General features: G+C 37.2%; 2 protein-coding genes across 2 annotated transcripts; both read right to left on the reverse strand.

The window, feature by feature from the left end:
• Positions 1-20,836: 20,836 nt before the first annotated feature.
• On the reverse strand, positions 20,837-105,643 carry LOC105187298 (Kv channel-interacting protein 1). Its single transcript, XM_025298227.1, has 5 exons — positions 105,540-105,643; positions 105,397-105,467; positions 64,867-65,139; positions 42,162-42,451; positions 20,837-21,392 (listed from the first exon to the last, which is right to left on the reverse strand). Exons 1-4 carry the CDS (start codon positions 105,625-105,627, stop codon positions 42,404-42,406), a joined length of 480 nt encoding a protein of 159 aa, XP_025154012.1. The 5' UTR covers positions 105,628-105,643; the 3' UTR covers positions 20,837-21,392; positions 42,162-42,403.
• On the reverse strand, positions 27,500-28,319 carry LOC112588409 (uncharacterized). The gene is made up of 2 exons (XM_025298228.1): positions 28,042-28,319; positions 27,500-27,967 (listed from the first exon to the last, which is right to left on the reverse strand). Exons 1-2 carry the CDS (start codon positions 28,106-28,108, stop codon positions 27,627-27,629), a joined length of 408 nt encoding a protein of 135 aa, XP_025154013.1. The 5' UTR covers positions 28,109-28,319; the 3' UTR covers positions 27,500-27,626.
• Positions 105,644-144,179: the final 38,536 nt, after the last annotated feature.

Below are 144,179 nucleotides of genomic sequence, written 5' to 3' on the forward strand. Positions count from 1 at the left end.
TTTGATTTTCTATCTTTAACTCAATGCCAAACAAATAATTATTTACCAACTGACGCATTTTTTTTTTAAAGGGAGCTTGAAATATCAGCTGTCAAATGATATAAAGGTTATAGGATTTGGAGTGAAGTTAGTTGCGTTTGACAAGTAAATGACAATGACAAGTAAAGCCATCTATCCGTGAAAAATAACATGACTTTGTTGCCAACCTGATGTATATGAAAATTTGTTTTCTATAATCTATGAAATTTTGTCTTTGATGATAGAGTCTTTGTTACATCGATGAATGTTTGATAGACACATCTTAAAAAAGTAGAATCTTTAATTTGATATATTTGATATATTTAACATTTATTGATATTACCACTCCAATATGGAAAATCGCTAACAATACAATGATATTTCGCTTATTGCAATCTTTTTTTTGTCTTAGTAATTCTAAAATTACTTTAAGATATAATTAGAATGATAACACAGGAACGCTGATCTATACTCGTTCGATTCCAAATGAATCGATTTTGCGCAATGGAACAATCGTAAAGACCATCGTGTCGATAAAATAATTAAGCTGCAATTATCATTCGCATGTTACATTTTATGTCGTATCTAGAGATGTGCGAACTATTCGAATTCGAATCGAATCGAATCTAATGTAATTCGATTCGATTCGAATCTGAATCCCTATGATTCGAATCCGAATAATTCGAAAATTTCGAATCGAAGATTCAATTACGAATCAAATATATTAGCGTGCATTATATTTGCATGCATCAAGTACAAAACGAGACATCTGGGCTTGTATGTTTGAACCTTTAACTTGTAATTAACTTAACTTATAATTAATAACTTAATTATAAATTACTTTAAATATTTAAATATATATTTTACTTTAAAATGATATTACAATATCAATATCCCCTTTCATATTAAAACCTTCCATCATTATGTGCATGTTTAATAATTATGTTAAATTTTTTAATGATTCGATTCGATTCGAATTCGAATGAAATTTCATAGATTCGATTCGATTCGAATTCGAATTAAAAAAATGAGATTCGATTCGATTCGATTCGACATAAAAATTCTTGATTCGCACATCTCTAGTCGTATCGTGTTATACGACTAGTCTATTTGTACAATAAATTCCATATTTTTTAAGAATAACGATATTTCAAATTAAACAATAGGATAATAAATTTGATGATGATTTGTACTATCCACTGTTGAAATATTTTAATAATGGCAAGTACATTCCTTTCATTAGTACAAGTCAATTCGTCATTTAAACAATGGATAGTTTCAAATTAGTCGATGTTCAACAAATCTTACGTGACGCAATTTGATGTTTGTTCTTCATTTCTAAAACTAAAATATCTAAAACATAGTAATCTTCGAATTACTTTTTCACATTTTCTTTATATTACAAAATCTATTACTATCACAATGGTGGTTACAATAATTTTTAATCGGCCTTTATTTCGCAACTTACTAAAATGTGTGACCGTAATTATAATATTTTACTAAATATTTACAAGGGAAGGGCAAATTTATCGAAACATAGGAGAATATACCTAGTTCGCGCAGAAATATTCAATCAAAATTGAAAAAGAGGAATGTGGAAAAGAAGAGAAGAAATTCAATTTAATTAAATATGCCTGAGGCAGAAATATATCATCGTAGCAGAATTTATGTGGAAAATTAATTCTTATTTCCTGAGTGAATGCATCAGAAAATAAAGTCTCGTGCAAATTAAGATTTGTTGCGTACTATTTGAGAGAGAAGAAATTAGACAGGAAAAATATTAGGTGGTCCGGTTAATTTTGAAAGCTTAATATAAATGGCTATAGCTACAAATCTACTAGAGATATTTTGAAAATTGATATAAAAGTTGGTATTTTAAAGCTTGGGCATTTCTAAAAATAATTTGATACATGGCATGTGCATTCATAAACATAACTACACTTTTTGTGATTAAAAATAGAGCGTGGTAAAAAATCTTTTGCGACATTTATTACTGTATTGTTTCGATTCGCAAAAAACGGCTGCTGAAGCTCACCGATTCATCTCAGAAACTTATTCCGACTTTTCTCTATCGGTTAAAACATGCGAATACTGATATTGACAATTTCGACATAGTGATTTCGATTTGAAAGACAAAAAACGTTCAGGTCGACCAAAAAAGTTTGAAGATGCCGAATTGCAAGCATTATTGGAGAAAATTCAAATGCTTCAAAAACTAGTTGAAGCATTAAATGTTGATAAATCAACCGTTTCAAATCGTTTACATACAATGAGAAAGATTCAAAAAGAAGGCAAATGGGTTCCATATGTATAGCCTGAATTGGCTATTCAAAATTGTTTAACCATTTGTACTTCATTGCTTTCTCGTCACAAAAAGAAGCAGTTCTTGTAACAAATTATAATTGGCGATGAAAAATGGATCTACTATGATAATCCAAAACATAAAAAGTCGTAAATAAATCCAGGCCAACCATCGACATCGATTCCAAAACGCAACATCCACGAAAGTAAAGTTTTATTGTGAATTTGATAGGACATGAAAATCGCGTTTTATAAGTTGCTACAACTGAATCAAACAATCATTGCTGTGCGTTAGCAACAACAATTAATCGATTTGAATCATGCTTTAAGCCAAAGACATCCAGTAATAGCTCAAAGAAAATGCAAAGGGATTTTGTTGCACGACAATGCTTGACGGCACGTTGTCAAAATAGTTAAGGATACATCATCGGCATTTAAATGGAAGGTCCTACCACACGCCGCGTATTCACCAGACTGTGCTTCTTTCAATTACTACTTATTTCAATCTATACAACACAGCCTTGCTGGGCAATACTTCAAATCATATGAGGAAATATAAAAATGGCTCGATGAGTAGATTGCTTCGAAAGACGAATATTTTTTTATTGCGGAATTCATTTGTTGCCCGAGAAGTGGGAAAAAGTTATAGCTAGCGATGGAAAATATTTTGAATAAAATATAATTTAACGTTTCTCAAAAATAAACGTGTTTCTTTTGCAAAAAATCCTTCAAAACTAACCGGAACACCTAATAAAATATTAAAAGCCATTAGCGGGAGTAAAAATTTTGTTAAAATATTTCAAAAGACAAAGAAATTGCATTTCTTTTATATGCTCGATCCCGAACTAGAGATTATCTATCGATATAATTAATTAGAAACTACATATGATGATTTACAATTGGCAGTATGAGACAATATAATTAACATATTTTGCATAATCATTATAGTAAATGTTTTCATTGCATTATCACTATAGTAACAGATCCGAGCTCGAGGAAGGATCTCGCTAATTGATCGTAACTCTAATTGTGATCTCACCATAAAAAAGTGCTTCCAAGCTCAACAATTGTTTGTATCGTTTCTAAATAACTAGTGATATTATATAACGGTTAACTATTGTAATAAATTGCGACATCCTTTTCGCGAGCAATGTTAGTCTATTATTTGGGAACCGTTTGCAGATATTATGAGCTTCCATACATTCCTATGCTTGAATAATTTGCTTTGCAAGCAATTCATTCATTAAATATTCAAATTATTTCATTAGATTGACAAAGAAGACGGCGAATGTGAAGAAACGCAGACGATATAAATGAAATAATTCAAATTTCAATCTATATCCGAATCTTACTTATCCATATACATTGCGTGAGTAATTATAATTAATCACGATCGAGTAATTATAATTACGCGAATGTGATAATTATCGGAACGGTATTTAAACATCGAAATAATTCGCTCAGCTGTCGAAGTTTTTAAATTCTGCCGACTATTTACGCGCATTTATATGACTGTCTCGTATTTACAACGCTATTAAATCGTATATAACGGAATGGAGACTACTGTCGTCATATTCGCTAAAAATATCGAGCTCACTAAAGGTATCCCCTCTTTTACTTAGTGGCTGAAGATATAATGTCTAATTATAATACATAATAATTCGACAATCCTTTAAGTTTAAAGCCACGCGAATTCCATAATTGTAGTATAAATCTAACTTGTCGTCTAAAGGTTAATGAATTGACTAGATTGTTATTTAGCTGGAACTCCTAGCTATAACCTTTTTTCGATTTCTCCGTGCGTCCCATTGGGATTATACATAATTAAGTTTTACACGCGTAGTATCTGTCCATTATTCAATCGCTCGTACTTTTTTCGACAATCACAAATCGACGCAACACCTGTTTATTGGATCGCAGAATTAACTGCATAGCGTATACTTTGATAAAAAAAAGGCGCATAATATGAATCACCGATATGGCTTTGCTTTATCATTGCTCTTTAAATTTCTTGGAGTAAAATTTTACTCGAAAAATAGGATATAACTATTGATTCACTCGAATTCACTTGAGTGATTTTTTATTCATATGCAAGATATTTCTTCAATATCGTCCAATGTTTGGACAATCTGAAGTTGATTTATGTGTGTGAGATCATTTTATAAAGAAAAGTTCATTTGAACACACATATAATACATCAAGTATACATCTCGTTTTAAATATATTAAATTTAAAAATCTATTACAATATATCGTGTTTAATCAAGAGGGAAAAAATCAAGAGGGAAAAAATAAAAAAATATAGAAAGAAACTAACCAAAAAAATTTTTTGGATGATTCTAACTGTGACCTCACTATAAGAAAGTGCTTGCAAGTTCAACAACTGTTTGTATCGTTTTTAAATAACTAGTGATTTTAGATATTATACAACGGTTAACTATTGAACTATTAAACTATTGGTTGTAGATAAAAATGAAATTTAGAATATTTATAAATTATACATGCAGCATTTTAAAAATTGGATGCATAAAATATTGAAACACAAACATCTACTAAATTAGGCTTCATAAAATTTGTTAAAGGAGAATACTTTCGTGTAGGTAAATAATAAAATAATAAAAATCTATAAAAAGATTTCATCTTGAGACATACACACACAAACACATACAACTGTCTGTTCCCGTCTAACTTTAAGTTAGTAATATATTTCCTAAACTTCGTTTATACATTACTGACTTTTTACAAAATGGCGACTGTAAATAAAAAATGAAATCATAATGAATAAAATGAATATCAACCCTATTTATTAGTCCAAATTTGAACAAGGAATTTCTTTTCGCTCAAGTTTTAAGAAAAAAAATAATAATTTTATAGAATTTTTAATATTTTGTATCTGAAAAAGATTTTTGAGACCATATATTAGTAGGAATTTTTCTTTATAAAATTACCTCAAAAATTAACGCCTACAATGTAAGATAGTACGTAAGGAACGCCCTGTAGATTGAATCATCAAATGTCATTCATTATGAATTTGAGTGAATATCACTCGAAATTGAAAAGTCTGTGTCCCACTGTTACAAAACATATTCACTCTAATCGGTTGAAACATTCGTTCATATAGAGTCTTATAAGATTTACTCCAAGCTTGAGTGAAACATTCACTCTTGAGGTTTTGAGTAACAGTATTTTATCGTCTCGAGTGAAAACAGTCACTTGTCACTCGTTTCATGTAAAATTACTTTCCAAGAAATTTAGAAAGTATATTTTATTAATACGCAAACACTTTCAATTTATCCTTCGTTCCTAAAAATGTTTTTTATGGTTCAATGCAAATTCAATTGGGAATTCTCGCGAATCAAACATACTCACTGACCTTCGTTTGTTCTCTAATTATATCGTTAATCCTATCACTCTTCGTGTTCGCCTCGGCAGTAATTAATCCTGTTTCATTTTCTATGGCATCCTATGTATAGAGTTGTATTTTACAAGATATTAGAGTTTTGCAAGTTTGATAACTTCGTTTAGCTCGTGTATAATATTGTCAGTAGAATTCATAATCTGTAAGTAAATATAAGTAAATAAATAATATATCTGTAATTAGATCATTTATGCAAATTCATTTTTACTCTATTATACCAGGTTGTCTAAAAAGTATTGAGCCTTTTGCGCACGAGATAGCGTTAGTGTCCCAAATCTCAGGGTATATCAGTCACAGTAGGTCAGGCCTAACGTCATTTAACAGCTGACAGTTGAAGCTAGTAGACATACAAAAAGTGTTGGAATTCTTATAATCAGACGTAAAGTATTGTGCCGTATTGAAAATGAGTGAACTTTCCGTAAAATTGCGCTACATTTTACAATTTTATTTCGATAAAGGCGCAAATGCTGCGCAGGCCCGTGAAGAAATTTGTGCTGATTATGGGCAAGATACGTTATCAAAAGCAACAGCCAAAAGGTTCAGTCGCTTTCGTTTTGAAAATTTCGATGTCCAAGATGCTCCTCGCAGTGGGCGACCAATCACAGAAAAAGTGGATGATATTTTGGCAAAAGTCGAGCAAGACTAACATGTAAGCAGTCATGACATCGCCAATGACCTAAACATCCATCACCAAACAGTGTTAAACCATTTGGAGAAAGCTGACTACAAAAAGAAGCTCGATGTTAGGGTGCCACATGATCTGATTCAAAAAAATTTACTCGATCGAATTTCTATCTGTAAATCTCTACTGAAACATAACGAAATCGAACCATTTCTGAAGCGGTTGATCACAAGTGATGAAAAGATAACCTACGACAACAATGTGCGAAAATGATCGTGGTTGAAGGGAGGAGAAGCTCCACAGTCTATGGTAAAACCCACACTGACACCCAAGAAGGTTATACTATGTGTTTGGTGGGATTGGAAGGGCATCGTGCATCACGAGCTGCTGCCGCCAGGCAGAACGATAGACTCGGACCTGTACTGTCGACAATTAGCGCGATTGTACCTAGCAATTCAAAAGAAATGGCCGGAACTGGTCAACAGAAAGGGTGTATACCACGTTGACAACGCCAGACCGCATACATCTTTAACGATCCGTCAGAAATTGAGAGAACTTGGCTGGGAGGTTTTAATGCATCCACCGTATAGCCGTATAGACTTGGCACCGTCAGACTATCATTTGTTTCGGTCTCTGCAGAACTGCTTGAATGGTGTTAAGTTAGTTTCAAAAGAGGCCTGTGAAAACCACGTGTCACAATTTTTGACCAGAAACCACAGAAGTTCTATAGCGACGGGATTATGGTGCTGCCGGGAAAATGGCAGAAGGTCATTGTACAAAATGATGCATATGTGGTTGCATAATGTTATTTTCAAATAACAATAAATATATTGTCAATTTTGACCTCCAAAGGCTCAATACTTTTTAGACAACCTAATATATCAAATAATTTCCTAGCAACATATATCCAAGATTTCACGAGACCAAGTTTTATTTGTTTAGGAACATTCTTGAAAAAGCGAATATATCTTAAATAAAATCAACCATGTACAAGTTTCTTCTTAATTCAGAGATGTGTGTTTTAAGTAATGATTGTAAAACATAAAACAAAATTAATTATTTTCAGATTAGTGTCATGATTTTAGGACATTCATAATTATTTTTGAGCTTTACAGATATTTTCTTACGAATTCATATCGTTTTATACTGCGAACCGTGATCGATAAATGAACATTTGTTACAATGAATGAACATTTATCATGCGCGATTTGCGTAGAAATGTTATTAGAAGGTGCTCGAAAATAGTTCACGGCTTGCAAAGGGATAAACAAAACTTTATAAAAAATATATTATTTTGTATTTGTACAAGTTATGCGCGTAGAGGTATTAGATCTTTCATCGCGACACGTACAAAAGCAAAGAGAGGTATCGATGTCAGGTCGTGTTGCTTCGTGCAAATTCAGGCATTTCTGCGAAGTGCAGCGCGAAAATGTAGCAAAAGTCTGCTCAAAAAAGCTCTCGGCCGAGGATTTCATTCCGCATACACGCGAAATTCGCAAATCGCGCGTTAATTTTAATTTTTTGTACGACACGCGTTGAGACGCTAATTAATACGCTGGCAGATTCGACATGTGTAATGTAATATTTCCCAAAGAAAGTTTAATTATAATATACAGTGCCTACCAAAAGTTCGGGGCCACCTAAATAATTTTTGAATGGTTTGAAATATAGGATTGAAATTTATAAGGATTCAATGGGATCACAAAGTCTATTATTATAACCACAAAAACACTCATCTTCGCATCTCCGGGGGCCGGGGGGAGGGGGGAGCCAAAAAATCTCAAACGGCATGTTGGGTTGAGTGAGGGCTCGTTCGAGAGGGCTTTCCGAGACGAAAACAACGCGAGGTCGCCGAGATCTCTACGATTTTTTTTCGCAGAGTTATGATCATTTGAACATTGAGATTTTGCGAAGGCCCACAGCGACAACAGAAGAAAGGTCAGGCTTCACGCGGGCACGCGCGTTCCTATGCGTGCGTGCGTGCGTGCGTGCGTGCGTGCATGCGTGCGTGCATGCGTGCGTGCGTGCGTGTGTGTGTGCGTGCGTGCGTGCGTGTGTGTGTGCGTGCATGCGTGCGTGCGTGTGTGTATGTGTGTGTGTGTGTGCGTGTTCGGCCAACTAAGGCAAGACCGCTAGCGTGTCCGACCAACTAAGGCAAGACCGAGTTAGGAACACTGGCGTATGTGAAGGAATAAAAACACTAATTATTTAATCAAATGTTCAAATTGATGTCCTTCGACAACTTGGCAATGTCTTAAACGAACGTAAAACGTTTCAATTACGTTAGTTAAAAAATCGGGTGTGATTGAATTTGAAACGTTCACTATTTTTTCCCGCAGTTCTTCTAAATTTTCGGACCTAGTCTCATAGACCTTTGTTTTCAAATACCCCCAGTAAAAGAAGTCTAATGGGGTCAGATCTGGTGATCTCGGTGTGCCTCTTCTACCAATCCATCGATCAGTGAAAACATCGTTTAGAATATTTCGAGCTTGCAGAGAAAAATGAGCTGGAGCCCCATCCTGCTGAAACCAAACATTGTGGAAAGCTTCTCCAGCAATATCTTGAATAGCCGGTATCACTTGGTTTCTTAGCAAATTGCAATAATTTTGAAAACAAAGGTCTATGAGACTAGGTCCGAAAATTTAGAAGAACTGCGGGAAAAAATAGTGAACGTTTCAAATTCAATTACACCCGATTTTTTAACTAATGTAATTGAAACGTTTTACGTTCGTTTAAGACATTGCCAAGTTGTCGAAGGACATCAATTTGAACATTTGATTAAATAATTAGTGTTTTTATTCCTTCACATACGCCAGTGTTCCTAACTCGGTCTTGCCTTAGTTGGCCGGACACGCTAGCGGTCTTGCCTTAGTTGGCCGGACACGCACACACACACACACACACACGCACGCACGCACGCATGCACGCACGCACGCACACACACACGCACGCACGCACGCACGCATAGGAACGCGCGTGCCCGCGTGAAGCCTGACCTTTCTTCTGTTGTCGCTGTGGGCCTTCGCAAAATCTCAATGTTCAAATGATCATAACTCTGCGAAAAAAAATCGTAGAGATCTCGGCGACCTCGCGTTGTTTTCGTCTCGGAAAGCCCTCTCGAACGAGCCCTCACTCAACCCAACATGCCGTTTGAGATTTTTTGGCTCCCCCCTCCCCCCAGCCCCAGGGGGTGTGGAGGTGGGTGTTTTTGTGGTTAAATAATAGACTTTGTGATCCCATTAAATCCTTATAAATTTCAATCCTATATTTCAAACCGTTCAAAAATTATTTAGGTGGCCCCGAACTTTTGGTAGGCACTGTATATCTCCGTGGCTAACTTTATATATAAATTTATATTAACAAGAAACCGCAAGAAGACGTACACACACACACGCGCACACCCACGCACATACACACGCATGCACGCGCACATGCAGATATTCACTCATTCACTTACTCACTTAATCATTTACTCACTCCATTCCGCCCACCCACTCACTCACTCACTTACTTACGCACTCACTCATTCATTCACTCACTCACTTATTCACTCACTCATGCATGCACGTACGCACATACGTACGCACACACGTACATAACACGCACACATATATTCATACACATACGCATACAGGATGTCTGACGTAAGACAGTATTAATTCACACGTGAAATTGAGCGCAAGAACCCTTATCATTTTGTAAACAATAACATGAAATTTCGTTAGTTGTTTTTCGATACATTGAATACAACTATTTTCTGTAAGCTGACATCTACAGAGTGCGCTCCTATTGTCGTACGTACTGATTTTTTAATCTTTTTCTATGGATAATTTGAAATTTTACGTAGTTATTTACAAAATGACAACGGTCTTCATATTCAAATTGACGTGCTCTACCTTACTCGCAAGGTGGAACGTCTTACGTCAGACACAATCTGTATATATGTCTGTGTATATATACACACGGGGTGTTTTAAAAAGATGAGAATGATGAAATATTTCGAAAAATATAAATTTCATAAAAAAAATGTTTTAAATAAAAGTTGTAAAGCTTGAAAATATATATTTACTTTACTGATCTTATTATCAGTTTGACTTCAAGACATCGCCAAAATCAGGATATGAATTTTGTAATTAAACTTTCCATTTTTTATTGCATATTTTTATAGCTCTTTTCGAGATTTTTTCAAAATACTATAACTTTATCTACTTTGGGTCAATTGTTTCGAAGTTATCGAACTTTTTATAATAAAATATTGATGAAAATCGAGATTCTGAAATACCTCAAAAAAATTAAGTTTTTAGCTGATAAAGATAAAATCGATTATTGATCCAGCTGATAAAAGCGAGATCGGTAATTAATTCAGCTAGCAAAGGCAAGATCGGTAATTGTTCCAGCATTAAAAAATGGTAGTTCCTATCTAACATAGTGACTGGAGTTTAATTCGATCTAAATTGAGATCTTAGGCTGCGGACTCAAATTTTAATTTATACTACTAAATTATATATTTATTATATAATTAATTTATTAATTATATAATGAATTGTATATTATATAATTAATGTATACTATCAAAAAGTAAATATTGTTCTGAAAACGAATATGTCATGAAAAATGAAGGTTATTACTCTTTGGGAAATTAGACTTAGAAGTTTGATTAAGTCTGAAGTAGATTCAGACTTAAAATCAAACCTATATAGCCGGAAAGAAAAGAGTTATTTTGGACATGACTTGGAAATAAAAAATTAAGACTCTCTTTTGAAAAACTGAATTTAAGCTCGATTATACCTCAAGTAGACCCCAAACTTAATATTTGACTCACCCATCAAATAGCTCTTTTTGAACTCAATAATTTTTGTATTAAACATTTTTTTCGAAAACTTATTTCCTTCGATTATTTATTCCTTCGATTATTATTTTGAACTCCCAATCTTCGCCAATCTTTAATATATTAGCATAAAAAACTTAGCATAAAACGATTTACCCGAGATAAATAAAATTATAATATTTTGAAAAAATTTCGAAAGGAGTTATAAGAATATACAATATAAGAACATGCAATATAAAATAGAAGTATTAATTTATAAAATTTATCTTAACCCTGTCCTGATCTTGATGATGCCACTAAAGAGATCAAACTGATAAAATCATTAAATACATCTTTTTAAACTCTATAAATTTTATTTAAAACATTTTTTTATAAAATTTGTATTTTTCGAGATACTCTGCCGTCCCCATTTTTTTTAGATAGCTTATCTGTACAGGGTGTTTAGGTAACTCATGTAGTTATAGCTAATAGAGATGTAGAACTGATTGAGATAAAAAAAAAAATCAAATACCATTTTGCGATATTTGTAATAATTGTCGAGTTATTAATTAGAAATTTGAATGAGCGCGCACCAAGATAGCATTGGAGGCGCATTACAGCCATTTGGACTATAGCGCGGCCTGGTCGATCTAACAACTATTGCCAGCGCGTAGCAAAGAGATGGACAATGCGTTACTCGTATCTTATCTCGCCGCTTCTTCGCCTCTCCGCGCGCCGGAAGCAGTTGCGTGATCAACTGTACTATAATTCAAGCGGCTGTAATGTTCCTTCAATACCATCTTAATACGCGTTTATTAGTCAGGTTTCTAGAATTAATAACTCGATAATTATTGCGAATATCGCAAAACGTATTTGACTTTCTTCTTTATCTCAATAAGCTCTATTCTTACATTAGCTAGGCCATATGAGTTATCAAACACTCTATATGTATCAATAATAATCTAAGCAAGAGCGATTGATGTAGCTTGGTCGGCCGGTCGAAACTGCGTCGCTTCGCTCATGTTCGCTTCAAAGTGAGACGACATCGATTACTCTAATTTTAAGGTATATACAATCGTATATCCTAAGGAACTAAGATTCTCTGCCAGTATTCGGTAGTCATTTTGCGATGAATCGCAGTGGTTTCGTCGCATCGTCGATTGCGTATGATCTTATTAATAGATCTCTTTGGTTGATTGCATATTCTCCGAATTCGTGTTCCAACCCTTAATGTAACATCACTTACAGAGAATTAATTTCTCAGGGGAAATGTAAAAACCATTTTACCCTAATTTCATGCGTTAGAATAATTTTTCTTTGAATATGAATTTACGTTCATCGCTAATTGAAAATATTGTTTGAGATTTGAGAAAGGAGTTCACGCTCATCATTCGGAACGCTCATCATTCGTTTGAAATTTTGCTATTCACTGTAAGTATTTATCAACTAATGACTCTATGTTCTTACTTTGAATTTGATTCATCATCATATTTTTTTCAGTTTCTTTTATATGTATAATAGAGATACAGAAATATAGCGTCTCCATATAAAACCAATATTCGTGTTTAAATGTATATCGGTACTTGTGGTGCAATAATCACGTCAATCAAGGAGAAAGAGACTCAAAGTAACTATGTTTATCGTATTCATCCATTGGAAAGATTTTAGTATATTCTATATATTTTATCGTCTCCCTACGAATTATATATAGGGTTGGGAAATAATGTATCTCTCATAATAATATTGTTATTATTACAAGATACTCCGTAAAGACTTGGTAATGACATTGTTTTCTCATTAGTAAATATATCAATAATGTATATACTTTGGATATCAATAACGAATGTAATCATTATTTTTATCGTTACGTCGTACACTAAGGCTCAAATATGTTTAGCTATTCTAGGTCGATGGTTATTAAAAATTTTCGATCAAGTGCATCCGTTTCTAGCAATGTGTTGCAGCTATTGATTATCAGACCATTATATGAAACACATATACAGGATGTACGAAAAGTATCGAAACTCCTTAATATCTCGAAAAATACACATTTTTGAAAAAAATGTTTCATATAAAGTTAGTAGGATTTTATAAGGCGCATTACATGGCAATATTATTATGACTTTGAATAGCGTTGTCAAGGTCACGTGAAGGTCATCTTAAATTTCTTAAATAGACCCCCTATTTTTCATTACAAATTCTTGTAGCTTATCTTGAGAGCTTTCCAAACACTATAATTAAATGTTTTCTTGGTAGGTACTTTTCGAGTTATAAGACTTAAAAGTTGCAGTACCGCCGGCATTAGCATTACCCAAAGTGTACCGCAATAGGTAGAGATTGATAGGATTTATATCTCTTTTGTGTGTGCATGTGTGTGTGCGTGTGTGCGCATGGACGCGCGACGTATGTCCTCATATGTACATACATATATACATATTTTTATTTAAGTGTACGTAAATATTGCTACATGTTTCTGAGCGTTTGCATTCATAATAAATGCTCAAATTGCTGGTTATAAGATCTGCGATGATCGTCCCACCTTCGCATCATTAACACGTTGAATGCTACGGGGGTCACCGATGACTGGCGCTCGATTTGCCAATGACGCCATGAGGATCATCGGTGGCCGGCGATTCTGAGCTTAATAAAAACGCATATTTCGAGCAGATGACAATACTTAAAAAATATTCAATATTATCATCGTTATCACAACAACCCCCTATAAGACCCCCAGTAAGATAAATGCATACTGCATGATAATATAGTTCACATTATCTGCCGTAAATAATATTTTGCACTAGTACGTATCGTATAACGAAAATCTCATTCCGGCGTCTTGAGCCGGTCATGTAAAAATCGTCCGGCATTCAACGTGTTAACAGTGCTATGCGTTCGTGCTCTGTAAATTTTGGCATGTTTATTGTTCGGGAGCGCACGGAAATTAAGCGAACACCAAGGAGTTTAGAAGATACAAATAAGAAAAGGTGGGACGATCATCGCAGATCTTATAACCAGCAATTTGAGCATTTATTATGAATGCAAACGCTCAGAAACATGTAGCGATATTTACGTACACTTAAATAAAAATATGTATATATGTATGTACATATGAGGACATACGTCGCGCGTCCATGCGCACACACGCACACACACATGCACACACAAAAGAGATATAAATCCTATCAACCTCTACCTATTGCGGTACACTTTGGGTAATGCTAATGCCGGCGGTACTGCAACTTTTAAGTCTTATAACTCGAAAAGTACCTACCAAGAAAACATTTAATTATAGTGTTTGGAAAGCTCTCAAGATAAGCTACAAGAATTTGTAATGAAAAATAGGGGGTCTATTTAAGAAATTTAAGATGACCTTCACGTGACCTTGACAACGCTATTCAAAGTCATAATAATATTACCATGTAATGTACCTTATAAAACCTTTGTATGAAACACTTTTTCCTAAAATGTATATTTTCCGAGATATTAAGGAGTTTCGATATTTTTCGTACACCTTGTATATAAACAGTGTGTTTGAGAAGTTTTGAATCAACTAATTTGTACAGGTGAAATAGAACAGGTGAAATTGAACAATAAAGTCATGTAAAATTTTCCAAGAATCGCAATGGTTATTAATTAAAACGTCTAAGCCAATGAGTGCACGGAAAACAGTAGACTGGATTCGACAAAAGTATAAAGACAATAGACAAGATAAATTACTTTCTTCTGAATACTCGTAGCAAAGAATTAGCTGATTGCATAAGGCGGGTCAACACATCCTTCCTTCAAAGGATCCAAGATCCTTTCTTCGTCTTCAATAACAAGATGCACTAACGTACCAACTATGCTTTATAGTTATGCACTAAACATCGGATCATTGTTATAGAGGACGATTATAAACAAAAGTTGATCATCATATTTTGCGATTTGCATGTATCCAACGGACACATTTTCAGTCGCGTGAAATTATTTGATACGCGTCGTGCTCCTCCGCGACAAAAAATGAAATTTACTCGAGAGAAGGACACCAATATAATTATTAATTATGATATTATTGATTATAATATATTATCTTACTAAGGAGAGAAAATGCGCGTGCCGCAGCTCGCACCTATACGAAATGATTTCTCGGGCATGTAAGACATCCGTCAAAAAAAGTGATTTTATGTGCAGTGTAAAAGTTATGGGAGACTGGATGTTTAGTGCATAACTATAGAGCAGCTAGTACGTTGTAAGCATAACTATAGAGCAGCTGGTAAATGCATCTTGCTGTTGAAGACGAAGAGAGGATCTTGTGTGTTGATTTGCCTCATGCAATCAGATGATTGTTTTTGCTACGAATATTCAGAAATTATTTTTGTCTATTTGTATACTTCTGTCGAGCCTACTGTCCTGCCTACCGTTTTCCATGCACTCATTGGTCAAGACGTTTTAACTTAATACCTATTGCGATTCTTGGAAAATTTTATACGATTTTACTGTTCAATTTCACTTGTTTTATCTGTACAAATTGGTAAAAAATGTCTCAGGCACCGTGTATATACCTGGCCTGTATAGGATGAGGCATCCAAAACAGGCCATCTGAATAACTTTGAAAATATGCAAATAGAAAAAAAATATTAAATAAAGAAGTTGTAGAATTTTAAGTGATGCATCATATAACCATACTACTATGACTTTGAACAGCATCATCAAAGTTACAGGAAGGTTACCTTGAATTTTTTAAATGAAAACCTTCATTTTTATCATATAAACTTTTCTTACCAATTGATTTAAATAACTTTTGTCTGAAACATTTTTTTATTTGCCTAATATTTTTTGAAATATTGGAAAGAAAATTTTGTAACTTTTTCAAGATTTAGCTTATGATATCTTGGTAACTATTTGTCGGAAGAAAAAATGAGGTACTAGAATCTTTTACTCTATTTGGTTTCAAGAATAATGCTATTACAATAATGCTCCATCTGTTATTAACTTGATAATTTTGAAATTTCCAAGGATCATCAAGTTAACAAAAGGTAAGCCATTATTATAACAACATATTTTTGGGGCCAAATAAAGTAAAAAAATCTAGTATCGCTTTTTCTTGCCACAAATAGTTAATATAAACCATAAGCTAAATCTTGAAAAAGTTACCAAGATTTCCTTAAATATCTAAAATAATATTAGGCAAATAAAAAAATGTTTCAAAAAATGTTTCAAGTAAAAGTTGTTAAAATTGATTGATAGAAAAAGATGATATAATAAAAATGAAAGTTTCTATTTAAAATATTTAAGGTGACTTCCATAATTTTAATGCTGTTCAAAGTCATACTGTTATTACTATGTGATGCATCGCTTAAAATCCTACAACTTCTATATTAATTTTCTTTTATATCTTGCATATTTTCAAAGTTATTTAGGTGATCTATTTTGGTTAGTTAGGTAAGTTATTAAATGCTTCATCCTCTATATACAGGGTATATGAGTTAGTGTAACAACTTTTTATCACATGATTTAATATTATCGATAATATTATAGTTAATCGCGTATAGATATTGCACGCATCGTGTCGTTATAAGCAAGTTCAGATGGTTGACTCCTCGGCTGCTTGAGCTAAAATCCTAGTATGAAAAAGTGTAGATATTTAATGTGGTAATGCATTATCAAAATGTAATAAAAAATAACATTATGTGAGTTTTAAAAGTTGCGTGTATATAGCGTGTATATTGCGTGTATATAGCGTGTATATAGCAGAGTAGATAATCGCAGCAAAATACGACTTTTACGTAATCGTGATATATTTTACATTTTTCTCTACAAGAACATTCTTCCAACGTTTACTCTTTCGCGTTTTAGGCTCGTATAGAAAAGATTGCGGGAATCATTGCAATTACAAGCATTCATACAGAACAAATATATTTGTTATATAAGTATAAATATAACATTTGTTGTATAAATGTAAAAGTGTCCCAGAAGGAAAGTATGCAAAATTGAGTTTTGGGAACTATTATTCAAATGAATAAATCTGACATATTTTTATGTATTTTGAGTTGTAAAATCTGGAAATGATTCTGTGTGATTCAAAGTACACAAGGAAAATAAAAGTAAGAAAATTATATACCCGGGAGTTTTAACGATTTCACGTTTTTCCGCACTTTTCTTCATTTCTCACGCTACAGGCGTAATCTTCACATTTTTATAATGCATTACCATGTTAAGTATCTGTACCTTTTCGTACTAAAATCTTAGCTCTAGCAGCCGAGGAGTGAATCATTTGAACTTGCCCATAACAATACGATGCGTGCAATATCTATATGCGACTCAATTAACTATAATGCTGTCGGTAACGTTAAATCGTGTGAGAAAAAGTTGTAACACGAACTCGTATACACCCTGTGTGTGTGTGTGTGTGTATATATATATATATATATAGATTGTCCCATTTTAAAAAACACACTTCGATAATATTTTAACGAAACATTTTCAGCAAAAATGTTTCGAACAAAAGTTGCATGATTTCATGGGGGATAAAAATAACTATATTATTTTATACAAATGGCACCACTTTCAAGATATTTATTGATTGTTACTTTTCTTAAATAAAAACCCCAATTTTTTATTACATCGTCCTTTTCTACCAATTAATTTAAAAAACTTTTATCTGAAACATTTTTTTATTTGCTTAATATTTTTTGAGATATTTAAGGAAAACTTGATAACTTTTTCAATATTTAACTCACGATATCTCGCTATTTGTCGGAAAAAAGTGGTACTAGACTGCTCTATTTAATTTCAAGAATATATTGTTATAATAGCGCCCTAACTTTTGTTAATTTGATGATTTTGAAATTTCCAAAAGTCAGTAAATTAACAAAAGTCAGGGCACTATTATAACAACATATTTTTGAGATTAAATAGAGCAGAAAAGTCTAATACCACTTTTTTTCCGACAAATAGAGAGATGAGTTAAATATTGAAAAAGTTATCAAGTTTTCCTCAAATATCTAAAAAAATATTAGGTAAATAAAAAAATGTTTCAGATAAAAGCTTTTTAAATTAATTGGTAGAAAAAGATGGTGTAATAAAATATTCGGATTTCCACTTAAGAAAAGTAATGATCAGTGAATATTTCGAAAGTAGTGCCATTTATAAACAAAATAGTATTGTTGTTTTATGTCCCCCTCGAAATCATACCACTTTTGTTCAAAACATTTTTTACTGAAAATGCTTCGTTCAAGAATTATCGAAGTGCGTTGTTAAAAATGAGACACCCTATATATATATATACACAGGAACGAATATTCTAAAACAAAGATTCAAAATTTTGTAAGAAAAGGAGTAAAAGTTGCAACAATTCGTTACTTCTTAAATAACGATAACAATTATGAGTTGCGTTTTTCAATAATTAGTGAATAATAGTAACAGGTTATTTTTCAAAAATGTACTTTCCCAATCCTTCTTTGAACATAAGAGAGATATTCGGATAAGCACTTTATTTTTAGCGACTCATTCTTCGTAATATATATATACCCGTGCATACACATCACGTACATTTATACAACGTGCACGCGCGCGTCTCCGTCGCATAGATTGGCCGTAACTCGACATATACGTTATCCAGGCTCGATCACAATGGATAAAACTGTGATTTCATCATTATTACTCGTTGTTATAGAAACGATCGCGGCCGTAGTCTTAGCAACGCGTGCGTATTCTTAATCCTCATGAAAGCCACGCCATTGCGACCGAGGTCTCCGTCCTTCATTCGGCAATGTTATCTTCTTTTCAATATTTCAACGATAATCCAGGCGACTGATGGGTTTCACGTTCACAAGTACGATGAATTTCATCGCAAGCGATTAGACGTAACGATTAATACGAATCAACGAGGATAAACGATACATTGAATGGAGTGAGTCGTGAAGTCCATGATTGGGGTATGTATGTGTATGTATAGTTAGTATATATAGAGTGCATTGAGACGGTGTTTGCTGGAAATAGTTGAATTTTTCTTTTAAATTTCACTCGTGAACGTTGTGAGTTATCCGACGATCCGCGCGACCATTTTATTGTGTAGTTATATATATATATATATATACACATATATACATACATATATACATACATATCATATATATATAGCTTACACACACACATACATACACATATATTCTGCATAAAACTATAAATTACTATTATTTCCGCTTACTTAAATATCAGTTAACTACGGTAGGTTGGTGTTTCATTGTCATCGATTTTGATAATTAATAATCTTTTTTTCTTTCCCTTTTTCCCTTTTTCATTCATATTCTCACTCTCACTTTCTCCTTTTTTCTCTCTATTCTTAGACTATTTTATTCGCTAGTCTGACATATATTCACACATTTACACACCTACACGACTCTTAAGTAACGGATATTAAAAAATTTATTCTTCGCATACACGCACGTATACCTACAACACTTTACACACTACGAATATTTAAGGAGTAAGCAAGCGATCAATATTCCTCGCCGGTGCTTCGGTATCGGCGATACAATTGAATGTCCAACGATGAAAATATGACGAAATTATCAATAAAAATAATATATGTATACAAAAAGAATATGTATATGTATTGGAAAAACGTAGTTTGATAAAACACAAAATATTTCTTGTATTATTCACCGAAATATTAATCAGTACTGTATTAATAAAATAAACGTCGTATCGAGATGTGCTAGCAACATTTTATTGTAAGTTGTTATAAAAGTTGGATATAATAAAATATTGATATATCATTGATAAAACGAAGCGACATAATCGACGATAAATATCGAGCGTCTGCATGACCCGTTAGAAACAATTGAGTTTTAAAGAGGAAAACGTACAACAAAATATTAACCTACGAATCTACCAACGAAAACACATATGCGTGATATCTATGACCGTCAACGATCATACGACTGATAATTTAGTCAAAGAAATCAACGCGTTAACATGTCATCGCATTGAAATCTGTAATCATCATCGTGCCTCTCGCTGTTACTATTCATGAGATATAGTATGTAGAGTATGTAGTAATCGCCGCAATTATATGATCGTAATATTAATTACTGTTAACCGCGGAAAGTATAATAAGTATAGAAAGGCAAGTGCGATGATCGTACAGGGGCGTTTAAATTAGAGAATAACCACGTCGAGTCCCCTTTCTTTTTTTGAAGACTATTGTAATTATACGCGCAGATAGATAAATATATGATTACACAATAACAAGTGTGTATAACAAGTCGATAAATTTCTCTGGGCAAAAATAGCCTGTATAATTTATTAATCTCGCATTAAAAAAAACACGCGTATATTTCTTTTTTTATATCACGGTCGCGAGGAAAAAAACAGATTTTGACACACAAAAATTATGTATGATTATAAAAAAAAAACGTATCATATATCTCGTGTGAATTTTTATATAGAAATATAATGATTTCAAAAGTTCAGCTACATCTCTGTGATATTGGTTGCGATAGTCCCCGAATATCTCCTATCGATTTTCCAATCTCTCGTGAACAAATTAGGATCGTAGAGATCGAATCCTATTTCACGCATTATATGGAATCCTCGTTCTTGTGCCATGTCTTCTATTCCGCAACTGCATATGCTCTTCTTCTTCAAAAGGCATGCCTTTTCCTTCGCTGTTTTTATTGTTTTTATCGTCGATGTTACCGTGGTTGTCATTTTGGAATTTCCTGACATTACGACTTGATATGAATCAGCTTGACATTTCAGTGTCTCATCTTCAGGATCTTCTCTCTCATGATGCATTGTAGAACTACTTTCGTGCTTATAGAGATCGATACCATTCTGTCGTTTCTTTCCGAACGTGTCTTCTCAGATGCTGCACTGTGGGAAATTGCAATAATAAGCAAGTGTACTTATCTCATTTATTAATAAAGTTGATCTTAAACTGAAATCCGCTCCGTCAATGACGTCAGATTGTGTAAATCCGCTTAATTTCTGCCAGAAATTGATGCCAATTATCGGTTCCACGATTGCCGAAATATATCCGGCTTTGTCGAAATATTGCAAAATCATCGCGTTCCATCGTAAAATCAAAATCCCAATGCTGGCGAAGCAGCGATCTCGTGATATTCCTTGTATTGTTGTTCTTAAAACAGATGAGCCTCCAGTAAGCTCTGTTAGTCTCTTGGCCGGCGAGGATAAAAACGACAACTTGCGCATCGTGCCTCCGTTTGTTGTTATTGCATTGCCCTAAAAGAAGAAAACCAAAATTTTTTGAAATCTAAAAGATTTGAAAGGACATAAAAATTTTGAAACTTTTACATATTAAAGTTCCTGTTTACCTGATTTGTGACGTTAGAAGTGAGAAAATATATACCAAAATTTTTGAAATCATATATTAAAATCATATATCAAACATCATATATCAAAATAAAAAGATATATTAAAAAAATGACAATTGCAATCGATCAAATAAATTTGTAAAATAATTCGTACACTTTCCTTTTCATTTAATAATCAATAAATTATTGTAAAGTTAAAGTTATAGAGTCATAAAGAAAAAGGAATTTTAAAAAGTAGGTTACATGTCATAGGAAATGCAACGCAAAATACATTCTAAAAATATTGATAACGTAGAGATAATCTTCAAAAACATAATGTTAGATAAACACATAATCACATGATCACGCTATTTTTCTTATAATTCTTATATACAGGGTGTCCAAAAAGGACCCAGTGTCTTGGATCGGTAAAATATCTCGAAAACCAAACATTTCAGAAAAAAATGTTTCGAATAAAAGTTGTATAGTTTCTAGGGAGACATAAAACAATTATATAATTTGTTTACAGATGGCGACACTTTCGAGATACTCACTGATCATTACTTTTCTTAAATGGAAACTCCAATTCTTTATTATATCACCTTTTTACCAATTAATTTTAACAACTTTTGTCTAAAATATTTTTTCATTTGCCTAATATTTTTTAAGATATTTAAGGAAAACTTGATAACTTTTTCAATATTTAACTTACGATATCTCGTTAACTATTTATACCGAAAGAAAAAGTGGTATTAGACTTTTTTACTTTATTTGATCTCAAGAATGTATTGTTATAATAGCGCCTTGAATTTTGTTAATTTGATAATTTTGAAATTTCCAAAAGGCAAATAAAAAAATGTTTCAATCAAAAGTTGTTAAAATTAATTGGTCAAAAAGATGATATATTATAATAAAAAATTTAGATTTTCATTTAAGAAAAGTTATGAGCAATGAGTATTTCGAAAGTGCCGCCATCTGTAAATAAATTATATAATTGTTTTATATCTCCGTTGAAACCATACAACTTTTGTTCCAAACATTTTTCTAAAATGCCTGGCTTTCAAGATATTTTACCGACCCGGGACTTTTTAGACGTCCTATATATGAGGGTAGTTTGAAAAGTCCTCGGCCTGACACAGAAATGATGCCAGCATCAAATGGCTATGATTTTTCTCAGATTTGACTCTTCACAAGGCTTATCGTAACGTTTCAAGCAGATACGTCTAGTAGTTCATTTGTTATGATCGAGTAAAGCAAATAAGTTGTGATGTTTGAAAAATGGATAAAGTCAAATGTCGTGCAATAATAAAATACTTCATTTTAAAAAGTTTACACCAACGGAAATAAAAAAACGAGCTAGATTCTATTTTGAGAGACTCTTCACCATCGTTTTTAACAGTGAAGAAACGAACTGCTAAATTCCAACATGGTCGGTCGTCCATTTTTGACGATAAACGTTCAGGTCGCCTGCTACGACTGAGGAAATCATCGAAAATATCCACAACGTCATGTTAAATGATCGACGAGTGAAAGTGTGTGAGCTTGCGAACATCTCAATAAATCGTGTTCACAACATCTTACACAAAATGCATGTGAAAAAGCTATCAGCGCAATGGATGCCGCATTTGCTAACGGTCGATCAAAAACGCATTCGAATGAACGTTTCTTAGGAGTGCTTGGACGTATTCAAACGCATTTAACAGAGTTTCTGCGACGATTCATCACTATTAATGCAAAATAAATTTATCACTACACACCAGAGACGAAACAATAGTCCAAACAATGGATGAAAGCGAGTGAAAATGCTCCAAACAAGACAAAAACAGTTCTATAAGCTGCAAAAGTAATGGCGACTGCTTTTTAGGATTCGCAGGGTGTGATGCTTACAGACTATCTAGAAAAAGGCAAAACTTTCAACAGAGAGTATTATACAGCATAGCTGGAATAACTGATGACGCTATTAAAACCAAACGTCCTTATCTGGTAGAGAAAAATGTACTTTTTCATAACGATAATACACCCGTTCACAATTGTAGTTGTAAAACTCTATGAATCGTGTTTCGGATTGTTGCGACCGTACCAGATTTAGCTCTTAGTGACTTTTATCTGTTCCCATGAAACATGAAGAAATGGCTCGCTGGAAAGAAATTCATTTCAAATATGGAGGTCATCGCTGAGGAGAATGTTTACTTTGAAGGATTAAAGAAATTGTATTGTACGGAAGATATAAGGAAGTTAGGATATCGTTGGTCTAAACGTGTTGGGTTGAAAGAAAACTATGTTGAAAAATAAAAAAGAATCATGTGTTTTCTTTGTCAGATCGAGAACTTTTCAAGCTATCCTTGTATTAGATTAGCTAATAAGTCTTCCCATTTTTCCAATAAATAGTGTTAAAATCACGTTTAATAAAACAGGTGATAACTTCACGTATGCATATACAGGTTGCGTGAAAAGTTCGCGGAGCGAAACTGAAATAGAATACTGAAAGAATACCTAATTCTAAAAATGATTTTATTCTTCAATATAGTCTCCATTAACTTCAATACACTTGGCCCAATGACTCTCCAATAATTTTATTCCATCGCGGAAGTGTGTTTCTGGAAGATCTGCGAAATATGCCTCTACGATTGCTATAGCTTCTTCATTCGACAAAAAATGCTTTCCACGGAGGAATTGTTTCAGGTTTCTGAACAGATAGAAGTCGCTGAGTACCAAATCTGGCGAATATGGTGGATAATCAAGCAATTTGTACTTCAATTCATTGAATTTAGACATTGACAAAACACTTTTGTGAGCAGGTGCGTTGTCTTGGTGAAAAATGATTTGTTTGTGCTGCAAACCAGGTATTTTCTTACGAATTTTTGCGTCCAATTGATCCAAAAGGTTACAATAATATTCAGAGTTAATTGTTTTACCTTTTTCCAGATAGTCAATTAACAAAATCCCTCTAGCATTCCAAAAAATTGATGCCAGAACCTTTTTTGCCAATCTTTCATGCTTTGTTTGTTTTGTAGCTGAACATCCAGCTTCAGTGCACTATAAACGTTCCTGTTTCAATTTAGGACCATGGTGATAGATCCAAGTCTCATCCATAGTTATAAAACGACGCATAAAATCGGTTTTATTCTTCTTAAAACGATCCAAATGACGCTAAGAAATTTGCTTTCGAGCGAGTTTTTGTTGAATTGTTAATGTATGCGGCACCACTTTTCCAAACACCTTTTTCATTTGTAATTCTATATACAAAATATGCCGTACCCGTTCATCTGAAATGCCTATGGTATGAGTAATTTCATGCGTAGTCACACTTGGATCTTCAGAAACAATAACATGTATTTGCTCAATGATTTCTGGTGTTGATGCGCTTTTTGGACGTCCACTGCGTGGATTATCTTCAATGCTTGTACGACCACGTTGAAACTCAAGTGCCCATTTACAAACCATTGTTTTTGAAGGAGCAGATTCCCCTAACACATTTACCATCTAGGAATGAATTTCCATTGCCTTTAAACCTTTTTTAACAAAGAACTCAATCACTGCATGCTGTTTCAAATTTTCCATTGTAAACAAATATACTGACACGTTAACTTCAATTGGCTTGTAAACACAGAAAGAGTTGACAGATGGAAATGAAACCTAACCTAGGTTCATGTGAAAAATGATTCTATATAACCGACTACAATTTATAATTCTATCGTTTACTTATATAGGGTGTCCCATAATTGTAGGACACGAACTCCATAGCGGCATAGAGCTAAGCGGGAGGAACAAAAAAGTTTTCTTTCATTTAGCGATATCTCACATAGTTTTTTAGTAATAACCGTGTAAAGTTTGGCGTTTGTCACGCCCATCGCGACCTATAGACGCTCCGCGGCGAGCTGTGTGCGTCGGAGCTGAGCGGTAAGGCGGCATGTGTTGACCGCCGCGCCGGCGATGGCGATTTGACGCTTTGACGCCGTCGGCGCGCGGCCAGGCGATGATGAACGCGTCGCGTGTACGCTGCAAATCTAAGCAGGGTTGTCAGGTTTTTGATACATCAAGGCGCCAGTTTTGGCAACCAAAAGCGCCACATAGCGCCAAACTTTGAAAACGTTTAAAAACATATTACAGGACATATAAGACAGATTTTATGGATCTATCCGAAAAAGCTCTTAATCGTAAATATTCTATTATTTTGTATTTTTCTAGTATGCTGTATAGAAAAACCGAATAAAGTTTAATTAAGTCCGGTAGTAGTAGTACAGTTAATACGATATTTTTCAGTTGAAAGGATATATGTGGGGAAAGGATAATACGATATTTTATTTTCCTATGAAAACATATATTACTTTTTTTAGTCTTACTTTTTTATATAGTCTTAGAAATAAAAGATTCTATATTCTATATTGCACTGATAATATTATAGAACATATCACATATTAAAAGAAAACTAAAGAACAATATCATTGTTTATTATACAGTGCATTTAAGATGCATCTTATTCTATAATATATTCTATAGTATATTCTTTAATACAAAAGTCAATATCATCAGTCTCATTCACAGCCTCTATAGTATGCAATCTTCCTCGTATTGTTTATCTTCAAGCGCAGTTTCATTTTTACATAAATACATATGTTTATTAAAATTTTCCAACATTTGCTGTGTGCAAATAAAATTTCTACAACAATATTGGTTGACATAACAATGAGACTTAATAGTGAGTAAAGCATTTAACATTTCTGTTGCTATTCTGTTCCTTATTTTGTCTTTCGTTACATTCATAATACTAAACATTCTTTCAACCACTGCATTTGATATCGGCAAACTTAAAATTTTCAAGACATATTATGCTATTGTATTAAAAACTAAAGAATTTCCAGCATTTTTATGTTGTGCTACAATAGGCCAGAAAATAAAACTATTTTCATATATATTATCTCCATATAAAAGATTCCAGTTAACAGAAGTTAATGAATTGTATTCAACTTCAGCTGTACTCAAATCATTTGCATTAATAAATGTATCAATTAGGGACAGATCACAAAATTTTGGTCTGGTAGTAGTAGAAAGACAGACTTTTGGATTTAAAAGTTGCATGCCTGTAAATAAATCAATATTAAGTGACAATCTTTTAATTAATTCTAATAATAATTTTTTAAGATAATTACCAGCTCGATGTTGCACGTTATCAATATCACTCTTTGACAAATTCATTTTTATATTATGATAGTTTTTATAATACTCAATCCCGAAATCAATATCATTTGCTTCTACATATGCAAGTTCATTATTAACATTCTTTACAATGTCGTTAATGTTTTTAGTAAATATCGGTTTTAAAACTTTTTTAGAAATAAAGAAAACAAGTCTTTTTAAGTCTTCAATTGCGTTTCCTATTTCCACATAATTCGACTGAAAAATACAATTTACATTATTTATTTCATGAAGAACGGGCTTAATAATAATAAAATATAAATAATTAGTCTCATCATGCAGCATATCGTTGAGCATTTTTGCTGTATAACATTTTTCTTTATTCACAACAAATCTGAAATGAGTTTTTAGTTCATCATAATGTTCTAGTAATATATTTATTACGTTATATCTGCACAGCCAATGTGTTGAACATAATTGTACAAAATTGTGAAAAGGTTTTTCACCGTTGTTTAATATATCATATAATTTTTTATATTCTATTCTCCTAAGAGAACTATGGCTAAACCATGCATAAACTCATCTGCAAAGGAAATCTAAATTTGACGGTAAAACCTCAGCTGCTTTAGACGATGCGTTATTAAGCGAATGACAAATACATCGAACGAGTTGAAGTTTAGGGTTATCTTCTTTTAATCGTGCGTATAAAGAATTATATTGTCCGCAAAGATTATTTGCATCCATCAGTCCCTAGTCCAATCATATTTATAATTTTTAATCCACAATTTGTTAAGAATTCTTTTAATTTTAAATATAAGTTACTAAGTCGCGGTCACTCGTTCTACTTCAACTAACCCTAGAAAACAGACCAAAATTTTGCTTGTCCTCTTGCTAAAATAACGTACACAGATACATAAATATTTAATTGTTGTTACATCTGTGCTTTCGTCGACTATTAGAGAATAAGAACTATCTCCTATATCATGTAACTGATCTTTAAAAATAGCTGGAGTAATGACTTTTTTAATTAGAAGTGAACACTTAATACGATGAAGCTTATAGACTTATTTTTAGAAATACGATTATATACATCTGTAAGATGATCAATATGTATGGATGAGTGAAGTGCGATGTAAACAGCTAGCAATAATTTAGTCTTCTTGTCGTCGTTTGCGATAATAGTAATATGACTCTTGTCTGTCAGTTTTTGTTGCTTGATATCTGGCACAAGACTCTTCATATTATTTTTATGCGTTGCACGTTCTGTATGCCTGAGAAGGTCACTCTTATGTGCTCTAATATATGACTTGCAAACTTTACAGAAAGCATTGTGCAAGCTATTTTCTTGAGTGGCATCAATTAACCAACCTAAAAGCCAAAAATGTATAAGTTCTTAAAACTTCCAAAATATATTTTCAATATATCAATATTACAAAACATACCTTCAGCCCATGATTCCTTTATCCATTGGAGGTTAAATTGTCGTATCTTTTCAGTTCTTTTAGGCATGTTTTAGGCCCAACGGGAATATTGTTAATGGAAGACGCACAGAAATAAATATGCCTATTTTTTTCTTTTTGTAAACAGTGTCCAATATCACAACGTCACATGATGCTTGTTTTTGTGCTGAATCGTTCGGTTTATTTTATTTTTTCTAAATGTTGGCAGCAAATTAACCGAGAAGTGTTCCGAACTCATAAGGTCTGTTTTTTTTAGCTGCATTGCTGAACTAGTGCAATAGGTTAGAGTGAGAAAAACTATACTTGTCTCATTCTAACCTATTGCACTAGTTCAGCAGTGCAGCTAAAAAGAACAGACTTATAGCCTATGAGGAGTTCGGAACACTTCTCAGTTAATTTGCTGCCAAAATCTAGAAAAAAAAATAAGCCGAGCGGTTACGGTTCGGAATACACCCAGTATTAACTTGTAAAAAATACAACGAGGAGCCATAATTGCGCCAAATATTTTTTTCAAGGAGCCACAAATGCGCCAAGCGCCAAATTCAAAAATTTGTGCGCCATTTCGACTTAACAAGGAGCCACATTGGCGATATGCGCCACACCTGGCAACCCTGAATCTAAGCGTGTTTTCTCTTTGCCAAAAGTGTGTGGAGCACACTTTTGGGTTGCAGGCGTTAATTAAACGTTTATTAAACACGACGACAAATGCGAATTAAACGCAATTATGCGTGTTAAAATTACTTTTTCGCGTAGAAATACTATCATTTCCACACCACCTATGAGGTAGATAGCTTGGTGCGTTTTTTTTTTACGTGGTTTCCCCAGTAAGCCTAATTCACGGTTACTGATTAGTGTAGTAACTGTTCGAAGTGCCTTCCTCCAACTTGTAAGCAGAGTTCAGCTCTTCGTGTTATCTCTTGCATCGCACGGTACGCCATATCCGGTGCGATGGTAGCGAAGGCCGTAATAATTGCTGCACGTACCTCCTCTTCTGTACCATCGCGCCGTTGCTCGACTAAGGATTTGACGTATCCCCATACAAAATAATCGAGAACGTTCAAATCCGGCGACCGTGCCGGCCAAGTGATTGGGCCACCGCGACCCATCTACCTGTCCGGAAAACGCATATTTAATATTTCTCGCACTGCACGCGAAGAGTGCGCGGGAACCCCGTCGTGCTGGAATATCATAGTTTCGCGTGCGCAGAGAGGAACGTCCTCGAGGAGAAGAGGTAGCTCGTTCTCAAAGAATTCCGCGTACCTCTGCCCATTAAGACGTGGCGGTAAAAAAAATGGGCCGATCTAAAAATAATTACCACATTTAAATAATTATACGCTTAATAAAACATGTTCTGCATGTTGCAAATTACAAGAATACATACTACTCTGTCCGCAATTACTCCTGCCCACACGTTCACCGACCACCGGTATTGAAAAGCGCATTGCCGAACGGCGTGAGGATTCTCGGATTGCCACAGCAATGTGTTGCAAGAATTAAACACGCCGTTCGGTGTGAAAGTCGCCTTATCCGTCCACAGAAAACGGTCGGGAAATGATTGATTTTGCCGACACTGTGCGAGGAGACCTGCACGTATTTCACGTAGATATATTAACATTTTTTAATTTAGTCCTTTATAAAAATAATAAACATACCTGCACAAAAGTGCGCTCGCGGTGCTTCATCACGTGGAAGTAATTGTTGCATGCGTCGATAACGGTAGGGCCGCAAATTATTTTGACGCAAGATGCGATGCACCACAGATTTGGATAAATGTAGGCGTCTCGATAATTCGCGCACACTACATCCGGGATCGTTCTCGATCTCGCGCCAATACTCTCTCCTCGTCGCGGATCGAATGCAGGACGGGTGCACCAGCGCGAAGTTTATGGACCGGCAGGAGACTCCCCGTTTCCTTTTGCTCGTCTTACGCAAATTCTAATAGTATTTCGCGAAGGATGCCGCGCGCGATTAGGATATCGCTGTGCGTTGTTGAAGATCGTTTCTCAGATGTTCAACTGTTTTTCTCTATCGCCTACAAAAAACGTTCTTAACGGCAGTAGCTTCTGTGAAGTGTTCCGCGCATCACAGCCTTAAAACAATAGATTTCACAGCGGAAGAATATTTTGATATGTTGATGTGCTACGCGAGGGCGGATTATAGCGATCATGTCGCGGCGCGTCTTTACGCACAGCGATATCCTAATCGCGCGCGGCATCCTTCGCGAAATACTATTAGATTTTGCGTAAGACGAGCAAAGGAAACGGGGAGTCTCCTGCCGGTCCATAAACTTCGCGCTGGTGCACCCATCCTGCATTCGATCCGCGACGAGGAGAGAGTATTGGCGCGAGATCGAGAACGATCCCGGATGTAGTGTGCGCGAATTATCGAGACGCCTACATTTATCCAAATCTGTGGTGCATCGCATCTTGCGTCAAAATAATTTGCGGTCCTACCGTTATCGACGCATGCAACAATTACTTCCACGTGATGAAGCACCGCGAGCGCACTTTTGTGCAGGTATGTTTATTATTTTTATAAAGGACTAAATTAAAAAATGTTAATATATCTACGTGAAACACGTGCAGGTCTCCTCGCACAGTGTCGGCAAAATCAATCATTTCCCGACCGTTTTCTGTGGACGGATAAGGCGACTTTCACACCGAACGGCGTGTTTAATTCTTGCAACACATAGCTGTGGCAATCCGAAAATCCTCACGCCGTTCGGCAATGCGCTTTTCAATACCGGTGGTCGGTGAACGTGTGGGCAGGAGTAATTGCGGACAGAGTAGTACGTATTCTTGTAATTTGCAACATGCAGAACATGTTTTATTACGCGTATAATTATTTAAATGTGGTAATTATTTTTAGATCGGCCCATTTTTTTTACCGCCACGTCTTAATGGGCAGAGGTACGCGGAATTCTTTGAGAACGAGCTACCTCTTCTCTTCGAGGACGTTCCTCTCTGCGTACGCGAAACTATGATATTCCAGCACGACGGGGTTCCCGCGCACTCTTCGCGTGCAGTGCGAGAAATATTAAATATGCGTTTTCCGGACAGGTAGATGGGTCGCGGTGGCCCAATCACTTGGCCGGCACGGTCGCCGGATTTGAACGTTCTCGATTATTTTGTATGGGGATACGTCAAATCCTTAGTCGAGCAACGGCGCGATGGTACAGAAGAGGAGGTACGTGCAGCAATTATTACGGCCTTCGCTACCATCACACCGGATATGGCGTACCGTGCGATGCAAGAGATAACACAAAGAGCTGAACTCTGCTTACAAGTTGGAGGAAGGCACTTCGAACAGTTACTACACTAATCAGTAACCGTGAATTAGGCTTACTGGGGAAACCACGTAAAAAAAAACGCACCAAGCTATCTACCTCATAGGTGGTGTGGAAATGATAGTATTTCTACGCGAAAAAGTAATTTTAACACGCGCAATTGCGTTTAATTCGCATTTGTCGTCGTGTTTAATAAACGTTTAATTAACGCCTGCAACCCAAAAGTGTGCTCCACACACTTTTGGCAAAGAGAAAATACGCTGAGATTTGCAGCGTACACGCGGCGCGTTCATCATCGCCTGGCCGCGCGTCGACGGCGTCAAAGCATCAAAACGCCATCGCCGGCGCGGCAGTCAACGCGCGCCGCCTTATCGCTTAGCCCCGACGCACACAGCTCGCCGCGGAGCGTCTATAGGTCGCGATGGGTGTGACAAACGCCAAACTTTACGCGGTTATTACTAAAAAACTATGTGAGATATCGCTAAATGAAAAAGGACTTTTTTGTTCCTCCCGCTTAGCTCTATGCCGCTATGGAGTTCGTGTCCTACAATTATGGGACACCCTGTAGATGCCGCTCCGCGAACTTTTTACGCAACCTGTATAACTTAAGTTAATATTTCAGTATATTATTAAGAAAAGAAGTATGGAAATTGATTGTGTTGATTATGTTTGGTATAAGTTTAGAGATGTAAGGAAATGAAGTGCATCGTCGACACATTATGCTTTATTATTATTTTCTAAAAATGCGGTGCAAACCGGAAAGAAAATATATATGACATACAGAGAAGAAGCTATAAATAATTTACTGCCTCAATTTAGTTACGAAATTTCATACAGAAAATTTTTCAAAGATGCTACACTTTTGAAAAAACCAACTAAGATTGATGATATCAAATAAAGACACTAGTGAAAAATAAACCACATTAAACGACTCGGGAGATTGAAGAGATACTCGAAATATAGCGTTAAAACTCATTTCTACAAACATGGGTATGCGAATCGTTGCGATATTTGGATACCGCAAGTTAGATGCATTTTTCCTTATATTTATAATTCAAACAGAGAAGACAACTCGACATATTGAAATCAACAAATTCAATATATTGTTTTTCTTTTTTTCTTTTAGACGACTAACAAAGAATACATATAAATGTCTCCCTTTAATTTTGATGAGCTTGAAATATATTGTAATCTAAATCAGAATAAGGGACACAATTTTTTTATAGGTGCTCAATTAGCCTTTTAAAGAATAAAATACCACTTTGAAGAAATCGGTATTTTTCTTTCGGAACATATACTATCAAATTATAAGAAATAGAAAAAAATTTCCGAATAAAAATTAAATAGTTTGAAGAATACTTTATAACGGCGTTTTCATTTTGTTAATGTCAAAATTTCAAACATACTCCACTATTTACCAATTTTTTTTCATATTCCAAAAATTTTATTTGTACGAAATGAAGTTATTTTATGCCGAATCCAACTATTATATTAATGTTACTTTCCAACATACGGACTATTCAAAAAATAGGTAGGAACATCTTTATATAGGGTGTCCGGTAATTAGCTGCCAACCTAAAGTGTGAAGGTAGATTGGGTTAAGACAAACATAAAAGTCCTATACTATGGGATTCGCAATAATTATCGAATTATTAATGACAGAAATCTGAGGAAAGAGAGAGTGGAAGCGCGCCGACATAGAAGATAGAGAAGCGTTACAGCTGCTCAGGCCACAGCCCAGTCGATTCAGAAACTGTTGCCGATGCGCGGCGAGGGGAAGGACAACGCGTCGTTATTCGTTGTTTTATCTCGCCGCACCTACGTACTATATACTCTCTAAAAATGAATTTTTATTTGTAATAAGTTTATGTCTATTTTTTGTACTATTTAACGTAACTACGACGGAAGCGATAACAGAGTTGCAATAATTTCATAGTATAAAAGTGATTATATAGGAGAAAAATTATGAGCACTAGAAAAACCTGTAAACTTTTCTTTTTAAACAGAAATCTAACAAAGCAATATTATATAAGATATTTTCGACATTGCTGTAATTGCTTGCGTTTGATATAAGAAATCGCTTTGTATTCAACATTTCTTTCATGATCATCATATATGCAATATGTATGAACCATAAATAAACAAAATAATATGTAAATAAATAATATAAACATACATAAATAATACATATACAAATAAATAATATAGTAATAAATAAATAAATAAAATTATAATGTTTGTTAGTATTGCATTCTATTATTATATATTTTGTATTCCATGATATATACTTTATTAATAATATGTACTTAATGATATATACTTTATTAAGTAACGTCTTATACATGCGATTATTAAATTGTGGGAGGATAATGTCTAACAGTGCTACTATATGCGTTGAATATTTTTCCGGACTTATATAGCGTTAATAAATATAATTAATCTTGCTATGTATCGCTTCTGTCGTAGTTACGTCAAATACTACAAAAAATGAATACATAAACTTATTACAAATAAAAATTCATTTTCAGAGTGCATATATTTCTTTTTATAAAAAATTTTACAAAATATGGGAATATATCACTATTGTTGTATATAAAATAATTAGTATTTTATTATTGTTATTATATATTGAAATGTTTTATGATTATACAGGGTGCTTTAGAAATAGTTGGCCAAACTTTAAGAGCATATTATACTCATATTATACTCATATTATACTCATTGTAAGGATGAGAAAAAGTCATATAAACATAGGTTTGGAAACTTTTCTTTTTCAAGTTATAAACATTTTTTTATTTCAGTCGCATTACTCGAGAATTCCTGAATAATATTACATGAATAGATGGATTGATAACGAAAAATCCATCGTTTGGCCTGCACGTTCTCCCGATTTGAACCCTTTGGATTTTTATTTATGGAGATATCTTAAGATTCTCGTTTATGATACTCCTGTTACTATTGTGGAAGTACTTCGAAATCGTATTATCGTTTTGTGTGACAAAATATGAAATATTCCGGGAATTTCTGAACGTCTTCGACAATCCATGCGACGTCGATGCGAGGCATGCATCAATATGGAAGGAAATCATTTCAAGTAATTTATGTAATGAAATGTTCTTGTAGTTCAAATGTTGTTAAAGTCTATAAGTAAAATAAATAAGAAATGTTTATAACTTGGAAAGGAAACCCCATTTCCGAACCCATGTTTATATTCTTTATTTTATCCTTATAATGAGTGGAATATGCCTTTAAAGTTTGGCCAACTATTTCTGAAGCACCCTGTATATTCTGTATATCAATGCTAATTGTCTCTTACTATGAAAAAGTTCGAAGAGAACATGTTGCATGTATGTATCGAGTGGAATAGGTAGTTACGTACAACGTTACGAGTATATACAGATGTTCTACTTATTTTTACGAAAAGTCCGTATATCAGAAAATAGCATTAATATAATGATTGAATTCGGCATAAAATATCCTTTTATTTGGTAGAAATAAAATTTGTGGATTAAAATTAGTAAATGGTAAGAGTATATTTAAAATTTTAATATAAAAAATAAGAACGCCGTTATAAGGTATTCTTCAAACCATTAAACTTTTATTCGGAGCTTTTTTTCTATCTCTTATGCTTTTGATGATACATGTTTCGAAAAAAATGCCATTTTTTTCAAAGGGGTGTTTTTCCCTTTAAAAGGCCGATTGGACACGTATAAAAAAAAATTGCGTCCCTTATTTTGGTCTAAATTACAACATATTTAAGCGCATCAATATCGGAGGGAGGCACTTTCACGTGTTTCCTTATAAGAAATTTTCATAGATATACATAAAGTTTTTCGATATCCGATAAGATATCCTCAGGATATCATACAGATCCGCTAGATATCATAAAGGCTAATTCAATATAATATTCAGCTATCACTTTTCTTGCTCAAGACATCCAAAGTATACCCCGGGATAAAATTTGATATCCACGATGTTTGTTTTGGATGTCCTTTGGATCTCCAGAGTAGGTAAGACCGGGGATGGTTGATACATTTAAAATTATTACAAAATGATAAAATTGCATAAAAAATATAGTAATTCTGCAAAAACATTGCGGTCAGAATGTAGTAAGTTATTTCAGGCTAACTAGTGTATTTTTAGAAACAAAATTGTAAAAGTTTCCATTTTCTCCTGTTACTTGTCGCGGTGCCCGGTCTTGCTCGCCGGCGCCAGAATTCGCGGGGAGATGAGTAAGGGCAGGTACTCAAGATTCGGGGGTGAGGTTTTATTTGGGGCTTCGCCCTATCGTATTTACACTTGGTACAAATGGTTGGGTGCGACTGGGGTTCGCCCGTTCATTTGGTTGCTGCTGCTCGAGCCAGTCTGCCGAGGGACCCGGACCATGGATGGCTCTACTCTCGAATGTCGATCGCGTTTTTTGGCTCCCGGTCCGTAGGGCCCTCGCCTGCCTTCCTTGGTCGTTCGTGGTAGTCCTGGCTCTCGCCCTGTGTGCTGAGGCTGGGGCGGTCTTCACCGACCCGTAGGTTAGGAGCGGTAGGAGATTACGAGTTCCGTGGCGGGACGGTCTTCGCCGACCCGTAGGTTAGGAGCAGTAGGAGACCACGAATTCCGTGTTCCGTGGCGGGGACAGTCTTCACCATAGACATAGTATATCTAGACTGCATGTTCGAGGAGTGGGGATATAGCTCACGTATAAAAAGATATACTCTGTTTTTACTGTTCGTTTTCTCTCGCACAGTCTCGATGGAAGGGGTATAGGGGAGGCAGTTGCTGCCGGGGTGTCGGGGAGGGACTACCCGAGTTATACCCCCCACTCTTGAAATTTGGGAGAACGCGCAGTCTAGATATACTATGTCTATGGTCTTCACCGACCCGTAGGTTAGGAGCGATAGGAGACCACGAGTTCCGTGGCGGGGACGGTTTTCGCCGACCCGTAAGTTAGGAGCGGTAGGAGACCACGAGTTCCGTGGCAAGGACTGTATTCCGTACTCGTATACCGATAGTTGTCGGTGTCGTTAGCAGTATTGCGCAGCTTTTTTGTTATATGAAAAACCTGCGCAATGCCGCTAACGACACCGACAACTGTCGATATGCAGGTACGGAATACAGCCCCAGCAGCTGGATTCTGTAACTTGTTATTGGAGTTAACGACACTTTCGTTATCGTTGCGCAGCTTTTGTATACCGTAGAAAAGCTGCGCAACGATAACGAAAGTGTCGTTAACTCCAATAACGAGTTACAGAATCCAGCTGCAGGGACGGTCTTCGCCGACCTGTAAGTTAGGAGTGGTAGGAAACGGCAGGAGATTGCGAACGGTGTCTCTTCGTCGTCCCTTCCTATGGTCTTCTCTTCCTAGGTCTTCTCTCGGAGCGGCCCAGTGGTCGAGTAATCCTTCGGACTGCTCGCTCGCCGGTATTTATACCCCCGGTTTGGCGCCTTCGGCGGCCCGTTCGGCTATCTTCGGCCGGAAGCTCGCGTGCTTGCGCGTCGCTTCCGGTGCTTACGGCATTCGGACAACGTTGGTCGTGTTCGGCTGTGTCGGGCCTGCTTGACGGGTTGCCGGCTCAGGAGCCGTGCCCTGTACGGCGGTTTGCCGCCTATCTGGCGGCTGTGCGTTTTAGTGCGTAACGAGCGAGTATTTGGCTCACTCGTTACAAAACATTTCTAGTTTTGGTAGTCAAAAGTAAAATAAATCAGATATACCAGGTTTGTAAATATGAAACCGGAATTTGCCCATAGATAGCCCTAGCTGTCAATGTAGTTCCCATCAAATCGCGTCATTGGCGTCATTTCCATTTGTTGACATCTGACAAAGATTTTCAACTCACAACAATACAAGTTTTATACAACAGCATAGTTTGTAATAGCGTTGAACATGTCGAATTTTGTGCCTGGAAGCTACGATTTGCGGACAGCATTGATTTTCTGTTACCATTTGAAGAAAACTGCTGCAGAATCGCATCGAATGCTTGTCGAAGCTTACGGTGGCATGCTCTTAGTAAATCACAGTGCTTTGAGTGGTTTAAAAAATTCAAACGTAGTGATTTTGACGCGAGAAACGAAGAACGTGGAAGACCACCGAAAAAGTTTGAAGACAGCGAATTGCAAGCATTGTTGGACGAGGATGACGCTCAAACGCAACAACAACTCGCGGATCAATTAAATGTGACACGAGAAGCCGTCTTCATACGTTTGAAAGCCATGGGAAAGATCCAGAAGATGAAAAAATGGGTTCCACATGAACTGAATGAAAGACAGCAGGAAAACCGAAAAACCACTTGCGAAATGCTGCTCGCCAGATACAAAGGAAAATCATTTCTTCATCGAATTGTGACTGGCGATGAAAAGTGGATATATTTTGAGAATCCTAAGCGTAAAAAATCATGGGTAACTCCAGGCGAATCATCGACATCGACTGCAAGGCCAAATCACTATGGACGGAAGAGAATGCTTTGTGTTTGGTGGGATTAGAAGGGTGTGATCTATTATGAACTACTAAAACTTGGCGAAACCGTTAATACTGAACGCTACCGACAACAAATGATCGATTTGAATCAAGCTTTGCGTGAAAAACGACCAGAATATCAAAAAAAGCAACACAAAGTGATTTTGCTTCATGATAATGCACCATCACACACAGCAAAACTGGTCAAGGAAACGATTGAGGCGTTTAGTTGGGAAATATTTTCGCATGCGACTTACTCACCAGACTTGGTTCCGTCCGATTAATACTTATTTGCATCGATGGGACACGCACTTGCTGAGCAGCGCTTCACTTCTTACGAAAATGTACGAAAATGGCTCGATGACTGGTTTGCCTCAAAAGAGCAAGTTTTTTTGGCCGTGGCATTCACAAATTCAGACAGTTGAGAAAAATGTATAGCTAGCGATGGACAATACTTCGAATAAAACATTTTTTATCATTTTCATACAATAAACGTGTATTTTCTATACAAATATTCCGGTTTCATATTTACATACCTGGTATGCGCAAACGCCACATGCAGTTTCTGAAATATACACGGTGTTTCAAAAAGAATGACCCGATTTGAAAATTGTATATCTCTGCAACCACGAGCCATGGGATAGTAGTCATATGAATACCATGTCGAAAGAACGACTTATATATTGAGGTTATCTAAGAATCGACCCATTTTTTGGCATCTTCATAAGAATGGAAGTGCTGCTCAGCCAGGCCAAGAGTCATCGGTCGGAACAAGTGGTAATCGGAAGGAGCAATGTCCGGTGAATACGACGGGTGAGGTAGGACTTCCTATTTGAGCGTTTCCAAATAGGTTTTGACTGGTTTTGCAACATGTGGCCGAGCGTTGTCATGCTGCAAAATTACTTTGTCGTGTCTCTCCTCGTATTGTAGCAGTTTTTCCTTCAATGCCCAGCTCAAACGCATCAATCGTAATCGATAGCGATCTCCCGTGATGGTTTCGTTGGGTTTGAGGAGCTTATAATATACTACACCCAGCTGGTCCCACCAAATACAGAGCATGAGCTTGAAATTGGATATTCAGCTTCGTCGATGTTGATACATGGCCGGGCTTACCCCACGATTTTCTACGCTTTGGGTTATCGTAGTGTATACACTTTTCATCGCCAGTCACGATACGATGCAAAAAACTTTTCCTTTTCTGCCGTTGGAGCAGCTGTTCACATGTGAAAAACGCCGTTCGACGTCTCTCGGCTTCAATTCATACGGCACCCAATTTTCTTGCTTTTGAATCATTCCTAATGCTTTTAAACGTTTTGGCAACTATTGTGTGATCAACTCCTAATGATTCTGCGAGTTCATTTTGCGACATGGGTCTTCATCGAGTAATGCTTCCAATTCTTCGCCTTCAAACTTTTTCGGTGCGCCAGAGCGTTCTTTATCTTCAACATCAAAATCATTATTTTTAAAGCGTCTAAACCAATCTCTGCATGTTGTTTCCGACAGAGCATGGTTGCCGTAAGTCTCCACAAGAATTCTATGTGTTTCAGCTGCAGATTTTTTTGAAAAAAGTAATGCAGTAAAATTCCCCGCAAATACTCTTTTTTTGGCATGAAATTCGATATGTTTAACGCTATGAAAAAATATGTTGTTTACGCTTCGTCGGAATAACATATACTGTCACTTCGAGCCTAATGGTGGAGCTTCACGATGAAGTTGGCTGTAGTATTGCTCGATGCAAAAAGGCTAAGATAACACCATCTCGGGAAACAGCGAGAACTTATTTAAGTCCCCAATAAAAACAAAGTTAAATTTTTAGCAAGATATAAGTTTATCTTATTTAACGAAATTCAGCACGTATAACTTTTACTACTTGATTACACTTTAAATCATACAAATTTAAATGTTTTATTTTACATTTTCGTTTTCAAACGGAAAATTGAAAATTATGTCAAGTATTTATAGTCTTTACTAGTACAACATTTTATAACTAATATTTTTATTTTGATGTTGTTGTGATTTATGAAAGAGAAAGATGAGACTGAAAAATGACAAATATGCTTTTATTTTTATAAATTTTTATAAAGCATTGATAAATATGTTTATGTTTATATTGTTAATGTTATATGAATATATATATTTTACCTGCAAAATATTAATAGTTATGTTATGCACATTTTTCATTTATTTAATGATTAGTCATTAAATGTATTATTCTTTGAAATGCAGAGATCTGTAACAACTGACCCCGATAACTGTAACAACTCATATATGAGTTGGTTGTTTCAAATGATATCGCCTTATATTTTTCATTGATGCAACAAAGGTAATAGAAATATTCAATCGAAAATAAAATTTTTATGTTGTATAAGCATGTAGCTATTAACAAATTTTCATGCCGCTTATCTTGCATTTGTTACTTACGTTTAAAAAATTCATTAAAAAAACTGTATCAATCAGCTCCGGTCTCCTCTAAGTCATTGTGCTATCTGGATTTGCAATTTCGCGATGGAAACTTCGTATAAAAAAATATTTTATCGACAAAGTATTTAAGTATGATTTTATGGTAATTTATTAATTATTAAAGCAAAAGGTCTAATCGAATTATTTTATAAATCTGCTTAACATTTTGAAGCATGAATTTTTCTATGCAATGATAAAAGAAACTGATTATAGAGGTTTTCTGGATCGCTGATTATGAATCTGGAGTCAAAATTTTAAAATTCGAAATGGCGGATTCAATATGGCGACTTCAAATGGCTAACTTTGATATGATATTATGGATATGTATCAAACTCGGTATATACTTCTACATATATATGTTTTTTTGATCATAGATGACAAATACAGAGTCGAAATTAAAAAATTCAAAATGGCGGATCCAATATGACGACTTCAGATGGCCAATTTTAATATGATATTATAAATTTTAATTTCGGAAATCTGATAACAAATTCGTGATCAGCGACTCAAAAAATCTCCATGTACCTATTTCTGTCAGAATCGAAGGATTTTGAACACTTTTGTCCATTATATTGAATCCGCCATTTTGAATTTCGGAAATCTGATAAATTCATAATCAGCGATCCAAAAAACCTCCATGTATCTATTTCTGTCGAAATCGAAAGATTCTGAACATTTTTGTCCACCATATTGGATCCGCCATTTTGAATTTCGAAATTCTGATCCCGGATTCGCAATCGGTGACCTCAAAAACATAAATGGACAAATTTCATTATGACTGTTTTTATAGGTCACCGTTAAAAGAATTTTTACTGAAAAATATAATTTTACGTAATTTGTTTATTTACAGGATGCTTAAATTTAATAAAAATTGACAGTATATTTTTAGCACGTATAGCAATACCTAACATATCTTAGAAGTGAAAAAAATTCGGACGAAAATATCAAAAAGATAGCTTAAATAATTAAAAATGAAGAAAGAAAAGATGGGATTATGTGATCCCAGGATGCTTCAAAGAGTTAATCAATTATAAGTGTCAATTTACGGATATATCTTTTATTTCACGTTTTACAAGAATTTTAAGTGTATATATTTTTTCATTTTTGATGTCATTAATCACAAGAACCGCGATGAGTGGCTAAGAATTTTAATACGTTCATTATCGTTCATTTGAGGAACTTTTTCCACAGCCCACTCTATATATTTTTATATAATTAAATAAAACATTTAGTTTGTTTATGAGGACATAAAAAGAAAAAATCATCACTGTCGCATATATGTACTAATGTGACGTTAATACTAACAAACGTGCTAAGATTTGAGAGGATAATTTTGTTCATTTTCTTAATTTGACATAAATTTAACTAATTCTGAAATAAATTTATAATCAGAACTTAACACAAGATATTAATGACAATTAGGAAGTTCTGACACTACATCTTCTCGACCAATTTTCTCTTAGGATTTCTCCTAGGAGATATCCTACGTCGTATATAAATTTCTCAGGCAATCTGTGGCCAAAATGATGTTCTATATTCCCGTGAGCTCTCTCTACTCCCAAGCTGTTGTAATATTCTTGAAAATGATGGGAATTATATAAACAGAATTGTACGGAAAATGCAATAACAATGAAATGCTCATCACAGGACATGAATGCATGAGAAAGAAGAAAAAAAGTGTAGGAAAAGCAAGAAAGATGGAAGAGAGAGAGAGGGAAAAGAAGAAAAGGAGAAAGAAGGGGCAGGGAGGGAGGGAGGAAGATAAAAAGAGAGAGGGGGAAGAGAGAGAGAGAGAGAGAGAAGGGAGGAAGGAAGAGAGATAGGGACAGAGATGGGAGATAAAAGTACTTTATGGTGATAGCTATCTCGGTCCTTGAGTTATCGGAAAAATTTAACGCGATTACTTACCCTTAGCAGAAGAGCGGCGCTTCGGGTTGATTCCACCAGTGAGCGGCTAGGAGCAGATAAAGTTCCTGATCCTGGACGGTATACCCGGGTGGTGGTTGTGAGGGCAGGGGTGGAGGGATAGGTGGTAGTAGAGAATAGGACGGTAGCGGCGGCGATGGAGAGAGGGATTGCGAGAATGTCGTCGTCGAAAGCGGCGTCGGCGGCGTCGTGGTGACTACTGGAGGCTCGTCTTTAGCCGGAGATCAAAGTGCGCAGTCGAACATCGCCAATGACCGTGTGATCACTTCGTCCTGCCAGAAACACGATCAATATAGTTGAAAATTCATCCTCAGGAAATATTTAACTCTCTTTAGGCAAAAATATATTTTCTCTACAGTCTAAAATGCAGCTGACGAATCGAGAGTCAAATTGCAGATGCTGGTGCAATTTATTTTCTTTGTGTTTAACAATAAAATTTGAATTATAAATTTGAAACTTGTTTGCGATTAATCCTTAGAGTGTTAAAACACTGATTGTTTATTACGAATTTAGAAACTTCTAACATGAAGATACATGGAAATCCAATCTTTTGAAATAATAATTGCATAAGTTAAGAATAACTTCTTATTAATAATCGGACAAATATGAAAAGGCTAATTAGACTTTATGTATGGCTTTTGCGTAATAATGAAATAAATAAAACAATATTTTTAATCAAATAACATGCTAGCGTGATGATACCAAGTAAATTTTGGAATACCACATAAATTTAGAATTAATATATAAATATAGAATTTACAGATCTGAGCAGAACTATATCTATGACATAAAAAGTCATGACACCAGTTAGTTTACACTATATAATATATAACATAAGTTTACACATTACCTATCATATTTTTGTATAAAATATTGTATCTCACTAAAGCCGTAGAAAATTGAATATTGAATATCTCTATTTATTGAAAATTAAATATTTCTAATATGAATGTCAATATAAGCTTTTGATTGCAACTAATCTAATAAAAATTGATGTAGTTAATATTAACAGAGAGGAGAAGAAGAGGAAGAGGAAGAGGGAGAGGGAGAGGGGGACATGAAGAGAGGGTGGGAGGGAGGGGGAGAGGGAGAGGGGGAGAGAGAGAGAGAGAGAGAGGAAAGAAAAAGAGATAAAAAATACATGTCTAATATTCTTTGATGCTCTATAACATATTTAAGTGCATCAGAATTGATGGAGAACGCCCCTCAATTTCATCTTGTCAATAAGAATTGTGACAATTGGAAGTTTGCGTTAAAATCAAAACGAATGTCCTAAGTACTATTAATCAAGTAATTCCACCAAAAAAAGGAATTAATAAATTATATAAATAAATTAATTAATAATATAATATTAAACGAAATGTATAAAACTGATTTTGTTGGGAAGTCTGAACATTTATAATTTTGTTTATAATATATTTATTAATTTTATAAAAAATTTTATTTACTTATAAATACACACGTACACATGACATCATAGAAGTACTATTTAGTAACATTAGAACACTATAAGCGCACGTTACGTGCGCGCCATTTAGCTTATTATTCTCCCTCATACTCTCTCCTCTCTTTCACACACTCTCTCTCTCTCTCTCTCTCTCTCTCTCTCTCTCTCTCTCCTCTCTCTCTCTCTCATTCTCACCCCCTCCCTCTCTCTCACTCTCTCACACTCTCTTTCTCCCACTCTCTCTCTCTCTCTCTCTCTCTCTCTCTCTCTCTCTCCTCCCTCCCCCTCCCTCTCCCTCCCTCCCCCTCCCTCCCTCTCCCTCTCACTCCCTCCCTCTCCCTCCCTCCCTCTCTCACCCCCCTCTCTCTCTCTCTCTCATACTCTTTCTCTCTCACACTCTCCCACACGGTGTCTCTCTCACACACGCACTCTCCCTCTCTCTCTCTCTCTCACACACACACATGTGGCTAATAAAAAAGATAACCAAACAAAATCCAAGTGGAGCAGAGGAAAATGATTCCTTATTAATTGAAATTCATGAGATAACTCATGACTTAATAATGAGAAGAGAAAAAATAAACATACGAGGATAGTCCCAGAGGTACCCGACCTGACGTATAGACGGCGGTTGTTGTTTGAAAAAAATGACTATGGTAGAAAGTACCAACCATATAAAGCTTAAGTTTGAAGTTTGACGACGCTACGTTGTTTAATATTTGTTTGCCAGCTATCAATAGTGAACGCTCTCAGTGAATTTGTAAACATGGAAAAAATTGGTCATCGTTATGTGATACAATACTTTCATTTGAAAGGCCTCAGTCTAATCAATATCAAAGCGGAGCTAGATTCTACTCTGGGGGAGTCTGCTCCTTCGTTTACAACAGTAAAATATTGGGTGGCAGAGTTTAAACCAGGCCGTACGAGCTGCCAATACGAACATCGCAGTGGTCGACCAAATGAGGTGACCACGCCAGAAATGGTGAAGAAAATCCACAAAATGGTATTGGATGACCGTCGACTGAAAGTGCGCGAGTTAGTAGACATGGTAGGCATTTCAAAAAGTGCTCTACATCGCATATTGACTGAAAATTTGGACATGAGAAAGCTGTGCGCAAGATGGGTGCCGCGATTGGAACAAAAGCGTCGTGAGGATGTTTCAATTGAGTGTTTGGCGAAGTTTCGCAGCAATAAAGCCAAGTTTTTGCGTCGGTTCATAATCATGGATGAAACATGGATCCATTATTTCACACCTGATACGAAGGAACAGTCAAAATAATAGACTGAAAGGGGAGAATCGGCTCCAAAGAAGGCAAGGTTATGGCGTCAGTTTTTTGGGATGCGCGTGGGATAATTTTCATTGATTATCTTCAGAAAGAAGAAACAAACCATTGCGAGTATTATGCGAATTTATTGCAGCTTTTGAGTGATGAAATCAAGAAAAAGTGGCCGCATTTGGTGAAAAAGAAAGTTTTATTTCATCAAGACAATGCACCAGTTCACACATCCGTTATCGCGATGGCCAAAATCAATGAGTTAAAGTTCGAATTGCTTCCTCACGTACCCTATTTGCCAGATTTAGTCCCCTTCGATTATTTTCTGTTTCCAAACTTGAAAAAATGGCTCGGTAATAAAAGATTTGCCAACAATGAAGAGGTGGAGTCTGCGGTTGATGGCTATTTTGAGGAGCTCGACGATTCCCACTATAAATAGGGTGTCGAAGCTATTAAACATCGCTGAGAAAAGTGTATTGAGTTAAAAGGAGACTATTTAGAGAAATAAGGATATTTTTCCCAAATTTTTTGTGTTTTCTTTGTTAGGTCGGGTACTTCTAGGACTACCCTACCGTAGATTGAAGGAAATGTCGTGGATTCCGTTACTACAGTGTCAAAAGATGCTTCAAATGTCGGGGCTATTATCATATAGCCAAAAATTGTACGCGACAGGAAACCTGTCATAAGTGTGCAGGACAGCATAAAGCTGGTGAATGCAAGACGAAGAAGAAGAGATGTGTGAACTACATGCATAAAGTAAAGACATACAACTTGAAGATAAACGATGAGCATGATGCTCTAAGCAGGGATTGTCCAACATATCTGAGAGCATTAGAAGAGGAAAAGAAGAGGACTGGCACGAGAAACGAGAGACTATAGAGCGAGAGAGAAACGTAAAATAGTAACTAAAGACGGAGATGGAATCAATCGTATACATGAACGTCCAAAGTCTATTGGCACACAAGGATGAGATACATCAGATTATGAAGAGAATGAATCCTGCTTTCGTAGCACTATCAGAAATCAGAATAACACAAGACATACAGGGTTTTTCAATTGGTGCGGATCGATGTTGGCAGCCTGTGGCGGCCATGTTGTTTTGGCGGCGTCTGTCTAACCTGTTGTTTATTATTCAGTCACTGATGCCAAATCACCATGACAAGTTACACGATTGAGCAGCACGTCCAAATGTTAAAACTTTATTATCAAAATGAGCGTTAGTGCAAACGTTGCGCGCGTTGCGCCCATTTTACGGCAGACGCGGTAGCCCTTCAACGTCGACTCTCCAACGTTTGGTGGCCAAATTCGAGACGACCGGTTCGGTAAACGATCAGCCAACACCTGTACGTCAAAGGAACGCCAGATCGGCCGAGAACATCGCCGCTGTAAGTGAAAGTGTGCAGGGAACCCGAGGCAGTCAATTTCTCGCCGTGCACAAGAACTCGGCCTTTCGCAGACTTCAACTTGGCGAATTTTGCATCGGGACTTGGGCCTGCACCCGTACAAGATCCAACTGGCCCAGGAGCTCAAAGTTAATGACCATAGACAACGCCGTTTGTTCGCTGACTGGGCTTCGGAGCATTTGGAAAAGGACCCCAATTTTGGCCGAAAAATCATCTTTAGCGACGAGGTGCATTTTTGGATGTATGTCTATGTTAACAAGTATAATTGCCGTATATGGCACGATGCCAACCCACACGAGGTTCAACAGGTAGCAATGCATCCATAAAAAGTCACTGTTTGGTGCGGATTTTGGGCCGGCGGCGTCATTGGTCCGTACTTTTTCGAAAACGACGTTGGTGAGGCCATCATCGTCAATGGCGAGCGCTACAGAACGATGATAACCAATTTCTTTTGGCCCAAATTGAACGATATGGACGTGGACGACATGTGGTTCCAGCAGGACGGCGCTACGTGCCACACAGCGGACGCCACGATGGACATTCTGCATGAACGATTTGAGGGTATGGTTATCTCTCGCAGAGGTGACGTGAATTGGCCACCAAGATCGAACGATTTGACCCCGCTAGACTTTTTCTTGTGGGGTTTTCTGAAGTCGTAGGTCTATGCCAATAAGCCGCAATCGACCGATGTCCTTAAAGTCAATATAACCCAGGCCATCGCTCAAATTCAGCCGGATCTATGCTGCAGAATCATTGAAAATTGGACCACTCGGATCCGTGTCACCGTGAGAAGCCGCGGCGAACATATGAACGATGTTATATTCCACACATAATGACATACATGGAACTTTCAAATAAAAAAAGAATTTCGTTAATACCTCACACACAGCTTGTTTTATTCCACTGCAACATCGACCCGCCCTTATTGAAAAACCCTTTAGAAGAGTGTGAAGTGAACGTGCCAGGATATAGCATAGATGTGACGTTGAAAATCGAAATACAGGAGGAGATATTCTAAACGCAATATTAAGAGAAGCTTCTATACGCAATATTAAGAAAAGCAGTATTAAGTATTGTGTAATCTTAATAAAGAAACTAATAGCGAACTGTTGGTGTATATTGATAGAAGTACAGAACAAAATATATATAAAGGAGTAATAACTGTAATATACCACTCACCGAGTGCATCGGATGGTGACTATAAAATTTTTTAGAAGAAATAGTTGAATCAGTTATAGTAAAAGGAGAATGTATATTGGTAGGCGACTTTAACATATTACGTAAATCGGAAAGTTCCGTCCGTTTAGTGACAAGTAGCTATAGCTAGAACTGTCGTTAACTTGTAATGTCTAAAGGAAGCTTAATAGTTTGTTTTGACATCTGTCAATAACATTCAGTACATAAAAGCATACGTTTGCATCAATAACATTGTTTTTCACTGCATCGAAAATTGCATCGAAATTTGAGCCAAATGAGCGTCATTTGCGCGAAGTGTTAATCTTTTGTTTCAATTGGCAGAAAACTACAGCTGAATCTCATCGAATACTTGTAGAAGTTTATGGTGATATTGCTCCTTCCGATAAAACATGCAGAGAATGGTTTCGATGCTTTAAAAGTGGTGATTTTGATGTAAAGGACAGAGAGCATTTTGGGCGGCTAAGAGTATTCGAAGATGAAGAATTGCATTGCAGGCATTGGTGAACGAAGACCCATGTCAAACGCAAAAGCAACTTGCAGAAGCATTAAATTGTGCTCAATCTGTCATTTCCGATCGTTTGAAAGTCTTAGGAAAGGTTTACAAGAAAGGAAAATGGGTTCCCTATGAACTGAAGCTAAGAGACATTGAAAGGCGAGAAACCACCTGCGAAATTCTGCTCCTTAGACAGCAACGAAAGGGGTTTTCACATTGTATCATCACTGGGGATGAAAAATGGATCTATTTTTACAATCCGAAACGTCGAAAAACTATTTGCGATCCCGGCCAACCTTCAATATCGACGCTAAAGCGGAATATCTACGGAAAGAAAGCAATGCTCTATTTGGTGGGATCAGAAGGGTGTGCTGTATCATAAGCTGTTGAAAAGTGTTCAAACAGTCACAGGGGATCTCTACAGAGAACAAATGATCTGTTTGAGCCGAGCATTGCACGAAAAACGACGAGAATATAAAACGAGACTGCATAAAGTGATTTTGCTTCATGACAACGCTCGGTCTCACGTCACAAACTCTGTCAAGGAAACGTTAGAAGCACTTTGCTGGGAAGTGTTACTCCATGCAGCTTATTCGCCAGACTGTGCCATTTTCGACTACCACTTGTTTCGGTCGATAGCACACGCACTTGCTGAGGAATGCTTCAATTCTTATGAAAACGTCAAAAAATGGGTCTCTGACTGGATAGCCTCCAAAGATGAGTCATTCTTTCGCCGCGGAATTCGCTTGCTGACCGAAAGATAGGAAAAAACCATCGCTATGGACAATACTTTATTGATATACTTTTTCATTTTGTTTCTTAAATAAAGTCATACGTTTTGCAAGAAAACGGACGGAACTTTCCGATTGACCTAATAGATATGATATTAGATTCATTCTATGCAAGAAAACTAAAAACCGCAATGTTAAGCTTAGGGATGAAGCAATTTGTTGACAAGCCAACAAGAATTATAAAAGATAGTCAATCATTGATTTAATTTTTGCCAATAATGAGATAATAGTTGACGTGCGTGATAAGCCTAAAATAACGGATCACACATAGCTAGAAATTGAAATGGCATCAATTAAATCGAATAACAATTACAAAATAATTAGCGGTAGAGACTACAGCAAATTTAATATGAGCAATTTCCTTAAGTTACTAGAAAGGAATATAATACAGGGTCAGGGCTTAACTGTGAATCCAAGGGCAGAAAAACTGATTGGCAAAATAGTTGACACACTGGATAAAACAGCTGCTAAGAAAATATTTAGAATCCCAAACATATAGTATGGGAAAAAATGGTTCTCGAATGATATAAGAATTGTAGCGAAAAGGGATAATGCGTATCGGAAAGCTGTGTCTACAGGTACGGAGCAGGATTGGTTAAAATATAAAGCTGAAAGAAATAAGGTAATTAAGCTTATTAAAATGAAAAAGAAAGAATATAATGAAAATATGATAGATCAGAATAAGAATGATCCTGCGATAATGTGGAAAACTTTGAAAGAAATAATTAGAGGAGAACCAATGGAACAAAATATTATTATAGAAGATATAGACTTCGAGATAAATAGTAGCATAGTGGAAAATTGCATTATAGCAGATAAGTTTAATGTATTCTATATAGAAAGTATTAATAAGATAGTTAAATTAATAGAAGGAGAAGAGAATGGAGCAAATCACCAAAAAACTTATTTATGTTGTAGAAATGAAAGACACGATAGAAAATTTTGAAATGATTGAGACAAAGTATTGTTGCGCATGTCCGTCTCGCGCGTACCGGGTCTGCAAAATGAACTGACACAGGATTAGAGGAAAAAAAGAACTCCGCTTTACTTCCAATACGTACAGACTCACGAATAGCCTCTCGTCTTAACAATATTAAAAAGAAACGTCTAGGTCACGTTTGCTCGCAGCGACGGCTCATAACAGACTCCGCTGCTGTTGTTTTTCAACAAACTCCCGTCGTCCAGACAAACATCCTTCAACTGTCAAAATACATATGCCTAAGGCTCGCGGACAACGGACGCTTCCACACTTTTTGTGGCTAATACACAACAGTATTTAGAGAAAATTGTTATGAATCTAGCTAATAAAAAGGAAACTGAAGAGGGAATATCAAGTGACTTATTGAAATCAATATTCTATGTAATAAAAGATGAATTTGTAGGTGTAATTAATAATTCGTTGAGGACGGGCCAATGTCCTGATGGATAGAAAACATCCACGATTATTCCTATACCAAAAGTAAACAAACCTAAGAAGGCTAGTGAATATAGACCTATCAATATATTTTCAATCTACGAAAAAGTGCTAGAACTCGTAATTAAAGAACAAATTGGAAGGTATTTAGAGAGAAACGATATAATTACAGAACATCCATTAGGATTCAGGAAACGACATTCGTGTAAAACTGCGCTTCAGATGATCATAGATGAATGGAAATTGATAATTAGTGAGGACAAAATGATAGGTGTAATATTTATGGACTTGAAGCGAGCATTTGAAACAGTAAATAGAGAAAGACTAGTTGGAAAATTGGATCAATATGGAATTAGAGGAACAGTTCTGAAATGGTTTAAATCATACTGGTGTAATTGAAGACAGCAAATACGCTGTGATGACATATTGTCTAGCCTAATAGAGAATGATTATGGGGTATCACAAGGCTCTGTATTGGGATTTTTGTTATTTAATATTGGATTAAGTAAAAAGTTTTGAGCGTTTTCCGCTAGATGGCTTTAGTGAGGTCATATCTCACGATGTATACATTGCATCTGGTCATTCTATACTGCGACTTAAAGGTGACATAACGCTTCAACAAAAGTTCTTTGACAGTTTTGTGTTTGGTGAAGCCAGTTGTGTGTTAGAGCGTTCCAAAATGGAGGTAAAAGAAGAGAAAATTCGATACATTCTTCAGTACCACTACGACCAAAGGGAAAAAGCGGAGCAGGCGGCCAAAAAAATTTGTGCTGTTTATGGACCCAATACAGTATCGAATGCAACAGCAAAGCGGTGGTTCCAACGATTTCGTTCTGGTAATATGGACGTCGAAGATGAGACACGCTCTGGTAGGCCAATCGTCGAAAATGTCGATAAAATCATGGAAATCGTCGAGTCGGACCGGTATGCGAGCACTTATTCCATTGCCCAGGAACTGAAGATTAGCCAGAAAACCATTTGGAACCATTTGCATAAGGCTGGTCTCAAGAAGAAGCTCGATGTATGGGTGCCACACGAATTGACGCAAAAGAACCTTTTGGACCGAATTCATGCCTGCGATTCTTTGCTGAAGCGTAACGAAATCGACCCATTTTTGAAGCGGATGGTGACTGGCGATGAAAAATAGGTCACATACGAGAACAACAGGCGAAAAAGATCGTGATCCAAGCGCGGTGAGCCGGTCCAAACGATCGTCAAGCCCGGATTAACGGCCAAGAAGGTTTTACTGTGTGTTTGGTGGGATTGGAAGAGAATCATCCACTATGAGCTGCTCCCATCGGGCCAATCACTCAATTCGGACCTACACTGTCAACAACTGACCAGATTGAAGCAGGCGATCGACGAGAAGCGGCCAGAATTGGCCAATAGGAAGGGTGTTGTGTTCCATCAAGACAATGCCAGGCCGCACACATCTTTGACGACGCGCCAGAAGATCCGAGAGCTTGGATGGGAGGTTATATCGCACCCGCCGTATAGCTCAGACCTGGCTCCAAGCGATTATCACCTTTTCAAGCATTTGCAAAATTTTCTTGATGGTACAAAACTGGCCTCAAGAGAGGCTTGTGAAAATGAGCTGGTCAAGTTTTTTACCAATAGGGACGAGGACTTCTTTAATCGCGGAATTATGAAATTGCCTTCAAAATGGACAAAAGTTATTGAATAAAACGGCGCATATTTGATTTAAATCCGATAATCGTAACTTTGTTAATTTCATCGTCAAAATAAAGAGAAAAAACGCTCAGAACTTTTTACTTCACCCAATATATTAGGTGTAAGTTACTATTCAGTTAGCTATATTATTAAATGTATGCAAATAGCCGTGAAAGCTAATAAAGGCAAATCAATCAATCTCACACTCACTCTCACTCTCATTCTCTCTCTCTCTCTCTCTCTCTTTCCCTCTCCCTCTCTCTCTCTCTCACTCTCTCTCTCTCTCTCTCTCTCTCTCTCTCTCTCTCTGTCTCTCTCTCTCACCCTCTCACTCTCTCACACTCTCTCCCTCACACTATCCTCTTTCACACTCTCCTCTCTCTTACACTTGCTCTCTCCCCCCCTCTTTCTCTCCCTCTCTCACTCACTCTCTCTCTCTCTCACTCTTTCCCTCTCTCTCTCTCAATGTCTCTCACACTGTCTCTCTCACACACACACTCTCTCTCTCACACTCTTTCTCTCTCTCTCTCTCTCTCTCTCTCTCTCTCTCTCTCTCTCACTCTCTCACACACACACACTCTCTCTCTCCCTCTCACACACGCTAAAATACTATTATATATGAAAGATATAACTTGATATAACCCTCAGCTGTCATTCGCCGCGATGACAGCCGCAAACGACACGAAACCGGCCGCAACGCGGCTTTGAGACGGCCAAGCAGCATCGCGGAAAAGAGGCTTCAACGCTTTGATACGACTCCGATACATTCGAGATTTTGATCACATGCCTTTTTTAGAAGAGGAATGTAAAAAGTGAAACCAAAAATCGCCTGTTGCTTCACCCTTGAAATCCGACTTGAATTTGGTGCTAAACGATATTTATATATGACATTAATCTTCTGAAAATTTTAGATTAAGCCCACTCTTTATCTTCAAAATATGAGGAGTCGAAGTTCGCATTGCGCGCAGTGCATCAACGTCCTTGTCAACTGTTCCAACCCATTTCAGATGGGGTACTTGAGTCCCCGTGTCTCTCATGATTTGTGTTGCTTGATTAGCGTGAGTCCTCGTGCCTCTCACAATTTGAGGTACTTGATTAGCATGAGTTTCCGTGCCTCTCACGATTTGGTGACTTTAATAATTAACTGCTGCATGATACGAGGGCAGTCCCAGAAGTACCTGACCTAACAAAGAAAACACAAAAAATTTGGGAAAAAATATCTTTATTTCTCTACATAGTCTCCTTTTAGCTCAATACACTTTTCCCAGCGATGTTCAATAGCTTCGATACCCTGTTTATAGTGGGAATCGTCAAGCTCCTCAAAATAGCCATCAAGCCACCTTGGTCCATTGTTTTGACTGTTCCTTCGTCTCAGGTGTGAAGTGATGGACCCATGTTTCATCCATGGTTATGAATCGACGCAAAAACTTGGCTTTATTGCTGCGAAACTTCGCCAAACACTCGATTGAAACATCCTCACGACGCTGTTTTTGTTCCAATCACGGCACCCATCATGAGCACAGCTTTCTCATGTTCAAATTTTCAGCCAATATACGATGTACAGCACTTTTTGAAATGCCTACCATGTCTGCTAACTCGCGCACTTTCAGTTGACGGTCATCCAATACCATTTTATGGATTTTCTTCACCATTTCTGGCGTGGTCACCTCATTTGGTCGACCACTGCGATGTCGTCTTGGCAGCTCGTACGGCCTGGTTTAAACTCTGCCACCCAATATTTTACTGTTGTAAACGAAGGAGCAGACTCCCCCAGAGTAGAATCTAGCTCCGCTTTGATATTGATTAGACTGAGGCCTTTCAAATGAAAGTATTGTATCACATAACGATGACCAATTTTTTCCATGTTTACAAATTCACTGAGAGCGTTCACTATTGATGGCTGCCAAACAAATATTAAATAACATAGCGTCGTCAAACTTCAAACTTAAGCTTTATAAGGTTGGTATTTTCTACCATAGTCATCCTTTTCAAACAACAACCGCTATCTATACGTCAGGTCAGGTACTTCTGGGACTACCCTCGTAGCTTCTCAAGGAATCGTTCACAGTAGGCACTGAAAAGGTCTGGCACGCGATCAATCTTGGAAGAACTAAGGCGCCATCATGTTCGATCGAAAATTAATTTTACAATAAATTGTTTAAGCAATTATATTGGAAGAAACTGTTTTCACAATTTTTCACATTTTTTCTTCAATGGTTCTCTAATTCTTCAGTAGTTTCTCCAATAATTATTACTCTTGGTCAAATCTTATATCTAGTAGTCACTTTTGAGCCATTATAGTTTGCTTAAGCATGATTAGAGCCGAAATAAAACTTTGGGCTTTTCATTGATTGTTGTTATTTTGCTTTTTTATAACACTTGCAATCTGCTGCTTGTATAGAATATTATTAACATGTGATTTCCTCTATTAAATGAGATAGCGCCATTATTTCCCGCCGAAAATCATTTTTGCAATAAATTGTTTGAACAATTCAGTTATGGACAAATTATTTTGACAATATTTTCTCGCCAATAATAATCATTCTCGGTTACATCGCACATCCCGTAGTCACTTTCATGTAATCTACTACCTATAAGCTACCTATAGGAATTAACCGATTAAGAGAGTATGACCCACTCACGCGCGTGCGCGCGTGCACGCGTACACACACACACACACACATATGTATGTACGTATATATGTAAGATCTTATTCTTCATGACATATATCATGTCCTTATTGTCTGCATGTAGATCTTATTGAAGCAGTGGATAAGGCATTTAAGGGGGGAATCTGGTTTAAGAGGAAAAAAAAGGAGATATTTATGAATTTTTTTTATTGACAATGATGCAGTTGAGGTTCCTAAAACTTTTATAATATTTAACTGCCTATTTGAAGATGTAAAAAAAATTTGTATATTGTAAAATAATTGCAAAATGGCGCCATGGTGTATCTCTAATCAAAGCGCCTCGCCAACCGAATTGCCAATCTGCAGGAAAAATGTAGCCTGCAATTTTGATCTAAAACAAAAACACCAAAAAGATTATTAATTTTTATGTATTTTTATTCTATGTGAACCAACAATATGGTTAAAAAACCGTAAAATACAAAACTTTTAAGCACTTGAACAAAAAAATGACAGTTTTGAGAAAAAATTTCCTCCGTTTTTATGCAATAACAATTATTTAAATTAATGTTTTTACCAATGTTTGAGGTTCACATAGAATGGTTATTCATTCTCTAGCTAACGCACTTTGAATCAAGCTGATTGATCAATTAATTTTTTCTCTATCTCTCCCGCAGATTTTAAGAAAGTACGAAAATGATATTTCGAGAAAAACGCGTTTAAAGTTTGTAGTACAAAAAATATCATTTATTGGAGACTTACCGCAATCTTATGCTAATCAGCTATACCAGGGCCATACTGCAAGCTTTCAGCTTCTTCATAAAACTCGTTTCGTTGCATTTGCTCCAGTCTACGAGCTGTGCGAGCTTCCTTGGTCGTGCTGCTTCGGCGCCGCTCCCCTCTCGTAACTCGCTGCGCATCGTAATTATCAGCGAACATTTTGCATTGCTGGCCGATATTGATTTCTAATAACTGCATTGTTAATAAAATGGCAGTGTAGCCTTCATTAAAGATGCCAGTAGCCAAATATGCAGCGATTTGAACAATTTTAAAGCCCGAATTGAGGTGTTTGGGAGCGATACGCCACACAGTCGAATTGAAGGATTCGTTGGAATTTTGTGTGTGCCCGCCTAAACATCTAGTCAAAAGATCTTCATTGGAAAGATCTTCATAGATCGAAGTAAGGTATTTCTCAATATCAGGCTTTATAACTGGAGCAGGATGTTTATAGTTTATAGTTGACCGGCGGCTTCAACTTTGCGCCACTCGCACCAACTGTCGGCGCCTGCGGGACAATTTCCATGTTTCGGCTTTTCATCGGTCAAGCAATAGTGGTAGAGTGTTGCCATTATGCTTTTTTTCATATCACCCACAGAATCTACATTTCGTCTTATGGCTAAACCGTAGTAAGTGGTTAATTTTTTTATGACGAGATCGGTCAATCTCCCCTTGCCGCCAAGCTTCTCCTTTTTTTTTTATATTTCGAAGCCGCGTCCCCATCCGCTTCTGAACATGTCCGACGCACTCACTTTTTTTACGGGGCAATTTTCACCATACGGATTCAAAATCAAAATGGACTTATAAGTTTTTCTTTTTCTATGATTCTATAATAATGTAATGGATTCACAATAATATTATCAGTACTCGCTGTACTTAATTTTTTCGCACTGATGCTCTCGTCTAAATTATCACTTTCATTCTTGGAATGCTGGTTGTCATCTTCTTTTCGGCGGTTTCGAAATGCGCTGCGAAGTACTTCTTGAACCTTTTGGATACATATTTAAAACTGTCAAACGACTTTTGCTAAATAGAAACTCTTTACTCGTCGAGAATCAGAGCAAGACTGATCGTTGAAACTATAAACTATACACACGTACACACATAGACACGCATACACTCATATATTTACGTGACAATCTATAGGAATATATAATCAAATATTGTGCTGGCATATAGCACGTATGTATATCGAGTGAGCGCGCGGCCTACTCCGGCCGAGCGCTCGTATACTTGCGCGACGCTGACTCACCATGTGTATTCTATAACTTTTAAAATACTTTGAATTGGGCTCTGAAACTTTGGGAATATACTCTTGAATAGTTTAACTATCGATTAAGCAAAAAAAAAATTCGAAAACCTTGACTCTATAAATCAGGTTCCCCCCTTAATGCATAATGCGAACTTTGATCCATCATATCTTGAAGATAAAGAGTGGGCTCAATCTGAAACTTTCAGAAGATTAATGTCTTATATAACTATCGTTTAATACCAAATTCAAATCAGATTTCAAGCGGAGAAAACAGGTGATTTTTTGCCTGTGGTCTTACTCTTTAAATTTTCCTTTGTTTGTTATACCAGGTCTGTAAATATGAAACCGAAATTTGCCCATAGATGGCCCTAGTTGTCAATGTAGGTACCGTCAAACCGCGTCATTAGCGCCATTTCCATTTGTTGACATCTGACAAAGATTTTCAACTCACAACAATACAAGTTTCATACAACAGCATAGTTTGTAATAGCGTTGAACATGTCGAATTTTGTGCTTGGAAGCTACGATTTGGGGACAGCATTGATTTTCTGTTACCATTTGAAGAAAACTGCTGCAGAATCGCATCGAATGCTTGTCGAAGCTTACGGTGGCATGCTCTTAGTAAATCACAGTGCTTTGAGTGGTTTAAAAAATTCAAACGTAGTGATTTTGACGCGAGAAACGAAGAACGTGGAAGATCACCGAAAAAGTTTGAAGACAGCGAATTGCAAGCATTGTTGGATGAGGATGACGCTCAAACGCAACAACAACTCGCGGATCAATTAAATGTGACACGAGAAGCCGTCTCCATACGTTTGAAAGCCATGGGAAAGATCCAGAAGATGGAAAAATGGGTTCCACATGAACTGAATGAAAGACAGCAGGAAAACCGAAAAACCATTTGCGAAATGCTGCTCGCCAGGTACAAAAGAAAGTCATTTCTTCATCGAATTGTGACTGGCGATGAAAAGTGGATATATTTTGAGAATCCTAAGCGTAAAAGATCATGGGTAACTCCAGGCGAATCATCGACATCGACTGCAAGGCCAAATCCCTATGAACGGAAGACAATGTTCTGTGTTTGGTGGGATCAGAAGGGTGTGATCTATTATGAGTTGCTAAAACCTGGCGAAACCGTTATTACTGAACGCTATCGACAACAAATGATCGATTTGAATCAAGTTTTGCGTGAAAAACGACCAGAATATCAAAAAAGGTAACACAAAGTGATTTTGCTTCATGATAATGCACCATCACACACAGCAAAACTGGTCGAGGAAACGATTGAGTCGTTTAGGTGGGAAATACTTTCGCATGCGGCTTCACCAGACTTGGCTCCGTCCGATTACTACTTATTTGCATCGATGGGACACGCACTTGCTGAGTAGAGCTTCACTTCTTACGAAAAGGGCTCGATGACTGGTTTGCCTCAAAAGAGCAACAGTTTTTTTGGCGTGGCATCCACAAATTGTTAGACAGGTGGGAAAAATATATAACTAGCGGTGGGCAATACTTCGAATAAAATATTTTTTATCATTTTCATATAATAAACGTGTGTTTTCTATACAAAAATTCCGATTTCATATTTACATACCTGGTACGTTATATGTTTGTGTGTGTCCTAATTACTAATAAGTATCAGGATGGATCAAATTTCTGAGTTCCACTGTAAAATTTTTTTCAAATTTTCACTAAGATCTCTTTCTCTCTCTCTCAATTCCTCAGTATAAAGGGGGACACCATATAATGGAAATAATTATTTTACAGATGGAGGCGTTTTTCGAAGACATTTCAAAGTTGATTTCATTTTTTATGGAATGTTATATTTTGTATTTTAGTATATGATAGATTTTTTGAAGACAAAGTCAATGATATATTATTTAAAGTCATTTAAGACCAGCTAAATATATCAAGTTTTTCAAAATAACGGACCTGCCCCCTATCTCAGAATGTATGCATTATAGGGAAAAATGATCTGTACAAAAGTTTTAGGATACATAAAGTTCTGTTTCATTGTGATCTCAAATTTGATTTTGACTTCAATCTTGAAGGTTATTTGGAAGTTAACTTGCGTTTTTTAAATAGGAACCCCTATTTTTTATTACACTGTTTTTTTCTATCAATTAATTTAAAAAACTTTTGTCTGAAACATTTTTTATTTACCTAATATTTTTTTAGATATTTGAGGAAAACTTGATAACTTTTCCAATATTTTACGATATCTCTAACTATTTGTCGGAAGTAAAAGTGGTACTAGACTTTCTTGCTTTATGTAGTCTCAAGAATATATTGTTACAATAGCGTCCTGACTTTTGTTAACTTACTGATTTTTGGAAATTTCAAAATCATCTAATTAACACAAATCAGGACACTATTGTAACAATATATTCATGAGACTAAATAAAGCAAGAAAGTCTAGTACTACTTTTTCTTCCGACAAATAGTTAGAGATATCGTAAAGTAAATATTGGAAAAGTTATCAAGTTTTCTTGAAATATGTAAAAAAAATATTAGGTAAATAAAAAATGTTTCAGACAAAATTTTTTTAAATTAATTGGTAGAAGAAAACAGTGTAATAAAAAATAGGGATTCCTATTTAAAAAACACAAGTTGACTTTCAAGTGACCTTCAAGGTTGAGGTCAAGGTCAAATTTGAGGTCACAAAAGACAGAACTTTATGAATCCTAAAACTTTTGTTCAGGTCACTTTTCCCTATAATGCATAGATTCTGAGATAGGGGAGGGATGTGTTACTTTTGGAAAACTTGATATAGTAAAATAAAGTTTAAATGTATGCCTACTTTCGTTCTTTACAATAAATGTTCAAAATTTTGACCTTGAACTCGACGGCACAGATGAATCCTATATGTTAACTAAGTCACTACTCCTTTTAGTATTTTCAATGGGATATTTTCGACCACTGTGATGATCCGAATAGTTATATTATCACGACCCAAGAAACATTATGTGAAAGTTACATAACAGTTATAATTTCCCACTCACAAAGAGATGACGCAACCTGTTTCATCGATTTCAACACGAGTCATAGCACACTCGATAGCTATGATGCCGTGTATAAACGCCCTAACATAATATGCGTGAATGCGTCTTTGTTTATGAATAATTTGCAGTTAAAGTTTGGCTCGCGGAGCCGTGCCCCATATAGGGCGCAAGTTACGACACTCGACGACCCGCCGACGACTGGTTCGTTTTTTTTCGTATGTAAAGACATGTAATAAATATTTTTATATTGTTCTTATGTATAATTCCTTTTTTTTGTTTCTACGCTATTAATCAAGGCTAATTAGGAGAGTCAGGTCTTTCAAATATGAACACAACTTTTTTATTAATTACAATAAAATGTTTTTGTCCGTATCAAAACACATACACACACACACATAAGACAAATATAAGGCACACAAATGAAAGTTACGTATTATAAAATGTGGTCATGCTGGCGCAACTCTGTGAATGGAATGCCGTATAAAAGCATGTAAAACATAATAGTTTTTTGCACCAACTACACATAATGAACGCATAATTTTTTGCACAAATTCACTTTTGACTATGTATAGTTGGTGGAAAACATATTTGATTGACGTTGTAAAATACCTCGCGACTGTTAACTAGACTGGACGGAAATTGTATCAGGACATCTGCAAATATGAATTCAATATAATTGATATTGTATACAAGGCCAATAACAATACGTACAAATATATCTTTCCATTGCTCACACATTCAATATATTTACCTCGAAGATATTCTATTGCGTCCGTCAACTCTTCTTTCGTAATATCACATTTTGCTAGATTTTGCACATAGCTGATCGTTGCTTCATCTACAAACGTAGTTTCCATTTTTAGCACGAGTTTTTCACTGTTCACGTTACGAAGACTGCCCAGAGAATGAAGCGAGCACAACATGAGAATCCCTCTGCGAGAAGGGGAAAGGGAAGAGGGTTTCTTTCCACTTGTAACGGTTCTGACGGCTCTCGGGTTTCTCTCACACAAAATAATCACTGTCTGGCCATTTCTTTCCCATACCATACGAAATATTTATGCGAAATAGATTTACACGCAAAAAAACATTTTTTTGTAATTAATAAAAAAGTTGGGTTCATATTTGAAAGACCTGAGTCTCCTAATTAGCCTTGATTAATAGCGTAGAAACAAAAAAAGGAATTATACATAAGAATAATATAAAAATATTTATTACATGTCTTTACATACGAAAAAAAAACGAACCAGTCGTCGGCGGGACTCGAACGCCGTCGTCGGCGCAAAAGTGTTCGCAGCGCGGAAGCCTCTGTCTGCTCAGCCACGCCGGCTTCGTGAAAGAGTGTCGTAACTTGCGCCCTATATGGGGCACGGCTCCGCGAGCCAAACTTTAACTGCAAATTACTCGTAAACAAAGACGCATTCACGCATATTATGTTAGGGCGTTTATACACGGCATTATAGCTATCGAGTGTGCTATGACTCGTGTTGAAATCGATGAAACAGGTTGCGTCATCTCCTTGTCAATAATGTAACTTTTTATTATTTGTACGAGTAATAAAATTATTAAGCACCAATGATTTACCACTGATCAATTTGTCATTGCCAATAATACTTTTCTGTTAGGGAAGGAAAACAACAATTCAATTATTTGGCAATTTTAATCGACTTCCTTTTTGTCTTTGATAATAGGTTTGATGAATTGATGAATAGCTATCTTTGATGAATTGTTTTTTATATAGAATTTTTATTAGGTTCTTATATAGTTTTTTAATAAGTTTTTACGCTAGAATTTTTATTAAATTTTTATTAAATATCAATTATAACAATTTAAAAAAATATATAAAAATCCAGACATTCCTTTCCCCCTTTTTTACGCATATTTTTCGTTTCTAACTGTTTATTTATTTTTTCTCTTTTGTTGTGTTGTATGCAATCTCTATTCAAGTTGCTGAGTTATTTTTTCGCTTGATTGCTTAATATCTTTGACAGATATATTATTGGACTTGAGTTTGAAATTTTTTATGTAATTATATATGTTATGTAATTATATCTGTTTTATCATTGGTAAAAGGTCGGGGAAGGACTTGAATATATGAATTTTTGTAATTTTTTTTATTATATTAGAAATAATATTTTATTTGATCTGTTATAACTCTACAAAATCCATGCACAGGCTTTAATCGGTCTTTAAACGATACTTTTATATATGATTGATTTCATATTTTATGTCAGTTATTCTCACCTTGATTTAAAACTTCGTTATAAAGATGTGTAATATTGCTTGAAAAAATAAATTAGAAATTAAGAATTAAACTAGAAAATTGCAACAAATATCATTACAAACTGCGACTGAAGTATTTTGTTCAGAATTCGTCTCGCAGAATGTTCGATAGATCTGTAATAATTTATACATTCGAGTTGAAAGTGGCAGTTGTTTATGTCAGTGAAGATTGTTGTGCACGGCGATTTTTACGACATCCAAAAATATGGAGCAAAGAATTTGTTTGTAATTTTGTGTAGCGAACGAAATTTCGTTCACAAATTCAAAATGTTGCAAAAAGCTTATGGCGATAATTGTTTATCGGAAACAAGTACGTTTAAGTGCTTTAAGAAGTTCAAGAAGGACGAGAATCCGTTGAAGACGAGCCACGTTCTGGAAGACCATCAACGTCAACGGATGACGCTCACATTGAGAAAGTGAAAGAATTGGTCCAAAATCGTCGATTGATTGTACGAGAGATAGCAGATGAAGTTGGAATATTATTTGGATCGTGCCAGCACATTTCGTCCAATGTACTGGACATGAAACGGGTCGCACCACGCTTGATTCCGAAAAACCTGAATGTACCATTGCATACCTCGACACTTATGCGTGAATTTCTGACAAAAAACTCAACGAATGTCGCTCCGCAAGCACCGTATTCACCAGAAATGGCACCCTGCTTTTTCCTGTTCCCCCTACTGAAAAAACTACTTCGCGGACAGCGTTTCGATTGAGGACATCAAAGAAAAATTGCTACGTAAATTGAAGGTAATATCGTCTGCCGCGTATGAGCGATGTTTCCAGGACTGAATCAAACGCTGGCATATGTGCGTTGCAAGCAATGGGGACTTTGAAGGAAATTGTAAGAATTTTGATGATTGAATTGTAATTTTGATTTTTAAAAATAAAGTTCGGATACTTTTTGATTACAGTAGTAATGCAGGATGATTCGTCTTCTGGCGTTGTTTTTCCTAATTTCACCGATGACTTCTGGTAAACTGTCGTGTACTAAACAGCACTAACTGTTTTTCGATCTTCTAAAGCCACAATAGCAACATGACCAGTAAAATCGAAGAATAAAACGATCATTTTTTTCGAAACACTTCGAAAACAAACAACTTTTGTTAATTTCAGTTCACTTTGAAAGGGCTAAACAGCCTGGCGATTGGCGTTTAGTTTCAGGCTTATATGAATAAATCCAAGTTTCGTCACCTGTGACAATATTGTACATCAAATTTGATGGTCCTGCACTGAATTTTTTTTTCACATTTCCTTGCATCATTTTACGGTTCTGTTTTTGAGCATTAGTCAAATTGTGAGGAATCCAACAAACACGAAACTTCTTTACATTCAAATGTTTGTGCAATATTGTATGTATTTATTTTATGTCGATGTTTAGGGATGGCTCAGTCTCACGGTATGTCACATATCGATCCATCTTTATCATTTCGCAAACAGCATCGATGTTTTCTGGCACAGCAGTAGTTGGTGGACGATCTTCACAAAAATCACCACTAAAGCCCAGTTGAACCAATATTATTTTGATTTTAAGTGAGACTTAAACATATTCTTTAAAAGTGAATCAGCGATTATGCACTGATTGACAGTGAGTTTCACTGATTCACTTTTAGAGAGTAAGTCTATCTTTATCTTTCTTACTAAATAAATAAAGACAGAAATATATTTAAGTCTCACTTAAAACCAAATGTTGGTGCAACTGGGCTTAAGACTGCTACGTTCTGGAACAACAGCAGTTGGCGGACGATTTTCACGAAAATCACCACTAAGACTGCTACGTTCATTTTTTAACTCTTGAAATTAGCGATAAATTATTATTTTTAATAGTATTTCATCACCAAAACTCGCCACAAGTTGTTCCGTACACTATTGTTGAGTTAAATTACTTCGAAAATAGTAGAAAATTATCGCACGGAAATATTCTCGATTTAAATAATTTTTTCCACTTTTTATCAACTTTGCTATAAAAACGAAACCAATTGGCATTTCTTTGTTCAGTCAATACCCTCTAACATGAAAATTATCAAATTTTATGAAAATAGTGTTGTCAGTAATTTGGCAACATTAGAAGTTCCACATTCCCGAAACTTTTGCAGCAATCTACGTATATGCATTGTGAATTCACTTTTTTGTTTTACAAAAGTTGAAGTGTGTGTTTCCATAATGAAAATATGATATTGCGTTATTACGAATATTCCAAAATATTCGAAATATAAAAGAGTCAATTAAAACTTATGTGTGGGTTTTGTAATGTAACAACATATCAAATAAAATATTGTTTCCCATATAATCAAAACCGTTACGAAAGTTCAGACGTTGCAATTCTTCTTCGGTCACTTGTCAATTATAAAATAGACGTAATTATATAAGAAAGTTCAAACAAACTTTTTAATAAATTAATACAAACAAATTTTTTAACGGGTGACCTTATTATATAAATAATTCAAAACATTGTGAATGTAGATCTCATCAAATTGATCTTCAGGACGGCAAATAAATGAGTTCATGTCTCTTAATTATATATAAAAGAATCTATAATGAAAATATAGTCTGATAGTTAATTAATAATTTAGATGCTTAACATAGAAAATTGTGAACTTAATTTTTGCGGAAAAAAGATCATTTGAATATTAATTAAGGAAACTATAGTTTAAGGAAACTATAGTTTAAGGAAAGACAGACCCCGGCAGTTCTCTGGCACATTTCGTATACGTCTTGAGAAATATAGCATTTATCTATCGAGGAAATAAAATCTACAGAGTGTTTTCTACATTTATATACCATATTTTCTATTTATATATATATTTATATCCATATATTCTATTTATTCTTCAATTAATTGCAAACCGAAGAGCTGACCTTTGCTTATCAAAGGTTATATTATATATATATATATATATATATATACAATTTAAAAACTATCGATATTTGCAATTCTATTATTCTCTACGAAAAGTCGATCCACAAAGAGAAACAAATATGTCTATGAGTAGCGGCAGAGACACTGCCCGTATACTTTCTATTCTCGATTGTTGTAATTGTTTCACGGTGGAGAAACTTACCTTCAAACAACTTTCGATAAACTCTTCAATTGTGATAACACCATCCTGGTTGAGATCCAGTTTCTTGAAGACCCTATCCAGCTGTTCCCTCGCTTTCCTCTCTTCCTCAGCGTGATGCCGCCTACCCATAAGCTCGTGCACTGCCATCACTACTTCACCTAGCTCGCTCCTGGTGATGCAGCCATCGCCATTTATATCGTACAGCTTGAAAGTCCATCTCAATTTCTCGTAAATGCTGCCCCGCAGCAAAGTCGATAGTGTCACGAGGAGGTCCTGCAATTCCCAAGATTGTCTAAAGTCGTTTCGCCGCTGAATGCACTCATGCAGCGTGAATCAGTGTACGACAAGACGAAGGGATGAGATTCTTCATTCTAATCGAATAGGTATACCCATCGCGCGCGAATGCTGAGATTTTCCGTTCCCGGATTTAACGATAATCCACAATCGCATTTTATGAAATGTGTTTCGCGAGACATGACGATGTTGCAAGACATTGACAATGAAAAGTCAAAAAGTAATTAAGTCAGAATTGCTTTCGTATATGTCTGGTTGTACATACAAGAGTGTTTGGCAACTCATATAGACATAACTAATTGGGGCGTAGGGCTGATTGAGATAAGGAAAAAAGTCAAATATCGATTTGCGATATCTGCAATAACTATCGAATTATTAATTACAGAAATCTGACGAATAAGCGCGCGCTGAGATGGAGAAGCATTATAACTGCTCAGGTCATAATGTGGCCCAGTCTATCGAGCAACTATGATAATAGCCGATAGGCACGCGAAAAGACAACGTGCCGCTATTCGTATACGAGGTGTGGCTATAAAATAACGAGACTGATGCTTCCACAGAAGAAGTACGCATGCGCCAAACGCGAACGACCGACAGCTGTGTAACGTGAAGCCTTCTCTTTCGAATGCGGCGCCTCCCGTGTCTGTAAACAAATTAGTCTGGCCGTGGCCTTCGTTTATATAAGAGCTGTTGTTTTGTTTTGCCGGAAAAATGATAAATAAAAATAGAGCAATGAATCGTCGTGAAATTTCACACGAAACTTGGAAAAAGCGCTACTGAAACTTATCTTTTATTAAAAGAAGTGTATGGCAATGAATGTTTATCACGTGCGCGAGTTTTTGAGTGGTTTAAGCGTTTTCAAGATGACCGAGAAGACGTTGAAGATGATTCACGCCCTTCCACGTCAAAAACGGATGAAAATATTGACAAAGTCGGTAATCTGACTCGACCTGACCGTCGATTAACTATTCGTGCGATTGCTGAAACTATAGGAATTGACAAAGAATGCGTAAGGCAAATTTTACATAAAGAACAAGTCATGAGTTCTCCATCAAAACAACGCGCCGGCTCATTCTGCATTGTCTGTCAAGACGTTTCTAGCCAAGTACATCCCAGTGTTAGACCATCCGCCTTATTCGCCAGAACCTTGCACCATGTGACTTTTATCTATTTCCCAAGGTCAAATCTGCATTAAAAGGAACAAGATTTCAGTCCGTTGAAGCTGTGAAAGAAAAAGCGGCACGCGTCATGAAGGAGCTCACAGAAGAAGACTTCCAGTATTGTTTCGAACAATGGAAAATTCGCATGGAGCGTTGTAAGGATAGAGGAGGGGTATATATTGAAGGTGATAATAACTAAAAAATGTATAAATTCAAAATAAAATGTTTTGCAGCAATAGTCCCGTTATTTTATAGCCATACCTCGTATTATCTCGCCACTCTTACGTCTCGCTACGCAACAGTTATTCGATCGACTAGGCTGCGCTATAGCCTAGCAGCTGTAATGCTCCGATACAATCTCGGTACGCCCTTATTCGTCAGACTTCTATATAATTAATAATTAATAACTCGATAATTATAACGAATATCGCAAAACGGTATCTGACTTTATTCTTTATCTCAATCAGCTCTACGCCTCCATTAACTATGGCTACATGAGTTACCAAGTATCCTGTGTACAGACCCTATATAGGTGTGTGTGAGTGTGTATGAGGTTAGGAAAATTATATTTTTTTTAGAAGTAACGTGTTACTTTTTAAAGATAATTTACTTGTTATCATTTGTTATCTATTAATAAAAATAATTCATTGCTGTTATTCGTTACTCATTGGAAAAAAATTAATCATCAACGTTATCGTTATGCGAAAAGCAATGGAACATTAAAATTTTTGTTACTTTTTGTATCATGTTTTGAAATCTTTTTATATACAGGGTATAATATCAATATACAGATCAATACGACGGGTTGCCTACCCTCATTCGAACAATAATGCAGAAGTTGCCGAAAAGTCACTCGTTGACCTTGTTGGCAATGATATTTACACTGTTTCTGGTTATGACGAATGCAACTTGTACCGTGATCGTTTAACAGGAGCCAAGCCTCATTGAATTAAAAAAAATATTTGAAAAAATGAAATTGAGAAATAAACATTATGGATTTAAGTAGAGTAAATAAGAATAATAGTTAAGAGGGTAAATGATACAACATATTTTCTCTTAATTTCTTCATTTATTTCTTGTGTCGGAAAGTTCGAGAGAAATTAGAGAAAGGAAGGAAGATTAGAAAGAACGGTAGAGAAATATTTAGAAGTCTTATATATTATAGTCCATTGTTTCTGCAAAAAATCGCTTTTAGCAAAGCATGAATCGACCGGAAGTGCAAATATAAATTATTGACTGCAACTTAATCGATGATAATTATTGAGTAATATATTTTCGGTATATAGTCTTGTATTTTAATGTCATTTTTATCGCAAATAGTTTCTCTTCTCTTTCTTGAAATTTTTGCAGCTTATAAACAAATCAAAAGATTTATGAATTTTTTCGAAGAATTCAGAATACGAATTCTCTATACTTTCTTAAACCGAAGATTCACTCCAAACCAATTTACTCCAAATGAGAATATTAGCACATGAAGTTATGAAAATACTGCTGTTGGACATAAAAGATAGTTGTGACCAATTATTTATAGCACAAAATATGAAACTGTAACATATGTTGTAGAAAGTTCGTATTCTACATTCTTTATATTGAAGAAGCTTATAAGTTTTTTAATTTGCTTATAAACTGCAAAAATTTCGAAAATGAGACATTTTCGATAAAAGAGACGTCAAAATATGAAATTATGTACCGAAAATATATCATTCAATAGTCGTCATCGACTAAGTTGTAGCCAATAATTTATGTCGTGCTTCCAATCGATTTATATTTTTGTAGAAGCGATCTTTTGCAGAAACGATGGAATACAATATAAAAAACTTCTAATATTTCTGTACCGTCCTTTCTAATCTTCCTTTCTCTCTCTAACTCCTTTTGAACTTTCTGACACAAGGAATAAATTAAGAAATTAAGAGAAACAAGAAAATATGTTATATTATGTACCCTCTTAACTATTGTTACGTCCTGCGGACTCCGCGTACTTTGAATTTGTTGTCAAGTAGGGCGGATTGCATTTTATATTATACTACCAAATGTTCACATTCCGCGACCCTCCGAGAACTGTGACGTCACACACACAGATTTCTCTTTCTTTTCTCTCTGCGTTAATTACCAGAGTTTCCTCTATTTCCGGAAAAAATCCGTTGAGTCATTTTGGCCATATACCTCCTCTCCAAATAACCTTAAATAACTTCCCGTTCGGAGCAATAATTTTCTTTGAAGACGGACCGACCAGACAATCTTTCATGCTGTTATATGATGTTGCCAGCCTTTGATCTTCGGAAACTCACGCGTTTCCCACGTTATTCATAAATTCCTATCGCGCACAACCTCTGACTAACCCTAGCGAAACCTTGAAATCTTTTACTGCCATAGATACCCGATCCTTTATCATATTTATCTAAGAACCTTACTAAAACCCCACTTCCGAAAAGTTTGCAACAAAATCCTATACCCATATTTGGACATAAACTTTGGAGCCTGACGCAACTTCCCAAACTCCACCTCTCGACCGAAGTGACGTTTTTGGTAAAGTAAAAAAGCTATGCCACTTCTATTTCTCCTCCCGACCGACCCGCAGCCAGGACAGAGCCTTCTCTCCAACACCCCTTCAGGGTTTCTTGATAACCAACCCTACTAGTGAGTCAGATCAGTGTTCTTCAGTCATCTATTCTTCTGTGCAACGATCTCATGCACCCTTGAGACATTGCGAGAGATCCTGCTGAGACCAGTTTCTAGTCCTTGGCGCAACTTGGGTCCATCCTCACAGAGACGCAGCAACCACACCTTTCATTGTCTACTAAGATCAGAGAAGTCCAGCAGTAAGTTACTTATATTTTCTTTTACCTGAGTGACCTTTTTCGTTTCATTTTTTTTATCTTTTCTTCTCTCCCTTTTCTTTTCCTTTCGTTTTACTTCCGTTTTCTATCCTCCTTGGCATTCCTCCTTAATTGTTAAATCAGACGTCAGTGGCCCAGTCCTTTCGATCACAGTCGGACATAACGAACACGGAATATTGTTCTGAGTAATCGAGAATCATTGTTCTGAGCGCGATTGTTAACCACATATGTATATAGACACACTATAAAATCTTACAAATTTTATTTCATTGTGAACTTCCGTCTAATCACTAATAAAACAAGTTGTTTGTAATTGTAAACCAATCACGTTTTCCAAATAATTATTCTCAACCAAAAATTCTCCCTTCCCTCAACTGTCGCTCACGGTCCTATCCCAGGTAAAAGGATTCAGTTCCTTGACCTAAATAAAGGACCACCGACGTACGTCTGCGCCAGATAAAGGGGTCATTCCGATCCTTGATCTATTCCGCAGATTTGCGAGTACGTCGAAGCTTGCGAAAACAAGCGCCAAGTTGCGTTCCTCCTCCAGGACGTAACACTATTATCTTATTTATTCTGCTGAAATCCATAATTTCCTAATTCATTATATTCACATTTTCCCAGTTTATTTTCCAATTTCACTTTTTTAAATATTTTTTTTTTAATTCAATGAGGCTCGGCTCCTGTTAAATGGTGCACAAATAGTTGCACTTTTAACCGAGAGCAGTGCAAATATCATTATGAACAAGGTCAATGAGTGACTTTTTCGGCAACCTCTGCACCATCGTCCGAATGGGGGTAGACAACCCGTCGTACTGAAGACCTAGGCATGTTGATGTTATACCTTATACATATTGCATATAAGTCTACATGTTCAAAATAACGATAACCAGACAGCACAAGACATCCTCGAGATGATCCTGAATATGTTAAGGATATCCTGGGATATTTAGTCAGGATATTTAGTTATGGTATTATAAATACTTTAAATAAAAATTGCAAATTGAGATACAAATTGGAAAAGCAAATCGAATACATTAATAGCCTAATTTCTTTTAAAATCAAAAGATTTTAGAATTTTAAAAGATTAAAATTTAAAAAGATTTAAAAATTTCTTTGTTTCTTAAAATAAAATTGAACTATTAACATACGTGGGTAGTCCCAGAAGTACCCGACCTAACAAAGAAAACACAAAAAATTTAGGAAAAAATACCTTTATTTCTCTACATAGTCTCCTTTTAGCTCAATACATTTTGCCCAGCGATATTCAATAGCTTCGATACTCTGTTTATAGTGGGAATCGTCGAGCTCCTCAAAATAGTCATCAACCGCAGACTCCTCCTCTTCATTGTTGGCAAATCTTTTACCACCGAGCTATTTTTTCAAGTTTGGAAACAGAAAATAATCCGACGGGGCTAATAGGGTGCGTGAGGAAGCAATTCGAACTTTAACTCATTGATTTTGGCCATCGCGATAACGGATGTGTGAATTGGTCCATTGTCTTGATGAAAAAAACTTTCTTTTTCGCCAAATGCAACTGTTTCTTCTTGATTTCATCACTCAAATGCTGCAATAAGTTCGCATAATACTCGCCGTTGATTGTTTTTCCTTTCTGAAAATAATCAATGAAAATTATCCCACGCATCCCAAAAAACTGACGCCATAACCTTGCCTGCAAATAGAACTGTTTTCGCCTTCTTTGGAGCCGACTCTCCCCTTTCAGTCTATTGTTTTGACTGTTCCTTCGTCTCAGGTGTGAAGTGATGGACCCATGTTTCATCCATGGTTATGAATCGACGCAAAAACTCGGCTTTATTGCTGCGAAACTTCGCCAAACACTCAATTGAAACATCCTCACGACGCTATTTTTGTTCCAATCGCGGCACCCATCTTGCGCACAGCTTTCTCATGTCCAAATTTTCAATCAATATGCGATGTACAGCACTTTTTGAAATGCCTACCATGTCTGCTAATTCGCGCACTTTCAGTCGACGGTCATCCAATACCATTTTGTGGATTTTCTTCACCATTTCTGACGTGGTCACCTCATTTGGTCGACCACTGTGATGTTCGTCTTGGCAGCTTGTACGGCCTCGTTTAAACTCTGCCACCCAATATTTTACTGTTGTAAACGAAGGAGCAGACTCCCCCAGAGTAGAATCTAGCTCCACTTTGATATTGGTTGGACTGAGGCCTTTCAAATGAAAGTATTGTATCACATAACAATAACCAATTTTTTCCATGTTTACAAATTTACTGAGAGCGTTCACTATTGATGGCTGCCAAACAAATACTAAACAACGTAGCGTCGTCAAACTTCAAACTTAAGCTTTATAAGGTTGGTACCTTTTACCATAGTCATTCTTTTCAAACAACAACCGCCATCTAGACGTCAGGTCGGGTATTTTTGGGACTATCCTCGTATTTTGCCAATTCTGATTTAGAATCGAACCAGGTACTTTTTTCTTTATACTCGTATTTATAATTTAAATAGAAAAATAATTCAACATAATTCGGAGTCAGCAGATTCGATATCCTATATTTCTTTTTCTTTCTCCTTTAAACGTTTAAGAAATATCTGTATATCATATATCTGTATATTATATAGAATTCTTCACGATGTCTGATAAGATTCTTTAAATGTCTTAAAGGTTATTATTCGGCTATAATTTTCTCTTCCTCAAGATATCCAAAGTATGTCTCAGAACAAAATTTAGATATTCACAATCTCCATTCTGAATGTCCTTAAGATTTTCGGGGAATGTCATTGTGTTATCTGGGTAAAAATAACGATTATATTTATTATTTCTTTTTACTTTATTTTACTTTATTATTTTTATCTTTTTCAGGGTTGCCAAATTTTTAAGTTGGCAGGAAAGCACGCCCCAAAGTTTTTACGAGCAAAAAAAGTTGCCAAGTTGAGCATATCTGCGATGTCAACACATCGCCTACCTTTGTGAATGTCATTTTCAATGTTTTTTTATTTTGATGTTTCGCTGAACGGCAATTTTAGAATCCATATGTTACGTATTTTTATATTTCGTATTATATGCGTGCGTGCGTGCGTGCGCGTGTGTGTACGTGGGTTTGATAAGTTTCAAGCCTGAACATGAAGATAACGTTACTAATTAGAAACTGTTGTAAGGCGTAAAAACTACATCTTTTTAATAAATGCTCCTAAATTTCAGTCATATGCAACGCTTAATTTTGTTTTGATCGTCAGTTGTTGTATGCGTGTCAGTATATTTCGCAACAATGGAAAAAATCGAATATCGTTCTATGATTAAATACTTGAATCTAAAAGAGAAAATCCCAACAAAAATTGAAACCGAATTGGATTCTGTTTACGATGGCTCTGCCCCTGTTTTCAACGATGAAAGTTTGAGTTGCCGAGTTTAAGCATAACCATACAAATATGTTTAAGGGAGGATTCCGATTTTTCGGGTCAAGAAAATCGATTTTTTTAATGTTATTTTATTCTTTAAGATCTTAAGAATATGTATAACAAATTTTAAATCGAAATTCGCAAAATTGGCCAAATTATAGATCATTAACCGACTCGGTGCGTAGGTATAAAATTTTGGAGCGCACAGCAGCGCTACTCCGGTCGAGCTCGGCTGTCCGTAAATACAAGAGAGTAGTCAATGACGTCCTAAAAGTGCTGTCTGGTTTAACGGTTGGGACAAGTAAAAAGATTTGGCATCACTGTTTGGCGGTGACATTGCTCAGTATTCTATGAAACTTCGCCGCGAACATACTCAAGAGTGATGGATCGGAAACAATCGCGAGAAACTCACGCATGTGCTGCTAGATCGAGAAAAAGATAATTATCCGGCAATATGTATACTCGGGAAGCAGAGACGACCAATCCCGAGCATATGTACTGTCCACTGGTGTCACAGAGTTGGTGCAAATGGCGAAAAAACGAAGTCAAGAACACCCTGGACGAATTTAATCACGAACCATTTCATAAAGATGTCGAAGATGTCGGCTATAAAGCCGATTTACAATTATTTATCATCAAGCAAGTTGCTAGAAAGATGTCTAGGTGGTGACACATAAAACAACAACGAAAGATTTAATTCCACTGTCTGGCGCCCAAACATCTTCACTCATAAACGATCGAAATCGCGGTTTATTTAGCAACCGGCATTTTTAATGAAGGCTTCTCTGTCCTTGAAACGTTCTTAAACGATGACAACGACAGGAATAATTAGGGAAGGAAGGAGGAAGGAACGGAGGAAGAAAGAGAGAAGAGGCGTTTTGGAGTCGCAAGATGTATACGCACACTGTATGAAGGTGGAAGGCAATTTCATCCTTTGCAATTTATTCTGTTAAAATTCATGAATTACTTCATTAAATTATTCACAATATCATTACCAATGGTTCAAGGCTGTCCAGACTGCAGCTCATATTCCAGATTAAAATCCACGTTGAAATTTTGCAAACTATTTCTTTAGAGTTCTTATGAATAACGCTTTGTTCTGATACATGCCCTGAATGTATTTTTTTTATTGTAAACTAATTTTTATATTTTTTCTGATAAAGCATAATATATGCCAAAACATAAAACATAATGTGCTAAAAATGAATTTTATCTTCACTTATATTCAATAAGTTTTTTCACAAATAAAATGCAAATCATATTTGTAAGACAGCTGAGAATGTCACATTTCTAGCAATATATGATATATGACATATGCAATATATGAGCAATATATATGATATATATGATATATGAACTTTAAACAATATGGTTACTATGTAATATTAATAACGACATCCATTGAAGTTTGGCGTATGAACTTTTGTACTCACATCAATATTCATTTGTCGTCTCAGAATAGAGAATTCACTTTATATATGAGTGAAGAATCACACAAATTCAAATAACTCCATAATCATTCTGTTTTTGTTTTGAATGGAAATGTATTCAAAGAAATTTGGAGAAAATGCTTTATATAATGAAAGAGAGAAAGAAAGAGAGAGAGAGAGAGAGAGAGAGAGAGAAAGAGAGAGAGAGAGAGAGAGAGAGAGAATTTTTTTAATCAGTTTATCAACAGAATTCCGACGTTTAACGTGATTTATCTCTATCAGAGCGATAAAAATGGGAGGTTTTTAGAAAAATATGTAATGTAAAATAAATATGTTTATTTATTTCTTTTAGTTTTATTCAACGTCCGTTAAAAATATAAAATATATCGTTATATTAATATGAGTAATTTCTATAAAGAATTAACGATCTTTAAAATCAGAATTAAACCGATTAAAATTGATCTTTTTCAACCGCTTGGTAGTTCGTTAACGTTAACGTTAACAAGTTTTGCCTGCATAATAATGCCCAGACACTTTAAGGTCTGACACATAACCTGAATTCCAGACATCTTGTATAAGTTTGTGATTTCGTAACGTCCAAATTTTAGGTCCTTTGCGACTATTGCAGTGCACTATCGAGAAACTAGAATATCGACTGTATTGATATTGTCCGCTGGCAGCAAGTTGTTTCCAGCCGCGATAAATTTTCATATGTGAGCGTACAACTGAAATTGTGAAATGACGAATGAACAGACGCTTTGACAGTACTTTAATGAATGACCATCAGTAGTCGCTTTGTGCGTATTTGTCTTCATATCCGGCATGCTCTTTATCGTTAAAAATGATTAATTATTCGTTTGATAAGCATCGCGCTCAATTGCCAAGTCCCGCTTGTTGATCGGTAACAGTTCGAGCGCTATTATCGCGGATGTGTATCGATGCCTGCATAAATATATTGCATTTGCGTTCTGCCATTTTGGGATTTCCTATCAAAATCTGCATCGCATCACATCGCTCTCGTACTTCAATCGATTTCTAACGTCAATGAGTGATCAAAGTACCTGTATAAATATGCATAATATATAACGTCGTCTAAATTTGATATGCGAAATTAAATTTGAAATATAATATTAAATATAAAATATAATCGTCGCGTTATATTGTGGCGAATAATAATACAAATGACCGTTCCTCTGTCATTTCATTATATCGATATAATTAATCTATACAAAGTGTTGAGATAGTATCCACAATTTTTTTACCATTACAATAATTACAATAATTAGACAGAAAAAGATTTTAAATGCAGTTAGTCAATTTGTAATTGACAATAAGATGCAACAATGAACATTTCGGAAACTTTTCTTTCGCAACATATCAAACTAATCTTAATTTTTCTTAAATTAGATCGTATCTTTTTTGTTTGTAATGTTGTAAAAAAGATCGAAACTAATTCAACAGAAACTTACATATATTGTTCTTATTGATATTTTTTTAATGTATATCTTATTTTCTGTTTATTAAAATTATTACCATTATAAAATCAAACATATTATGAGTTTTCCGTATTATTTCTACTGTTAAATATCAATAAAAATAAAATTATGAATAATTATATTTTTTTTTATTATTTTTATAACATTACAGATAAAATGATTCCGTTTTAAAAAGTTAAAGTGACTTCGATCTTTTTACAAAAAACGAACGTTTTTGAAATTTTTATTGTTACATCTTATTATCGTTTAAACTAATTAACTATTTTAAAGCTTATTTCTAATTATTATAAATAATGAAAATAGTCTTATGAATATAGTTGTAATGAATACTCGATATATTATATTATGTTATGTTATGTTATGTTATGTTATGTTATGTTATGTTATGTTATGTTATGTTATGTTATGTTATGTTATGTTATGTTATGTTATATTATATTATATTATATTATATTAATAACGATATACAGTGGGGATGTAAAAATATTCGTATATTATAGATTTTCTCAGAAAATATAATTTATATTGCTATATGATAATAAGTAATAAACAAATAATTATTTTTATACATGACAAGATCTTTCTTTCCTAATATATCAAAAAAACATAAATCATTTTGTACCCCAAAATCATAAGATAACGAAATAGTAATTTTCGAAGGCATAAAATATCTGCACACCTATGATATTAGTGACAAAAATTTATCTTAGGTGCAGAACATTCTTCGTATGTGTTTATTCACATTAAAAATTTGGTTTAATCTGGTCGTTATACAAGGTCTCATAACTCAGCTTCGAGCATAACTCAGTACGAAAAATTCGTAGAAACATAAAACAGATTAAGACAAATATCGAAATCCCATACTGTTTGGCGACATTCGCAATAATTATCGAGATATTAATAACAAATGACTCTAACAAGTGAGCACGCGCCGAGATGGGTGATTGCAAAAGCGTCACAGTCGTTCGGGTTGGGTGTATGAAGTTGGCACCCCGTTTTTCGAAATTTATAATTTCCAAAGTTGTTCCAAATTGTTCTGACTTTGTATTACATTATTCCAAAGTGTTATTGCTTCATTCCACGGTTTTTGAATAAAAAAAAAAAATGAATTTTTGAGCTGGTACTCCTTTTTTCGAAAATCAAACATTTCGATATCGCTATAGATTGTTCTAGTTGTTCCAAATATTGTTCTAAAAGGACAAATCTATAAGTTGAATTATACCAGGTGTGTCGGTAATTCCTTTCCGGTTTTTTCGCTATAGGAAACACGTTATTTACAATGGATAGTTAAAATATATTTATTCAAAGTATTGGCCATTTGATTCTATACATTTTGCCCATCTCTCAGGCAATTTATGGATGCCATTCCAAAAGAACTGTTTCTTCTTTGAGCTAAACCATTCATCGAGCCATTTTTTAACTTCTTCGAAATCGGCGAAGTACTGCTCTGCAAGTGCGTGCTCCATCGATGCGAAAAGGTGGTAGTCGGATGGAGCCAGGTCTGGAGAATACGACGGGTGCGATAAAACTTCCCATCCAAGTGATTTCAACACTTCTTTGACTGGTTTCGCTGTATGAAACGGCGCGTTGTCATGCTGCAAAATCACCTTATCATGTCTTTGAGCGTATTGTGGACGTTTTTCGATCAATGCACAGTTCAAATTGATCATTTGTTGTTGGTAGCGATCAGTATTAACTGTTTCTCCAGGTTTCAACAGTTCATAATATACGACACCAACCTGGTCCCACCAGACACAGAGCATGGTCTTGCGACCAAAGCGATTTGGCCTTGCAGTCGATGGGCCGCCTTCGCCAGGTGATAACCATGATTTTTTTCGCTTGGGATTTTCGAAATAAATCCATTTTTCATCACCCGTTACTATTCGATGCAGAAATGACTTCCTTTCATATCTTTGAAGCAGCATTTCACTGACGATTTTTCGATTTTTCAATTGCCTGTCATTCAATTCATGTGGCACCCATCTTCTCATCTTTTGGATTTTTCCCATCGCTTGTAATCGTTCACAAATTGCTACTCGGCTCACATTCAACTTTTCTGCCAATTGTTTTTGAGTTTGTGTTGGGTCTTCATCCAATAACTCCTGCAATTCCGCATCTTCAAACGTTTTCGGCCTACCAGGACGTTTTTGTCTTGAACGTTGAAATCACCACATTTGAATTGTCGAAACCACGTTTCACATGTTCTTATGGTTGGAGCATGCTCACCGTAAGTCTCTACCAGCAAACGATGACTTTCAGCGGCTTTTTTCTTTTGATTAAACAAGAAAAGTAATGCGTGCCGCAAATGCACGTTTTCAGGCACAAAACTCGATATTTTCAAAAAATTATTAATCTATAACGCTGTTATTTTGGCGGAACGTAACTTGTGTAGTTTTGAGGTTAATGTCAGTAGAACAAAATGACATATGTATCAAATCATAATATTGCATACTTATGCCTAGTGACATCTGTTACAAAAACCGGAAAGTAATTACCGACATACCTGGTAAGTCCGAAAAGTAAAAAAAAAATGTTTTGACAGTCTACTAGACCAAGAGTAAACATATACCATCTTTTTTGTTCCAACCGAGCCCTTTTTGTTCTGAGTCTGCTCTAGGATTAAAAATTATAGTTTTAGAGTATGTTCGGAACAAGACCGAACATAGAATAGCTCCGGAGAGCTGGCTGGTGATTTTGGATCGCAGAGCGACGTCCGTCTGCGTCCAGGTCGCTCGAGTAAACTCGACGACCGACCGATCGTCCTGGTTGACGTCTGAGGTCCCGTAAGGCGGCCACAGGCCCTGCAGAAACGCGCAACACCGCGCGCCGACGCACCGCGCCCAGGGACGTCGGCGAAAGTAAGAGAGAGGAAGGATCCACATGTGCCGACGCAAAGAGGCACGCGATGTAAAACGCAATGGACGCAATAAACGCAGTAGAAACTCAAATGGAATAACGCAGAAGAACGACGCAGAAGAAACACAGCAGAAATGTAGCTATTTACAAGGCGAAGACGTTCGCCAGTGCAAGTCCCGGAGGACACACACGTCAGTGACGTCAACGGGGAACGGCACCTGGAGCACGTCAAGTACGTGTAACGAAACGACCTCCGTTGTTTCGGAAGGCCTGCCCTTCCGGAGGTAACGGCCTACAGCCAGCCACGGTCCCGAGGACGCGTGGAAAATGAGCTCTGAACTCTAGCACGCAGGACGACCGAGCCGCTCCTGCGAGAAAGCCAAGTTCCCCTACGGACACTTGGAAGAAAGAGCTCGAAGCTTTAGAGACGACGACCGAGCCGCTCCTAAATCACGGCAACGCCATAAGTACGAGATCACAAGACGAGATTCGAACCATTAGTAGCCTCAACAACCCAGCAGAGTGTATAGAGCGGTGGTTCGAGTCCGAAACGTGGGAACAGACCGCCCTAGGAAAGCCTAGAAAGCGTGTCGGTAACCAGAAGTACGACCAATCGAACTAATAAGCATCACAGGTTTGCTACTGAGAATAGCCAAGCAAATGATATGGCAAAAAACAAGGCCGAGTAAGACACGGCACGCCCGGTTATATAGCCGGGCGGCCGAATCTTGCCTGCGGGCAGTGGAATCGCGGGCCGCGCCGCGTAGCGACCATGGTCGAAGCTGTCCATCAGGCGCGGGGCGCCGGCGGCAATCCCACGTGCTCGGCCGCGGGAGACCGGCGTTCCTCGCCGCTTGCGATATACTCCGGGAGCTAGGCCGCCCGCCCTGTTGCGTCGATCTGCGAACCGAATTTCCGCACGGCAGCCCGTGCCGTACGGAACAGAGTATGAATCTCGTACCATCATCCGTTCTCCCAAAATTCGAAAAGAATCGATTTTCCAGTACCCGACGTCAAGAGTAAACACATTTCCTTTTTTGTTCCAACCAAGCACTTTTTTTCTGAGTTGTTCTGGGCTTAAGAATTATAGTTTTAGAGTATGAATCTCGTACCATCATCCGTTCTCCCAAAATTAAAAAAAAATCGGTTTTCCAGCACCCGTCGTCACGAGATTCTTTCTTCACGAGATTCATACTCTAAAACTATAATTCTTAAAGCTAGAACAACGTAGAACAAAAAGCTCTCGGTTGGAACAAAAAAAAACATGTATTTACTTTTGACTTCAAGAGCTGGAAAACCGATTTTTTTCGAATTTTGAGAGAATGGATGGTAGTACGAGATTCATACTCTAAAACAATAATTTTTAAGCCTAGAGCAACTCAGAACAAAAAGCGCTCGGTTGGAACAAGAAAGATAGTATAATAATAGATAGTAGTATAAGTTTACTCTTGGCCTGGTAGACTGTTTGTCAAAAAACTTTTTTTTTACTTTTCGGACTTATAATTCAACTTATGGATTTGTCCTTTTGGAACAATGTTTGGAGTAACTAGAACAATTTATAGCGGTATCGAAATGTTCGACTTTCGAAAAAAGGGGTGCCAGTTCAAAAAATCTTTTTTTTTTGTTTTATTCGAAAACCGTTTGGAATGAAGCAATAATATTTTGGAACAATGCAATACGAAGTCAGAACAATTTGGAACTACTTTCAAAATTATAAATTTCGAAAAACGGTGCCAACTTCATACACCCGCTCGGGTCACAACACGGCCCAGTCGATTCAATAACTGTTGGCGGCGTGCCGTGAGACATAGGAGCAGCGAGATAAAACACCGATAGTGCGTTGTCTTTCCCCTCACTATGCACAGGCAACAATTGCTAAATTAACTAGGTCGCACTGTGGAGCGAGTGGCTGCAACGCTTCCTTAATAATCCATCTTGGCACACGCTCACTCATCAAATATCTGTCATTAATAACTTAATAACTATTGCGAATATCGCAAAACAATATGGGAATTTATGTTTATCTTAATCTACTCTGTTTTCACCAATTTCTCATATTGAAGGGCACCCTATATACAGAATTTATAGGGTACCCTATATACAGAATGTCCGATAATTAGCTGCCAACCCGTTGAAAGTAGGTTGGGTTAAGCTAAAAAGAAAAATAAAATACAATGTTGCAAGAATCGCAATAAATATTTAGTTATCAGGTGTAGTAAAAAGAAATCCATTATTTTTGCATGAAATTGAAGGCTTTAATTACCATAGATAGAATGATCCGATTTAGGTCAAATATGCGCCGTTTTGTTCGATAACTTGTTGCCATTTTGAAGGTAATTTCATTATGCCTCTCTCATAGAAGCCCTCGTCCCTATTGGCAAAAAATTGAGACAGTCGATTTTCACAAGCCTCTCTTGAAGCGAATTTTTCACCAGCAAAATTGTTCGCCATGGACAGGAACAGATGGTAATCACTTGGTGCCAGGTCCGGACTATAAGGTGGATGCATAAGAACCTCCCAACCAAGCTCCCGGAGCTTCTAGTGAGTCACAATCAATGTATGTGGCCTGGCGTTGTCCTGATGGAACACAATTCCTCTCCTATTGGCCAAAGCTGGCCGCTTCTGGGCGATTGCTTCCTTCAGACGGTCCAATTGTTGACAGTACAGTTCCGAGTTAAAAGTTTTGCCGTAGGGAAGCAGCTCATAGTAGATAATTCCCTGCCAATCCCACCAAACACACAGCAAAACCTTCCTGGCCGTCAATCCTGGCTTGGCCACCGTTTCCGCCGGCTCACCGCGATTCGACCACGACCGTTTTCGCTTGACGTTGTCGTAAGTGATCCACTTTTCATCACCAGTGACCAACCACTTCAGAAATGGGTCGATTTTGTTGCGATTCGCAGATGGAAATTCGGTCCATGAGGTTTTTTTTCGTTAACTCGTGTGGCACCCATACATCGAGCTTCTTTTTGTATCCAGCCTTATTCAAATGGTTCCAAACGGTTTTTTGTGCAATCTTTAGCTCTTGGGCAATCGAAACAGTGCTTACATGACGGTCGGACTCGACAATGTCCATGATTTTATCGATATTTTCGACAATTGGCCTTCCAGTGCGTGGTGCATCTTTGACATCGAAATTACCGGAACGGAATCGACGAAACCAAAATTGCGCGTGATTGGCTGTTACAGTATCAGGACCATAAACACTATTCACATTTTCAGCCGCCTGACTTGCGTTTTCGCCTTTATCGAAGAAAAACTGTAAAATATAGCGTATTTTCTCTTTGCTAGTGTCCATCTTTGACGCGCGCTCAAATAAAACTGAGTCAACTAATCACAAAACTGTTAGAAAAGTTTTTTTAGCACGAAATCTCATCTTTCTAACTCCATCTAGTGGAACCCGATCGGACTTATACAACGCGAGATACAGATAACTAAAGCCATCTGTTGGAAAAATAATGGATTTCTTTTTACTACACCTGATATTATCGAATTATTATTGTATAATAATAGAAATCTGACGAGTGAGCGCGCGCTGAGATGAATAATCGGAGGAGAGTCGCAGCCTCTCGGGCCATAGTGCGGCTCAATCGACCGAGCAACTGTTGGTGGCGTGACACAAGACATAGGTACGGCGAGATAAAACACGAATAGCGGCGCGTTGTCCTTTCCCTCGCCGTGCACCAGCAACAGTTGCTGGATCGACTAGGCCACGCTGTGGCCACGGTTGGCACCTCTCCGATTTTCGCCCGGAGTTTCCGGGCGAAACAAAATCTCCGGATCTCCGGCTCAAGAAAAAAAATCTCCGGGCCATATGATATGAAAAGAAGATATATTATATTTTCTCTATTTTTTATAATCAGACAAAGAGAGAGAGAGAGAGAGAGAGAGAGAGAGAGAGAGAGAGAGAGAGAGAGAGAGAGAGAGAGAGAGAGAGAAAGTAATAGCTTTAAGTCTTAACCCCCCTGCGCATTATTCTGAGTATGCTCATTCAAACGGAGTTGTGCCCGTGTGCGCGATGACGAGTATATTCGTCTAAAGATTTTCTTTTGAAATTCTTGAACGAAATAATTTACAAGTAACACTACTCAACTGTCACTCACTGATTCCAATGAAATTTTGCATGCACGTAGGACATTGAAAAATATTGAACACGTGTTTTTTTATATCGGCTGACAACACATTTCAAGGGTGGAAATCACCCCTTGATCCCTGAACATGAAAGCATTATTTCAACCTTTTATACATATTACCTATTTCAACCCTTTGTACATATTACATGTGATTTCCGTCAAACTTGACTTCCATTAAACTAGTCAGTAAGGGGTTTTTAAGGTCACTGATTACGAATCTGGAGATAAAATTACAAAATTCAAGATGACGGACCCAATATAACGGACTGAAATTGTAAAACGATGGCTGATTCAAACCAATTTTGGTATCTGGAGGTTATTGGGGTCTCTAATTACGAATCTGAAGTTGGAAGTCAAAATATCATTCGTTTGTCGCACTTTATTATTATTATTATTGTAATGTGTTTTACTTGTAAGATTTTTAAGGTTTATTGTAAACTTTCAAGCATATTAATTATGTTAATTTTCTGGACGTTAAAATTAACTTTTTGAACATTAATAGATTTTTTGCTCTTCACGTCCAGAATTTAAATAAATGATATTGGGTGTACAAATTAGTTCGGTCCGTTTTCAAAAGATGGCTCCGGCTGTTATGAATGGTTCATAGTGACTGCCGATTTTGGCGGTTTCAGAGAGGTTAGACATCTGCCAATAATATTCAGTTTATATCGCTTTGAGTTTAATACAAAAACCTTGCTTTTTACAGTGTTGAAAATGTCGAATTTTGTGTTAACCAAGCAGCATTTGCGGGGAGGTTTTAATTTTCTGCTTTAATTGAAAGAAAAGTGCAGCTGAAGCCCATCGAATGCTTGTTGAAGTTTATAGTGACGCTGCTCCAACTGATAAATCATGTAGGGAATGATTTCGACGTTTCAAGGATGGAGATTTCAGCGTCGAAGACAAGCCTCGCTCTGGACAGCCAAAACAATTCGAGGACAAAGATTTAGAGGCATTACTCGAAGAAGATCAGAGTCAAACGCAAGAGGAGCTTGCAGAATCATTGGGAGTGACTCAACAAGCCGTTTCCGTACGACTGAGAGACATGGGAATTATTAAAAAACAAGGAAATTGGGTGCCTTATGAACCGAAACTGAGAGACGTTGAAAAGTGTTCTTAATGACAACGCTCGGCCTCATATCGCAAAAGTCGTAAAAAAATATTTGGAAATGCTCAAATGGGATGTTTTACTGCACCTGCCGTATTCTCCGGACATTGCTTCTTCTGATTACTGGTTATTCCGAAGGATGCAGCACGATTTGGCAGGTCACCGGTTCACTTCTTTCGCAGATATCGAAAATTGGCTCCAAACTTGGATCGCCTCAAAACGACGAGTCATTTTTTCGAGATGGAATTCGAAAATTACCTGAGAAATGGGAGAAAGTAGTAGCCAGCGATGGAAAATACTTTAATTGATCTGTTCATTCATTTTGTTTTGAAATAAATACACTCAAACGCAAAAAACCCGGTACACTAAAAATTTGGGAAAAAATTACAAAATTTCAAATGATAATAACTTGGTAAATAATGAAGATACAAATATGCGCAGAAATGCAAAATGAAGCTTGAAACGTCCTCTTTAAAAATATCTGAATGGCAATTACGCTCGGCCATTTTTTTCAAAATGGCGGATGATAAAGTGAGAGCATGCAAAATTGATAATCAAAGGTCCGTGTTTGCGATGGTGCATGGTGTGCATCAGGTATCGCAGCGTAATGGGACCAAATGCACATGAAAGTATAGAGTGTTATCTTTAAAATGCTACTTTACCGAGCTCGATGTGATCATTTTTCACTGAGTTGTTCCAAATTTTGCTAAAAATGCGGTTTTCTTGTTAAATTTGCATAATTCAGTGAATAAGTATCGCATCAAGCTCTATAACGAAGTATTTTAAAGAAAACATTCTATACTTTTAAGTACTTTTCGTCCCATTGAGCTGCGACACTTACTTTGCTCCATGCGCCGTCGCACGCTCGAACCTTTTTTAGCAACTTTTCATGTTCTCCTTTTTATCACCCGCCATTTTGAAAAAATATCGTTGTGCACAATTTCGATAGATCTTTCGAAAAGTACGGTTTCAAAGCTTTCAAACCGTTTTTGAAATTTGCTGCTAGGATATTTAGGTGTCGAGATATTCAATTTCGAATTTGCAACAAATGTCGATTCAGCGAGGCTTAAGGGGCTAAGAGCGGTTCTCTGCGGTTCGTTTGGCTCTTTCATAATTTCAATAGCCGCGTTCATTATTCTCTATACAATAATTTACACAATTTTGCGAATTGTAAATTTAATTTTTAAAAGTTATCATTCTTTACCCTTCAGTTACGCATGATCACTGTGGTATACACTTTAGTTCATGAAGCTGTCCCTAGCTCTCTACCTTCTCCGTACGATTGGCCATTATGGTACACAGCTTGAATATGCTGTTCAGGATCGCGCCTGAGTTCCCGGCGCGCGGGATGCCGAGTCGCTGGACGCCACCTGAACGTCGAAATTCCCTGGCGCTCCTAGTCCACGGAGCCGCCGCGACGCGGCGATCTGGGTTGTCGCGCGCGCGAGCCCCTCGGCTCGCACGCGAGTTCGAGCTGCCCAGGGCATATAAGAGTGCCCGCGGAGACGATCAGAGATTGCCTTCGTACAGCTTTTGGCCTTCGTACGGTCCACCGCCGATAGTGGCACTATCTCTTGTACGCTGGACTTCGCGAGTTTGTCAGTACGCCGGGCTTACGTTCTGGCTTGACTGAGATTCTGTCGGTGCGCCGGGCTTTAACGCCTGGCTTGACTGGATTTTTCTTAAATGTATGTGCCAAGACAATAAACAAAGACAAACAATTTTCCTTTTCCGAACGTGTTCACTCCGATAAGCGCTGCCTCGTGCGACTTTTCTTTTTCCGTGATCTTTTCCTTTCGAGGCGCGTTGCTTCGTGCAACTTCATCAATTTAAACCATAATTGATTGTTTCGCATCGAAATTATTGCGTCGATTATGGCGACGATAAATCCTGAAAAGGCTGCTCAAGTTATTGCTTTAATTGAAGATGGCAGAAGTCGAAGGTACGTTGCTCAGGCACTTGATTTGTCAGTGTCAACTGTGCAACGTGCTTATGCCAGGTACTTACAAACCAATTCTTTCCATAGAAGGCCTGGTTCGGGACGTCCTCGATGTACCAATCACAATGATGACCGATTTATTGTTTCAAATTCGTTAAGAGACAGACATCGAACATCTGTTCAAATTAGAAACAATTTAAGGGATGTCCGCAACATTAATGTATCCGTTAACACCATTCGGAGAAGATTAAAGGAACAAAATCTGCTTTCGCGCAGGCTAGCAGCTGTACCTTTGCTTAAATGTCACCATCGCGTAGCTCGACTCAATTTTGCAGTTGAGCATAGAGACTGGACTTACGCAGACTGGAGCAAAGTACTCTTTAGCGATGAATCTCGTTTTTGTGTCTATTCTCCAGATGGACGAGAACGAGTTTATCGTCGCGATGGAGAACGATTTGCAGACTGTACGGTAAGTGAGAGGCATAGCTACAATGGAGGCTCTGTAATGATTTGGGCAGGAATTTCAGCTAATGCTCATACAGATCTGCACTTTTTTGACAAGAATATGAACGCAGATGTATACGTGGAAGACATACTCATTTCGTATGTTGTTCCGTACGCACCCTTCATCGGAGAGAACTTCATGTTTATGAAAGACAATGCTCGACCACACACTGCGAGAAGAGTGCTTGATTTCTTCGATGAAGTTGGCATAAATCGACTCGATTGGCCAGCAAATAATCCAGATTTAAATCTAATCGAACACTTATGGGACAACCTCGGCAGGAAAGTACGAAATCACGTACCTGCTCCTCAGTCACTGCGAGAACTGCGAATTATTCTCGAAAACGAATGGAATACAGTTACGCAGGATGAAATTAAAAGACTAATAAGGAGTATGCCTGATCGTATGAATGAGGTAATACGTGCACGAGGCAGTCATACTCACTATTAGTACACACACCACACAGCAGAGAGGGTTTGGAGTCATTAATTACTGCAGGAGTGACGAACTGCGGGGTCCTTATCTCTGCTGTAACACCACACACACACACACACATACACACACACCACAAGGAGGGTGTGAAATCTTGAAATACTGTGGAGCTGACGAACCACGGGGTCCTTATCCTTGTGGTATACAAACACACACACACACATACACACACTACATATAATGGGACTTTTCCTACCAATAAAACTCCATGCGGTTTATATTGGGAAGACTTACAACCATAATTTGAGCTAATGATAGCGGTATCTTAAAACGCAATTCATCTTTATTACGTAATATCGATTACGCAAAATGAAGAACCTAAATTGAATTGTACTTTCATTTCCCTGGCTTTCAAAATAATAAATGCAAATCATTGAATATATTGTGCAGGTTATGTAAATTATTATATAGAGAAACATGAACACAGCTATTGAAATTATGAAAGAGCCAAACGAATCACAGAGAACCGCTCTTAGCCCCTTAAGCCTCGCTGAATCGACATTTGTTGCAAATTCGAAATTGAATATCTCGACACCTAAATATCCTAGCAGCAAATTTCAAAAACGGTTTGAAAGCTTTGAAACCGTACTTTTCGAAAGATCTATCGAAATTATGCGCAACGATATTTTTTCAAAATGGCAGGTGATAAAAAGGAGAACATGAAAAGTTGCTAAAAAAGGGTTCGAGCGTGCGACGGCGCATGGAGCGAAGTAAGACGAAAAGTATCTATAAGTATAGAATGTTTTCTTTAAAATACTTTGTTATAGAGCTTGATGCGATACTTATTCACTGAATTATGCAAATTTAACAAGAAAACCGCATTTTTAGCAAAATTTGGAACAACTCAGTGAAAAATGATCACATCGAGCTCGGTAAAGTAGCATTTTAAAGATAACACTCTATACTTTCATGTGCATTTGGTCCCATTACGCTGCGATACCTGATGCACACCATGCACCATCGCAAACACGGACCTTTGATTATCAATTTTGCATCTTCTCATTTTATCATCCGCCATTTTGAAAAAAATGGCCGAGCATAATTGCCATTCAGATATTCTTAAAGAGGACGTTTCAAGCTTCATTTTGCATTTCTGCGCATATTTGTATCTTCATTATTTACCAAGTTATGATCATTTGAAATTTTGTAATTTTTTCCCAAATTTTTAGTGTACCGGGTTTTTTGCGTTTGAGTGTACATCTTTTAACACAAAAAACGGACCGAACTAATTTGTACTCCCAATATGAATGAATATGAATAAATATATAAATAAATAGAATATATTGGGGACTTGAATAAATTCTCGCTGTTTTTCGACAAATGGTGTTATCTTAGCCTTTTTGCATCGGACAATACTATAGCCAACTTCATCGTGAAGCTCCACCATTAGGCTCGAAGTGACAGTATATGTTATTCCGCTGAAGCGTAAACAACATATTTTTTTCATAGCGTTAAACATGTCGAATTTCGTGTCAAAAAAGAGTATTTGCGGGGAATTTTACTGCATTACTTTTTTCAAAAAAATCTGTAGCTGAAGCACATAGAATCCTTGTGGAGACTTACGGCGACCATGCTCTGTCGGAAACAACATGCAGAGATTGGTTTAGACGTTTTAAAAATAATGATTTTGATGTTGAAGATAAAGAACGCTCTGGCGCACCGAAAAAGTTTGAAGACGAAGAATTGGAAGCATTACTTGATGAAGACCCATGTCAAATGCAAAATAAACTTGCAGAGCCGTTTTGGAGAGCCGAGATACGTCGAACGGCGTTTTTCCACGTGTGAACAGCTGCTCCAACGGCAAAACAGGAAAGGTTTTTTGCATCGTATCGTGACTGGCGATGAAAAATGGATACACTACCATAACCCGAAGCGTAGAAAATCGTGAGGTAAGCCATGCATCAACATCGACGGCAAAGCTGAATATCCATGGTTCCAAGCTCATGCTCTGTATTTGGTGGAATCAGCTGGGTGTAGTATATTATGAGCTCTTCAAACCCAACGAAACTATCACGGGAGATCGCTACCGACTACAATTGATGCGTTTGAGTCGAGCCTTGAAGGAAAAACGGCCGCAATACGAAGAGAGACACGACAAAGTAATTTTGCAGCATGACAACGATCGGCCGCATGTTGCAAAACCAGTCAAAACCTATTTGGAAACGCTCAAATAGGAAGTCCTACCCTACCCGCCGTATTCACCGGATATTGCTCCTTCTGGTTACCACTTGTTCCGATCGATGACTCATGGCCTGGCTGAGCAGCACTTCCATTCTTATGAAGATGTCAAAAAATGGGTCGATTCGTGGATAACCTCAAAAGATGAGTCGTTCTTTCGACATGGTATTCGTATGCTGCCAGAAAGACGGGAGAAAGTAGTGGTAACGGTGAGTAGTGAAGAAAGTAGCGACAATACTTTCAATGACATGTTCTTTATTAATTATTTTAAATAAAGCATTTATTTTCATGAAGAAACAGCGAGAACTTATTTAAGTCCCCAACTTAAATCGCTCACGTTTTACTTAGTAAACACAAAGCTTAAAAATGAACAAAAAATTTTGGACTTTTCGGCGTTAATGGGTTAATACAATAGGCAACTCTTATGTATGGCCACTCGACCTTTAATGGGATTTTAAGAGAATTTAATCCATTGATTAATATTCTACAAATTGTGTGAATTTTCTGATCTAGGCGTTAGTGGCTCCTATTGTCTAATAGGTAATATCAAGATATTTTGTCTTTTAAGTCTTCTGAATTTGAATTTGTCGCAAGTTAAGAGGTTGAATGCTAATATACTTGGGTGATCATGTAATCTTTCTTGATATTTTTCGCTAATCAAGTTGATTTCTCTTCTTACGCTATTGATCCTTAAGTCGCCGAGGATGTACTTGTTGTTTATATAGTAAGGTATATCTAGCATAGTTCTAATGGTTTTGGTTTGAAATCGTTCTAATATTTCTATGTTACTGTTGCTAGCTGAGCCCCAGCTGATGCCCCAGCTGGATGCCATACGTCCAGACTGGTTTGAGTATTGTTTTGTAAATTGCTATCTTACTGTCGACTAACAAGTTTGGTTTTATTCCTGTTGACTAGTACATACTTCTTAGTTACGCATCTAGTTGCATCCTCTTTGTCCATATGTGTTTCCTCCAAATGTGTCTGCGGTCGATGTGTATTCCTAGATATTTGGCGTCGTTTGCGTATGGTATTGGTATGGTCACTGGCCATACAGTTGGACTGAAGGACAGGTTTTTTCTCTTAAGGTATATGTGACCTGCACTGATTTTGTTTGGTTGGCTTTTGTTCGCTATTTTTTGTACCATCCTTACATATCCGTTAAGTTTTTTGTATCCGTTAAGTTTTTTGTAGGGTTTTTAAGGCACTATTAAGATTCTCGTGAGTTATGAGGATAACTGTATCATCTGTGTACGTGGAAGTTATGGTTTCTCTACTGGGAGAGCAACCATATATGTATAATATGTAGAGTATTGGTCCCAGTATGCTTTCTTAGTGACTCCTGCTTTAATTGGGTATAGTTTGGAAGTGCATTCATTGAATTTGACTTCAAAGCACCTGTTTCGTAAGTATGATCTTAGGATTAGATAGAAAGGTTGTGATAGCATATTCTTGATTTTGAAGAGCAATCCATCATGCCATACTTTGTCGAAAGCTTGGCTGATGTCTAAGAAAATAGCCGTGCAATATTTTTTAGTTTCTAATGTTTTGCTGATGACGTTGACTACTCTGTGCACTTGTTCTATGGTGCTATATTTTTCTCTGAAGCCGAACTGGTGGTTTGGTATGATGTGAGATAAGTATGGTCTTATGTGAGCCAGCAATAGCTTCTCAAAGACTTTAGAGAGTATTGGAAAAAGACTTATTGGCCTGTAAGATCCAAGATCATTCAGATTTCTTCCCAGTTTAGGGATTAATATTATTTGTGCTGCCTTCCACTATCCAGGATAGAAGCCTGTTCTTAGTATTGCGTTGAAGATATTGGTTATTAGTGTTATGGCATTGTTAGGTACTCTTTTCAATAGATGCCGTAATTAAATTGTATCCTGGTGCGTTTTGGAGTCAAGATATATGATGACCTTCTGGGTTTCTTTAGAGCTTATTGATTTTATAGACATGTTCATTTGTAAAGTCGATGTAAGGAGGCTGGTAATTTCAAATTCTTCTTCTTCGTTGTTTGCTTGATGTGGACAAAGGTCTGCTCAAGGTGTACAGTGAAAAAGTCGGCTTTCTCTTGATCACTCCTTGCCCATTTACCGTCGTCAGTTAGCAGAGGTAGTACGCGGCTTGTCGAGCGTCACAAATTTTGTATTATCTTATACAATGAGTAGTTATTGCTTTTGGTGTGAGATAGGTTTTCTAGGCAGCGTTGCAGCGTTTCCTCTTTGTGATATCTTATTGCTTGTTTGAGTTCTTGCGAACATTGGTTGAATTTTTGTTTGTCTTGTGGCAATCTGAGACGTTGCTATCTTCGTCTGAGTCTGCGTCTTTTTCCTATCTTGTTCCTAATTATTACAGAATATGTGTCATTTGGTATGTCTTGTTTCCTTATTGGGGGAGTTGATTTCCAGGCAGCTGTATGGATAGTTTTATTAAGAAATTCTACTCCTTCTTCAATATCCTTTTCTGTTTTGAGCGGTATTCTAGGGTCTACGTTATTGTTTATGTGTTGTTAAAAAATCTCTCACTCTATGTGTCGGTTTGTGATCGATACTATGGTGTCCTTCTTTATTACTAAAGTGCTTATTGTTAGTATAATGGGGGAGTGAAACTCAAATTCCAACAAGATTTTATTTCGCTGTAGTTATCAGAGATGCCTTTGGATATGAAAAAGTCCAGCATGTCAGGCTTCTTGTTTATGTCAGTAAGCCAGTATGTTGGGTTGCCGGTGGAATGACAATGTAAACTTTATTCCATATTGCATTAATAAGTTGTCTGCCTCTTGGTAGTGTAAGTATTGATTACCCCAGTATTGATGTTTCGCGTTCCAATCTCCTTCAGCTATGAATCTTGAGCCCAATCCTGAGAAGTATTCACTGAATTGATCCTCGCTGAGTGTATGCCTTAACGGACAGTAAGTAGCTGATATTATAATTGGACCCGGTAATTGGACCATTTATTCTTTCGACTACTATTGATGTAGCTTGTAGGAATTCTTTTCCGTAGCCCTGAATTAAGTAATGTTTGATCGTGTTCTTTATTAATATGCCTGTCCCACTTTGGGCTTTACCTGAGGGATGGTTAGTGAAGTAGCATGCATAACTTTTTAGTTTGAAGTAGTTTTTGTCAGTGAATCTAATTTCGGATATTAATATAACATCAATTTTGTTGATTTTTATGAATCTTTCTATGTCCTGTCTTTTATCTGACAGGCCGTTGGCGTTCCATTGAGCTATTCTCAAAACTGGATTTATTTTTTATATGGTAGAATGTTGCTGACTAGTTGAATCATTCAATCCATCATTTTGTCCATCATTTTTTCCATTAGTGTTTCAATTTTGCTAAGGGCTTTTTCTATTACTTGCGTTATATCAGTGTTTTGATGTAATGAGATATCTAGTGCTCTTTGAATGCTTATATCTTTGTTTTGTTTCACTGCTTGCGTAAGTTGTATTCTTTCTTGGAGGAACGATTGCTTGATTTTCGTTTTGTATTGTGTTTAATGGTGCTTTTCTATATGTTTTAGAGGTAAATTGGTTTTTATCCTCCTTTAATTTTTTTTTATTACTCCTTATATTTTGTACAGCCTTTATCACTTGCAAGGTGGTTGCCTTAGCAGTTTATGCACGTTGCGGTTGTGGCTGGGGTTTTCTTGCATGCTGAGGTTGGATGATCTTTTGCGCATTTAACGCACCTATATGGTCTACCATAGTAATTTTTTGTATGCCCAAATCGTTGGCATCTTTTACATTGTATCACTTCTTTTTTTATTAATGGAGGTTCTATGGTAACAATCGTGTTGTTTATGACTTTTAAGTTAAAGTTTATGACATTAAGTTAAAGATGTCTTTGTTATTCGGTTTTGGTTCCAGGTCGACATAGAATAGAAGGAGTGATTCTTTTGTTATTCTGTGCAACAGGTTGATTATATTTTTAATCTCGTGACCATGGTTTTCCAATTCTGACTTAATGATGTCTTTTTCCTCTGTGTGATGCAGTCCTCTTATTACTGCTCTGTAAGCTCGTTCGTGTCTTAATATATAGGTATAATGACTTATGTTTTTGTCAGTAAATCCTTTTCTGATTGCTTTATATGTATCGACGTCGATAGGAATGATTTTGATTATATGATCTGATCTCATTGTGGTCATTTAGTATTTGTTATCATTTAGTATTTGTTGTCCTCTTTTAGTAATGTATTTAGGTACGATTTTAGTTCCGTTATGTTTATAATCCCCGTAACGAATATCGGTTCCGGTTTTAGTTTCCTTGTGATTGTAGTAATTTTTTCCGATTCATTGTCGTTATCGTCAAGGATTTCAAATCGATTTGATATTGAGATTATGTTCTAATCGGTTTTGGCTTTAGTACGTTTCTTTTTTTTTCTTGGAAAGTTACCTCCTCTCTTTTTTTTCGGCTTTGGTGTTTTGTCTTTTAGCTAGGTTATAGTTGAAGGAGTTTTGCCTCCTATTAAATTGCTTTTGGTTAAGTTCATGTGGTTGGTCCCAGGTAATATTGTACTCAGGAAGTTGCTTCTAACTCTCGCTGCATTATTTGTTGTCGTTCTGTCAAGCGTTAATTGGATGAGCGAGTTTTTTGTGTTCTTCTCTAGTGGGTTTTTCTCAAGCAACGGTTGATCCTCCTCCAGAATCCGTGGGGCCGGCCTTCGCAGAGGATGGATTTGCCAATATTTTTGCATTACCACCTCGGGTAGGTTACATCCGTGTATGTTTTCTTCATTGCTTTTTAATCTTCAGTTATCCTGGAGGACTGATGGTTTCAGAGTTGTCTCCCTTAACTGGATTGCTCTCGCTTTAAGACGCCAAAGTTCCGCCTTTCGCCCGCCATTTATCTACTGTGACCAAGGTTACACCTAGAGTTCGCGACACGGACTCTAGTTGGTCGAACTTGCTAGTTTACTTGATGTTATACAGCGCGGCATTTCACGTTTCTTTGTAGGTGTACATCATCGAGCAAAATGTACTTCACCGCAATCTTACCAGCCGTTAGAACTCTATGTTAATATATTAAAATATTTTATTAGGTAGTGCGTATTTTTTTCATAAGATTTTTTATAACGATGTAATACTAGTGCAATATGCGTATGTCGTCAAAATATAAACAATGTTTAATTTTATAATGATTATTAGTATCGCACGATGTTTAATTTGAACTTAATATGTTAATGTATTCGAAGATTTAATATTTGACGTATTTTTACTTGTCCCTGCCCTCTCCCCTCCCCTATCCGCTTTTTTAGACCTCCGGGCAAAGTCTGGCATAGAGGTGGCAACCGTGGCTATGGCCCAAGCGGTTGCAACGCTTTTCCAATCATCTATGTTAACGCGTGTCCACTCCTCAGATTTCTATCATTAATAACTCGATAATTATTGCGATTCTTGCAAAATTGTATTTTACTTTTATTTTCAGTTTAATCTAATCTACCTTTACATTTTTAGTTGGCAGCTAATTACCGGACACTCTGTGTGAATGCAAAATTCCACAATAATTATACTCTATACAAGGGTGTCTGGTAATTAGCTGCCAATCCGAAGTGTAAAAGTAGATTTGGTTAAGCTGAAAAAAAATGTAAAATACAATTCTGCAAAATTCATAATAATTATCGAGTTATTAATGACAGAAATCTGACGAGTGAACGCGCGCTGAGATGGATGATTGGGGGAGTGTCGCAGCTTGTTGCGCTATAGTGCGGCCCAATCGATCCAGCAACTCCAGCATCGATTAGCAACGTGCGACAAGACATAGGTGCAGTGAGATAAACCACGAAGCGGCACGTTGTCCTTCCCCTTTCGCGCTGTAGCCCAAGTGGCTGCAACGCTTCTCCAATCATCTATGTCGGCGCGTGCCCACTCCTCAAATTTCTGTCATTAATAACTCGATAATTATTGCGATTTTTGCAAAATTATACTTTACTTTTCTTTTTAACTTAATCCAATCTACTTTCACACTTCGGGTTGGCAGCTAATTACCGAATACCCTGATAATGAGAATACGTCGGAAATAAAATAAAATTATTGACAAAAAAAGAAAAATTATGATTAGACTGTATAATAAATGCAAAAGTCCCGCGGAAATTTCAAAGATTGTTGATCGAGTTTGCTCAATCTATCATAGATTCAATCTATCATAGACTTGGAAAATGATGAAAAATGCACTTAGAAATGATTAAAAATTTTTTTCTGTCTAATTTTTTCTGTCTAATATAACTACTAAAAAAACTGTGGGTACTATGTAAATACAATACTTTATATAGATTAATTATCGACATAATGAAATGATAGAAGAACGCATTTTTACCATGAAAGAAGGAGGGTGTACTAGGTGGCAACGGGACGCCGTGCGTTCGGGACCTGCATCTCATTTTTCGTTCCGAGGAGAGAAAAATATCGAGAGCGCTAGACCGGGAATCGAACACGGGTCTTTCACTTGCCGGGCGACTGCTCTAAACCACTGAGCTACCTGACGCTCCATGCTCACGACATTCTCCTCTCCCCAGATAACGTTGAGAGATGTCGTTCGGAAGTGACATCTCTAGTGCTATCCCGAGCGCACGGCGACTACAGAGAGAGGCATTGTTATTTGTATCTGGTGGTACAAGCTGGTGGTCTCTCAAAGTCAAAGGTTGCTATCCTTTAAGACCTGCTGTCCACGTATGCCGGCCCCCACCGTTGCCCCTCCTTATCCGGTGCACATCATATAAATAAGCCGCGGGGTCGACGCCATATTTTCGCTGCCCCGGACGTTTGGACACGTTTTTGCAACGCGCCGAAGGGGGATCTACCATGAAAGAAGGAGGGTATACTAAGTGGCGACGGGACACCGTGCGTTCGGGATCTGCATCTTATTTTCGTTCCGAAGAGAAAAAAATATCGAGAGCGCGGTAGTCGCAAGACCGGGAATCGAACCCGGGTTCGATTCCCGGTCTAGCGACTACCGCTTTCGTTTGCTGGGCAACTGTGTTAATTCGCTATAGCATAACGACAATTATATTAATGTTTTATTTAACATTATATTGGGTTGACAAAAATAAGTTCGTTCGGTTTTTTAGAGTAGAATAAAACACAATTTTTTTATATACAAGATAAATTTTAATCAATTAGATATTAGCCGTCTTTATCGATGACCTCTAGCCATCTTTCCATCAACTTCATTATGCCGCGTTTGTAAAACGTCTGAGGCTTATCGGCGAAAAACCAATCCAGGTGGTTTTAAACGGCCTCTTCATTCTAGAAGATTTTCTCGTTCATAGAGTTCTGTAGCGACCGGAATAAATGATAATTGGAAGGGGCAAGATCCGGTGAATACGGAGGATGAGGCAAAACATCCCAGTCAAGCTGAAGCAATTTGTTCCGAGTGATCAATGACATATGAGGTCTGAAGTTGCCGCAGTGGTCGATACCCTTGCGATTTACCAATTCTGGACGTTTTGTGCGGATTGCTTGGTTCAATTTCGTCAATTGCTAACAATATACAGTTGAATTAATCGTTTCGCCTGATGGTAACAGTTCGTAATAGATGACACCCTTGAAATCCCACCATACGGAGAGCATTATTTTCTCCGGATGCAATCCCGCTTTCGAGGTTGTTTGCAGTGGCTCGCTACTGTGCCCCCATGATCTTTCATGCATTACATTATCGTAGACGACCCATTTTTCGTCATCCGTTATCATTCGTTTAAAAAATGGGTCATTTTCTTGACGTTTCCGTAGCGAATCGCAAATGGATATGCGTGTAGTCAAGTTAGCCTCGGTTAATTGATGCGGCACCCAAACATTAAGCCGAGAAGCGTATCCCAGCTGGCGCAAATACTTTTCTACGCTTATGTGGGATATATTCAATATCGTAGCAATCTCTCGTATCGATTGGGATGGATTTACTTCGATTATAGCCTTAATGTCACTTGAATTAATCTCGGGCGACCGGAGCGGGACACATCATTGACGTTGAAATCTCGAGAACGGAAATTGGCATACCACTTTTGGCATACGCGTTCTGTTAAGGCATCATCTCCATACACACGGCATATCTTTTTATGAGCATCCGCAGCTCGTTTGCCTTTTTTAAAATAATAGGGCAAAATGTGACGATAATACACGTTATTTATTTCCATGTTCACAGCTACGCAGCACATACAATACTGATGTTAGCCAAACCAAACCCAGCACAACATAAACAGTGAAACATAACTTTTCAAATGTGTATTCGATTTGCACAATAGCGCTGAGAAAAGTAAAGCGAATCCGCATGAAACTTACACTGAAACATAAACCGAACGAACTTATTTGCCAACCCAATATTTCAAATTCAAATTCGTTTATATTTAATTCAGGCGACGTTATATATTGTGCGCATTTTTGCAATTACATGTCCATTAGAGGGCCAATAAAAGATTTACTGTACGTCTTATTAAAAACGACTCCAAAATGAATGCTTCGATGATTGTTGCAAGAATAGAACAATGAGCTATAAATGTTTCAGCCAGTTCTCGTAATGTGTTCAGTCAATATTTGTTATATGTTGCATAATAACAGTTATCATGATCGAGTAATGGAAAAGAAGTTTCAGGTTAACAAGACTAACCGGTAGAAATGACTTCAAGTCGCTAAAAATTATCTTAATAAAAATAATGACTTTTGGAAAAAAGTCATATTTTCAAATGAAAGTAAATTTAATATTTTTATATCGAAAAGGATTTACATAATGTGGCGAAAAAAATTGTGAATTAAGTCCAACTAATTTGATACCTATTGTAAAACACGACGGTGGTTCAATGATGTTGCGAGGCTGTATAAGTGGTAGAAAAATTGGACAATTGCGTTTCATTGAGAATATAATGAATTTAAAATATATATCACCATTTTGAAAAAAAACTAAGCTGCCAATGCGGAAAAATTTAGACTCGAATATTGATTTCCAACATTTTCCAAGAAGATAACGAGAGATCTTAAACATACGATAATACTAACAAGTAACACTAGAGAAGTGCCATACGGCGATTTTCCTGAAACTTGGCATACAAGTAGTACATGGAAAACTATTGGACATGTATATTGTTACATCGGCCCGAAAGCCATTTGAAGGGTAGAAATCACCCTTATCGATTTTGGAGGTAAATTCGACTATTTTGCGAATTATTTTTACGATTGTTGCGAAATCAGGTAACTAAGGGTTTTTGGGGTCGCTGATAACAAATCTGAAGTCCGATTTTAAGAATTCAAAATGGCGGATCCAATATGGCGGTCGCATTTTTTCAAAATGGTTTAATTTTTATGACTTTTGGTATCTAGGGGTTTTCGGGGACCCTGAATACGAATTTAAAGACCGTTCTCAAAAATTCAAAATGGCGGATCCAGTATGGCAGATGAATTTCTAAACAATTGTTGAATTTTCATGAAACTTGGTATCTAGAGGTTTTTGGAATGGATTCCGAAGTCAGTTTTTGATAATTCTCCATGGCGGATATAATATAACCGACTTGATTTTTAACAAACCAAGAATGCAGAATACAAATTTTCTCACTCTTTGTCGAGCCCAGGAATAACCAACGTGGAGGTGGTGAGAAATTATTCCTTTTTTTTAGTTAAAATTAAATTCTATTATTTAATTATTATAATTAATTTTTTTAAATTGATTTCTTTTCGTTTATATACAGTTATTTATAACGCAACCTCCATACAAATTAACATTTTTTCCTATACACAAATTGTAAATTTTTTAACGCTCGCACTTAAATTTAAAAATAAATAAAAAAACTTTCCGTAGGGTAGGATTCGAACCTGGGTCTCTTGTACGATACGCAGGCACCTTATCCACTATACCACACTCGTCTCTCGAAGACCTTACCCCCAAAATCGATAAGGGTGATTTCTATCCTTCAAACGGCTTTCGGGCCGATATAACAATATACATGTCCAATACAGTTTTCCATATACTACTTGTATGCCAAGTTTCAGGAAAATCGTCATATGGCACTTCTCTAGTGTTACTTGTAAGTAACTAACTAACACATCACTCAATAAGTTCGTAGGATGACATATAGATGGCGCTACTATTGACAAATCCATATGATTTTTAGGAAGTACTAACCTTCAAATGATACGTGTCAAAATTTCATGACAATCGGATGTTTAGTTCACAAGTTACAATGATTTTAGTGACGCTACTGTTTTAATTTTGAAAACAATGAAAAAATCTGAGTTTCGTATGTTAATAAAGCATGGCTTTTTAATGGGAAAAAATACCGTTCAAGCAAAGCAATGGCTTGATAAGTGTTATTCGGACTCTGCTCTATCGAGACAAATGGTAGAGAAATGGTTTGCTGATTTTAAAGGCGACCGTACAAATACCGATGACGCTGAACGTTCTAGTCGCCCAAATTCGGCAGTTATTTCAGAAAACATAAAAGAAGTCCACAAAATAGTTTTGGCCGATCGTAAATTGGAGTTACGTGAGATAGCTGACACCTTAAAAATATCAGAAGGCAGTGTATTCACTATTTTGCATGAACATTTGTCCATGAAAAAGCTCTGTTCGAAATGGGGTACCGCGTTTGCTCACAATCAATCAAAAACAGCAACGCGTCGACGATTTAGCGGGCTGTTTGGAGCTGTTTCAGCGTAATAAAAAGGATTTTTTGATGCGGTATGTGACAATGGATGAAACATGGACCTATCACTACATTCCAAAGTCAAATCGGCAGTCAGCTGAGGGGACAGCAACCAACGAAACCCGCTCAAAGCGACCAAAAACGCAAATGTCAGCTGGTAAAGTTTTGGCCTCCGCATTTTGGGGTGCGCAAAGTATTTTATTCATTGATTACCTTGAAAAAGGAAGAACCATCAATACCGAATATTATATGGCGTTATTGGTGCGTTTGAAGGAAGAAATTGCGAAGAAACGACCCCAAATGAAGAAAAAAGTGCTCTTTCATCAGGATAATGCACCGTGTCACAAGTCGCTCACAACAATGGCAAAATTGCACGAATTGCGCTTTCAATTGCTTCCCCATCCACCGTATTCTCCGGATCTGGCTCCCAGCGACTACTACCTGTTTGCAGGCCTAAAAAGAATGCTCCAGGGAAAGAGATTTGGCTCCAGTGAAGAAGTGATTGCCGAAACTGAAGCCTATTTTGAGGCCAAAGATAAATCGTTCAACAAAAAAGGCATCGAAATATTAGAGAAGCGTTGGAATCAACGTATCCCCTAATAACCAAATCTGTCCGAAACAGATTTTGCCAGACGCCTGCTGCAGGAGTTGATGACAAACTGATGTCAAAATTAATACAGATTCTGCAATATGAGATGATATCGGCAGAATGTCAGCAGCATTGAGACAAAATCTGATACAGAAGTTTGATATCAGATTGACGTCAACATTTGAACAGATTCCGTTAAACAGCCTGACGGCAGATTGACGACAGAAAGGAAACAGATCCTGCCGTACGCAGTCTGACGGCAGATTGGCGGCAGCATTCAAACAAACGCGGTTTAATACTATGACGGCAGATTGGCGGCAGAAACGTAACAGATACTGACGTACGCAGTCTGGCGGCAGATTGACGGCAGAAATACAGTAGAATCTGCTGTGCGCAGTCTGGTACCAGAATGATGGCAGAAACGTAACAGATCCTGCCGTTCACAGCCTGACAGCAGACTGGTGACAGAAATACAACAGATTCTGCCATATTCATTTTTACATCCCCCCTCCCCCCTTCCCATTCAGTCATGCACATTACGTGAAAGTAATTATTAAAAAACAATACAATATACGAACGTAATTGTTTTTATTTATCACACAAGATAAAACGAGACAGCCAATCAGATTCACAATGGTGTTTACCGTAAATGGCGGAACACGAAGGCGACGATGTTTCTTCTCATAGCCTCAGGAAGTGACGACACACGGTGACTTCAAGACGATGTTGGAATAACTGATAAAAGGGTTTGTGAACAGTGAAGTGGCAATTTACTGCGATATCTGTAAATTGAAATTATATTACAGTTGCATCTTTCTAACTACAGTTATGTATAATATATGTTTAAGTAAATACATGAATTAAAAGTTACATTGTATTAATGTCACAATTTTCCACAGTAAATACAATACACGTGTCGTATTCATAGTAGCATAGCAAATTGCAGCATCGATTGTAACTCTTAATAATTGCTGGGATGAGACGGGAAAATCAGAGAAATCTGGATAAAAATATTTACCTGTGTCTCTTGCGTTCTTCGGTAATAGATTCGTCGATCCTCCGTGACATCCAATCCTCCCGTGATGACCTAAACATGTAAAATGTCCGGCAGACACCGTAAAGTCGACACAGAGTACCAATTGTCTATGCCCAGAAGTCGAAGTTATTTGCCCGTTTCAACCGATTTTTGGGAGCCACGCCTATTTCTCTTGTTTCTTCGCTCGTCCAAAGGTCCCTACAAGGGAGGACGGTCACGCCGCCCAGGTATAAGCTGTCATATATCATTTGTAGGAATCTTCGGAAAGAAAAGAGAAGAGAAGTAGGCGTAGCCTTAAAAAATCGGCTAAATCGGGCAAGTAATGCAGGAAGCATACACTTTTGCATAAAGGCATAATGCATAACGCATAAGGAAATGAACCAATCAGAGTCTTTCATTTCTATTGCCACGCTTGAAGATCGCTTTCCGAAGACCCCTACAAGTGATATATGACAACTTATACCTGGGCGGCGTGACCGTCCTCCCTTGTAGGGACCTTTGGGCGAGCGGAGAAACAAAAGAAATAGGCGCAGCTCCCAAAAATCGGTTGAAACGGGCAAATAACTTCGACTTCTGGGCATAGACAATTGGTATTCTGTGTCGACTTTACGGTGTCTGCCGGACATTTTACATGTTTAGGTCATCACGGGAGGATTGGATGTCACGGAGGATCGACGAATCTATTACCGAAGAACGCAAGAGACACAGGTAAATATTTTTATCCAGATTTCTCTGATTTTCCCGTCTCATCCCAGCAATTATTAAGAGTTACAATCGATGCTGCAATTTGCTATGCTACTATGAATACGACACGTGTATTGTATTTACTGTGGAAAATTGTGACATTAATACAATGTAACTTTTAATTCATGTATTTACTTAAACATATATTATACATAACTGTAATTAGAAAGATGCAACTGTAATATAATTTCAATTTACAGATATCGCAGCAAATTGCCACTTCACCGTTCACAAACCCTTTCATCAGTTACTCCAACATCGTCTCGAAGTCACCGTGTGTCGTCACTTCCTGAGGCTATGAGAAGAAACATCGTCGCCTTCGTGTTCCGCCATTTACGGTAAACACCATTGTGAATCTGATTGGCTGTCTCGTTTTGTCTTGTGTGATAAATAAAAACAATTACGTTCGTATATTGTATTGTTTTTTAATAATTACTTTCATGTAATGTGCATGACTGAATGGGAAAGGGGGAGAGGGGATGTAAAAATGAATATGGCAGAATCTGTTGTATTTCTGTCACCAGTCTGCTGTCAGGCTGTGAACAGCAAGATCTGTTACGTTTCTGCCGTCATTCTGGTGCCAGACTGCGCACTGCAGAATCTGTTGTATTTCTGCCGTCAATCTGCCGCCAGACTGCGTACGTCAGGATCTGATACGTTTTTGCTGTCAATCTGTCACTAGACTGTGTACGTCAGGATCTGCTTTGTTTCTGGCATCAGTCTGCCGTCAAATAATGTTACCAGACTCTGCCGTCAGAATGTGGGCACAATGGACAAGCAGTTGGCACCAATCTGCTGTAAACCTCTGATTCAGTCTGCCGTCAGTCTGCTGAAATATTGCTATTATTGCTGCTAGAAATATATGCTAATATCACTCTTGAAGGAGACTATGTAGATGAATAAAGTCAAATTTTGCTTAAAAGTTGTTGTTTTATTAGTCATCCTACGAACTTATTGAGTGATGTGTTATGTAACGAGCAGGCTTAACACACGCCCGGCCGGACTCATCCGAACTCACCCGGAAGCGGCCAACTCAAGGCCGACTTTCGGCCGAAAGAAGCCGAACAACCCATTGGAAACCCTCGACCGGGGGTATAAATATCGGAGACCGAGCGACCAGAAGCATCACTCATCCGGCGGAATTCGCAATCTCTCGCTTCCTAGCTTACGGGTCGGCGAAAACCGTCCCAGTTGCAGAACTTCGCAGCCTGCTGCTTCCTAGCTTACAAGTCGGCGTAGACCGTCCCAGTTGCGGTCCCACGGCCACTCGCACCCGACTTCCCGGACAGGCTCATTTAACCCTTTCCGAAGCACGGATGCACCGGTGCGTCCAGCCAAAACCGTGCCGTAAGTGGCACGGACGCACCGGTGCGTTCAGATCAGTTTCGTGTTGTATTGAATTTTAAGTGGAATAACTATTGTTGTAGAATTTTTATCAAGTACTTTTTGGGTCGCTGATTACGAATTTCAACTTAGTTTTTTATAATTTGTTAATAAAAAAGATTATAATCAAATTAAAATGTCGGAAAATTGTAAATTTTTTTTCACACACAGGATGTGTGAGAGTGAGAAAGGGTGAGAGGGAGAAACTGAGGAGAGACTGTGGCGTCCGATGGAGGAATCGGCGTCGTTAGAACAGGGCAGCGGCGTCATCAATAGATTTCGCGCGACGTTCGGCGTCGTTTGACCGCAGCGCCTAAAGGAATCTGAGTGTTCGGTAGTACCAAAAAACAGAGGATGTACGACGAAGAGCGAGCAGCGAACGAGTCAGTTCGTAGCGAGCAGCAAGAGCGTTAAGAGCGATTTTATATAAAAATCGTTAATTTAGTGACTTAAGAAATGACCAATTACTTTTATTTATAATATTAAGCATTTCTAAACATTTTAGTCGCCATATTCGATCCGCCATTTTGAATTTCTATATTTTGACCTCAAATTCGGCTTCAGCGACCAAGAAAACTGAAGTATACAAATTATTGAAAAAATCTGCCCTGTCATTTTTTTGGGGCGGTTTCAGTACATTTTACTGAATTTTGCTCTACCACGGAAGGGGTTAAGCTGACTCCCATGACGAAACCTCGTTGATTCACAGGGAAGCCGACCTGCGGCCGAAAAACGACCCGAGACACGCACGAGCCGAGCTACACATTTTGTACATTGTGTAATTAGTAACCAGTGTTACGAATTAACGAAAGCGAAAACCGGAATCATTTACAGCGGCCTCTATTTTTTCTCACTCTTCCTCGGACCCTGGTACCAACGAGCGAAGGCCAAGCGAACACCGCGCATACGGGAAGCCGACCCCGTTACAACTATAATACTAAAAACTGTCGTATAATATACCACTACAATCACATATTCCTCCACTACCACCGGACTTAAATCTCATAGAGCATTTATGCAACATTCTCAAAAATACAGTGACAGAAAGAGTATCCAGTCGTGCAGACTTTGTTAAAATTTTACAAGACGAAATTTTACCTACCATTAAGATATCAAATTAACACGTCACTCAATAAGTTCGTAGGATGACATATAAATGGCGCTACTATTGACAAATCCATATGATTTTTAGGAAGTACTAACCTTCAAATGATACGTGTCAAAATTTCATGACAATCGGACGTTTAGTTCACAAGTTACAGTGGTTTTAGTGACGCATGACGCACGACTTTAGTAAGGCTTCAGTTTCGGCAATCACTTTTTCATTGGAGCCAAATCTCTTTCCCTGGAGCTTTCCCTACCAATTTGACTCTGGAGTGTAGTGATGGATCCATATTTCATCCATTGTCACATACTGCATCAAAAATCCTTTTTATTGCGCTCAAACAGCTCCAAACAGCCCGCTGAATCGTCGACGCGTTACTAAAACGAGTCGACACTACGTCGTGCGTCACTAAAACCATTGTAACTTGTGAACTAAACGTCCGATTGTCATGAAATTTTGGCACGTATCATTTGAAGGTTAGTAAAAATCATATGGATTTGTAAATATTAGCGCCATTTATATGTCATTCTACGAACTTATTGAGTGACGTGTTACATCAGAAAAAATCTTGTTGATTCAATGCTATGAAGACTATAGATAGTGATTAACTTTAAGAGAAACTCCACAAAATATCAATTTATTTTCTATTATTAAAAAATTAAGACGCTCAAATATTTTTTGTGTTTTAGGAAATCACTATTTTTCTTTAATTAAATAGTTATCTTATTATTTCAGAGTACAAAATATTATAATTTATAAGTTCTTTCAGGCATGTTATTAAAAAAAAGATTTCATTATATATAAAAATAATTATTTATTTATTATTTATTATTATGTAGAAATAAACTATTTTCTGAAAAAATTCCTGATGTACGAATATTTCTTACATCCACTGTATATATATATATATGAAAGTAATGTTAAAATTTTATTGCACTTACTGAATTAAAAAGAAAGAGAAAACAACATTATACAAAAATATGTCTTATTAATTAAAAGCTGCAGAAAGCTATGGGCTGGTAATATAGTTTAGATTTCGTGTTGACGTATCAGTTAAACCCTGCGCGCGATAACGTTAGAAAGTTAATGTAAACCGAAGAGTTCCTTGCGAAAAGAAAACGATGCGCGCCGTATTCCCCGAGATGAGAATGACTGTCGGAGTATGTGCCTTCGAGCCATATGTTTGCCAGGCAATTTAAAATTAATAAAAAGATTACATTACAAAAGAGACTTAATTACCCTGAAGCTGATGGCCCCGTTGCAATTAACGTCGAAGGCCTTGAACACGTAGTGGGCGTAGAGACTGGAGTCTGCAATTCGCATGAGGAGTGGTCATTAACTAATTACGCAAAAACACAGGCTGTTATTTAATTGGAACTCACTGCCGTGCGGGAAGAATTTCGCATAAATGTCCTTGAACGAGTCCTCGTGCACTACTCCCTCAGGACACTCCTGGAAAAAGAAAAACATACTTTTTTTCGTATCTTATAGTCTCATAAGGGTTTTATCGGGGAGACATTCAGCGGCAATTTACTTGTACCGATCGTTTGTTCGGTTCTTTCAGATTAAAATAACCGATGTTGTTTAGTAAATAAAAATAAAGAATATTGACTACTCAGCAAACACAGAATATAATTGTTATATGACATACAAGTAACACATAATATAACTGCTGTTATATATTATTGATACAGGATGTATAAAAAGTACCGGGACGACGAAATATCTCGAAAACTAAGCATTTTAGAAAAAAAATGTTTTAGACAAAAGTTGTATGGTTTCATACAAGGGGAGATATAAAACAACTACATATATCATTTTGCTTACAAATGACGCCATTTCTTAGATATTTACTGATCATTTCTAATCACAAAATCATACTAATTATCATACTCTGGTCTTAAATGGAAATTCCAGTTTTCTATTATATCATCTTTTTCTACCAACTAATTTTAACATCTGAAAAACTTTTATTTGTCTAATATTTTTTGAGATATTTAAGAAAAACTTGGTAACTTTTTCAATATTTTTCAATATTTAACTTATGATAGCTCGTTAACTATTAATATTTGTCAGAAAAAAATAGCTTTTTACTCTATGTGGTCTCAAGAATATATTGTTACAATAGTGTCCTAATTTTTGTTAACTTACCAACCTTCAGAAGTTTAAAAATCATCAAATTAATAAAAGTCAAGGCGCTATTGTAACAATATATTGGGTGAGTGCAAAAGTTCGTGCGGAGTTTCAATAGATGGAGTTATAAGCGTCGTAAAGTGTTGTCATTAATACTTCCATCTACATATTATATAACGTTGGAAAGGTGACGTCTTCAGCTGTTATTAAAAAAAAAATCATTTCATACAAACTGCTTCGAGAAATATCACTTTAAAAATGAGTATCGATAAGGTGCATTTACGGCATGTTATGCTTTACGAGTTTCGGAAGGGAATAAACGTTGCCGCAGCCGTAAAAAACATTCAAGATGTTTATCAGGATGAAGCACCAGCTAAACGAACTGTGGAAAAATGGTTTGCTAAATTTCGGCGCGGAGAATTTAACCTTGAAAACGAGCCACGCTCTGGTCGACCTTCTGACATTGATGACGATGTTTTGCGTACTTTAGTGCTCAATAATCCGCGAATTTCAACAGAAGAAGTTGCTACAGCACTAAACGTTGACCGATCAACCGCTTTTCGGCGTTTAAAAAAGATGGGATTCGATTTGAAGCTCGATATATGGGTGCCCCATTTGCTGATCGAGAAGAACAAAATCAAGCGAATTTCTGCAGCCGTTTCTTTACTCGGGCGGCTCAATAACGAGTCGTTTTTGGATCGACTAATGACGGGCGATGAGAAATGGGTCTTCTACAACAATGTTCAGCGCAAACGGACATGGAAACAATCAGGTGAGCATGGTGACGCAATGCCAAAGGCCAGTTTGCACCCGATGAAGGTGATGCTCTCTGTTTGGTGGGATTGCAAGAGCATAATCTATTTCGAGCTTCTCCCCGCTGGCGAAATGATTGATTCGGACAAGTACTGTCGCCAATTAACCAATCTGAATCGAGAAATAAAAGAGAAACGTCCGATTTTGTCAAATCGCAAGGGAGTCGTCTTTCATCACAACAACGCCAGACCACACGTTTCGAAAAAGACGCTGCGCAAACTGAAGAGCCTGAAATGGGATGTCTTAACGCATCCACCGTATTCTCCTGATATCGCACCATCTGACTATCACTTGTTCCGGTCATTGCAAAATGATTTAAATGGAAAAAACTTTGACTCTTTGGAGGCCTTAAAAAACGGCGTCTCTTCGTTCTTCGAATCTAAACCGCGCAGTTTTTATGATCGAGGCATCCGTATGCTGCCAGAACGTTGGGAAAAGATTATAGAAAACGATGGAGAATATATCATTGATTGAATAAAGATTTTTGTTTGCCTAATCACTGTGTGACTTTTACTCACAAACTCCGCACGAACTTTTGCACTCACCCAATATTTTTAAGACCAAATAGAGTAAAAAAATCTAGTACCACTTTTTCTTCCGGCAAATAGTTAGCAAGATATCGTAAGTTAAATATTTAAAAAGTTTCAAGTTCTCCTTAAATATCTCAAAAATATTAGGCAAATAAAAAAATGTTTCTGACAAAAGTTGTTAAAATAATTGGTAGAAAAAGACTATATAGGGTGTCCCATTCTAATGTCTCACCTCAAATAACTCTTCAGTATTGAAATTTCAAGGAAAATGATCTCAATAAAAGTTGTAGGGATTTAAGTGAGCTACCTTATGATGACCATGCCTTTGACCATGACTTCTATTTTCAAGGTCATTTGAAGGTCAACTGGCATTTTTTAAATAGGAACCCTTCTTTTTATTACACTGCTTTTTCTACTAATTAACCTGAACAACTTTTGTCTAAAACATTTTTCTATTTGTCTAATGTTTTTTGAGATATTTGAGGAAAACTTAATAACTTTTTCAATATTTAACTTACGATATCTCGCTAATTATTTGTCGGAAGAAAAAGTGGTACTAGACTTTCTTGCTTTATTTAGTCTCAAGAATATATTGTTATAATGGCGCCCGGATTTTTGTTAATTTGATGATTTTGAAATTTTAAAAAATCAGTAAATTGCGGAAAATGTTTTCTACATCTTATTGAAAATTGAATATTTTTCCTTGCAAAAAGTTCAATGCCTGGAAGAAGTGGTAGACAGTTGGTGCAAGGTCTAGTGAATATAGTAGGTGATAGACAGTTTCCAAATCCAACTCTTATAGTTTAAGTAGCGTTGTTGTGCGGCACATAGTCGAACGTTATCTTGCAAGAGGATTGGCCTGTCTCTATTGACCAATATCGGCTGCTTAATCACAAGCATCCTCATCATTTCGTCCAGTTGGTTATAGTAGACAACATCTGCTGCAATCGATTGACCAGATGTCATGAAGCTATAGTGGATAATACCATCACTGGACCACCAAAATAGAAACCATTAGCTTTTTTTGGTGAATATTCGGTTTCGGATTCTGTTTCAGCACTTCATCTTCATCCAACCGTTGTGCCGAACATTTGCGATTGTCGAAAAGAATCCATTTTTCATCACACGTAATAATACGACGTAAAAATGATTAGCCTTTTACGTCGTGATAGTAAAGAAAGCCCAAGACACTTCAAGACGATTTCTCTTCTGACGCTCGTTTAATTCATGCGGAACTTATCTATTCAGATTCTTTACTTTGCCGATTTGTTTCAAGTAGTCCAATATTGTTGAAATAGTAATGTTAAATTTTGCCGCTAATTCACGCGTAATTTGAGATGTATTCGCTTCCACTATACTTCCACTATAACTTTCAACTCATCATTATCCACCTGGCTTATTTTCAAGATTAAAATCGCTAAAACGAAACTTTTAAAACCATCGACGTACTGTGCGTTCATTAGCCACATCTTCACCAAACACTTCGTTGATATTTCGAGTTGTCTGTGCTGCATTGGTTCCACGACGGAACTCATATATGAAAATATTACACAATAACACCAATTTTTAACTTATCCATGGTTACACAAAGATTGCTGTAACAAAGACATTTCGAAAGATAATCACGAACCAAAACATGCGTTTGAAAGACTAATGATGTGCTTTCACAAGAAAAAAACCAAGAACTGTAAAGGTGAAATGTCAAAGATATCGACTGTCGAACTTAGTATTTAAGGAAATCAGACATTTTATATTTAACGACCTAATATATATACATGTATGCACACGCGCATACATACACGTACGTTGCTGTGAAAGTTTTTAGAATAAGTACGTAAAAACATAAATTAGTTAGTATAAATGGCTTTATTATTTGTCAAAGCAATCACCTTTAAGATCTATACAATTTTGCATGCGGTCGAACCAATTCTAGAAACATTTTTTTCATTTAAAAGTGGATATCTTAGAAATGTGTTGCGTAAACGCGTCAACTGTCTCTCCAGGTGCTGAAAAACACTCTCTACGCATTATTTTTGACAACGAGAACAAAAAGAAATTATAAGGTGTTAAATCAGGACTATACGGGCAATGAGACATTATTTTCACATTTATCGCTTTCAAATATTAAATTGTTTGACCGGCCGTATGAGAGCTCGCATTGTCATGATAAAGGATGATGCGGCGATTTTGATTTGTTTTATGCAATTCATTGATAACTTCTGGCAAACAAATTATTGTATTAAGTGTGTGAATTAATTCGGTCCATCTGGAGATACAATTGCTGTACTATATAATTTCCTAACCTCTAATGTCTGCAAAAGGCCTTACTTTTTAGTTTTGATATCTGGCAATAATATTCAGTTGATAAACGTTTGGGTTTGTAACAATAACATCGTGTTTATCTAATTCGAAAATGTCGAAATTCGAGCCAAAAAAGCATCATTTCCGGGAAGTTCTCATTTTCTGTTTTCATTTGAAGAAAACAGCCGCTGAAACTCATCGAAGGCTCGTAGAAGCTTAAATTATCATGGTAAAAATGCTCCCACCGATAAATCGTGCAGAGAATGGTTTCGACGTTTCAAAGGTGATGATTTCAGTGTCGATGACAAACCTCGTCCAGGTCAGCCGAAGAAGTTCTAGGACGAGGAACTGCAGGCACTAATTGATGAAGATCCGTGTCAATCGCAACATGAGCTCGCGCAATTGTTGAATGTTAATCGATCAACAATTTCTGTACATTTGGCAGCCATGGGAAATATTTACAAAGAAGGAAGATGGATGCCATACGAAAGAACTGAAAGAAAGAGACATCGAGAGGCGAAAAGCCATGTCTGAAATCTTGCTTGCCAGGCAGAAAAGAAAAGGTTTTTTGCATCGTATTGTGACTGGAGACGAAAAGTGGATATATTTCGATAATCCCAAACGGAGGAAATCCATTAGCGACCCAGGAAAACCATCCACATCGATACCAAAGCGGAATATTCACGGTAAGAAAGTAATGCTCTGTATATGGTGGGACCAGAAGGATGTAATGTATCATAAACTATTAAAACAGAGCCAAATCATCACTGCCGAACTTTACCAACAACAATTGATCCGTTTAAACAACACATTGAAGAATAAGCGGCCGGAATATGCAAAGAGACACGACAAAGTGTTCTTCCAGCACGATAACGCTCGGCCACATGTTGAAAAGATTGTGAAGGCCACTTGATTGGGACGTTTTACCTCATCCGCCGTATTCACCAGACATTGCTCCATCCGATTATTACTTGTTCAGATCGATGGCACACGGGCTTTCGGACCAGCACTTTAACAATTATGAAGAAATAGAGAAACGGTTCAATACATGAATCGCTTCGAAGGACGTTTTTCCGTCATGGAATGCAACAGCTGCCAGACAAATGGGAAAAAATAATAGCAAGTGATGGCAAATACTTTGATTAGTGTACTTTTTCATGTTTTTTCATACTAAAGTCTTTTTTTGGAAGAAAAAAACGGACTGAATTAATTCACACACCTAATATTTCAATCAGCATTAACAGTTCTTCGATCCTCTAAAGCAAGCCTGTCTAACCGTTAATAGCAAAAGAGCCATTGGCTGCGTTCAGCAGAATAAAGTAATCAGTGAGTGCTTAGTGATTCTCGCTCCTGATTGATAAATATTTCTGGGTTTATGAAGAATCTAAAAGAATGCTCCAATCACAAACAATAATCACTAAGCGCTCACTGAGCATTTTGTTCTACTGAACGCAGCCATTGGGTGCGTTCAGCAGACACAACTGTTGTAAAACTGTTATACAACTGTTGGGTGGATGTCTGTTGAACGCACTTTGATCAGTTACTGCTCTTCAACATGTTTAGGGAGCGGACGCCATTTTTTCGACCAAAAATTTTCTCCGCTACCTAAGCTCAACATGTTGGAAAACAATATGGCGGCGCCCATGTGTTTGGATGTATTACCTGAACTTATAAAACTTATAAAACTTATAAAACGTAAAAGAAAAAATAATGAATTGTCGCATTAGTAATAATGATATGTATAGTGTTAACTATACATTTAATGGTGCCGAATATAGTATAACAGACACAAACGAGGTACACTCGAGACTATGATCAGGTAAATAACAATATGTTATATATATAACATATTGTTTGTTTCTTAAAGTGTACTTGCAAGTAACTTTTTCTTCTTTTTTTATTTAATAATATTTTTACATGTGTTAAGCTTTGTTTAACTATTTTCATATTATTGTAGAATAAATATTATTATAGAAAAATAACCTAACCTAATCAAGCAATATAATAATCACCTTTCAGATAAAAATTTTATGTCGCAGTATTAGCCAATGCCACAACTACCCCAGAATTAGTTGCAGTTTCAGACGAGACTACTGATAATATATGACACATATTGGTATGGAAACTATTTTTATTGAGAGACCATTAATATTAGGTGTAGTAAAAAGAAATCCATTATTTTTGCATGAAATTGAAGGCTTTAATTACCATAGTTAGAATGATCCGTTTTAGGTCAAATATGCGCCGTTTTGTTCGATAACTTGTTGCCATTTTGAAGGTAATTTCATTATGCCTCTCTCATAGAAGCCCTCGTCCCTATTGGCAAAAAATTGAGACAGTCGATTTTCACAAGCCTCTCTTGAAGCGAATTTTTCACCAGCAAAATTGTTCACCATGGACAGGAACAGATGGTAATCACTTGGTGCCAGGTCCAGACTATAAGGTGGATGCATAAGAACCTCCCAACCAAGCTCCCGGAGCTTCTGGCGAGTCACTATCGATGTGTGTGGCCTGGCGTTGTCCTGATGGAACATAATTCCTTTCCTATTGGCCAAAGCTGGCCGCTTCTGGGCGATTGCTTCCTTCAGACGGTCCAATTGTTGACAGTACAGTTCCGAGTTAAGAGTTATGCCGTAGGGGAGCAGCTCATAGTAGATAATTCCCTGCCAATCCCACCAAACACACAGCAAAACCTTCCTGGCCGTCAATCCTGGCTTGGCCACCGTTTCCGCCGGCTCACCGCGATTCGACCACGACCGTTTTCGCTTGACGTTGTCGTAAGTGATCCATTTTTCATCACCAGTGACCAACCGCTTCAGAAATGGGTCGATTTTGTTGCGATTCGCAGATGGAAATTCGGTCCATGAGGTTTTTTTTCGTTAACTCGTGTGGCACCCATACATCGAGCTTCTTTTTGTATCCAGCCTTATTCAAATGGTTCCAAACGGTTTTTTGTGCAATCTTTAGCTCTTGGGCAATCGAAACAGTGCTTACATGACGGTCGGACTCGACAATGTCCATGATTTTATCGATATTTTCGACAATTGGCCTTCCAGTGCGTGGTGCATCTTTGACATCGAAATTACCGGAACGGAATCGACGAAACCAAAATTGCGCGTGATTGGCTGTTACAGTATCAGGACCATAAACACTATTCACATTTTCAGCCGCCTGGCTTGCGTTTTCGCCTTTATCGAAGAAAAACTGTAAAATATAGCGTATTTTCTCTTTGCTAGTGTCCATCTTTGACGCGCGCTCAAACAAAACTGAGTCAACTAATCACAAAACTGTCAGAAAAGTTTTTTTAGTACGAAATCTCATCTTTCTAACGCCATCTAGTGGAACCCGATCGGACTTATACAACGCGAGATACAGATAACTAAAGCCATCTATTGGAAAAATAATGGATTTCTTTTTACTACACCTGATATAAACCATCTTTAAGATGGTCTTATATACGAGGGTGGTCCGATAAGTACTTAGCCTACAAAAGAAAAACGAAAATTTTGGAAAAGTGGCGATTTATTTCTCAACATAGTCTCCTTCTAGCTCGATACACTTGACCCAGCGATGCTCCAACTTCTTTAACCCGTCTGAAAAATATGTTTTCTCGAGGTCTGCAAAGTAGGCCTCCGTGGCGGCGATGACCTCCTCATTCGACTCAAATTTTTGCCCGGCGAGTGACTTTTTCAAGTTTGGAAACAAAAAGAAGTCGCACGGGGCCAAATCTGGAGAATAGTGGATGGGGCAGCAGTTCGTAGCCCAATTCGACCAATTTGACCGTGGCGAGGGCGGAGGTGTGAGCCGGTGCGTTGTCATGGTGGAAGAGCACTTTTTTCTTCGCCAATTGGGGCCGTTTTTCCTGCAATTCGGCGTCGAATCGGCCCAATAATTCGGCATAGTACAGCCCTGTGACCGTTTTGCCCTTCTCCAGGTAGTCGATGTAGATCACACCTTGTGAATTCTAGAAAACGGTGACCATCACCTTTCCGGCCGATAGGACAGTCTTCGCCTTCTTCGGAGCACGTTCGTCGGGTGAAGTCCACTGTTTCGACTGTTCCTTGGTCTCTGGTGTGTACCAGTGGATCTATGTTTCGTCGACGGTCACGAAACGACGCAGAAACTCCTTCGGATTGCGCTTAAACAGCGTCAAACACTGCTCTGAAGTGGTCTCACGGTTGCGCTTGTTGTCCGGAGTGAGCAAACGCGGCACCCATCGCGCCGACAGCTTTCTCATGCCCAAAATTTCATGCAGGATATGACCCACGCGGTCTTTTGAGATGCCTACTGTCTCAGCTATCTCGCGCACCTTCAATCGGCGGTCTGCCAATACGAGATCGTGGATTTTTGTCATGTTATCCTCCGTGGTAGCCGTTTTCGGGGCACCTGGGCGTGGCTCATCAAAAACCGACGTGCGACCACGTTGAAACTCGTTAAACCAATTTTTGACGGTCGCCATCGAAGGAGAAGAGTCACCGTACACAGCATCCAAGCGCTCTTTGATTTCGCTGCGCGATTTCCCTTCCAAAAACAAAAATCGAATCACCGACCGATATTGCTCTTTTTCCATTTTTCTAAAATCCGCGGACACGCCCGCTTCCATACGCGGTCAAAACAAAACTACGAGTCCGATTCGGCTGAAATTTCGACAGTAGCCATCTATGAGAATGTACTACACGATAGTAAATTTCTCTTGCGGTAGTGGCGCCATCGGGCGGTGAGGCTAAGTATTTATCGGACCGCCCTCGTATACCAGGTGTGTCGGTAATTCCTTTCCGGTTTTTTCGCTAAAGAAAACACGTTATTTACAATGGATAGTTAAAATATATTTATTCAAAGTATTGGCCATTTGATTCTATACATTTTGCCCATCTCTCAGGCAATTTATGGATGCCATTCCAAAAGAACTGTTTTTCCTTTGAGCTAAACCATTCATCGAGCCATTTTTTAACTTCTTCAAAATCGGCGAAGTACTGCTCTGCAAGCGCGTGCCCCATCGATGCGAAAAGGTGGTATTCGGATGAAGCCAGGTCTGGAGAGTACGGCGGGTGCGATAAAATTGTCGATTGAATTGTCGAAACCACATTTCACATGTTCTTATGGTTGGAGCATGCTCACCGTAAGTCTCTACCAGCAAACGATGACTTTCAGCGGCTTTTTTCTTTTGATTAAACAAGAAAAGTAATGCGTGCCGCAAATGCACGTTTTCAGGCACAAAATTCGACATTTTCAAAAAATTATTAATCTATAACGCTGTTATTTTAGCGGAACGTAACTTGTGTAGTTTTGAGGTTAATGTCAGTAGAATAAAATGATATATGTATCAAATCATAACATTGCATACTTATGGCTAGTGACATCTGTTACAAAAACCGGAAAGTAATTACCGACATACCTGGTAAGATCCAATTATGAATATTGTCCTTATTATTATAAAAAAATTACTAAACATAACTTATTGTTTTGTTTCATTATAGATTCTGAAATAAAAAACTTTTCATGGAGTAAACAAGCAACAAAACTCCTTTTAAACAGTTATTTGGAGCGTAAGAACAGTTTCCGAAGCCCAAAATAAAAAAAACTCTATGGTCCGAAGTTCTTCAAATTATGATTACAAATGGTTACACTAATTTAAATGAAGATATTCTTGATAGAAAAATGCGCAATATGAAAAAATCATACAAAAATATAAAAGATAATAATAAGAAAAGCAACACCAGTCGAGGACGAGTTTCTTGGGAGCACTTCGATACTTTTGAAGATATATACGCCAATGACATGAATATCTGAATTAATCTTTATGCGAGTTTACATTTTCTCAAAATATACTATAATATACTTCGAATGTTGCACGAGACATTCTAAAATGTTCCTTAAATAAGGAATCTTTATATTGAGGAACAATAATTTCATAATAATTTTTATTCCTGACCCTTTCATTACGTTGCTGCACTTGTAATTCATCCAACTCTGGTAATGGTTCCATCATTTCATTGAGTATAACACGTAATGCGTTATTTCGATCATTTTCACTATCATCCACTGCAAATAACGCTATAACATCCAAATCGTTCATTTCTTCCAATCATTAAACACACTAATGCTTAATTTTTTCCGGCTCTTTCTTCACCTGATGGTTAAATTTAATCAGTTATTTCAATCGAATTGACTAATCGTATAAAAGGCTAGAAAAATAATGCAAGATCACGTGACACGCTATATTCTGAGACTAAATCCCCGTTCAGCAAACACGATCCGTATCACTAAGCCCTCACTGATTATTCGCTCATCGATTTGCAACTGTTGTAATCTGCTGAACGCGCCCATTGATCCCACTCTTACCGCTACGGGCTTCCCCACCATTACGTCCTCAGTCACGGCGTAACGCACGGCGCTAAATGTTCTTATTTACGCACAAGTAGGGATGACGGGGAATTAAACACATCAGAAATGGTGTCGCGATGGTATATGACTATTTCAGATAATAAAGCAAGCCATTTTGCAATGCCATTTTATATGTTGCTATTTCGATATGTTTAATGCGAAATTTGTGGTTGTCTCGCTCGATCAACAAGTGTTGAAATATTAACCGAGATTTCAGAAGTTGTAATCCGCATTAAATGAGACAGTGCAGTATCGGTCATCGAAGCACGATTTTTACTTTCTATTTGCTTCATTACTGAAAATGTATTCTCACAACGATAAGTTGAACCGAACATAGAACAAAGTTTAAGGTTGGAATCTTTTAATTTAGAATAAGTGGTTTCCGGTAAAAGTTTAAAAAATTCCAGTCCACTTTCTGTTCATCCTATCAGAAAAGGATCAGCTTGTAGATCGCACACTCCATTTAATATTCAACTTTTTGTTGATCAATTGCAACTGTCGTAGAATTGTTAAGAAGAATAATATCACTTTTTAAATTGTCAAAATCGGTAAAACGTACATTAAACTCATCTATGAGGTTATTTATAAAATTAGAAAAATGGATAAAACTTATGGAAGGAAAATCTTTTTTCAACTCTTCACAACAAGGGAAATGATTTAATTCATCTTTCATTACTTCTTTTTTAAACACAGTTAAACGGTTCCGAAATCCATTTATGTGGTGCATTAAATTTGAGATAGTTTACTTTTGAATTTGTAATTTTAAATTAAGATCATTCAAATGTTGTGTAATGTCAACCAAAAAACTAAGGTCAGAAGGTTCAGAAAGTTTGAATCTTGAAATAATTCTTTCAAAGCGGTATCGCTCTTAACTTCATCTTTTAAAAATATAGGTATTTTTTTCCTAAGAGCGAATAAACGATTCAAACATTTACCAGCACTTAATCAACGAACTTCGCAATGCAGCGGTAGATCTCGGTACGCAGCATTTACTTCTTGTAAAAATGCTTGAAATTTGCGGCGAGATAAAGTTTTATTACCGCCTCTAATTAAATTTGTGATCTTTGTCACTAATTATTGTAGCCATCTTTATACTTTTCCCGCATAATGTCTCTTGGTGAATAATACAGTGTAGCATTGGACAATGAATATTGTTTTCTTAATTGTCTACAAAATCCATTTTCAGTTCCTACCATTGTCTTTGCTCCATCAGTTACAATAGCAGTGCATTTTTCAAAACCATTACAAAATTCATTTACGTGTTCAAAAACAGCATTAAATATATCAATACTTTTCGTCGTATCATGTAATGAAACCAATGACAATAATTCTTCATTAATAGAAAAGTTGTTTTGGATACATTTCACAAATATAATACATAATTAATTAACATCTGATTAATATCTGTGCTTTTGTCAAGACATAGCGAAAAATATCGACAAGTTTGCAATACATTTTTTAACTTTTGTTTAATATCCATATCAATTTCCTTAATTATAGGAGCAACTGTTTGACGCAATAATGATACGTGTTTAACTAATCCTATTGTTTATGTATTATCGAAAGCTCTAGCCATTTCAATTGCACATTTTTTAATCAGTTTTCCGTCCAAAAACACTTTTTCGCTCGTGAAATTTCTAAAGATACGACATAAGACGCTGTTGATACGACATAAGGCATTGTTGTTGCAAGATTTTATTTGAGGATGGATTATTATTAACATTTTCTAGCGTGTGTTGCATCTTGAGATTTTTAAAATTAGTATTCTACTATCTCCATTATAATGCCCATCATAATGTAATCATTTGCATGACTTGTGCTATAATGGCGAGAAATATTAAAAGATTTAATAGAGGAAATTATAGTGTCACATATCAAACACTGCGGTTTATTTTCCGCATTTAAGAAAAAAAAATCAATTTCCCATCTCTGTTAAAATTGTTTATTAGATGTGTCAAACTTTCTTTTCAACATAATGTTAGTAATGTTAATATAATATGAATATGTTAATGTAATAATAGAAAATAATATAAGATTATAATAATGGAATAATATAGTTAGAGTAATTAAAGTTAATATAATAATAGTAATAATAGGGATATGAATATTATTAGCATATAATAATAAGCGAAATTTCTCAAAAGCGATATTCCTCTCATTCACGATGCTCCTAAAGGAACTAACGATAAGGGCAAGAGTCAGAGAAAACCCTCGAGTGGCTCGTGAGACGCGGCGCGGCCTGCAGTCGACTGGAAGAGTGGGAGGAGCCATATTTGAGCTTCGTGGTGGGGGAAAGAACCTCGAACGGCTCGCCACTCTCGCCAACCGCGGGTTAGACAGGGCTGCTCTAAATCAACAGTAGTCATATGACCAGTAATTGAGAAAAATACAGCGACCATTTTTTTAAGCATTGCGAGAACAAACAACTTTTGTTGGTTTAGCCTTATCTTGGAATATACAAACAGCTAATTGACGTTTAGTTTTGGGTTCGTAGGAATAAATCCAAGTTTCATCATCAATTACGATGTTGTAAACGGAACTTGAAACACCTCGGTTAAATTTCTTAAGCATTTCTTTGCTCCATTTGACACGAGCCTTTTTTGAGCTTCGGTCAAATTGTGCGGAATCCAATGAGCACAAAGCTTTTTCACAGCCAAATGTCCATGCAAGATTTCATGTATTTGTTTCATGTCAGTCTATGGATGCCTGAATCTCACGATATGCTGCATGCCGGTCCGTCTGTATCATTTCTCTTATGGCATCGATGTTTGTTGCAACAACAGAGGTTGATGGATGATCTTCACGAAATTCATCACTAACAAGGAGATGACGCCAATTAGAAAATCGTTTTTCGAACGAGTCATAGTGCGTTCGATAGCTTGCATGTAGATAATAAAAATCCCTGAGCCGTTCGTGCCAATGCGCCTTTGTTTAAGAAAATTTAAGAGACAAAGTTAGGGTCACGCAATTACGTCCCACATAAGCAGAATTTTACGACCTCTTTCGAATAAGCGGCGTAGCTGAGGGGACTAAGGCTCCCACACATAGATTTTTGCACCGGCGGCGAGCGTTCGGATCCCATCGACGACTGCTTCATTTCATGGTTTTTTTTTTCTTTTTTTCTTTAATTTTCGACATATAGTAATACCTTATTAATAATTATTTATTTATTTTTTAATTTATTTCGTTTTTATATAAAAATAAGGACATTTCGGGATATTTGAACGCAATATGAAATAAAAAATATATAAATCGTATGAACTGATTATATATTTTTCAAGCATCGTATAAATTTTATACATGTCAAAATCAAATATGAACTTTATAAATGTTTACATATTATAAAAAGTTTCCATCGCTTCGCAGTGTTGTGGATGAAAATTCACGTAAAAACATTGGAAACATAAAACTTTGTCGCACTACGAACATTTTATAAATGAATTATGTTGTTCACATACACATTTTTTATTATAAATATTTGGAGGAAAGCATAGTTGGTTAACATTTAAAAACATTTCTCTTTCGTCAGCTAATTTGGATGCATATCATGCATATTGAAGCATACATTTAAATCTTGGTGCTGATAATAAATAATGAGTTAATGATTGTATACGAATTGCATCAGCACGAGTATTTAATTGTTTGCTTTCGTCACCTGATTGTGCAATTACATCTGGACAGTTTTGTATTTTTTTTATTATTATTTTCACTTGTCTGTAAAAATAAACATCGCATGGCTGACATATCGAAGCGGACATATCGATATCGGATACATTTTAGTGATATAATTTGTAAATTACATGTTGGTTTATTATTTTTGTCGCGAAGTATTTCGTTATACATTTGGATGTTTTTTTGTTCTTCCCAGGAATCTACTATAAATAAAAACAAATTATCTCCGACATACGGCTTAACAACATTTTTTAAATACTGTTCATATAATGACGTTGTTAATTTGCCCGATTTGGAACATGTACGTAATGACAACATTTTTGTATAATTTTAATAATTCATTCACATCTTTTTGTATACGTACTCCAAAATTATCAGAAAATTCTTGCAAACAAACAAATACTTTATTTAATAACTTCCCAGATTTTGTCAGCGAATACTGGGCGGTATATGAATGCGAAACTTGATTTAAATCGCCGATGTACAATTGAACTAATTTTTGCCCAGTGTGCGTGTAAGTTCGCGATACATTAACTCTATACTCACATCCTGTTTGATAAGTATTAATTACAAAATCGGGGTCGTAATCCGGTGAAATTGCTTGAATTAATGTTTGAAATTCTTCCGCTGATTTTATCACAGCTTCTGGTGAAATTGCTTCTTTTTTAGAAATATATCGGACAACGCGACGATTCGATATCCTGTACTCACGTAAAAAATTGGTTAACCACGTACTAGATGCTACGAAATGAAAAACATTTATATGTTTTGCACTTTCCTGTTTGGGCTTATTATATTGTGCGGCTGCAGCTATGGCCCACTGTTGCAGCAAACGTCGTATTACTAATTGATTATTATTTTTTGCTTCTGTGAACCGATCGTACACATTAGTTTTTACTGCATTTAATTTGTCTCTAAAAGTGCCGCCTGACAAAACAGCTTTTTTATATTTTGTAACATCAGAAGGATGGTTCAAATACTTTCTAAAATTATGCTTTAATGTTTTGAAAGATCAATTTGGATGTTCTTGAGCTGCTAGTACGATCTTTAATTTTGTATCGTATGGCACTATTTGATGTGTAGAAAATTTTTTCGGAGATTAGTAGTCTTCTAAATCATCGGGTATATTCCCACTCGTATTCGGGATACTTTCGTGCATAACCACCTTTTCTCCTTCTTCTAGATAATATTCAATGTCGTCCAAAACTTCATGCTCTCCCATCAGTTTAATAAATTTTTTCAAAAAGTTTGCCACCAGCTAATTTGCCATTGTTCGAAAATTTGCGTGAGGCGTCAGCAAATATTAAATCAAATTGTATAACAATATCTACAAACAATTATTTTACATTATAATTTGAAATATACTGTGACATTGTGAAAGCAGATTTTTTTTTCAATTCGTCATTAATAATATATTTACCACGAAAATATTTGACCGCATCCGTCAAATCTTCCTTCGAAATATCACTTTGCAAGAACTTGTACATATTTAATGGTTTCATCAGTAATATATGTTGTCTCCATTTCTAATGTTTCGTATCACGTTCTCTGTAGAAATGCTGCCACGAGACTGATGAAACACGTTACAACGTGTGAGAGAATCCCTCCGTAAAAACCGTTAAAAAGATCGAATAGAGGGGACCAACAGTCCTTTCTACCTAACAAGGTCTTTTCTTAAAACGCTTGCCTGTTCTTTGCCTGCGAGTCTCATCTATATAATATTTCGCATACTATTTTAATAAACATATAAAATGTATCACAACAAAAATAATATACCAACACATAACTGTCAAATGTACATCGATAAACCATACAATGTTTATTTTTATAGACAAGTAAAATTAATTTTCTATCCACAATATTGCGAAGCAATGGAAACATTTTATAATATGTAGATATTTATAAAGTTCGTATTTGATTTTCACATGTATAAAATTTATACGTTGCTTGAAAAATATATAATCAGTTCATACGATTTATATATTTTTTATTTCATATTGCGTTCAAATATCCCGAAATGTCCCTATTTTTATATAAAAACGAAATAAATTAAAAAATAAATAAATAATTATTAATAACGTATTACTATATGTCGAAAATTAAAGAAAAAAAGAAAAAAAACCATGAAATGAAACAGTCGTCGATGGGATCCGAACGCTCGCCGCCGGTGCAAAAATCTATGTGTGGGAGCCTTAGTCCCCTCAGCTACGCCGCTTATTCGAAAGAGGTCGTAAAATTCTGCTTATGTGGGACGTAGTTGCGTGACCCTAACTTTGTCTCTTAAATTCTCTTAAACAAAGGCGCATTGGCACGAACGGCTCTAGGATTTTCATTATCTACATACAAGCTATCGAACGCACTATGACTCGTTCGAAAAACGATTTTCTAATTGGCGTCATCTCCATGTAAAATTTTTACATCCACGGTTGAATTCTACAAACCAGTTATAAATACTGCCATTTGATGGTGCTTTCTCCCCAATAGCTAAATGAAGCCGGCCGATGCACTGTTGTTAAGTTAACCCACACAGAAAATCATACAAAATCATCGTTCGAAATTGTTCACGAAAAAATTCCATTTTTCCACAACTGTAACTTTTTCAAAACAATGTGCAAATGAAACTAGTTAACTTCTTTTTGATCTGTCAATTCTATTTAATCTACAAAATGTCAAATTTTACGAAAATTATACTCTCAACTTTCAATTACGCCACCTAGTACTGGTTTCTAAAAACTTTCGCAGCAACCCACGTACACATACACACTCACGTATACGTATACGCACATACGTACAGGGGATGGACAAAATAATGTGTACACCATGCTAAATATTTGTTTATGTTGAGCCCCCTGCCATGATATGAACGGTGCAGCGCGTATATGTGGCGCACTTTACGTAGTAACCGTTCTAGTTTATATTTTAGTATACTATTCACTTTATTTTGCGACGGTGTTAACAATCAGACGGTGAAATGGGCGACCTGTTACACTTCGAAAGAGGACAAATTGTGGATGCTCGGTTAGCAGGAGTATCTGTGACGAAAACGGCTGAACTGTTTAACGTTTCACGAGCGACAATATCCACTGTGATGACAGCCTATATAAAACATGGCAAAGCAACATCTGCGAAGAGAAGGAGTGGGTGCAAAACAACGTTAAGAGACAAGGACCGCCGAATATTAAAAAGGAGTGTAGCCAAGCGATATAAAACTACCGCAGTATAGGTGACAGCAGAACTTAACAGTCACCTGAACAATCGTTTCGACAAAAACAATGCGGCGGGAGCTTCACAAAAGTAATATTTATGGCAGGGCTGCAATTTCAAAACCTCTTATAATAGATGCCAATGCAAAGCTGCGAAAGAAGTGGTACCACGATCATAAAATTTGGACAATTGATGATTGGAAGAATCTAGTATGGTCTGATAAATCATCGTTTACTTTGTTCCCTATAAACGGCCGGGTTTATATATGGAAAACCCCCAAAGAAGTCTACAATCCGGACTGCTTACTACCCACAGTCAAGCACGGGAGCGCCTCCGTGACGATTTGGGCGACTATATCATGGTATTCCATTGGTTCGATTATTACCTTCAATGGCCGTATTACTGCGAATGAATATCTAAACATCCTCAATGATGAAGTTCTTACTATGACCAGTATATTATTGCCAAACACTGCCATATTCCAAGACGATAATGCGCCCATATAAACGGCCAAAAAAGTTCAGTCTTGGTTCGAGGAACATCGGAATATTATCAAGCATCTGCCCTGGCCAGTACAATCGCCAGATCTCAACATCATTGAGCCGTTATGGGGAGTTTTGGAGCAGAGAGTGAGGAGCAGGTTTCCACCTCCATCATCATTGAGGCAATTGGCGGAGATGTTGGTAGAAGAATGGTATAACATTCCGTTGGATACTACGTGGATCCGTATACTCTACGAATCTATTCCGCAACGAATTACAGCTGTCTTAAAAGCAAACAGTGGCTCTACACATTATTAATTAACAAATATTGTATATTAGTTAGGTGTTCACATTATTTTGTCCACCCCCTGTACACGTATACGTACGCATTCACATACATACACACATACAGAGTGCGGCAAAAGTACCGAACCGGTGAAATATTTCGAAAACAAGACATTTTAAAACAAAATGTTTTATATAAAAGTTGTAAGGTTTTAAAAAATATATCAAACGCCGATATTTATTTGACGTGAAGCGTCAAGCTTGGAGGGGCTCTCAAGTTTAGGTTGAATTTTTTAAATAGAACGCCCAATTTTTCATCATGTATTAGTAGTGAAATAAGAAGGCTTCTAACCCAATTTTCAAAATGAATTTTCAAAATCCTGACTTTATTAACGAAATATTTTCAAACCTGACTTTATTAATGAAATATTTTCAAACCTGACTTTATTAATGAAATATTTTCAATCCTGACTTTATTAATTAAATACTTTTAATCCTGACTTTATTAATTAAATATTTTAATTAATACCCCCCCCTCTTTATTGACACCCCCCTTATTGATATCCCCTCTCTATTAATACTCTCCCTCCTCTCTAGAATTTTTTAATTCTCTGGGCAAGATGGCGGCCGTGACGTCACGCATATGTGCCGGATGTTGCTAGACTCGAACCTTTTTTTTTTTTTGATAACGGTGAGAAAATCCATCATGGATACCCCTGCCCCTTAGGGAGGGCCGGGGTTATGCCGACTCCTACCGGTTAAAACCCTACCGGGGTATCTACCTTTCGGACCGTGGTAAGGGGAGTCAAGGGAACTACTCCCGTATTCCCTCCCCGACACCACGGCCCCAGGGCTCATTATCAGAGTCTCACGCCCAAGTACCGCGCCCTCTCCCACAAAGGGAGTCGGGGGCGCGGTCCCCCGGCCGGTTGCCCGGCCGGGTTGCTAGACTCGAACCTGGGCCCCGCGGTTTCGAACGCTCGAACCTCCTAGACCACCGTCGCCTATTGCTAGTAGACGTCTAGTGAAGGTTCTTATAGTGTGTATGATAACGTCACGCATACGTCAAAAGAAAAAAATATGTCGAAACTAGGCCAAACTCGAACCCCGAACTCTTCGTTTACTGTGTAATGGTCCTACCACTTAGACCACCATAGACTTCTGTTGGGAGGGAATACGGAACGTTCGTCGAAAGAGTGTTTTACCATACCGGCTCGCGTCGGGCACTATCCTCGTCATTCTGAGGAGAGGGAAGGGAAGTAAGATAGGAGACATATAGAATTAATTTATACATAATTTTATGTTTTCCAGAATATCATTTATTTGTTCATGGCTTCATATTAGGTGCGCAACTAAGTTCCCGCTGTTTTTCAAGAGATGGCTGCAGTAGTAAATGCTGGTTGACTGTGACATAACCAAAACGTCATGAACCAAGCTTAGACATATGGTAAACAAACCGCTTTGACACATTAGTGATTTTGTTTTTGCGTCATATACTTTTGGTTGTGTGAAAATGTCTTATTTTGTGCCAAATTCGTCATTTGCGAGAAGTGTTGCTTTTCTTCTTTCATTCGAAGAAAACGGCAGCTGAAACGCATCGAGAACTTCAAAAAGTTTACGGAGATGCTGCTCTAAGTGAAACAACGTGCCGTGATTTGTTCCGTCGCTTCAAAGACGGTGATTTCGATGTTGACGACCGTTCGCGTGAAGGAAGGCCAAAAACCTTCGAAGATGCTGAATTGGAAGCATTGCTCGATGAGGATTCGTGCCAAACGCAAAAAGAGCTTGCTTCAGCATTAGGAGTTACCCGCCAAGCCATTTCCAAGCGATTGCATGCGTTGGGAATGATTCAAAAACAAGGAACTTGGGTTCCTTATGATTTGAAGCCAAGAGACGTTGAGCGTCGTTTTTTCGCCTGTGAACAACTGCTCCAGCGGCAAAAAAGGAAGGGTTTTCTTCATCGCATCGTTACGGGTGGTGAAAAATGGATTCATTACAGCAATCCAAAGAGAACAAAATCATGGGGACTGCCCGGTCATGCTTCTACGTCGTCGGCTCGGCCGAATATTCACGCTGCGAAGGTTTTGCTGTGTATTTGATGGGACCAGGGCGGTGTTATTTATTATGAGCTGTTGAAACCGAACGAAACCATCACTGGGGAACGGTATCGAACTCAATTGATGCGATTGAGCCGAGCACTGCGCGAAAAGCGGCCACAATACGAGCAGAGGCACGAAAAAGTGATTCTACAGCATGACAACGCTCGGCCTCACGTTGCCAAACCCGTTAAAACCTACTTAGAAACGCTCAAATGGGAAGTCCTACCCCACCCGCCATATTCCCCAGATATTGCGGCGTCCGATTATTACTTGTTCCGTTCGATGGCACATGGTCTGGCTAATCAGCAGTTCCGCTCATATGAAGACATCTCAAAATGGCTTGATTCGTGGATAGTCTCAAAAGACGAACACTTCTACCGCGACGGTATTCGAGCTCTGCCAGAAAGATGGGAAAAAGTTGTCGCTAGCGATGGGCAATATTTTGAATGATTCATTTGTAACCATTTTTTCACAATAAAGTTGCATTTTCATAAAAAAAACAGCGAGAACTTAGTTGCGCACCTAATACATTATATTCTTTAAAGCGCACGCTAACAGTTCATAATCATGAACGACTCGCGGTCAAAGTCGCTGCTTTCTTGTATTGTTTTTGCTGCAGTATATATTTTAGTAATATAATTCTTCTTTTCACGAGGAATATTTACAAAACTTTTGAATTTTACCCTAACTATACAGATCTTTTCTGATAACCATCCATACATGTGATTGATGCAATTTTCAAAACTAAATAAAACATTTAACATATCTGGTTTTACATATAAACAATTATTATAAATTGTGAGTTTTACAATTTGTGAGTTGTACGTACATCATACATGGCGTTATTGTTAATTTTTCTATACGCATCGGGGGAGACGATGACTTGTAAAAATTAGCCTGCAGAAATCTTTGGATGTCAACATGTTGCTCCATTAGCGCATTTCAAGTTTTGATCGGCAATAGCAGTTGTTTGCTACGATTATCATCAATATGTCTATGACTGGCTCAGTTCCTATGCTGATTCCGATATTCAAATATTTATAAGCAGTTACAGTCAAAGCGTATCGGCGTCTTAAGATATGCGTAGCAGCAGGTCGTGGAACGTTGAAAAGATATAGAAAATTTACATGTCTGAATCTCGGAAAAATTACTATGAATAAATTAAAAGAAACAGCGTTATGACATTCACCTCTCGCACATTTTTTTGCACGGTGGAGCCTCGTCCTCGTGTTGAATCAGTATGTAATAATTCATGTCCTTAGCGTTCACTTTAGCATCGACAGCGTACATTTTTACTATGTAGACACACTTTAACTTTATGTAATGTATGTAATGTATGTAATGTATGTACTATGTAAATACAACCGATGAATCTCGCGTTCACAGAGCGACTGAGAGACAGAAGTTTTTTCCGAAGCCTAATATTATAGCTACTATAGGGGATCCCCTCCTCTTACTCTTCGAAGTTGTAGCGTATGCGCATATATATTCTTCAAACCGAGAAAGTAAATGAGATGTGGCTATCTTTGTTTTAAACCCCCCATTTGATTCAAGCATATCCAAACCTGTTTTCTAACGGAAAGAATATAAAGTAAAGCATTCTAGAGAGCAGAGCTGTTCTCTGTTGTTAATGAAGACATGGAAGACTTCGCTCAAACCGAACGAGAACTGTTGGCGCAATCCACTCGTCTGAATTCGCAAGAGGCTTACGACGCGTGGGTGCAAAAGTATGACAAGTGTATCAAATGTTTGGAAGAACAAAGTCAAGCAAAACGACCGCGATTGTTGATTGGCGCCGTACAATCAGTAGTGGCTCGTATTGCACGACTCGAGGGATTGAAAATTTCTGTGCAAGAACGCTTCATACACGTGGATGCTGGACATGCATCAAGAGATGTAGAATTGGTATGGAGAGAAATTGATACGGCGTTCGAAAGCCGCATATTAAAAATTACGGTCTAGATCCCGCGCATTATTATACATTGCCAGGTTTCACGTGGGACGCGATGCTAAAACACACAAAAATGAATTTTGAACAGCTCACAGATATTGATATGGTAACGTTTATCGAACGCGGTATACATGGTGGTCTGAGTCAGTGTTCCGGTAGATACGCAAAAGCCAATAACCAAACATGCAATCTTACGACCCATCGAAGCCACCCTCATACCTCATGTACTTTGATATAAATAATTTGTATGGTTGGACAATGTGTCAACCGTTACCATACGTTGAATTTAAGTGGGTTGATGATACGTCGAATTTTGATATATCATCAATCCCGCTAGATTCGCTCACAGGTTATATTCTCGAGGTTGATTTGGAATATCCCCAACACCTGCATGACGCACACGTAGATCTACCGTTCTGTCCGACGCGAACGAAGTCCTCGAGCAAAAGCCAAGAAAAACTCCTTGCAACTTTATATAATAAGCAGCGTTATGTTATTCATTATCGCAACCTGCAGCAGTGCACATGCCATGGTCTTCGTATTGGAAAGATTCATCGCATACTTCAATTCACACAATCTCCATGGCTACGCAACTACATAGAATTAAATACACAGTTTCGAATGCATGCAACAAACGATTTTGAGAAAAATTTATAGAAATTGATGAACAACGCGGTATTTGGCAAAACAATGGAAAATGTTTGCAATCATGTCGATATAAAACTTTTGACAAAATGGAGCGGACGATAAGGTGCAGAGGCAATGGTCGCAATGCAAATTTTCATAGCAGGAGCATCTTTTCAGAAAATTTAATTGCCGTTGAATTGCGAAAACTCGAAGTGAAGTTCAACAAGCCGATCTATGTGGGTATGTGTATTCTCGACATATCTAACAATAAGACCTGCTTGTATGAATTTCACCATGAGTACATGTCACCTCCGTATCCCGAGAAATGTAAAGTACTGTATACAGACACAGATAGTTTAATTTACCATGTAATGTCCGACGATGTGTATGAGTTAATGAAATGTGACATTGCTAGGTTTGATACGAACAATTATCCTCAAAATAACATATACGGTATACCGCTTACGAACAAAAAGGTTCCAAGGTTTATGAAAGATGAAAATAACGGAGCTATAATGATAGAATTCGTCGGGCTCAGAGCAAAAATGTATGCGCTGAGAGTAGAAGGTAAAAATGATACTAAAAAGGCGAACGGTGTTAAGAGGAATATTATAGTGCGAACGATAAATTTTAATGATTGAACATATTGTTTGAGAGAGAACATTGAAACGAGTCGGCGTCAATCGTACATAAGATCCAAGTTGCATGAGGTATAGACAGTATTTGAAACGAAAACTTCTCTCAATCCATACGATGATAAGCGATATATTGTGTCTGACTCGATAAATACATTACCATGGGGACATTATAGTATACCATTATAACGTTTATTTGTTTTATTAGCTATTTTACAATTAAGTATGTCGTCGAATGTTCTAATAAAACTGTATTCATTTTTTTTACAATACATTATTCTTTTGTATCCATGAATTATGCGAATTGTCGAATCCCAACCATTTTACATATACCTTGTCACCTTGCCTGCGCAACACATTTTCTAAGTATACATCTGGATTAGTGACATTATGTAGTCCGTGTTCGTAGAAATCCCAGGCCATAGGTTTCCATTGCGCGTCTGCGAGTAGGTAAGTTGCAGGATTAGTTGTCTGCACTTTGACGATTTTAAACATTTCGGTTGTCCAATTCGGTGTATAGCCTTTTTCAAAGATAGTTTTGAATTTGCTGATACGTATCAGATCATCCATTTTGAATTTCGCAGGCGCTGCAATCTTTATGTTACTGTAGACTATGTTTAAGAGCTTATTAGTAATCGCAGGAGTCACATCGATAGGACGCATGCCGATAGTTCGATGTTTTCGCGTGTTGTATTCAGCGACGAAACGCGGTAACGAGTCGATTCATTTGTAAGTTTCGTTGAACGTAAACATTTTTCACATGTCGTTCTTTAATGTGCGGTTGAATCGTTCCACAACAGATGCCTTCATTACTGAATAAGTCGAATAATGGTTGACACCGTGTTTCTTCACCAGTTTCTGCAACTCTGTATTGTAAAACTCCTTTCTCTAATCAGTTTGCAAGTTTTTCGGACATCTTCCATCCGCTCGAATTATCTTTGCGAATGCCTTAGCTACCTTCTTTTCGCTTTTGCTCTTTAACGGCACGGCCTATGCGCAGCGTTGCCAGTCATGACACATTCGTACCACATGTGGCACAATTAAAGGTCAGTGGCACACAGACATAATTTAGTGATTTGGTGGTACATTATGCATTTTTTGTGGCATAAAAGAAGAAAAAGTGATACAATTCCATTTTTAAGTGAAAATTTTAAATCTTTGGCTTCTATAACAAACGTATCGCATTCTACAAGCAAGAGTATGTAAATTTAATATAACCAATAAAGTAGCACTTACATTATCTGGAGTGCGTTCGGAACTTGCACGGATAACGTAACTAGCATCGGATTAACCAATAAGAATAAAAAGAGCAAATATCTTTTTATCATGATTGGTTAATTCAATTACTCTACATTCAGGGTCGTATTCATAGTAAGATTTTATATTTAAGACTGTCTTGAGTTTACGTTCAGATATTCTGTAGCCAATGAAATGATCTATACAGCATCTGAAGATGAACTTAAGACGATCTTAAATATAAGACCGGACTATGAATACCCCCTCAGAGTAAGGCCCTCAGAGTAAAGTTTCTGCACCTCTAAAGATACACAAGAAGTGTTAGCTTTTAAGATGCAAATTTAAGATGAAAATATAAGATTAGACAATAAAAACTATTTATAGATTCCTCAGTTCTTATAAAATCTTCAAAATATATTAATTTAGCTCGAATGGCGCAAAACGCACTAATATGGCATACTTTTTAGCAAAATCGAACACGGTTTTGCTGACAACACTGCCCATACGTGCTTGCTCAGTACATCGATAAGTATGTAGTGGATGAGTATGTAGTGGTGGCCTCCATTGAATCGCAAGTAAGGACGCATTTCCACCACATTCCAAGATCATCGTATCCACGCACTATGACGCGCCTACGAGGAAAATTTCGTCTCGCTGGAGCGTGTAATTCTTTCACTACTTGTTGTTCTTCGGAATGTTTCTTCTCATTATTTTTCCTCGTTACTCGTCGAGTCGTTTTCCCATCATGCATGAGGCTTTGTCGCTTTACATCGGCAGAAACAGCTAAAATAGTACCGATGAGTTGCTTCTCTGAACTTTTCTTCTTTTTGTTAAATTTTGACGATTGCTTCACCATTGCAGCTCGTGATGATCCGTCTCTTGCTTATGTCGATATTATATCAGGTGTAGTAAAAAGAAATCCATTATTTTTCCAATAGATGGCTTTAGTTATCTGTATCTCGCGTTGTATAAGTCCGATCGGGTTCCACTAGATGGCGTTAGAAAGATGAGATTTCGTACTAAAAAAACTTTTTGACAGTTTTGTGATTAGTTGACTCAGTTTTATTTGAGCGCGCGTCAAAGATGGACACTAGCAAAGAGAAAATACGCTATATTTTACAATTTTTCTTCGATAAAGGCGAAAACGCAAGCCAGACGGCTGAAAATGTGAATAGTGTTTATGATCCTGATACTGTAACAGCCAATCACGCGCAATTTTGGTTTCGCCGATTCCATTCCGGTAATTTCGATGTCAAAGATGCACCACGCACTGGAAGGCCAATTGTCGAAAATATCGATAAAATCATGGACATTGTCGAGTCCGACCGTCATGTAAGTACTGTTTCGATTGCCCAAGAGCTAAAGATTGCACAAAAACCGTTTGGAACCATTTGAATAAGGCTGGATACAAAAAGAAGCTCGATGTATGGGTGCCACACGAGTTAACGAAAAAAAACCTCATGGACCGAATTTCCATCTGTGAATCGCTGCTGAACTGCAACAAAATCGACCCATTTCTGAAGCGGTTGGTCACTGGTGATGAAAAGTGGATCACTTACGACAACGTCAAGCGAAAACGGTCGTGGTCGAATCGCGGTGAGCCGGCGAAAACGGTGGCCAAGCCAGGATTGACGTCCAGGAAGGTTTTGCTGTGTGTTTGGTGGGATTGGCAGGGAATTATCTACTATGAGCTGCTCCCCTACGGCATAACTCTTAACTCGGAACTGTACTGTCAACAATTGGACCGTCTGAAGGAAGCAATCGCCCAGAAGCGGCCAGCTTTGGCCAATAGGAGAGGAATTGTGTTCCATCAGGACAACGCCAGGCCATACACATCGATAGTGACTCGCCAGAAGCTCCGGGAGCTTGGTTGGGAGGTTCTTATGCATCCGCCTTATAGTCCGGACCTGGCACCAAGTGATTACCATCTGTTCCTGTCCATGGCGAACAATTTTGCTGGTGAAAAATTCGCTTCAAGAGAGGCTTGTGAAAATCGACTGTCTCAATTTTTCGCCAATAGGGACGAGGGCTTCTATGAGAGAGACATAATGAAATTACCTTCAAAATGGCAACAAGTTATTGAACAAAACGGCGCATATTTGACCTAAATCGGATCATTCTAACTATGGTAATTAAAGCCTTCAATTTCATGCAAAAATAATGGATTTCTTTTTACTACACCTAATATGTCAATTTGATACTTATGCAGAAATAGGGACTATCTCCTGATGTCAATGATTTTTACATATGTTATCAAGGTCATCACCCCAGTAATGTTCTGAAAGTTTTAGCCCGCGCTCATTTATAACAAAATTATAAACAAAATAAATGTACTAAATAGTATATAATTTTCTGACACTCTATACATATACATATACTAAGCTTCTTAGCATGTTTATTGAGTAAAGATTCATTTGTGTTTACATTCTTTCTATGTTTTGGTTTATTTTATTATATATTATTGATAATTCTTGCAATTTTAAATCGGTACTCTAGGAAAAATAAATCAATATAGAATAGTTAGTCGTACAGTTAACATCATATTACTGTAAAATAAAATTCTATGAATTTTTTACTTTAACGACGAAATATGATGAGCTACTGAGGTATTTGTGCACGAAAAATGTTATTCGTAAAATTTCTGCATTGCGAAAATATCATAGAATTGAATAGTGGGCGACTACTTTTTCATTGTATGCATCATTATTACAAGCAAGCACAAAAACAAAAATGCAAACGATTAATTTGTAACTTTAAAATAAGTGAATTGAACGGAACTTGGTTTTCGCACAGGTATTTAGGTATTGATATAGTTTGTCGATTAATCTGTTATGTAATGATATTAAATATTCCTCGACAAATATTTCTGTAAAAAGAGTTATAAATAAATGAAATTTTATAGATAGAACCCATTTTCTTTAGACATAATATATATTAAACAATATTAAACAGTACATATAAGCGGGAGAGGGGCTTCGCCCCAAACTAATCCTAACCTAACCTAACTTATTGCATCTTTATATATTTTTGGACATTGTTGTGAAGTTCTTTTAAGATCTATCACCTAACCCAACTTAACTTATTATATCTGCATACAATTAGGTGTTATGAGTTTTAAGGAAATCTTTTCAACAACGCCGAAAAATATATAACGATGCAATAAGTTAGGTTAAGTTAGGATTTGTTTGGGGAAGGGCGAAGCCTATTCACATATGTGTGCAGTGTACAATATTGTTGCTCTCTCTCTCGCACTCGCGCTAGCACTCAGGTAAATGAAAACACTCGTGTAAAAATAATAAGCTTTACTATTTACAGCTCAGCTCGCTCAAACTTTAAACAAGAATAATTCTCTGATCTACAATTCTCGCGTCTGTCTACGATGACAGCTTGCCGGAGACTCTCTGTCAGCCGTTGTTGTTTTCTTCTTATCGATTTTCCGTCGTCCAGATAATCTTCGTTCAGTTGTCAAAATCAGCATTAGATGCCTAGGTCTCACGGACAACGGACGCTGCCACAAACCTTGTGGCTCGGACACAACACTGCTTTCCCTCTTCGAAAAATTGTCGTCCCGACAATTCTTTTAGGCAAGATCATCCTCTTCCTTGACTCCAGAGATCTTCATGATTCCTGTTCTACCCTGAGCTGCTGCTACAGGTTACCGAACTTCATGAATTCCTGATCTCAATCAAGGATTCTGAAGATTTTGACTCTTCGCTTTCAGAACATCATCTCTATTCCCGTCCTCTAGGAGGTAATCAATCTCCAGCACCTTTCTAAAACGATCCGCTTGTTGTTCCGCATCATCGTCCGTTTCCTCCTTGCCTTCTCTTCGGACAGGGGCGGGGAGGAATTCCCGTGGACCCAACGTTCTTTTGAAGAACACCCCGAGTCTCTGCCTCGGCATTCGCCCAAAGCCCCACGGAAAAACCACGGTCAAAAACTGTGAGGGAGGCAGCCTTCTTAAATAATCGATGGAAAATTGACGATGGAAACGACGGAATCAGAAGAGAATGGGCCAACTTTATCCTGAAACAAAATAACACACACACTCGAACGAGTAAGCGTTCTTTATTTAAAAATAATGTAAAACTAAGTCATTCTCTCGTTAGCTCGTGCTATCAATTAAAATTATCCGATAAAATCGCGCAACGGAACAGTTCCGTTATAGCTATCGGGCTTTAATTTTATTCCGGCTAAGGAAACATTTCTAGAGTGACTTAGCTCTGAAGGTTCTCCGCCTGCGGCCAGCTGATTTAAGCTCCTGCCTCTCCTGTTCTCGCTCCTTGCGAAGCTGTTGCACCTCCCGCAGAAGTGTTCGCAAAGCTCCTGCCTCTGTTTCAGACCCCTGATTCGGCTCCGCCGTTATCAAATTTGATGCTACCGTCGAAGCCTGGCTTCGGGTTACTCTAGGCGAATGCATCATGATTTCCTTTCTTGATCGCCTTTTCGTCAAATGCTGAACGATGCTGTTTCTTATCCCGGACGAGCTCCCAAAATGTTGCGCTCTCTCTTGCACTCGCGCTTGCACTCAGGTAAATGAAAACATTCGCGTAAGAATAACAAGCTTTACTATTTACAACGCAGCTCGTTCAAGCTTTAAACAAGAATAATTCTCTGATCTACAATTCTCGCGTCTGTCTACGATGATAGCTTGTCGGAGACTCTTTGTCAGCTGTTGTTGTTTTCTTCTTATCGATTTTCCGTCGTCCAGACAATCTTCGTTCAGTTGTCAAAATCAGCATCAGATGCCTAAGGCTCACGGACAACGGACGCTGCCACAAACCTTATGGCTCGGACACAACAATATGTAAATATATGCTGTATTGAGAAATTACGTTTCATTTATGAAACTTTTTTTGTTAATAATTTTTTAATAAATAATGAGCGACGGTTGAAACTTGTTGTACAGTACTTAGAAGAATAACCTTAACAACATATGTCAAGGTGAAAGTTATTGGAACTTGGGTTCTCTAAACAGCATATTTACCTTATTTTGTTTATGACTGTTATAAATAATAAGCGCGGGGTAAAACCTTCAGAACATTACTCGAGGTGATGACCTTGATAACATATGTAAAAATCATTGACATCGGGAAATGGTCCCTAATTCTGCATAATTACTGTCAATTTAACTGTAATATTCTACTTTTATATTTTCAGTGATTGCTTTTTCTCTGAACGTGTCCAGTCTATTTGTTCTATGTTCTCATGAATGCTATTTATGTTCTGTATATTTTTCTTCCGGTAGTCTTCCAGCCAATCCTTCAATTTTTTAACATTCTCATTTACATACTGCTTCGTCTCAACGTTACTCTCATGCAGTAGAAGCTTTACAGAATTTATATTTTCATCTATATATTGTTTCTTCTCAACGTTACTCTCATGCAATAGAAGTTTTATAGACTTTATACTTTCATCCACATAACTTTTGTCAGCAATCTCATTGAAGGCTTTTGGCCACGGTACATGATGTATCGCGTGCAGTGTTGCGTCAAAACTTTTTTCATCAAACCGCCTTTATCATCGGCGGTTAGACAAAGGGTATTTTCATGTACGTATCGTTTGGTTGCAACATCGTTTAAATGATTTCTCACACCTGCAACACATTCTTCCACGTATCGTTTGGTTGTAACGTCACTGTCGGCTTCAGGCTGCGTTACATGTTTTATCTTGCGCGACTTTGCATCAAAAACTTTGGCAGCATTTAAAAAAAGGGCATTTTTGTGTATGTAATTTTCAACGTGTTCATTCCATTGATGTGCTCGATCAGTTTTCGCACCATTGCTCTCTCGCGACACTCCAAACTTATTCATCGACATTTCGGAGCAAGTTGTACCGACTGACTGACTCCTGTCAATATCACGCTGCTTAATTTATAATGAGACCAGCTTTATGGAGTTCTTCGATAATCGATAAAATTTCGTTGTCATGTGCGTTGTTGCCATCTTGGCGCGAAGCTTCAAACAATCGCAGACGATCCACCAACTCGTTGGGGTCATCCTAATGTAAGTAATCGATATTGCTGTCATTTAAGGTCATCATAGCTTGCGATGCGGATAAACCTTTTCCTGCCACTTTATTGTCCGACACACGTGATACTAGGGGAACGATTACATGTTTATATTTGTGTCCCTTGTTACCGAGTATAGGATTTTGCGGGAGATACCTGTGTCTGTGAATATTCGTTGCCAATAGTATACTTTTATATATTTGCATATCAGCTTCGGTGTACACGATATCGTTGGAGATTCTTTTGAATATTAGCTCGTAAAGATCTGATGTTCCAATGTATCCTGTTTTGTCTATGATTATATTATCGTCTCTTTCCACATTGATACGTTTATCATCGAGCATTGCTCCATCGTTACTAACAAGCAAACCTACCTTTGTGTCAATCGCCGATTTTATTTAAACTCAGTACACTTGTAAAGTAGTAAAAAATAATAGACACGTATTTTTTTATATCGGCAATGGTGCAATTTTAAGGGTGAAAACACTCTTTGAAATGTATTTTGACATATTTGGTTTTGAGCAAATATCTTCAAAAACATGAGAGATAAAAAACAATATTTCAAATAAAAGTTTAATGGTAATTAACGTTGTTAAAGACAGTATAATCAAATTTTGCAATAATTTGATATTTTGCAAAATACCCCCACCACCATTAATTAATTTTGCAAAATTAAAAAATTTTTTAGGATAAAAATTAAAGAAAATTTCACGCCAAATTCAACTATGTATAACAAAGTTGGTTTCCGAAATGCTATTTTTGGAAAATAATCCGTAAACAACTCGCTATGGTGGTATTTTGCAAAATATCAAATTGTTACAAAATTTAATTATACTATTTTCAAGAACGTTAATTAACATTAAACTTACCTCAAACAATTTTTTATCTTTCACGGTTTCGAAGATATTCCCCCAAAACCAAATATAGCGAATTACCTTTCAGGGGATGTTTTACCCCTTAAAAGTAAGATTAGACACATATAAAAAAATACGTCTTTTACAAGTAAATCTACTTTTGTGTCACTCACCGATTTTGTGGGAACTACCTCTTGTATTTACAAGAACGAGTAATTAATTCGTTGCATTTAAGCTCAGGTTATTAGAGATGTTTTTAAAATCTAAGGAAATAATAAGGGATTTTCATGTCGCTGAAAACAAATTCGATGTAAAAATTGTAGAATTAAAAATGGGCTTTATATTCCATTTGTGGGCCGTAAGCCACGTCCTCCGTCTGTCATCTCTGAATACGAACGCTCTTCGGGGCTATCGCGTGCCTTAGTTAGGCACGTTTACGAAACAACATTATCAAACTTCAATCGCTCATTCATAATCAACTATCTTCTTCTCGGTTTATAAATATGTTTAAGTATTCGTGGTACAAAAGTGGATATTTACAAGAGAAACCATATGAGTTTAATAATCCCGTATTATTGTTTCAAAAATTGAAGCTAAATGTGGATTATGCAATAATATTGCAATTATAAAGTGTGCTTGGTGTGCAAATTCTTTGTGCATAAAAGAATTTTTTTTAAATATCATTTCTGCAAAGAATACAAATATAAAGAAATTAACATAAACGAGGTGTGAAAAATGACGTCATTGCAAAGAAATAGAAGACATTAGTATGTAACGAGGAGTTTTACCCCCGTTACTATCGTGTGACGGCGACCACCGATCGTCACACGATCGCAAGAAATCATCGTCAAGCACCCCGGCAACACCTATGCCGCGGCAACCCGCCAGACCGCCGGAAAAAGCCGAATTCTGCGAAGCGGTCGGGGAAGATCGGTCCCCCCAGAAAGGGGTAATTTGCAAAAATCGCATGCGCGACTTTCCGGGAAATCGGGGGGAACTAGTTCCCCGATTATCGGCCACCGATCGTCGAGAGGAATTTAGGGTATAAAACCCGCTCTCGAAGAGAGATCGAGGCAGACCGTGAGAGACAGTCAGTCAGTCAAATCAGCTACCAAGGAGAGCTCCAGCGAGAACCGTGCAGGAAAGTCGACGAGAAGGCAAGGCATCCGCCGGTGAGTAAAGCTTTCACACCGTACCGAACCACCGGGAAATTTTACAAGACCCGGCAGCCGAGCCTCGTCAGCCGACCGGCATCGCGAATTTATCGTATTCGTCCGTCTGTGTCGGCCGCAGTTAGTCACCGGCACAGAATATTTCTAAGTCTCTGTTCGCGAATTTACCGTACTCGTCCGTCTGTGTCGGCAGCAGTTAGCCACCGCGCAGAATAAATTCTAAGTATCTGTTCGCGAATTTACCGTACTCGTCCGTCTGTGTCGGCAGCAGTTAGCCACCGGCACAGAATATTTCTAAGTCTCTGTTCGCGAATTTACCGTATTCGTCCGTCTGTGTTGGCAGCAGTTAGCCACCAGCACAGAATAATTCTAAGTATCTGTTCGCGGATTTACCGTATTCGTCTGTCTGTGTCGGCAGCAGTTAGCCACCGGCACAGAATAATTCTAAGTATCTGTTCGCGAATTTACCGTGCTCGTCCGTCTGTGTCGGCAGCAGTTAGCTACCGACACCGAATAGTTTCTAAGTTCCTGTGCGCGGATACCAGTGCTCGTCCGTCTATGTCGGCAGCAGTTAGCCACCGACATAGAATAATTTCTAAGTTCTGTTCGTGAATATAAGTGCTCGTTCGTCTGTGTCGGCAGCAGTTAGCCACCGACACGGAAGATTTCTAAATATCTGTTCGCGGATTTATACGTGCTCGTTCGCTGACGTTAAGCAGCAGTTAGCCGCCGCGCCGAATTAGACTAAGTTTCTGTTTCCGAAAGAACGGCAGCACCGTTCCGCGATTTCTAAGTGCTCGTCCGTCTATGTCGGCAGCAGTTAGCCACCGGCACAGAATATTTCTAAGTATCTGTTCGCGGATTTACAAGTGTTCGTCCGTCTGCGTCGGCAGCCGTTGGCCACCGACGTAGAATATTTCCGAGGTATCTGTTCGCGAAATTATCAGTGCTCGTCCGACTTTGCGACCGTGGTGAGCTGCCCGGAATAAACCACCTCCCACTTATCCGCCGAGAACAGCTGGCGTAAATAGCCCTCAACCGGACTCGTGGCCGCGGACGTCGGACCGCCAAGAGGCCGCGGAACATCCCCTCTGACCCCGCGGATAGGGGACCGTCCTTGAGGCTAAGCGGGGAATCACGGGCACCGAGGAACGGGCATCGCCGACGCCACCCCGGGCCAGCGAGCCCGCCTACATACATAAATATATATATAGAAACCCATCTTTTTGTTTTTTTTCTAAATAAACACGATGCCTCGCGCACCACATTTGTTAACACATCAAACGCCGAACGCACATTTCTTCCGAGAAGCTACTTTGAACCAGCCCTTCACCCGAGTAATGCACCGGCGCGGCGGCGAGCGAAGCGTCGCGGAAGCGGCGAGCCGGGCGCGACGGTGGGCGACCGATCGCACCGAACCCCGCGGGCGTTACTGTCACAAGTAACACATGTGAAAAAAATGAAAATGGAAACAATAAAAAAAGTACAAAAGAATAATAAAAAAAAATAAAAAAAACAAAAAATAAAAAAATACGAAAAAAACAAAATGGGAATAGATTCTACCTCCTCGTCGGTTATTCCTGGGTTCGGCAAAGAGCGAGATAAAATTGTTTTGATTGATCAGATCGCTGGATCCGTCATTTTTAATTCTACAATTTTTACATCGGATTTGTTTTCAGCGACATGAAAATCCCTTATCATTTCCTTAGATTTTAAAAACATCTCTAATAATCTGAGCTTAAATGCAACGAATTAATTACTCGTTTTTGTAAATATAAGAGGTAGTTCCTATAAAATCGATGAGTGACACAAAGGTAGATTTATTTGCAAAAGACACGTATTTTTTATACGTACCTAATCTTACTTTTAAGGGGTAAAACATCCCCTGAAAGGTAATTCGCTATATTTGGTTTTGGAGGAATATCTTCGAAACCATGAAAGATAAAAAATTGTTTGAGGTAAGTTTAATGGTAATTAACGTTCTTGAAAATAGTATAATCAAATTTTGTAACAATTTGATATTTTGCAAAATACCACCATAGCGAGTTGTTTACGGATTATTTTCCAAAAATAGCATTTCGGAAACCAACTTTGTTATACATAGTTGAATTTGGCGTGAAATTTTCTTTAATTTTTATCCTAAAAAATTTTTTAATTTTGCAAAATTAATTGATGGTGGTGGGGATATTTTGCAAACTATCAAATTATTGCAAAATTTGATTATACTGTCTTTAAGAACGTTAATTACCATTAAACTTTTATTTGAAATATTGTTTTTTATCTCTCATGTTTTTGAAGATATTCGCTCAAAACCAAATATGTCAAATTACCTTTCAGAGGGTGTTTTCACCCTTAAAATTGCACCATTGCCGATATAAAAAAGTACGTGTCTATTATTTTTTACTACTCTACAAGTGTACTGAGTTTAAATAAAATCGGCGATTGACACAAAGATAGGTTTGCTTGTAAGAAAGAACAAATTACCTGTTTTAAATGCGGCTTACCAGATCATCTTTTACGGAATTGCAGAGCTACTCCCGTCCAGACGAATATGGAAAATAAGGAGCAAGACATGAATGTAGCAGAGGTACTCCCAGACAGGGATGATTTTCTACAGGCGGTACAATATAAATTGGTCAATGCGATCGATCGTTCTAATTTAACTTTAGATACCTTATTCGATACGGGGAGCGCCGTAAATTTTGTCACAGAGAAATTCATACCGCAGATGATACCGTTGTTTAAAGCGGGCTATTCACGCAATCTGCAGGGTCTGATTTGCAAGGACTCTGCAGATTGGGCGGTGTGTAGGCTTGTCGAAACCATTGATTCCGATATCGGACGGTTGGTCGGGATGACCACACGATCTCCCGACTCCCCACTCTAACACTCTGCAAGTTTGATCGTGTGTAGGACGATCGGGCCGATCCGGCCAATTTTTCTTAGCATTTCTTGCATTTGCCTTGCGACTGTGACGTGCTAAAAACACGTCTTTGCACAGCAGTTGAGCCAGTCAACTAAAATAGATTGGATCGTGCGGAGAACAGAGTCGATTTGTCCCTTCCTAACCACCCTGCAAATCAGACCCTGCAGATTGTAGCGTGAGTAGCCCGCTTTAGAATCTATAAGGTTAAGTAAGCAATTTTATGGAACTAATAATTCTCAATTAAGAATTTTAGATGCGGTGATAACGAGAGTGTCCTTTGATAGAAGGACGAGAGATAATATCACTTTACTTGTAGTATCTACTAGGTGCGCAACTAAGTTTCCGGGTTTCACACATGGATGGCGTTAACGACACATGTAGTCGACATATATGTCTGAAGTTGTGTTTTTCTTATAGCTTGGACATCTGTTAACAATAACCAGTCGTAATACCAATACATATCGCAACGCAAAAATATTTTTTCTAACAACAAAGATGTCGAGTTTTGTGCCAAATAAACAGCATTTGCGGGAAGCTTTGCTTTTCTGCTTTAACTTGAAAAAAAGTGCAACTGAAGCACGTCGTTTGCTTGAAGAGGCCTACGGCGAACATGCACCATCGAAAACTACCTGTGAAGATTGGTTTAAACGCTTCAGAAATGGCGATTTCGACACTGAGGACAAGGAGCGCTCTAGAAGATCAAAAACAATTGAGGACGTCGATCTGCAAGCGTTATTGGATGAAGATGATAAGCAAACACAAGATCAACTTGCGAGGGCATTAAACATGACTCGTCAAGGTATTTCCAAATGTTTACATGCCATGGGAAAAATTCAAAAGGAAGGAAAATGGGTGCCGCATGAGTTGACTGAGAGACAGATGGAAAATCGAAGAGCCACTTCCGAAATTTTGTTTTTGCGGCATGAAAGAAAGAGTTTCCTGCATCGAATTGTTACTGGCAATGAGAAGTGGATATATTTCGAGAATCCCAAACGCAAAAAATCGTGGCTTTCACCTGGTGAAGCATCAACATCGACGGCACGGCCAAATCGCTTCGGAAAGAAGACAATGTTCTGCGTTTGGTGGGACCAGAAAGGAATCGTGTACTATGAGCTGCTGAAAAGAAGCCGGGCGAAACTGTCAATGGGCATCGCTACCGAAAACTGATCAATTTGAACCATGCATTGCTCGAAAAACGGCCAGAATGGGACACGAGACACGAATGAGTGATATTGCAGCACGACAACGCTCCGTGCCATCGCACTTCCATCGTCCAGGACACCATCGAAACGCTGAAATGAGATCTGCTACCGCACCCGCCGTATTCGCCAGACCTGACCCCTTCCGATTATCACTTGTTCCGGTCGATGGCGTATGGCTTGGCTGGGCAACACTTGGCCAATTTGGAAGAAGTGCAAAACTGGTTGGATGAATGGTTGCGATCCAAAGACACGTCGTTTTATCGTCACAGTATTCATGTATTGCCAGAGAGATAGCAAAAATGTGTAGCTAGCGAGGGACGATACTTTGAATAAACCATTTTTTGTATTTCTTTTGAAATTTTCTATTTTTCATTGATCAAAAAAACCCGGAAACTTAGTTGCGTACCTAGTAATAATACGATGAGGCTGTCAGTAATCCTGGGTAGAGATGTCCTCCGAGTATTAGGATATACGTTGCAAAAGAAACAGGATCAGTTAGAAACATATGTGGAAGAAATCCTCAACATAGATGTCTCTGATGAGGAAGATCGACCAGACAAAGTGCTAGACATCAACCCAAAATTACCGATGCCTGTACAAGCTGAGGTGCGTGAATTGTTTGAGAAGGAATATTTACAACTAGAGCGTCCCAAAGTGCCAGCAATAAATGTAGAATTGAAGTTGGCTTTGAAGGAACATCAACCTTTCTCTGTGATACCTAGACGCTGATCCTGCGTAGAAAAAGATACTTTGCGTAAGTTATTGAATAACCTCCTTGAGAGAGGAATAATACGAGTAAGTGAGTCGGAATATTCGTCACCAATAGTTTTAGTTAAAAAAAAGAACGGAGAATATCGTATGTGTATTGATTATCGTATTTTAAATAAATATCTCATGCGCAATCACTACTCGTTGCCGTTGATCGAGGATCGATTAGATGTTATGGCTGACAAGAAATATTTTACTTTGCTCGATTTGAAGGATGATTTTCACCATATTAAAGTGGCTGAAAGATCGGTTAAATATACTTTTTTTTGTGACGCTGTTAGGCCAATACGAATATCTGAGAATGCCGTTCGGACTGAAAACTGCGCCTATGAGGTTTCAGAAGTTTATGAATGAGGTGCTGCGCGAGCTTATCGACTCGGGAGATGTAGTGGCTTATATGAATGAATTTATGGTTGCGACTTCTACTACTCGAACATTATTTCCGCGTCTTGCGGAAAGTATCTAGCCTATTAGTTATTAATCTGTTAGATTTAAGAATTGATAAGACCAAATTTATATATACTAAAATAGTTTATTTAGGATACGTTATTTCCGAAAAGGGCATAAGTCCGACGAAAGAGGGAATTAACGCGGTATGTAACTTTCCGATGTCATGAACCGTTCGTCAAGTACGGGAGTTTATAGGACTGTGTTCTTATTTCCGAAAATTTATAGAAAAGTTCTCATTGATAGCTAAGCCTCTGTACGATCTATTGCGAAAGAATGTTTCGTTCGAAT

The sequence above is a fragment of the Harpegnathos saltator genome, unplaced genomic scaffold (genome assembly GCF_003227715.2).
Source record: "Harpegnathos saltator strain DR-91 unplaced genomic scaffold, Hsal_v8.6 scaffold211, whole genome shotgun sequence".
Lineage (NCBI taxonomy): Eukaryota > Metazoa > Arthropoda > Insecta > Hymenoptera > Formicidae > Harpegnathos > Harpegnathos saltator.

Bases quoted from the DNA above. Each gene is read 5' to 3' on its own strand.
- LOC112588409 (XM_025298228.1), bottom strand. From the start codon at position 28,108: ATGCCTAAAAGAACTGAAAAGATACGACAATTTAACCTCCAATGGATA. The intron at 27,968-28,041 runs GTATGTTTTGTA...TTTGGCTTTTAG, and splicing joins AAAGGAATCATGGGCTGAAG to GTTGGTTAATTGATGCCACT.
- LOC105187298 (XM_025298227.1), bottom strand. From the start codon at position 105,627: ATGTTTTTCTTTTTCCAGGAGTGTCCTGAGGGAGTAGTGCACGAGGAC. The intron at 105,468-105,539 runs GTGAGTTCCAAT...TGCGAATTGCAG, and splicing joins GAAATTCTTCCCGCACGGCA to ACTCCAGTCTCTACGCCCAC. The intron at 42,452-64,866 runs GTAAGTTTCTCC...TGTTTCTGGCAG, and splicing joins TTATCGAAAGTTGTTTGAAG to GACGAAGTGATCACACGGTC.